This window comes from Myotis myotis, unplaced genomic scaffold (genome assembly GCF_014108235.1).
Source record: "Myotis myotis isolate mMyoMyo1 unplaced genomic scaffold, mMyoMyo1.p scaffold_m19_p_18, whole genome shotgun sequence".
In the NCBI taxonomy this organism is placed as follows: domain Eukaryota; kingdom Metazoa; phylum Chordata; class Mammalia; order Chiroptera; family Vespertilionidae; genus Myotis; species Myotis myotis.
Genome location: NW_023416322.1, coordinates 12759780 through 12873328, shown reverse-complemented (window position 1 = coordinate 12873328; position 113549 = coordinate 12759780). Strand labels below are relative to the sequence as shown.

At 43.9% G+C, this 113549-nt stretch overlaps 1 protein-coding gene and 1 non-coding gene across 8 annotated transcripts; both read right to left on the bottom strand.

Moving 5' to 3' along the window:
• Positions 1–10266: 10266 nt before the first annotated feature.
• LOC118673818 lies at positions 10267–10401 on the bottom strand. The gene has a single exon (XR_004973491.1). It is a non-coding gene; the product is annotated as a small nucleolar RNA SNORA20 (small nucleolar RNA).
• Positions 10402–28812: 18411 nt separating this feature from the next.
• UTP25 (UTP25 small subunit processor component) lies at positions 28813–107237 on the bottom strand. Of its 7 annotated transcripts, none has more exons than XM_036343300.1 (12): positions 107027–107237; positions 106200–106239; positions 105001–105268; positions 102711–102902; positions 101884–101972; positions 100848–101258; positions 98132–98351; positions 96309–96511; positions 94520–94702; positions 94274–94386; positions 93360–93605; positions 28813–28970 (listed from the first exon to the last, which is right to left on the bottom strand). In XM_036343300.1, exons 1-12 carry the CDS (start codon positions 107131–107133, stop codon positions 28943–28945), a joined length of 2100 nt encoding a protein of 699 aa, XP_036199193.1. In that variant the 5' UTR covers positions 107134–107237; the 3' UTR covers positions 28813–28942. The 7 variants fall into 7 exon arrangements, with proteins under 7 accessions (XP_036199193.1, XP_036199195.1, XP_036199191.1 ...); XM_036343302.1 differs by lacking the exon at positions 28813–28970 and adding an exon at positions 69838–69861; XM_036343298.1 differs by lacking the exon at positions 28813–28970 and adding an exon at positions 84114–84881 and having other exon boundaries at positions 107027–107236.
• Positions 107238–113549: the final 6312 nt, after the last annotated feature.

Below are 113549 nucleotides of genomic sequence, written 5' to 3'. Positions count from 1 at the left end.
AAAATAAATTCAATAAATTATATGCTGAGAAAAAAAAGCACATTATATATAACTAGAGGCCCGGTGCACAGATTCATGTACGGGTGGGGTTCCGGGGGAGGGGGGCGGGACATGATCAGCCCTCTGGGCAGGCGGTGGGACACCCTTGCTGCACAGGTTGTTGGGAACCACCTGGCGGCCGCTTTTATATCCTTCCTTGTGGAGCGTCTAGGCAGCCGTGGGCAAACTACGGCCTGTGGGCCGGATCCGGCCCGTTTGAAATGAATAAAACTAAAAAAAGAAAAAAGACCGTACCCTTTTATGTAATGATGTTTACTTTGAATTTATATTAGTTCACACAAACACTCCATCCATGCTTTTGTTCCGGCCCTCCGGTCCAGTTTAAGAACCCATTGTGGCCCTCGAGTCAAAGAGTTTGCCCACCCCTGGTCTAGGGAGAAGTGGCCGAGGTGCCTGAGGCTGACTTCCAGGAGGCCTGTGGCACTGTCAGGATCGTGCCAGCGGCGAAGGTCCGTTGGTGCCTGGCCCATTCTCTGGAGATTGGACCTGCAGGACTACTGAGGAAGTGAGTGGCTGCCACTGGGCTGGTGGGCCACCAGGACGGGTTGGTCAGCTGAGCAGCACTCCTGCTGTGGGAGCGCACTGACCACCAGGGGCAGCTCCTGCATTGAGCTGTGTGTGTGTCAAAGCAACTGGTCAACCGGTCGTCCAGTCATAACAGTTGCTTAGGCTTTTATATATATATATATATATATATATATATATATATATATATACATACATACATACACACACACACACACACTATTTAGTCAGAATAAAGAAATAAAGCAGAGGAATAGGACAGAATTACAAATTTTACATAATTTTTAGAATTTCACATTTGAGTGCTCTCCGAACTATAGAAGAATGATTTTATTGGATTTGCACAGAAATTGAACATGAAGGTCTGCTTATATGCCAAGATCCAGAAGAAGTATTTGTCCTTCAAAATCATACCATGCATACATTTGTATGCTCTATAAACAGAAGTTAATGAGACAGTCAACCTTACTTATAAGAGAAATGAAAATCTGAATCATGCTGAACTACATTTTTTTAATTTACCAGATTAACAACAACAATAAGCCCTAGATGGTTTGGCTCAGTGGATAGAGCATCGGCCTGCAGACTGAAGGGTCCTGGGTTCGATTCCCATTGAGGGTACATGCCTGGGTTGCAGGCTCAATCCCTAGTAGGGGGTGTGCAGGAGGCAGCCAATCAATGATTCTCTCTCATCACTGATGCTTCTATCTCTCTCTCCATTCCTCTCTGAAATAAATAAAAATATATTTAAAACAAACAACAACAAAAAAACAATTAAAAATCCAAAAGCTTCCCTACCCAGTTTGTCTCAGTGAATACAGCGTTGGCCTGTGGACTAAAGGGTCCCGGGTTCGATTCTGATCAAGGGCATGTACCTTGGTTGCAGGCTCCTCCCTGGCCTGGGCCCTGGTTCAGGCTCATGCAGGAAGCAACCAATTGATGTATTTCTCTCACATCGATGTTTCTCTGTCTTTCCCTCTCTCTCTTCCACTCTCCCTAAAAATCAATGGAAAAATATCCTTGGGGGAGGATAAAAAAGAGTTTATGACACATTCTGCAGGCAAATTTGGGAATGCAAAATGGTACAATGCGTAAGAACAAGAATTTTGCCATTTCTAATATAATGTATTATTCTTTAACTCAGCAACCCCTTTCAGCATCTACCTAAATAACCACAAGAACACGTGCACAAAGGTCTTCATTATGGCATTATTTTAGCAGCAAAACTTTTAAAACAGCCCTGACCGGTTTGGCTCAGTGGATAGAGCATTGGCCTGCGGACTGAAGGGTACCAGGTTCGATTCCGGTCAAGGGCATGTACCTTGGCTGCGGGCACATCCCCAGTACGAGGTGTGCAGGAGGCAGCTGATCGATGTTTCTCTCTCATCGATGTTTCTGACTCTCTATCCCTCTCCCTTCCTCTCTGTAAAAAATCAGTAAAATATATTTTTTAAAAACTTTTAAAACAAAGCAATTTCCATTGGTAAGAAATTGGCTGAATAGCAGAAGCGAGATGACAAAGAGAACATCCTCATTGGAAAGTGTCGCAATTAAGATGCGCGCGTTGAGCCGCGGTTGTGGCTCTAAGGCCCACCACCTTCAGAAGTCTACCTGGGCCAATGGGGCTTCCCGGCCAGTGGAGGAAAAGTTTAACTGAAGTGCCAAGGCTAAAGGACGAAATGCCACTGGGACTGATGGAATGAGGCACTTGGAATGGGGTCCAAGAAGGAGAACACCTGAACCCCAGAGGACAGCTGTGACAGCACCCAGTTCATCTGAAGGATTTCAATGACCAGGCATGCAACAAATGCTCTGGTTTTAAAACACAAAAAAGAGAAAGAAAGTAGTTGAATAAATTATGGTGTGTATTTTCACATCATGGAGTGAAAATACATACCATAATTTTCTGTCACACAATGCAGCCAGGAAAAAAGACAGAGAGAGATCTGTATCTACTGATTTGAATGTAACTCTATGGTTAGGTGTTGTTTTAAATAAAAAGCAAAATACAAAGTAATATACATAGTAGCTCATCTTTTGTAGAAAGGAGGAGAAATAATAATATATATCATTCGTATTCATATATATCATATATATTTCTTCTTTATATTTTTTCTATAAACAAATATATTATGTATAAACAAAATCCAGAACATGGGGCATTCTACACTCTGCTAAGTTGGTGGCTAGACAACCTTTTCCAAGTGCCTCAAAATGAACAAAAGGTCACACTATCCAGTGACATAGAGGGCTCTCAGAAGAGATAAGTGACTCATGGATTCCCCTCAGCCATCTGAGGAGAAGCCAAAAGCAGAGATGGACTTATTCAGGAGAGCCCTGTGAAGGAACATCTTGTCTAACGGACTGAATCGCCGGGACTTACTGAGAAGACTCACCAGACTCTTTTTTGAGAATATTATACCAGCAGAAACACCACCAGCTTAAACTGAAGAGGGAGAGAAGACAAGATGAAAGAAGACCGACAGGCTACCAAACTTTTACAGGCAGGAAACAGGCTGGAAAACTACTCAGTGCAAACATACACTCCCTTTTGGGGAAAAGGAAGGATGATTCCTTAAGCCCAGAGAGTAGGGCCTCAGACCTCAGGAATAAGCACCAGGAAGTACCAGTTTTCAGGCCTTGAAACCTAAAAGGTTCTTCCCAGTTAATTTCAAAATTGCTTGGTACCAGTGACTGACCCTCCTTCCTTCCTTCCTTCCTTCCTTCCTTCCTTCCTTCCTTCCTTCCTTCCTTCCCTCCTCCTTCCTCCCTCCTCCCTCCCTCCTTCCTTCCCTCCTTCCCTTCTTCCCTCCTTCCCTCCTTCCTTCCATTTTCTCACTTTGGGGATGGAAATGTCTATAACTATTAACCTACGCCTGTTCCATCATTGTATTTTGAGAACAGGTAACTTGTTTCCTAGTCTCACCAGTCTTCAGATGGAAATTTTTTGAACAAGGATGGCTTGTATGAGTTTCGCCCATACCTGATGGAAATGACTTAGATCAAGGGTCCTCAAACTTTGTAAACAGGGGGCCAGTTCACTGTCCCTCAGACCGTTGGAGGGCCGGACTATAGTTTAAAAAAAACTATGAACAAATTCCTATGCACACTGCACATATCTTATTTTGAAGTAAAAAAACAAAACGGGAACAAATACAATATTTGTATTTGCATGTGGCCCGCGGGCCGTAGTTTGAGGACCCCTGACTTAGATGATGAGACTTCTACATGATATGATAGTTAGATGACATTTTGGACTTTGAGTTGATGTTATAATGTAAGGCTTTGTAGCTCAGGGTAAGGCACTTTAATCTTATTTCGTGTATAGTGGGAATCCACAACACAATTCCAACTGGCAAAGTGACACCATCTAATTTACATTTAAAAAGATCTTTGGTTTGTAATGTAAGGAAGTAAGAAGCAGTGTAGGCTAGAGAGGATAAGGACCCAGCCTACAATGATAACAGCAGAATGGAAAAGAGGATAGATTAAAAGTATATTCTGAAGGTAGAACTGACAAAATTTGCCAATAAACTAAATGTGGAAGAGAATCAGAGAAATATAGAATAATTCTTAAGTCAGAACTTGAGGAACTGAGTAGACTGTTCTGTTTATTAGCTGAGATGGAGAAGACTGAGGAAGGGAGATGCTCATGTGAAGAAATCAAGACTTATATTTTAGACAGGTCAGGTTGTTCTTCTAACAGACATCCAGACAGTAATATTAAGTAAGTAGTCGAATTAAGAGCAGGGAGCTCAAGGACAGCTCAGAGCTGGATTTATAAACTTGTGTGGCATTTAAAACAGAACCAGATAAAATCAAACAAGAAAAAAAGATTAAAAAACGATGCAAATCTAGGACCAAACTCTGGTACATTCCAATATGTGGAGGTATGACAGAGAGAAGCCAGCAGAGAAGAGAAGGAAGGAACAGTCAGCCAGATAGAAAGAAACGGAATATCATGTCAGAGATGCCATTTTACCAGAATCACTGAGACCAACTACAATTATTCTATTTTATGTAACCTTCATATATCTACTCTATAAAAGCCCATCTTAAAATGCAACAGCTTTAGCATTAATTTTGAAAAGATTCAAATACTTACGCAATCTCCACTAGGATAGGACACTGTCCTGAATGCTGAAGGGATATCGAGCAGTTTAGACACTTTTCCATGACATGACTACAGTGGGATACATTTTTAAAAATTTTAATCAAAGACTTAACATTCTATAGAAAAATGGAAGAGAGGGAAATCGGGGCAAGGCATGGTCTGAGAACTACCTGGAGAGGAATGGAGACAGCAGTAAAGAACAGCAAGAGGAGCCATAATGAAAACATGTGCTCATCACCTAACCCTATCCAGGCTGTTTTGTCCTCTGTAGCCTTCTGTTCCCACTGTAGCTACAAAAGGCCTTCACACATTTCATTTTCCTCCCTCCTCGCTCTCTATTCTTGTCTTGATTCTCTCTTCACCTCACCACAGTTTTGATAGCTTTTGATTCCAAGTGATTTGTACAGTAAGTACCTTTTGCTGTCCAAATAAATTCTGTATTTTAGGAGTTTTAGTAAGACAGGTAATAACTATAAAATTATTTAACACATTTTTATTAATTCTTGATTAACATATTCTAAAAGACTAAAGATGTTTACGTGGAGGAAGAAAACAATGTATAAATTTGTCCCCTCTGTCCCCCATTTTAGAATAAGAAGCGCTATAACAGTGTGAAAATCATAATCCTAAATTTGACATTTCAGGGAACTGATTTCAATGTTCTCCTTTGTGGTAGCAGGGAAGTATATAGATAAACTACACTTTACTATACAGAAAAGAGGATGTTTCTAAATGAACAGCAATTGCAAGCAGGGACACATAGATAAACTAGTATGACCATGTCCAATTCACCTAGGAAGGATTTTTTCCCAACACTGAAGAAGCTGAGGCTTTTCAGACCTGTTGAAGACTTAATAAAAATATGCGGACATTTCCCTGACATGCCAACCATACTCATGTATCATATGTACTGCCACCGCCACAAACCTTCTCAGGGGGAAATGGTAGGGAGGGGAGTGCAGCTAGCTGGCCAGACTCAGGTGGGCCAACTCAGTGTTCAAGAAAGATGCAAGATACACAGACTGAAATAAAGAATATTATACAAAGTTCCAACAGCAGACTAGAGGATCGCAAGAATCAAGTCAAAGATTTGAAATACGAAGAAGCAAAAATCAACCAATCGGAAAAACAAAAAGAAAAAAGAATCCAAAAATATGAAGATAGTGTAAGGAGCCTCTGGGACAACTTCAAGCGTACCAACATTCGAATTATAGGGGTGCCAGAAGAAGAGAGAGAGCAAGATATTGAAAACCTATTTGAAGAAATAATAACAGAAAACTTCCCCTACCTGGTGAAAGAAATAGACTTACAAGTCCAGGAAGCGCAGAGAACCCCAAACAAAAGGAATCCAAAGAGGACCACACCAAGACACATCATAATTAAAATGCCAAGAGCCCAAGAGCAAAAGACAAAGAGAGAATCTTAAAAGCAGCAAGAGGAAAAAAGTCAGTTACCTACAAGGGAGTACCCATACGACTGTCAGCTGATTTCTCAACAGAAACTATGCAGGCCTGGGGCCACCTTGCTGAACCACCCAGTTGCCAGTTGGCTGCTTCTAAGGAAGCACAGACAGATGTTGGTGTCAAAAGATGTTGTGGTCTTTGGACATGTTCCCGATTTGAATCTCAACACCTCCTCACACCTCCCTGCTGGGTACAGTAACAGAACAGAAGTCAACGGGAGATCAGCCTGCACTCAGATTCCAGACTCTGAAAGGGAACAAAACTCACACCCTCCATTCTTTGCCTCTTCACCATGTCCAACAACTAACATGCTAGAAACCAGGCTTTCACAGCCCCTCAAAACTAAATGAATAAAGCAACAACTCTCAATATCCACATAATAAGCAATTGCACTTTATGGGTCTGCAATACAAGTAACAAACATTAATATTTATTAAATTTTATAATGGGTAAGTCTAGATTATCCGCCCTACGTCATACACTGTAAAATGTTCATTTTGTATTTAAATATGCATGCAGAGCATCACTTACCTTTCCTAATACAGATAAGTTCATGTACTCCACAGGTTCTTTCTCCACCTTAAAAAAAAAAATTGTTAGGAGTTAAAAACAGAAAATAGCCTGAGTTTGACTATCACAAAGAACCGTTTTTAAATTAGCTTAGACATTAACTCAGGAAAAGAGTTTGCTAATTCTTCTCTTTAAACTTCGCTATGCGAATATGATAACCTAATACCGAGAATTTTCCTGAAGCCATAAATTAAGATTTTATAAAGTCTTAGAATTGATGGGGAAAATAAGACATTTGGGGGGGGTGGGGGGTGGAGATTAGCAATCTGAATCTGTGCCAGTAACCTGCCTTCTAACTGCACATTCTTGCTTGCAGATAATTAACTCCATTTGTGAAAGAATGTAGGAGGCTAGCAGCCTGACTCTGTACCTAGTTCATGAGTATCCCTAATGCACATTCTTGTTAGCCTATAATCCAGTCACTGCCCCTTCCTTAATTATCTGGTCTTGCAAGACCTATTTACCTAAATACTCCCATTTTACAGAGGCCATAAACCATGAACCATACACAACCCCTGGAGGGGGTTTATCAGCGCTGGCGCCAGGCCAGGCCTTAGGTGAGGTCTCACAGCCCCCATCCCAACACACGGGGCTTTCTGCAGAGCCCACGAAAGGTCCAGAAGTCTGGTCCATATATGGGGGACAAAGAAACCAAAGGGTATAAAGGGAAAGCTTCCTCCATATTGTGGGACTCAGGATTTGGAGAACTAACCCCCTAAGTCACTGTACTAGTACATGTGAAACATCTGAAAAGAAATGGGTTTATCCTGAATCTGAGTACTCCTGTGTATTTTTCGGTCGCCTGGTAAATTCTGTAATCCAATGAAGAGTTTCATTGAAATATTGATATTAAATGGCAACCTTCCCAAGAGCAGAAACATATCACCATTTCCCCAGCACCTCTCCAAGTCATCTAGAAGGAAGCACTTCCAGGCAAGACCCACTTTTGTGTCTGAGCCTTGATATATACAGGTAAGCTATTATGGAAGGATCAGCCCTGTAAAACACTGTTTATACTTTATCACATACACTCATTGTAAAATGAAATGTGATCCTTTCCCCATTCTCCAGCTACCCACTCTTATAAATCTATAATAAGACAGAATTTATAAAGAAATAGTATGATGATCAAAACTAACAAATTTAACCCAAAACTTATTTTATCATAAATATTATCTAAAATTACTTTATCGTAAGAGTAATATTATTAGTTACTATAGAAATAGTATTTACTTCACTCTGAAACATAGTGCCACTACTTTATTTGTTAAATATATCTTTACTGATTTCAGAGAGAAAATGAAAGAGAGAAACATCAGTGATGAGAGAGAATAATCGATCGACTGACTACTTCCTGCATGTCCCCTACTAGGGATCAAGCCTGAAACCCAAGCAGGTGCCCTGACCAGGAATCAAACCATAATCTCCTGGTTCATGAAATGACGCTTAACCACTGAGCCATACTGGCCAGGCTAGTGCCACTACTTTAACTGAATGTAAGCTAGCCCTAGCTGGTTTGGCTCAGTGAATAGAGCGTCAGCCTGCAGACTGAAGGGTCCCCAAGTTCGATTCCGGTCAAGGGCACTCAATCCCCAGTACAGGGCGCGCAGGAGGCAGCCAATCCATTCATCACTAATGTTTCTCTCTCTCTCTCTCTCTCTCTCTCTCTCTCTCTCTCTCTCTCTCTCTCTCCCCCCCCCCTTCCCTTCCTCTCTGAAATCAATAAAAATATATAAAAATAAATAAATAAATGTAAGCTGAACAAAATTTTGTAGTGTCCTATAAGTATATTTGTGACCTTATAATTATGCTGTAAATTGTTTAAACTTTGCATAGTATAATTTAATCATCTTAGTTCATTATCAAGCTCATTATGAACAGTTAAGTCATAAGAAGAAGAAATCTCTTACAGCAATAAGATGGGAAATAAAAACCATAATTGTCCACTGAAAAAAAAAGTAGGTCATCCAGAAACCAAGCTAAAAAACTAGAAAACAGTATTTCTATCACCAAAGTAGGTTAGATCGACATTCTAACTTGGTTGTAACAATGCCATTGCTTCTTTATGATCAACACCACAGACTCATCACTGGTGATCAGGAATATACACTCAGCAAGAAAAAGCACCTCACGTAGCTATGGTTATAAAAGAATTACTGGTCAGCAAACCTCAGTGTAAAGTACAGTGAGACCTTATTAACTGATTATTACCACTGAACAACCAATGATCACTTGCTGAAGGGCTTCCGTGACTATACTTACACAGCCCATATCTTTAAAATGGAGAAGACACTAGTCAAATTACTGGAAGAAGAATATTTACCAAATTATAAGAAACAAGCCTCAAGAAATTTAGAAGAATCATGTAACAACAACATAACTAAAATGTACACTGACGCCATCACTAACGTTTGCGTGGGTTCAGAAATGTTTCTTATGTAATCGTTCAGGCCTGTTCTCTAGAAGGTAACACTTAAGCTTAGTTTGAATTAGGTACTTAATTCATGTAACACGGCTACACCTTTTAAAACTTGTAATTACAACTAGACTTTCCCCAATATTTAATATAAATTGGTTAGGTTTTACTATACACATCTAATCTTAAATGTAACTACACAGGTTTTTTTAAGGTTTAGCATTAACAGTAACAATACAAACTATTATATTCTACGACTTTTCTCCATACTGCGGAATGACAATAAAAACTAACTCACACTTTTAAAAGTATTCCATTTACCTACACATGAAAGAATTGCATAAATAAAAAGCTAAGGCAATAACTAGTATATTTTAAATTTAGAATCAATAATTGTCAAATCTGCCAATGTATGCACAAAAATCACATAACTAGAGAAAGAAAAAGTGTGCTCTACTCCTCTTGCTATTTGTTCTGAAAATTTTAACCAAGTGAGAATTCACTGATGTACACATGAGACTCAAGAGCAATCACTGTTTTACTGAAATGGAAAGGAATATTAACAATAACCAAATGCCAAACAATAAAAGTAAAATTTGGGGGAAAACTTACTTTTAAAAGTACAAAAAAAAAAAACCTCAAAAAGTTAAATAAACTTCATTATAGTATCAGACACTTAAGTCAACAGTCCTTTTTTCCTCAATCCTTCCTAAGACCAGGAAGACTGTAAGGAAAAAAATATGCATTCTATATGTTAAATGCATGTTTTAATGTATACACATTTGGAAGTGAAAAGGCTACAAATTTTATGCCTTTTTAAAAATCTCTAAAAGTAGATCTGAAAAATGACCCATTTGTAGGAAAAAGGCAAGTCATACCTCAACTTAGATATGATGGTAATCCAAAAAGGAGTTCTCTGATTTTAAGAATATAATTCATAACAGGAATGATTATTTTTTTAATTTCAGCTTTATTGAGGCATAATCACCATATAATATTGTACACTGTGATTTGATACACTTATAATCAAATATGTATATATATGTGTGTGTGTATATATATATATATATATATATATATATCTCCAATACATAGGGGAATGATTATTTTTTTTTTACATTTGTCTAGACCATGCATGCAGAAGAGATGAAATGGTTACTCCATCTCAATTGACAATGGTCTAATGTTATTTTATCCCATGCGTATAACTGCTCATAGCACTGAAAAGACTATAGCAGCAAATAAATGGGAAAGATATGATTATTTTTATTGAAATATATTTGACATATAACATTGTGTAAGTCTAAGATGCACAGCCTGTTGATTTATACATTAATAAATGCACTGTGATTACCACATTAGCATTAGATAATGCCTCTCTCATGTCATATAATTACCTTTTTGTATGTGGCAGAAACAACTGAGATCTAGTCCCTTAGCATCTCTGAAGTTTCAATACAATCTTATCTTACTGTCTATAACAGCCGTGGGCAAACTATGACCCACGGGCCGGATCCGGCCAGTTTGAAAGGAATAAAACTAAAAAAAAAAGACCATACCCTTTTATGTAATGATGTTTACTTTGAATTTATGTTAGTTCACATAAACACTCCATCCATGCTTTTGTTCTGGCCCTCCGGTCCAGTTTAAGAACCCATTGTGGCCCTCAAGTCAAAAAGTTTGCCCACCCCTGGTCTATAATCATTATACTGTGCATTAATCTCCAGGACTTATTTGTCTATTGGTTGCAAGTTTATATCCTTAAAAAACAGCTCCTCAATTCCTGCACCCTTGAGCCCGTAGTAACCACAATTCTACTGTTTTTATGAGTTAGGCTTTTTTAGATTTCACATATAAGTGATATCGTACAGTGTTTGTCTTTCTCTGTCCGACTTATCTCACTTACCATAATGCCCTCAAGGTCAATTCATGTTATTGCAAATGGTAGAATTTCCTTCTTTCCCATGCCTGAATAACATTCCATTGTACACATATACATACCACATCTTTATCGACTGCCAGACACTTAGGTTGTTTCCATATCTTGGCTACCCTATCTAATAATAGATAAACATGGTAATTGACCGTACCTTCGCTACGCTTTCCATTGGCTAATCAGGGCGATATGCAAATTAACTGCCAACAAAGACGGCGGTTAATTTGCATACGTAGGCGCAATGCTGGGAGGCGAAAGGGGAAGGATGGAAGAAGCCGCCTGCCGCTGACGGAGATCGGAAACCCAGGCGGGAGGCAAGAGCCAGGTGGCCTGTGATTGGAGAACCAGGGCCGCCTTTGCCCACCCCCTAGCCGGTGATCAGAGAAGCCAGGCGGGGCAGGGAGCGGCCGCCAGCAGCCGCCTCTTCCCTGCCCCGCCCAGCCGGTGATCGGTGACCAGAGAAGCCGGGCGGGACAGGGAAGAGGCAGCCCTGGCCACTACGTAGATCACGAGCACCTTTCAAACTGCGCAGGTAAAACCTGTGAGACCGGGTCCTGGCCGCTACGTGCCGCCACATAGATAGCCAGCACCGTTCAAACTGCGCAGGTAAAACCCCATGAGACCGGGTCCTGACCGCTACATGCTACCACATAGATCGCGGGCCGCCAGCAGCTGCCTCTTCCCTGCCCCCCACCCCCACCCCGGCCGGTGATCAGAGAAGTACCTGTATTTTTTTTTCAAAGTACCTGTATTTTTAATAATTTCTTGACATGGTAAAAGAATTTTACATTACGATCCAAAGGTGGTGGGGTGAGGAGGAGCAGCAGAACAATCCAACAAACAAAAAGGGAAACAGAAATGCATGGTGGAAGGGATTTGAAGGGTGGGTAGGGGCACTGCCCAACTAAAATGCAATTGGTTTGTTACTGAGTAGTATTCATGGGAAGACAGCATCCTGACTCCTTCTCTATACAGCATATTGGGAGTAAAAATGATGCATCCAGGTGGAAATATGATTAGGGATTGGAAGACAGACAGGGAAAGAAGAAGTCAGAAATAGACACTGAGAGAGTCACTGGCTGGCTGGCTGCAAATACTGACTCTTCAGTAGTGATAGAATAAAAAAGTGGGGGATATCTCTGGAAGATTCAAGAGATAGGGGGCAACTCTTCTATGGTTTTGACTTGCCCAGCAGATTTCCACATACACACGTGTACATGCCTATGTTTGCATGCACACACATATACACATAACTGACTGCCCTCCCTGAAAGCACAGAAGAAGAAGAAGCCACCAGAAGAAGCAGCCGCCCACCTTTGGTCCAGGCACCAGCGCCTACGGCTGGCTGCAGCCCAGGAGACGGACAAGCCACCCGCCCGAGGTCCCAGGCTGCAGCCACCCGGAGAAGTTGACAGTCCTGTGGTCCAGGGCGCCAGCGCCTGTGGCCAGGGAAATAGGTTCCCTCTCCTCCTACTGCAGTCATTACTTCAATATTCCCCTTCTGAATTTCTCTCCTGTGCTGCAACCCAACTCCACTTTTCATCGGAAGGATACGGAACAGAGAGAGCAGTGTTAAAAGCTTACATTTTTAAGCCAGTAAGGTTGGTACTTAAACATATACGAGTGTCCCGACTAACGAGTTTTTCAAGATACGAGCTATCTCTCAGCGGATTTTTTGCTTTGAGTTGCGAGCTAAAATTTGGGTTACGAGCAAGCTTCAGATACCCCATCACTAGTTGGCTCAGCGAACGTCACAGTGAATGCCACAACATCAGCCCAGCATCACGTGTCTCACTCGTTCACTTTTTGATTTGACATACGAGTAATTTGAGTTACGAGCTCCATCACGGAACGAATTAAACTCGTAAGTCAAGGCCCCACTGTAAGTGGAAAACTAGAGTCCTTAAGGTAACAAGGGCTACAAAGGACAGGGACAGCACATGACCTATTATATCCAGCAATCCATATGGGGACTGAAAACTTTGCAATGATGACAATTAGTAAGATATGAATCAACTAAAATAGTTGACAGGGACAATTCTTCCATCTTTGAAATTATCTACATCAAATCTGTTTAAATAGATTTTCATCTGCATAACATAACACATTCTGACAAGACCACCACCACCACCAATGTGGTCAGTGTTGTGCTGATAAATGTTTACTAACTGAGGGACAACCCCCCCTCCCCGCCCAGTGCACAAATTTTTGTGCACCGGGCTACTAGTTATGAATAAGATTGCAATAAACGTAAGTGCATATATCTCTTCAATGTATTTTCATTACCTTTGGATACATTATACCAAGGAGTGAGATTGCTATGTCATATGGCAGTTCCTTTAATTTTTTGAGGAGCCTCCAAAATTCAAGAAGTGGCTAAAACACTTTGAGAGAATGATTAAAGTAATCAATCACTTTAGAAAGAGATGAATCTTCCGCTAAAATAATAATCATCCCCCAAATGAATTCATATAATTTTTCACACCTCAAATTTACTTCAAAGAAATAACAATAATGAAGAACTGGAGACCATAACAGAATGACAGAATATAAGACTCTTGAAATCAGAAAAAAAGCTGTCCAGCTCATTATAGATAAACAAACCAAGGCACTAAAAGTTAAGTAAAGTTGCCCAGGGTCACTAGTTAATTGTCAGAAAAAATAATTACAATACTGGGTTTAACAGAGTGAGAAAATAAAAATCGATTTTTCTTCATTTTTATAAAAAGCAAAAATTATGCAATTGTTTTCTAACCCTTTAAGGTAATTTAAATAAAAGTAAATTTCTCAAAACTATTCTTGGAGATAATAGTTTTATCTCCAATTATTTCAAGTAGCAATGTTCTTGAAATAATCATCTCAGCAACATGGAAATGAGAAAAAGGCAGAAAAATGACAAGTTTAGTCACAGTTACCATCTTTTTCCCTCAGGCAAACCCATGTAGGACTCTAATGTAAACCGGCATAATCCTCTACAATTGGCATAAGTAATAGGTGTAAGAGGAAATAGATGTGTGTGGATGCACACATGTGTGCTGTGAATGTGTGCATGTGTGTGTTTGTGTCTGGACATGTACATACTTGAGGCTGTGCCTGGGAACTGGGGATTTTTAAAGGGTGTGGGGACTTATAAAGTATGTGCTTTCCACATGTCTACACAAAGAAAATAGATGGTGATGTTGGATTCCTATCAAAATACACCTAGAGATACAAAAATGGAATTAAACCCAAAGACTGAGTTCCTTCAAACTGGATCTAGGAGTCCTTTTTAAAACTGACTTTATTTTTTTCTACCATGTTTATTTTGACCATTAGCCTAAATCACTACAATTTACAGATTTTATTAATTTCTTCTCAAACACTGCAAGGCTACTTTACAAATATTTTAAATTCCATCTCATCTAAAGACTTATCTCCAAAACACATGCATTAATGTAGTCACAGCCTTTAAATTAATGTCTAGGGGGAGCAGGCCTAAGCTGGCAGTAGGACATCCTTAGCCCAGCGGTGATGGCAGGAGAGGCTCCTGCCACCACCGCTGCCCTCACCAGCTGTCAGCCCAGCTTCTAGCTGAGTGGCACTCCCGCTGAGGGAGCGCACTGACCACCAGGGGGCAGCTCCTGCGTTGAGCACCTGCCCCCCTGGTGGTCAGTGCATGTCATAGCGACCAGCTGTTCTCCCATTCAGTCGATTTGCATATTACCCTTGTATTATATAGGAGGATTCTTAAGCAGAATTACCGTACATTAGAAGTATGAAACTTTAAATATGTCCTATTAATACTGCCAAGTCCCCTAACCAACTTAACCCATTTAGTCCAGATAATAATCACTAGACGCTTTTTAGTTTTGTCCCTAATTAAGTCCTTCAAAGAATAACACCAATTTTAGTCCCTAACTGAAAACATAGTGTTTGATTTTAAAGTCAGCATCACCTAGCATTATATACTAGTATGTCTTTGTAAGCCTCATGCTTGCTACTTCATCTTGGGAGTAAGAAAAGAGTAAAAATAACTCAAGTCATCTGTAAAGTAGTAATAATAACCACCCCAGGAAAGAAAATAGTTTTTATCTTATATACCAATTCTATAAAAGTCGCTGCTAGAGTGGGGATAGAGGGCGATGTTGAGAATGATTCTGAAGCCAAGTACACAACTGGTGGGGGCAGGGAGGGGGCAGGAGGAAACGCTTTAACAAAACAGATGTCTGCTCGTCAAGAGAGGGAGAAGTAGTGCCATGCATCCATCCTCAACTGAGATGCTGGATGGATGGATGGATGGATGGATGGATGATGCCTGGCCCATGGTGAGCACCAAAATATGTCACTTCCCTTGGCACACCTCACAGATAGGATACAAAATTCAGAGAAAACTTATATTTACCCTGGAAACAGGGGAGACTACGTTTTCTTCTTTCCACAGTATCAATTATTTCATTTCTAACAACCACCTGTGTAAATATTCCAAAATAAATGCTACTCTTCTCATACTTCTTAACTTGTCTTTTTAGAGTTTTTTTCTTAAAAAAAAAAACAACAAAAAAAAACAACTTTCGGGTTTCCAACTCTCTGAGAATTATCCTCCCAAATTGCAATTTCTTTACTTTTTTGTTATTACTAAGCAATTATTGTAGAGTTAAAACAATTTGAATTAGTCTTTGCTATATTTACTTTTACAAACTCCTTTAATCTATATTCCTATCCAATAACAGTCTAAATTTTGAGACATATACTCACCACCAAGTCAGTATAACATAGAATAACCAACTATCTCTTTTCAAAACAATATCTTAGAGCACTTTATGATTTGCAAAGCATACTAAATATTTTGATCCATTAGTACCTCTTTTAATTCATATGTGCTCCTATGAATTTATTTGATCATTCTTTCTAAGAGGTATAAATTTTATCGTATATAAATTTACTGTTCACAAATGTAATCAACCTTTCCCACTTTTGATCACTTTTTAATTCAGTATTTTAATTATGTTTGTGAGTGTCAGAAGCTCATTAAGATACCATAAAGCCCTGAATAACATAGGCTCACCAAAAGGCATTCTACTTAATCTTCTCGTTCACTGAGAACACCTTTTGGTTTTGACTACTGCACCAGATCATTTTGTAAAGCTACTAGTGTGCATTTTGCATAGTAAGTTCAGAATCCGGAAGATAATTTAATATTTCATTAAAATCCTCTACCTCTGATGACTCACATTACTGTAAATGAGAATTCTAATACAGCCCTCAAAGTGTGAAAATAAGAAACTCTTTTGAATATACATATAGATCCTAGAAGTTTATTTTTAAATAAATTCCATATAACAGCTTTCTGTGCTGTCACTATGTTCTCTTAAAAAAAAAATGGTAAATCAATGGTTCCAATGTGTTAGGTTTCAATTAAGATTTAACTGCATATACAAAATACGCATATCAAGATTTTACTGCATATGTGACATATGCATGTAATCATTTTACTCAAAAACTTGCAGTGTTTTATTTATAGTAGTCTGTCCAATCCTATATAGGCATTTTCATGTTAGGTAGTAACTGGCAAGGATTTGTGGCAGAAAGAATAAAGTCAGCAAAATGGAAATCAAATCCATGAAGACAATCTACTCCACTACTAACATATGCTATGTGCAAACACTGTATGTATTCGATTTAAAGAAAGCAATAATGCAGATAATATTACTCAACAGATTACATAAGTCAATCTCTCTGCTTTCCACACTGGCATACGCTGTTGCATTCTAATACCACCTAAAACAACAAAAAATGAAATACTACTGTTTCTCTAGTGTTCCCTATTTTTGTCTAATTTTGTTTAGTGAATCAGAAAAGAAATCTTAAATTGTCAATTACTAAAAAGTACCTGCAGAGGTCTCTGAATAAATCTACCTAATATCCAACATGTCTTGAATCTCTGCGGAACATCAGAAATTTTATTGCTGCCTAAAGTCAAAGTACCTGTTGTAGGAACATCACTGATTAAACGGAACTGTAAATCCCCCAAAAATAAACTGTTCAAAAAATTGCCTCACTCTGTCAGTCTGTGGATAGGTGTTGAACTAGAATTATACTGTACCCTGTTACACTGTAATGACATTTCTCTGATAATAACATGGAAAGCAAAAAAGAAGTGTGATATTTTCTCTCAAGACTAGTTTGCATTTTTTTTTTAATTCAGTATTTTAAACGGCTCTTGGAAGTCCAAATTCTTCCTTGGAAATTAACTTGGGAGTCACAACAAATCTTGAAGAGCATTTCAGAACTGTACTGATGATTTTTAAAATACGTGTCAAAGTGTGTGGTTAACTGCAAGGTGCATTACGAATAAAAATATATACATACATACACACACATTCCCTCTAATTTATCTTTCTTTTACAATTTAAAAGAATGCTACCCAGAAAGGTTAAGTAGTCAAGGTTAAAATATAGCAAGTTAACAATAAAAATTATTATTTTTACTTCACCAAAACATTTTCACGAGGAGTCTTCTGATTTTCTTATGGAAGAGACAAAAGAATGTGGGCTGGATGAAAAAAGGGCATAGGCCAGATCATGAAAGACCAGCTCTCTCCTGAGGTTTTAAATAATGTGGATTTGCATTTTATAAAGATAACTAGCAATAGTTTAGAAAATGGATTGGAAGGAACTTTAAGACTGGCGTTAAGAAGACAAGTTAGTAAACCAATACAAGTCTCTTAATGAGAGAAAGGAAATAAATGGAAGAATAAGTCATAAATTAATTTGAGATGTAGAATTGGTATAACTTAGTGATTAACGAGTGGGGGGGGTGAATTATATCATAATTATAATCAATCTGGATTGATTTCCAGAGGTGCAACTCGAATGTCTGGTTATTTAAAATGCCACTCAGATGGTAAATTTGCATGGAGTAGGGAGTATGGAGGCTGGATTTGGTGGCTGGGATGACAACTTTAGTTCAGGACATTCTGAATGTCCCAAGCTAAACATTGTGGACTGCTATAGGACATCCAAAATATATAACTACTATCTGGAAATATAAACTAGAAAATTTCTGTGTATTTTTAATTAATTAATTATGAACTTTTACTTTATTGCCTCAGAAAGCATAGTAGGATGAGTAGATAGAAGTTACTGAATAGCAGATTTTTAGTCAAATATCTTGGCAATGGATGCAATCAATGTAAATCCTATACAATAAAAGGGTAATGTGCAAATTGACCCTAATGGTGGAATGACCAACACGACCGCTCTACCAGTCACTATGAGGCATACTGACCACCTCTCAGTCCCTTTCCCTGGCCAGCAGGCTCTGATAGCCCGATGGTGAATGGGGACCTGGGGTGGGTGGCGGTGGGGGGCAGGGCCAGCTTGGGAAGCTGGGAAAGATGGCCCTAATCAGGCCAGGCCTAGGGACCGTACCCACGCACAAATTTCATGCACTGGGCCTCTAGTAATGTAAAAAATTCCATCACAGCAATTCAAAAACCATATGTTGAGTACACACTATATTCAGATACAGTGAAAAATCTAAGGAGTATAAAAACAAATAGTTATCTTCTAGAAATCTACAATCAGACTAAGGATACAAATTTATTAAGTGTTTACAAAATTATTCAGTGTGTGCAATCCTAGCAGTGTGTATATAATACAAAGAACATTAGATAGAGTGAGAAGTAACTAATCAAGAGAGGAAGGGAGACTTCAAAAAACAGAAGATAGTCAACAAAGTCAGATTGACAGAAGCCAACTCTAGAAGATTTAAAACACTGGATAACAATTACAGGTCTTGATAGGCTAGGCCAGCAATTTTCAACTGGTGTGCCTTGAGAATTTTTTAAAAATGCAACACCTGACTATTTAATCAGGGGCACTGACCTCTTTTCCCTTAGATTGTAAAAAACAAACAAAAAACAACAAAAACGCCCAATAGCCAACACAACAATAGCCGTCTGGTGTAAATGCCCTGTCTTGAACCATAAGCATATAGATCATATAACAGAATTGCATCTTACTGATCACATCACATAGGTTGCATCAGATTGGTTAATTCTTGGTACCAGAAATCTTTATATACAAGTAAAGGCACCTGATTTTCTAAAAAGTCACTTTGGAGCAAAAAGGGCAGGTAAGTAGTAATAGTAGTAGTAGACCAGTCAAAATTATAACTATTTTTTGTCAGATTGGCAAAAAAAAATATTTTTAGCGTACCACAGAATTTTAGTAATTAGTTTATGTGTACCATGCAATGAGAAAGGTTGAAAATCACTGGGCAAGACTAAACCAGTGATTCACAACCTGGTATCATCAGACCTTTAGGATAACAATAAGGATCTGTAAACTACTCTTAATATTCCAAATACCTTTTAAAACTTGTATCTTTGCCGAAACCGGTTTGGCTCAGTGGATAGAGCGTCAGCCTGTGGACTGAAAGGTCCCAGGTTCGATTCCGGTCAAGGGCATGTACCTGGGCTGCGGGCACATCCCCAGTGGGAGATGTGCAGGAGGCAGCTGATCGATGTTTCTCTCTCATTGATGTTTCTAACTCTCTATCTCTCTCCCTTCCTCTCTGTAAAAAATCAATAAAATATATTTACAAAAAAAAAAAAAAAAACTTGTATCTTTACCTAGGATAGGACTAAATTCTTCACCTTTGACTGAAATTATGTTTGCTCAGTGTGGTAACACCATCATCACCTTATATTTGTCTGAATACTGATGAGCAGTTACCTGTCTGATTGCTAAACGAAAATGAATGACTACTTGGTATTATACAATGAGAATTTTACATAGATGAGGAAATAAAAGTGACCCTTAATACTTCAAAGTCTAAACCCATGACTAAAATGTTAGGCCAGAGTTAATTAAGAGTATGCTTAACAGATATAAATGATGTTTTTCAATTAAAAACACTGGTCAGCTAGGCAAGGAATTGAAGACACATGACTTGAAAGTAGTCCAGGTAAAAGAGATTCTTTCTGGGGTTTTGGTTGATTGCTACTTCATCCTAAGCCAGCGGTTCTCAACCTGTGGGTCACAACCCCTTCGGCGGTCGAATGACCCTTTCACAGGGTCGCCTAAGACCATCCTGCATATCAGATATTTACATTACGATTCATAACAGTAGCAAAATCACAGTTATGAAGTAGCAACGAAAATAATTTTATGGTTGGGTCACAACATGAGGAACTGTATCTAAAGGGCCAGAAGGTTGAGAACCACTGCAACCTAAGCCAACATGAAGTTTCAAAAAGGCTATTCTAATATTAAGCTACATTAATAATATTAGCCACAAGTCAGGGAGTGGTATAAGTTCTAACATACGCTATTCAACAGTGCATCTGGAATAGAATATCATATTTCAAACTTTAAAACATACAACTATAGACCATCCAGAGGAAGACTTAGATCTTTTGTCTAGAAAAGAAAATGCTTAAGAGATGTCTTCAAATGAGAGAAGGGATGTTATACACATGAGAACGGTGGACTTGTAATTTATTCTTCAGACAGCAGAACTAGAAACACTACATAGGTAAACATTACTGAATGGCATATTTTTGGTCAAATGCAAAGGCTTTATGAACTATAAGAATTATAGTTCCACACTGACATAGAATGTTCAATAATGGTCATCAGCATATGAATTCAATGAACTCAACATCACTGCATGTTTTTACACGAAAGGAGAATGATCCATCTCTTGGTGCTCATGCTATACTGTAATTGCATGGTTACGATTAGCTGTCTCCTTCATTAGAATACGTGCTCCTGGAGGGCAGGAATGTGTCTTATTCACCTTTATAGTCCCAGTGTCTAGCACAGAACATCGAGTACAACTAGTGCTCAAGAAGTCTACTGACTTAAATGAAAGAAGTAACTGGATGTTTTAAGAACCATTTCATTGGGAAGAATGTAGGATGAGACGCCCTCTTGGGACGCTAAAATTCTAAGATGCCGCCAATACAAAGTCCTCATCAGAGCTCATTTTACTCTGTAACACAGCATTAAAAATCTCCTTTAGGCCCTGGCCGGTGTGCTAAGTGGTTAGAGCATTGGCCTATGCTCGGAGGGTCTCAGGTTCCATCCCCGGTCAAGGGACGTGCCTGGGTTGCGGGTTCGATCCCCCGTCTGGTTGGGGTGTATTCAGGAGGCAACCAATCTGATATGTCTCTCATATCCATGTTTCTTTCTTTCTCCCTCTCTCTCACTCTCTCTCTCTCCCCCCCCTTCCCTCCCTTCTACTCTATAAATCAATGGGAAAAATACCTTAGTTGTAGATTAACAAAACAACAAAATCTGCTTTAGTATGTGAAAATTAGCACTTAAACTAAACTAACCTGACATCTTCATTTGAAATGTTAATATCAACTATAGTTTCTTCACCAAACTGGAAAAGACATAATTCCTGATCTTTATATAATGAAACCTCACACAAATGCTTAAGTATAAAATCATTTACAAGAGAATCTCACACACAGAAGAATCTCTAGAATATGAGACTTTTAACAATCTTGTTCTTTAAACATACAAGCACTAGTGGGCAGAGCAAAATGCCAACATCTTGATATGAAAAAAGAATCAATTATAATTAACCACGGTAGAGGGTGGGGAGAGAAGGGAAGTACTGGGAAAAACTGCAAAATATTTAAGAAATTACAAATTATAGTCCGACTGGTGTGGCCCAGTGGTTGAGCATCGACCTATGAACCAGGAGGTCATGGTTCAATTACCAGTCAGGGCACATGCCCAGGTTGCAGGCTCATGGCACATCCTAGAGGCAGCCAATCAATGAGTCTCTCTCATCATTGATGCTTCTATCTTCCTCTCCCTCTCTATCTCTTCTTCTCTGTAATCAATAAAAAATATATTTTAAAAAAGAAATTACAAGTTATAGAATCAAATCTGGATACTATTTGGCTAATTCGTCCTCACCTTCGGCAGAGTCCTTTTTACCTTTATCACCTGGGAAGAAATCCTACCACAAACTGGTTGGGGAAACAAAGTACAAAACGTCAATCAGTGGATCTGGCTTCCTGATTTTTAACTCTGGTAAAAAGTACAGCGAGGGGAAAAGATTGAAATTACTGACCTGGATTACAAGAATATCAAGGATTACAGGTAAATCTTATACCCGGTGCTCTCCATCATTTTAGCTAAAGTAGATACTTAAAACTGTCTGAATGACCAATCTCTTCCCTAAATAAGATAAATGTAAACACACAGCTAAAGCAAATTTGGAATCCACAGGCTCTGACAAAAAAAAAAAAAAAAAGCCCCCAACACGTGTACTACTAGCGATTAGTCACCTAGAGAGAAAGTGCTTTGGAAAGTTTCACTTAAAGGATCACCTAAAATTTAGGCTAACAACGATACAGCCATCGGCACATCCGTGCAGATGAACACACGCGGGGAAATTTCACCAACTGCTTTCCTTGTTTGAGTTCATCTAAGACAGAGGAGCTGGAAGATGCTACAGTCTTTCACCAAGTATCCTAGGCATGTGACAGTCATTTTCACAATATCCTCCTTAAACACAAAGCAAAAGGTAGGCACTTCATTCCAGTTACATGTTTTGGAAACAAGAGAAAAATACCCTTTGATGTCAACTACCTCACCCAGGAAATTAATTCAGCTCCTTTTCGAAAACAGGAGAAGTGTAACACTTACAGGACTGAAATATACACAGGCTTCTCAGAGTGTGTACTTGTTGTAAAGATGGATTTACCTCTCGTTGTCGTAAAGAAAAAAAGCAGCAGTTCGAGTGTTAAGAAAAAACCACTTGAGGAGGAAATTAACCTCCCTGCGAATTTCCTGGTCCCTCCAACAGCAAGCAGAAGGGGAATGGACGAGGAGTGCGTGCAGCCCAGCACCAGCTCAGGGCAAGGACCGAGGGGGGCCGGGGCTGGGACCGCCAAACGGGACTCCCAGTTTGGTAGGAAGGCGGGTGTTGCGGGAGGATGGTTTGCGGGAGCGAGGTCAACGGAAAGGGGTACACCCCGCGGCCCGAGCTCCCCAGCCCGTCCCGCGGGGTCTGCAACACCGCACGGGAGCCCCGTTAGGCGCCGCCAGGAGGAAGCGGCGGCCCGCACCGGACCTGCCAGCCCGACCCGCTCGGGGCCACGGGCCGAGGCCGCCGGATCTGCGAGGGCCGAGCGCGAGTCCAGCACCCACGGCGCCGCTCCGCCCACTCGCCTCCCGGGACGCGGTCGGGACCCCGGCGCCTCCTCTGCCCGCTCCCCGCACTTCGGAGACGGCCCCACCCGCGCCGCGGCCCCCGGGGCGCCCCGAGCCCCCGCTCCCGGAGCGTCCCCCTCCTCCCACCCGCCGCCGGCCTCCACTTACCTTCAATCGCCATGATGTGCTCGCCATGGACCGCACCAACTGGATGGCGGGGACGCGGGCGGGCGTGAGCGCGGAGGACGCGCCGAGGCCGCCAGCGGGAGGGGCGGGCCCGGCCCCGCGATCCGCGGGCTGCGCGGCCGGGAGGGGAGCTGCGGGCGGGGCGGGGCGCGGGGTGGGAGCCCCGAGACACGCGAGCGCTGGCCGGGCTGCGGAGGAAATGGAACCTTCCCGGGCCGCCGCTGGCACGTGATGCTGCCCCGCCCCCGCCCCGCCGCCCCCGCAGCGCCTCGCGCCGGGATTCAAAACAGGTGCCCAGTCCTGGGAGCCCGAGCATCCGCACCTGGGACCGGCCGAGCCGCACTGAGCGTGTGCAGGAGGCGCGACCCGTTAGGTCCCGGGCTTCCCAGGGCCTGGACCACCGCGGAGGGGCTGGCTCCTCCGGTGCGTGCAGCCTCCGAAGCCAGGAGCGAGTGGGAAGGATGCGGTCAGCACCATGGACAGCTCTCCCTGGCTGAAGACGAGGCTCAAGGATGCCCACCCAGGGACGCGCCGAGATTCTGTAATCTGAAGGTCTGTTTTGTTGTTTGATTTGCTGGAATCGGCCAGATTCTCGTCTCAGATCTCTGCTGTGGGGTGGAGAGACAGCATGTAGGCAAACAGCAAACGGGAGAGAGGGATCCTGAGGACAGCAGCTTCTCTCTCCCTCTCGCTCTGCCTTCCTCTCCTCTCTCTCCTCTGTCTCACACACACAGGCGTCCGCACACTTCACCCCTCAGCCTCGCTCCTGATAAACCTTGACACTACCCTGGGCTTGGTTTTCCCCTTGGAAATAGGAGTTGGCATTTGTCTGCACATTATAAACACGCATTTAAGGCCATACAAAAGTAGGGGTCAGACCACCGTTTTGGCAAAGGGCCTGAAAAGCATGCCACACGCCGGTTTGTAAACTTCACAAACCTGTGAGCATTATGAACAATCACAGGCCAGGGCTGAGCACAGCAACAATTGGCCCCTTGATTTTACCTGAGGCGCTTGAACCACAGCCAGGTGACCCGCCCTCAACTTCATTTGATACTCTGATGACGTACACAATCAACAGCATAAGCAACATCGAGGAGTAGGGAGTTAGTGATTGTTCCTTGTGAAGAAAATGCGAACTCCCAGTACAAAACTGCTATATTGGGGAGCAACACCAAGAAGAAAATATTTTGAATATTTTGCGCTTATGTAAGTGAGGTTGGACTGTAAATCTAGAGCAGAAACTTTCTTGCCTTTATATAATCTCTCCCTTTGTCAGTTTGTGTTCAATTGAAATTCATTCTTTACCATTTTCACTAGTTCAGTGAATATTTATTGAATCAGGCACTGTGCGAAAAGCTGGCTGTAAGCAAGAATAAAATGAAATGCCTCTCAGAAAATATTAAAATACCTATGTTTTAGGAAAGCTCTGTGTATGTGTTTACCATTGGTATCTGTGAGATTCAAGAAAAATATGTATAGAGCCAAAGATGTTTTCTCCAGGCAACCTCCCTTAAAATAATCTTGAGCCTTAGCCAGCGTTGCTCAGTTGGTTGGGCCTGGTCTATTGGATTCCTGGTCAGGGCATATGTCTGGATTACAGGTTCAGGCTCCGTCCCCAGTAGGGGGCATGCAGGAGGCAGCCCATCAATGTTTCTCTCCCTCTCCCTTCCTCGCTCTCTAAAAAAAAATCAATTAAAAAATGTTTAATTAGCCCTGGCCAGTGTTTCTCAATGGGTTGGGTGTCATCCTGTGTTCCAAAAGGTCATTAGTTTGATTTCCTGTCAGGACACATGCCTGGTTTGGGTTTTGATCCCTAACTGGGGTGCATATGTGACGCAACCAACCAGTGTGAAAGACTCTCTCTCTCTTCTTTTATCTCCAAAATCAATAAAAACATATTTTTTAAATTTATATTAATAAACAGTCTTGAACTCCAAGGCATTGGTTTCTACTTGAAACCACAGTTCTGGTTTGTGGTTTCTGGCTGGCTCTGAGTAATCCGATTGTTCAACCTTTTAAAATTTTTCATATTGAAAGCCAGAAAAACTCAATGATCATTTCATCACCAACTACATAAGTTACTATATATATATGTGTGTATATATATATATATATATATATATATATATATATCCAAGTTATATAAGCATCCATAATCCAGGTTCATATCAAGATAGTGTGCTCAGAAAATTAGTGTATGTGTGTTTTATGAACTTGAGTTTCAAACTTGTCAAATCTGGGAATTTAGGCCAAGGCTATTTAATATTGATGGTGTTCCCCCCCACACACATACACTCACACAGATTATAATGCAGGCTTCTTCCTGCTAACATTGCCTTTTAAAAAACACAAAACTGCGCTGTCCAAATACTATTTGGAAATTTTCTATGAGACTAGTGTTGGACAATATCATATGGCTTGCCTTAACTTTCCAATGTCTCATATAGCTTCTGAGTTTGCTTAGCAGCCACTTGGAAGTAAGATTTAGCTTCTTACACATTCCTATTTCTAAAGTATGTTATTGGTTTGATACTTTTAATTTGGGGGAATATCAATTATTTATAATTTAAATGTTTTATATCTTATTAACTATGTACATCCTATGTAATGACACAATTATTTTCTAATTTTGACCTTGTACCTCTAAACTATCTTTGGTCTACAGTCCCATGGTCGGCAAACTGCGGTTCACGAGCCACATGTGGCTCTTTGGCCCCTTGAGTGTGGCTCTTCCTACCCTAATTAAGTTAATAACAAGGTACCTACCTATATAGTTTAAGTTTAAAAAATGTGGCTCTCAAAAGAAATTTCAATCGTTGTACTGTTGATATTTGGCTCTGTTGACTAATGAGTTTGCCGACCACTGCCCTAGGGGATGTTCAAGAACTGCTTCATTTTTAGTTCTCTATTAGTTAATTATTTTTCAAAACAGCTTTCATGCATACAGCTCAAGCAATTACCTAATTTTCCCATCATGTGTTGTGGAAGTAGTTAGGGGTTGAAATGGGGGAAGAAGCCCTAACCGGTTTGGCTCAGTGGATAGAGCGTCAGCCTGCGGACTCAAGGGTCCCAGGTTCGATTCCGATCAAGGGCATGTACCTTGGTTTCGGGCATATCCCCAGTAGGGAGTGTGCAGGAGGCAGCTGATCGATGTTTCTAGTTCTCTATCCCTCTCCCTTCCTCTCTGTAAAAAGTCAATAAAATATTAAAAAAAGAAAAAGAAATGGGGGAAGAAAATATTTTAAAAGTCAAATTAATTCCCTTCCCTGAGACTAGGAAACAGAAATGTGTTTTTGGTATATCAAGTTTCAACTCAACATTTCATAGAAATATTATTTAAAATGATAGTTTGACTTCCAGGAGAGCCACAAAACTTAATTTATTAAGTGGTATGGCTAAAATATCAATGGAAAAGGGAAAAGCTGAGGGTGAATGATGTGGTTTGGTAATTTCACCTACATTAGTTAAGTAGTTTTCATGTGCCAACTAAAATAACCCAGCACTATTAATAGCAACACTATATTGATGGAAAAATATGTTCCAAATTACAAAAGTTCCCAATGTACTTTCTTTTTTTTTTTTTTTATTAAATCTTTATTGTTCAGATTATTACATTTGTTCCTCTTTTTTCCCCCCCCATAACTCCCCTCCTCCCAGTTCCCGCCCCACCCTCCGCCCTCACTCCCCACCCACTGTCCTCATCCATAGGTGCACGATTTTTGTCCAGTCTCTTTCCACATCTCCCACACCCCTTTCCCCCCAGGAATAGTCAGTCCATTCCCTTTCTATGTCCCTGATTCTATTATAATCAACAGTTCATTCTGTTCATCAGATTATTTATTCACTTGATTCTTAGATTCACTTGTTGATAGATGCATATTTGTTGTTCATAATTTGTATCTTTACCTTTTTCTTCCTCTTCCTCTTCTTAAAGGATACCTTTCAGCATTTCATATAATCCTGGTTTGGTGGTGATGAACTCCTTTAGCTTTTCCTTATCTGTGAAGCTCTTTATCTGACCTTCAATTCTGAATGATAGCTTTGCTGGATAAAGTAATCTTGGTTGTAGGTTCTTGGTATTCATCACTTTGAATATTTCTTGCCACTCCCTTCTGGCCTGCAAAGTTTCTGTTGAGAAATCAGCTGACAGTCGTATGGGTATTCCCTTGTAGGTAACTGAGTTTCTTTCTCTTGCTGTTTTTAAGATTCTCTCTTTATCGTTTGCTCTTGGCATTTTAATGATGATGTGTCTTGGTGTGGTCCTCTTTGGATTCCTTTTGTTTGGGGTTCTCCGCGCTTCTTGGACCTGTAAGTCCATTTCTTTCACCAGGTGGGGGAAGTTTTCTGTCATTATTTCTTCAAATAGGTTTTCAATATCTTGTTCTCTCTCATCTTCTGGCAACCCTATAATTCTGATGTTGGTACGCTTGAAGCTGTCCCAGAGGCTCCTTACACTATCCTCGCATTTTTGGATTCTTTTTTCATTTTGCTTTTCCGGTTGGGTGTTTTTTGCTTCCTCGCATTTCAAATCATTGACTTGATTCTTGCGCTCCTCTGGTCTGCTGTCGGGAGTCTGTATAATATTCGTTATTTCAGTCCGTGTATGCTTAATTTCTAGTTGGTTCCCCAATATAAGATCGAGGGTCTAATTAGTTTTCTTGTAGATCTCATTAAGTTTATCGGCGGCTTCTAAACAGTTCTTGAGAGACCTTAAAAGTGTGGTTCTGAACTCTATATCTTCCATTGACAATTTTGTCCTGTTTGTTTGTCTCCGCATTTTGTTATGCTTCCTTGGTGCACCCCCTAGTGGTCTTTGTTCGCAGTCTTATAGTTAAATCTTGATTGTTGTAGCTAATTCCAGGGAGGGTTTGACCTCCAGGCCAAGTGGCTATGAGAATCAGCTGTGTCAGCAGTGAGAGAACTTCTGTCCTCTAGGAAGGTGCTAATCTGGCGTTTGCCTGAGGCTATCCGGCAAATGCCTCTGTGCAGGGCTTGGGCTGGGCGGGTCGAACAGGATCAACAGGGTGGGCCGGAGAGAGCAGTTATGGCGGCTCTCAGTCCTGTCCCCAGGGGCTCTGCCTCTCTGAGTCCCAGCACCCGCTGCAAAGCTCAGAGAGAAAGCTGCACTCGCTCTGACCAAAGCCAGACAGTCCCGCTTCTCCCGTTTGAGTCTGGGTCCCTAAAGACTCGCCCGGATCTGGAGCTCAGAGTCTGCGACTCCCTCCCGATTGAAAACGCCAACCGCGCCCTCCGCCTCCAGCCCGCTCTGTGCACTCCGCACCTCAGAATTTGACTTCAGCACTGCGCCTCCTCTGAGTGTCCGTATGCGTTTCTCTTTCCTCCTAGTTGTAGGACTTCCACTCAGCCAGCGTTCCTGTGGTTCTGGGTGATGTCCCTTCCGTTTTTTGGTTTCACTTTTGAAGTAGTTGTTCAAAGCAGCAAACTCCGGCGTTAACCTATGCCGCCATCTTGGTTCTCCCCAATGTACTTTCAAGAAACAGGTGATATTTAAAGTTGGAATCTTCCTTTATTTAAGCTATTCAATTGAAAAAAAGACCAGAATCACTAAAAGGATGAAGAAAACAATAGCTAGCAATATATAGTTGCACACATGAAAATGAAGATTTAACAAGTACCCATACCAAAAAACTACATTTTGAAAAATTTAGTAGATGTTAAATTATATTATTCAAGGATTTTGAGCTTTTTTAGTAAGGGAGACAATTTAAACTGTAAGATTTATTAGCAATTGCAATTATCTGAGAAGATGTAGCTGGATATACAGATCTAATGAAAAATCTAGTAAAAACTATTAATATTGAATCTCTTTCATGAATCATGTCATAGAAATGGTTATAATATTAGTTATTTATTCTGGTAACATTGCCAATGAGAGTAACTCAACTTGAAGTAGCTTCAGAAAAAAACTACACACGGAGCATACTAGAATCGTTTTTACTCACTGAAATCAAATGAGTTTTCCTTCTTGCCCCCTAAAGCTTGAGAGATAGAACAAGTTCTAAGAAAAGAAAAAAAGAGAGCAAATAGCACCGTCACTGATTTACTACCCTACACTCACTTTCCATTATATTTCCTGAGTCTTCTATGCAGACCGAAGGGCCACCTACACTTCTCCTTTCCTCTCTACATATGATGTGTTCCTGTATAATCTGTTATAACTTCTTATTGACCAATAAAGTTATTTCTATTGGCTAAACGCACAGAGGAGGACACTGTGGTTTGTTGACACAATTACAACACAGCATGATACTGGCCTGTCAGCATGGAGGAGTGAACAGAACTTCCAAACCTATAGACCAATTTAGCACAAAGTATTCAACAAGTATATGCTTAGTAGGATACAACTAGAGTAACTAGCCTACTTATTCACAACAAAGAAGTACATAATTTTGTTTGACATGGGAGTGCTTGATTATATTTAAAACCCTTTGTCACAGCTGGATGGTCCCATGATAATGACAAGTGTCAGTTACATAACAATTTTCATTCAAAGGTCAAAAAATATGCCACATACCTTTTAAATGATGTAAGTATGTCACACACCAGTAAATGCAGCCACCTATCCTGTACAAAGCAGAGGCAACCTGTAAAAGGCCTCAAGAATGTACATACACAGGAAGGAAATGGAATTCTACATTTAAGAAAATAAACTGATAATCTGAGGTCAATGAGAAAATCATCTGATGCAAAAAGCCATTCAAATCTCCTTGGTTTATAGAACTGCTTATAATAATCAAAATAAGATTGTCAAACATAATTCTTTATATCAAAGTAGATACTCAAATTTTAATAAATAAATAAATCATAATAGGCTTACTTTCATGGATCCTTTATGTTAGTAGTTCTTAAACTTTAATATGTTCAACTATACAACAATCAGGTCAAATAACCATTGATGTTTGTGATAAAGAGAAACTTAAAAGAACTCTACCTAGAATCATATATTTCATCATCTTTCCAATGATTTCTTCCCAATATGGAATTTCTTTTTGCTCAACTACATACTGTTATGAATTAAGGGGAAAATTTTCATGGAGTTTAATATGATATGACATGACATTCTCTGACATTTAAAAAGCTTATTTGTGCTTTCACTTTAAAATGAAGCAATATATTAAAGAAACTGTGGAACATCTGTTGAGGATTCAGAAAGATGGGCCCCAAAAATCAATTATAGGAAAATGATTTGTAAAAGTACAATTTCTTAGTTTTACATGATATGTTAAGGTTTGAAAGGAAAGATTCTAAGCATATGTTTCTATCGCTATGATGTTTTCATTTCATAAGATGCTCACTGAATTTCAAAAGCTCTACAAAATTTGACTTAAATATACATGTTATTAAATTCCTAAGCAATCTAATTTCTCTCCTATAACAATATGCACAAATATTTTGTTTAACTTTCAATAGAAAACATGACATAAAAATAATACATGTGCTATTTATTAGGGCACCTGCTAATTCTACCACTTTCTGTCCACTGCATCTTATTGTTATCAATTTACATGGGAGGAGTATACTTTTTCACATTCTAAGCCCTGCCTTTCTCCTTCTCCACTCAGACTCCTCCCCCAACCCAAATATACTTTGTTGAAATTATTCCTATATTGCTAAATATTCGTCCAACTTCACCTCAGAGGTGGAATTTGTACCTGGGATGAAATCATAGGACTCTAAAGTGCCTCCAAGAGCTAAGTAAGAAGAATGAACTGAAAAACCACATCTAGACTCATCCCATCAAATTTCAGAATATCAAGGATAATGAAGATTCTGAAAAATTCCAGAGACAGAAAAAAGTAAAGTCAAAACAAAAAAAGTCAACTCTCCCTCAAAAATGAGATTCATCTTGGCATCAGCAACCTCAACAACAAAGTGGATGTTAGAAAAGAATGGAGCAATGTCTATGTACTACTGAGGAAAAAATGATTATCAGACTACAACTCCCTGTCCAATAAAACTCAGTCAAGAATGACAAAATTAAATTATTTAAGAAATGCATTAATGCCCCAAATCAACTTTCATGCACATTTAACTTTTTTAAACTTTAACTTGATGATATAGCCCAATAAAATGAGAATAGAATTCAAGGAAGAGGAAGCTATGGATCCAAGAAGCAGAGAAACTAAACTACCAGTATGAGTACAATGAAAAGAAATCATAGATGACAGTTGGGCTGCAGGCCTAGAAGGTGACAAATTCAAATTAGAACAGAAAGTCTGAAGGACACGTTTGGGAAGAAAATCCTTTCCATTTAACAGCTAATCTACTAAAAAGCTAGAAGATCTTATTATCATAAAAAGGCATATATTTCTTCTCTCAACAGAAAAAAAGGAAATTACATACTGTAAAGGGAGAAAGTAATTTAGTCCACATATGAAGCAAATTAAAGTTGGCATGATTTTGAGTAGTTGTCAGAGTTTAAGACAAGGAAATCCATTCGGCCTCGAGAGTTGGAATATTCTCTTTGGCAGCACTGATTTTGCAATATAGTGTTACCTTTTCCAATTTAGGATGCTACACTACAACTTGGGTCATAATAAATAATTTTTATTTAGTCATAGTATTATAAATACTATCTATTTGTTCTAAGGTGTTTGAAAAAGTATGAAATATTTACTGTACAAAACAAAATGTAGATGTTAGCAATCCCGACAATGTCAAGTAAGGATAGAGGCTAAGAAATGAAGCAGAGTTGATGAGAAATGAAGAATAGTTTATGGATGGTAACTTCTCTCATTTTACATAATGGAGAATTAGAATTCACTTTTAAAAATTCATGGAAAATAAGTAGAAGTTGTATATATTTTTGTTGATATAAATGAGTAATAGAAGTATATATATATATTATTCTATTAATAGAGGACCAAGGAAGAAGAGGTAGGAAATAATATATATGAGCCAAATTTCTGCAGCAAAAGAAACCATCATCAAAACAACAAGAAAGCCCACTGCATGGGAGAACATATTTGCCAATGATATTTCCAATAAGGGTTTAATCTCCAAAATTTACAGAGAACTCATACAGCTTAATAAAAGGAAGATAAATGATCCAATCAAAAAATGGGCAAAGGACCTAAATAGACACTTTTCAAAAGAAGGCCCAGAGACATATGAAAACATGCTCAAAGTCACTAATCATCCGAGAGATGCAAATCAAAACAACAATGAGATACCACCTCACACCTGTCAGAAGGGCTATCATCAACAAATCAACAACAACAAGTGCTGGGGAGGATGTGGAGAAAAAGGAACCCTTGTGCACTGCTGGTGGGAATGCAGACTGGTGCAGCCACTGTGGAAGACAGTATGGAGTTTCCTTAAAAAGTTAAAAATGGAACTCCCATTTGACCCAGTGATCCCACTTCTAGGAATATATCCCAAGAAACCAGAAACACCAATCAGTAAGGATATATGCACCCCTATGTTCATAGCAGCACAATTTACCATAGCTAAGATTTGGAAACAGCCTAAGTGCCCATTAGCAGATGAGTAGACTAAAAAACTGTGGTACATCTACACAATGGAATACTATGCCACTATAAAAAAGAAGGAACTTTAACCATTTGCAACAGAATGGATGGAATTGGAGAGCATTATGCTGAGTGAAATAAGCCAGTCAGAGAAAGATGAATATCACATGATCTCACTCATATGTGGGACATAATGATCAACATAATTTGATGAACAAGAATAGATCCAGAGACAACTGGTAGGGGGCGGAGGGTTAGAGAGCAACCAAAGGACTTTTATGCATGCATATTAGCATAATCAATGGGCACAGACACTGTGGCTGTGGGGGCTTGCCCGGAGTGGGAATGGCTGGGGGGGGGGGGGGGTTAGGGGGGTGTCAATTGGGGAAAAAGGAGACATATGTAAAACTTTAGACAATTTTAAAAAATTATTTTTAAGTAATTTCCTACTGATAGGCATGTACATTTTCCCAAAATCTTTGCAATTATAAGCAATTTTGCAATGTATCTATCTACTTTGCCTAATACAGTTTTATAGTGTAAAAAAAATCAATAGAAATATAGCCTTGGGTTAGGATTTAAAACAAAAAAAACAACAACACATAAGTTAAGTGGCTCCCACTTCCACTGCCCTCAGGATAAAAATCCATACATACAAGATTCTTGAGAATCTAGTTCCAAATGACCTTTTCAAGCTTGTCTTCCAGAATTCCTCCATCTGATCATCTCACTTATTCCTGAATAAGTGTTCTGCTTTTCACTCCTTCTAGATGTCTTTTGCCCACGATCATTGTCCTATCTTAAGATGGAAGATAGGGATCTTCTTTGCTGGGGAAATTTCTATTCTTCATTTAAGAATAAGATCAGCAAGAAATCATTTAGAAAGGATAGTTGTGAGCCTGGATGGTTTTGCTTAGTGGATAGAGCGTTGGCCTGCAGACTAAAGGGTCCCAGGTTCGATTCCAGTCGAGGGCAAGTGCCTGAGTTGTGTACTCAGTCCCCACTGTGGGGCATGCAGGAGGAAGCTAATCAATGATCCTCTCTCATCATTAATGTTTCTATCTCTCTCTCTCCCTCTCCCTTTCTCTCTGAAATCAATAAAAGTCTACTTTAAATATACTATATATGTACATATATTTTTTATCATTCTGTGATCTTTGAATTTTTCACAACTAGCAAGCATAGCATTTAAAGTTAAAAGCATATAGCTATATTCTGAAAATAAAGTTTCAAATGGTTCCTCCCCTCTCTCTAATGCCTCCTAACCGTCTCCCCCTCCCACCCCTGCCAATCAGAGGTAAGAACTCTGCTGACATTTTGCATTTACATATATTATAAAATTTAGAGACTCTCTTCATAATTGAAAGGGCCCTGGACTACGTCCTAAATGAGTAACCCCATCTCCTTTGTCTTCCTGCTCCCCTTTCACGAAGGAGGCTAAACTGGGGGAGTTCCTCACATCGGTTTGATTTGAGCTACACAAGGCAACCTGACCTGAGGGAGGAGGCAGGTATTCAATCCACCTCTGCCTGTTCTCTCCTTCTCCTGGTCTCCCCAGGAAGGGTTTCACTGCTCTGTCAGGGAACATTTTCTTTTGGTGCAGCCTCCTTTCATGTCTGGGCCTGAGTTATATAACCACTGCCAGGCTCTTTCTTTTCCCACACTTCCCGGGCAGGCCTTTTCTGTCTGCGCTGGTCACAGGAAGTCGTTTCATGTTCTCAGCTATCTCTCTGCAGAATGGGAGAGCCTGGATCCAGGGGATAATTTGAAAGAAAAATGTGGACAATAACATCAAAGATCCACAGCCCTAAGATAACGCCTGAGTATAAACGCCTCCAAACTGGGGACAAAAGGTAGACTGGTGGGGTTCTTCTCTCTCCCCTTACTGCATGGGAAGATCTAGGAAAAACCCAGTCTTGTATTCTGAACCCCCTCACTCTGACAGATACCAAATAATGGCTAACATTTCACCAGTCTATATTAAATGCGAGTTTAGGCTTCGGTGGTTGTTTGCGTGGACTATAAAAGTGCTACCTCTAAAACTTTGCTTGAGAGTTCAAATGGCCAATACCTATATTAATCTACATTCTCAGGTTATCAAAGCAATAAGCTGGAGAGGAGACTGGATAAGAACTCTGTCCAGAATACGTTTGCACAAACCTGGGAGGGAGCTTCTGTAAGCTTTGCACCTTAGGGCCTAGACATCTTGCTTAGCTCACCCTTAGTCTGGATCCTGCCACCTCTAGCTTCCCTGGGTTACAGCAATGGAGGGGGTCCCAGTGGTGATAAATCTTTCCCACTCCCGGGGGCCAACCCACAGTAGTTCCTCCTTAGTCACAATGTATTTAACGAATGAGAAGTCTCCAGGAAATGAGTGAAGACACAGTAGAGAAGACCGAGGCCAGAAGCAGCACCTGGAGTGTTCATGGAGAGTGAGTTTAATTTTCATATAGAGGGACTTACTAAAATTAGTACAGTGATTTTTAGGCTGAAATTTAGATGCTTATGACCTATCATAAAGGAATCAGTAATCCCACTTTTCTCTGCCCTGGTAAGAAAATACCTGGAGGCCCAGGCGACACGGCTCAGTGGCTGAGTGTTGACCTATGAAACGGGAGGTCACAGTTCAATTCCCGGTTGGGGCACATGCCTGGGTTGTGGGCTCGATTCCCAGTGTGGGGCGTGCAGGAGGCAGCTGATCAATGATTCTCTCTCATCACTGATTTTTCTATCTCTCTCTCCCTCTCCCTCTCCCTTCCTCTCTGAAATCAATAAAAAAATATTTAAAGAAAGAAAATAGCCAGGCCAGTGTGGCTCATTGGTTGAGCGTTGACCTATGAACCAAGAGGTCACAGTTTGATTCCCAGTCGGGGCACATGCCCAGGTTGCAGGCTCGATCCCCAGTGTGGAGTGAGCAAGAGACAACCGATCAATGATTCTCATCATTGATGTTTCTATCTCTCTCCCTCTCCCTTCCTCTCTGAAATCAATAAAAAAAAAAAATTTTTTTTAATAAAGAAAGAAAATACCTGGAGTGAATTCAGCAACAAGATGTTTTTAATTGCGTTCTATGGGAAAAGGTTAAAAAGCTGATAATGTTTTGTCTGAAAAAGAAATGACTCAGGAACTCCATGATAAATGTTTTCAAATATATGAATGGTTGCCAGATGAGAAGGAATCGGGCTTATTCTGTGTAGTCACAAGGGTTAGAGCCGAGGCCAGTGGGCGGCAGCTGCACAGAAACGGATCTGGGCTTGTTATAAGCCCTGGAGCGCCGATCATTATCATCACGGATAATCCCTCTTGGCTTAGTGTGTAAAATAATTGGATTTTCGAACCACTGTAAGCCAGACTGTAATCATACCCCACATGGAAGCTCTATTGGAGCAGAACTAGGCCAACAGGCCTAGTCAACAAACACACTTAGATGTATGGCAGATTTGGGAAACGGCCTTCCCTCCTTCCTTCCCTTTCCCCGCTTACTCACTTGCCTCCTTTTTTTGCCTCTTTTTTACTCTGTATTGGTGGAGGCATTTTGGATCATGGAAGATGATGTTTTCCCAGGTGGGCTGTCTTCTTACTATAAGACTCTCCTGAAACCCATCCCATACTTTCTCCATCCCTCCGTCTCCCACAGTCCGGGTCTCCAGTAGCTTCATTCTATCCTAGCCACCTGCTCTCTACATCCTAAGGGCCTCATGCTGGTTTTGTCTCCTAGACCAGACCTCAGATTTTGTACCCTTTCCCTCAGCTATTTCTATCTCTCTTTCTTTCTCTCATCTCCCTCCTCTCTGTCTATGCTTTTGCTGTAAACTGCAGAGATTCGCCTCTAACCTCCCTAAGGTCAAGAAGTTAAAGTGGAGAGCAAATGATGTTCATATAGGGACTTTCCACCACTGAGATCCTATTATTCTAAAACAAGTTGGGGATGGAAATAATCACAGGGTTCCTGAAGGACAGTGATAGTTTCAAGATACAAACATTGCATTAGGGAAGAGTAAGAGTCATATTAGAGGTTCTGAATGCCATACTGAGAATTTGAGACTCCCCCAAAATTTTGTAGGGCTTTTAGTAAGAAAGCGATACATTGCCCCGGTGGACCGGCTCAGTGCTTAAGCATCAACCTATGAACCAGGAGGTCATGGCTCGATTCCCTGAGGGGTCACATGCCCCGGTTGCAGGCTCGATCCCCAGTGGGGGCCTGCAGGAGGCAGCCGATCAGTGATTCTCTCTCATCATTGATGTTTCTATTTCTCTCTCCCTCTCCCTTCCTCTCTGAAATCAATAAAAATATATATATTTAAAAAAACGAAAGTGATACATTCATAGTGATGTTCTGATCAGAAAATTATACGACAGAATAGGATTGGTTGAAGAAGGTTGAGAATAAAGGCAGAAACTAATTAGAAGATACTCTGGTAGTCCAAGAATAAAACAATGGAAGGCTATGGGAGCAGCTGTGGGAATGAAAGGAAAGAGTTGGACTGAAGAGCATGTTAGAAGAATTTTGACAATACTTCATGTGCTAGAGATTATTGTTTTATCTGTCTGGAAAAAAATATCCCTTCTTTGTGAGGGGCTGCCCACTCCAGCCGCATGATTCTGGAGAGCACTGAGGTGCAGCCATGACAAGGCGGACTGGCTCAGGGCCCCAGTGGCTGCACTGTGAAATCCATTTCCACGTGTGCACCGAGGCCATGGCTCCCACAGGCTGCTCCTGCTGATGATTATGACAGGAATACCAAGGCAGGCCAGTTTCTGGGAGACAAGAGACTCCTGTATTCAGCAACTTTGGCTCAAGAACTACCTGATAGCCCGGCCAGCATGGCTCAGTGTTTGAGCATCCTACCTATGAAGTAGGAGGTCATGGGTTTGATTCCCTGTCAGTGTGTATTCTGGGTGGCAGTCTCAATCCCCGGTAGGGGGCGTGTAGGAGGCAGCTGATCAATGATTCTCTCTCTCTCCCTCTCCCTTCCTCTCTGAAATCAATAAAAAAAAAAATTTTTTTTTTAAAAAAGAACTACTTGTTAGCCTTCCTGAACTTTCCACAGACTCCACAGTAATCAAGATCCAACCCAATCTCTCTCCTTCCCTCAGGGTCAGACTGCATCCGATGGCTTCCCAGCCATTTCCAGCTCTCTCCCTTTCACATAAGCATTTCCCCAAATAAAATCCTTATACATTTCATCCTGCTTTGGCAACTGCTTCTCAGAGGACAGGATTAGCACAACTGCCAATCACAAACCTAGTTCAACATCTCACTAGCCACAGTGATTCGTGCCAGGAATAGGCACATGGCCCAAGCTGGACCAAAAAGAATACCTCCCTGAACTGGCTGAATTTAAACTGGAGGCCATGTCAGTTTTCCTTTATACACATTGAGCTGTATACACATGATATCAAGTCTTCTACTGGCATCCACAGCTTGTGGGAAATACCAGAAAGTCTGTCATCCAGACAGAGCACATTCCAGTGGCCCAGTTTGCTGGTTCCAGTTCCGGAGGTTTTTAGACCTGTTCTACTTCCTGCAGCTCTTTCTTTGATTCTGTGAACGACCCCTGGAGGCTTCCAGCAAATTCCCCCTTTTCCTTAAGTTAAATGGAGTTTCAAACTTCATTGCTTGCAACCTAAAGAGTCCTAAACTAATACGTATAGTGACAAAACAGATATAGGATTAAGTACAGGAAAAAAACAAGACTAATGCCAATGTTATCAATGTGAGAAACCAAAATACGGTGCTATTCACAGGAATATGGGGATTAGAACCATTTTATAGAAGATGATTGGGTCTCAATAGGAAACCCAAATTAGAATGCGCTGTAGCTTGTTGAGGTAAATAAAAGATAGAAGCCTAGTGAGAGATCTCAGGAATAAGATACAGATATAGCATGACTTACTACTTGAAACTAGAATGTGGAATTAATTTACCAAGGTAGTCCATTGGGCGTGTACAGTGTAATGAGATGATTATTTCCTCTATCTTCATTTTATTTTATTTTTTTTTAATTAAATCTTTATTGTTCAGATCATTACATTTGTTCCTCTTTTTTTCCCCCCCATAACTCCCCTCCTCCCAGCTCCTGCCCCACCCTCCGCCCTCACTCCCCACCCACTGTCCTCTTCCATAGGTGCACGATTTTTGTCCAGTCTCTTCCCGCATCTCCCATACCCCTTTCCCCCCCAAGAATAGTCAGTCCATTCCCTTTCCATGTCCCTGATTCTATTATGATCACCAGATTATTTATTCACTTGATTCTTAGATTCACTTGTTGATAGATGCATATTTGTTGTTCATAATTTGTATCTTTACCTTTTTTTTTTCTTCTTCCTCTTCTCAAAGGATACCTTTCAGCATTTCATACAATACTGGTTTGGTGGTGATGAACTCCTTCAGCTTTTCCTTATCTGTGAAGCTCTTTATCTGACCTTCCGTTCTGAATGATAGCTTTGCTGGATAAAGTAATCTTGGTTGTAGGTTCTTGGTATTCATCACTTTGAATATTTCTTGCCATTCCCTTCTGGCCTGCAAAGTTTCTGTTGAGAAATCAGCTGACAGTCGTATGGGTATTCCCTTGTAGGTAACTGGGTTTCTTTCTCTTGCTGCTTTTAAGATTCTCTCTTTGTCTTTTGCTCTTGGCATTTTAATTATGATGTGTCTTGGTGTGGTCCTCTTTGGATTCCTTTTGTTTGGGGTTCTCTGCGCTTCCTGGACCTGTAGGTCCATTTCTTTCACCAGGTGGGGGAAGTTTTCTGTCATTATTTCTCTAAATAGGTTTTCAATATCTTGCTCTCTCTCATCCTCTGGCACCCCTATAATTCTGATGTTGGTGCGCTTGAAGCTGTCCCAGAGGCTCCTTACACTATCTTCATATTTTCGGATTCTTTTTTCATTTTGCTTTTCCAGTTGGGTGTTTTTTGCTTCTTCGCATTTCGAATCTTTGACTTGATTCTTGCGCTCCTCTGGTCTGCTGTTGGGTGTCTGTATAATATTGTTTATTTCAGTCAGTGTATGCTTAATTTCTAGTTGGTTCTTTATCACAACATCGAGGGTCTCATTAGATTTCTTGAGGATCTCACTACATTTATCGGCGGTCTCACCAGTCTTTTCGAGGGCCTTACTAAGTTTATCGGCAGCTTCTAGACAGTTCTTAAGAGACCTTAAAAGTGTGGTTCTGAACTCAATATCCTCCATTGACAGTTTTGTCCTGTTTCTTTGTCTCCGCATTTTTTATGCTTTCCTGGTGCACCCCCTAGTGGTCTTTGTCCGCAGTCTTGTTGCCTTTAAGCCCTGATTGATGTCGGCAATACCGGGGTGATTTGACCTCCAGGCTAACTGGCTATGAGAGTCTGCTGTGTCTGCAGTGGGAGGGCTTCTGTGCTGGATCTCTAGGGCGGTGCTAATCTAGCGTTTGCCTGAGGCTATCCGGCAAATGGCGCTGCGCAGGGCTTGGGCGGGGCGGGTCCCCGGGGATCTACAGGGCGGGCGGAACAAGCAGTTATGGCGACTCTCAGTTCCTTCCCCAGGGGCTCTGCCTCTCAGAGCCCCAGCAATGGCTGCAAACCTCGGAGAGAAAGCTGCCTTCGAGCTCCGACCGAAGCCAGACAGTCCCGTTTCTCCCGTTTGAGTCTCGGTCCCCAAAGACTCGCCCGGATCTGGAGCTCAGAGTCTGAAACTCCCTCCTGATTGAAAACAACAACCGCGCCCTCCGCCGCCAGCCCGCTCTGCGCGCACACTCCGCACCTGAGTATTTCACTTCAGCACTGCGCCTCCTCTGAGTCTGGGTATGATATTCTCTGTCCTCCTAGTTGTAGAATTTCCACTCAGCCAGCCTTCCCGTGGTTCTGGGTGATGTCCGTTCTGTCCTTTAGTTATATCTCTGAAGTGGTTGTTTGAGGCAGCGATCTCCAGCGTTAACCTATGCCGCCATCTTGGTTTCTCTGTATCTTCATTTTATATCCTTGTACATAACGTCTATGAAATTGTTACTGACATGCATATCCTTCATTAATGTAATTTGGTAATTAGTTCAAATTAACTATATTTTTATTTGTCAAAGGTTTAAAAGGTCAAAGCCAAAATAATGGTTGAACAACACAAACAACACTATGCACTATAAATGTTTTCGGGGGGGTGTGGAGGCAAAGCAAAGTTATAATTACTTTAATAATCTCATATATCTAAAAGCATGTGAGTGAAGAGTGAAAAGAAAATATTCTACTGACGTGTCATTCTATACGTTTGTTTGTTTAAAAAACTAAGGAAAGGGGGAAATTAAATGCTAACTCATCATAAAGCTAAATCAACAATGGATTAAGTTTTTTAAATTTACCTCAGTGAATCCCAGTTTTGAATTATATAATAGCAGAGTTTGCACTTGCCTTAAAAAACGTAAGTCCAGCCCAGCTGGCGTGGCTCAGAGGTTGAGCATCGACATATGAACCAGGAGGCCATGGCTTGATTCCCGGTCAAAGCACATGCCCAGGTTGCAGGCTTGATCCCCAGTGTGGGGCGTGCAGGAGGCAACTGATCAATGATCCTTCCTCTCTGAAATCAACAAAAATATATTTTAATATTTACATTTAGGGACACAGAATTAAAAATATATATGACTTCTAATAAGAGATAAGAAACTTCTTTCTCATCAAATTAATTAAGTGATGAGGTGGCTGTGCTAATTACGATAATGTGCCATGCCCTCATTGATCTGAATTTTTCACTAAGATCTTTTGGCAGAAACCTCAAAACTCTTGCCAAGAAGAGTTTACCCTGGTGGCCATCCAAACTAGTTAAGCAAAATGTCCCCCAAAAGGTTTCAAATAACTGTCTTTTTTTAAAATACCTGTAATAAAATCATATTTTAAAAAATATATATTTTTATTGATTTCAGAGAGGAAGGGAGAAGGAGAGAGAAATAGAAACATCAATGATGAGAGAGAAACATTGATTGGCTGCCTCCTGCATGCCCCACACTAGGATCAAGCCCACAACCAGGCATGTGCCCTGACCAGGAATTAAACTGTGACCTCCTGGTTCATAGGTCGATGCTCAACCACTGAGCCATGCCAGCTGGGCAATATAATCAGATTTTTATTTGCAGCACAGGGCAAAAAGACCTCTACGGGTGTTTCTCAAAGTGTGACCCTTAATTCTGCATCAGTACAATCTGGGATTTGATAAAAACACAAATTCCCATACTCCATTTCCCATCAAATGAATCAGAACTTTTGGAGGTAGGGCCTGAGGATCCACATTTTAAAATGCACCCCCTCCAAGTGATTTTCATGCATGCAAAGCGTTACTCTATAAAGACTGATTTTAAATGCAGAATATTTCCTCCTCCATAGAAGATTTTAAGTTAAGAAATCTAACACACAATGACATTTTTCAAGTATTAAAAAATACTGAAGCCCAGCTGATCAGGACACATGTGGACACATATCCAGTAGGGGGTGTGCAGGAGGCAACTGATCAATGATTCTCTCTCATCTTTGATGTTTCTATTCCTCTCTGAAAATCAACAAAAATGAATTTTTTAAAATATTAGAAAAATATTGAAGAAGCGTTTCTCTGTATCTTCCTATTCCAAGACACATCTCGCTGTCTCTGAGAACAGTTCTGCCAGCTATCAATGGTGAGACCCTGGGCGTCATGCTTGCGTAGTCTTTGGATTATCAACAAACTTGAGACTCAGGTTTTAAAACTGCCTATATCTATACCCTTGAATAGGAGAATACTATTCATTGTTCCAGGAGCGATGACATAGCCCAGAAACTAATGAATCTGGACCTGTAGCGGGTTCAGTTTTCACACAGTCGCATGAGGGAGTGGTGTACAACCAAACAAAAAGACGGTCATGGTAGGAGGAGGGAAATGGGCACCAGCTGCTATGTAGCCAGCACACACCTACACAAGACAATTTTCCTATTTTCTTTTATATATGATTCCGGAAAGTCTCCTCCAATCCACTTTAGACTGAGGAGCAGTATAATAAATACCCACCTACACAAATACACACACACATAAATGTTATCAGAGGGCGTTAAGCACCGCTCAGGGAACCAACACAGTTCAAACAAGTTACTTACATGTTCTACTTTAGCCGCTAGGCCTAGTCACTATGCAGCATATTAACAACAGTCATATTAATTCAACAAATCATATTAATTTAGTTAAGTTAATATGGAGCCTATTAACAAGTAATCATCTTAATCCTGTGTTTTGTATATAAATTTAGTTTTCAGTTGGCTAAACTAATTGAACTATCCTAACAGGTGCTTAGCCTTTTCAGGTTGTGACTCATGCAGAATAGCTAGCTGCCTTCCGACACCTTTCTCAGCGCTAGAAAAGACGCCAGCGGACAAGAATACTCCACTGCCCACGGAGCCTCTGCCTGGGCCCCTCACATCCCTTCCTCCCCAGCCCTGGTCAGCGTGTCTTTCCTGTGCTGTCCATGAAGGAAAAAAAAGGCGGGGGGGGGGGGGGGGCGTTATTGTGAAGAGAAAATGTGGAGGAATAGAGAAGAGAAAAACCCAGAAACTATTACTTGGAGGATATTTATAATCAAATTTGAACTGGAAACCTGCAGGGTGTATAACCCATTGTAAATTTGCTTATGTACAATATTGCCTTAAAAAATTCAGACTATATTAAAAATACAGACTAGACTGTTTCATCGCACTATTTCAAGGCCTTAAGAATGACTCAAGTGGGGGGAGGGAAGGGGGATATATGTAATACTTTCAACAATAAAGATTTTTTAAAAAAAAGAACGACTCAAGTAATATACCAGGTTAAAGCATGAGAATTTATCATTATAGCTAGGATTTAATTGAGACTTCTTCACATGAAGTTATTCATTTTAAGTGACATATTAAATACCATTTTAATAGCCAAATATTTAGTTGCTATAAACTTTTATCTCCCTGAAACTAAATGTAGTTATAATTTAAAATGACATTGAAAATAAACCAAAAATAGTAAATTATCTTGGATTTTAAAAAATGTCTCAAGGACATTTATTATACCTCCTTGCTGGAAGTATAAGCTATGCTATTAATTGAAGACTATTTTATCCTGTGTATAAATTCCCTTTCATTAAAAAACTAATTAAATATTGTTTCAAAACTGCAGGATATAATTTTAATGGCATTTCTAAACACGGTTATTTGCAGACTAAGAAAATTAGTTCATGAGTAAGCCTGTGAAAGACTCAAGTAGCAACTTTTTAGAATACATAATGTTATGGGAGCTATTTTATTCATTAGCATTTTTAGGGTTTTAATAGTTTGAAATGATTCCTTCTCACCCAAAGTTAATGGTTTTCTACATAATGTGAGTTGAAGATAAATAGCCATTTCATCCATTGTTTTCCCTTCTGTTTATGGAATTATTGGCCGTGGAAAAGAGGGAATAAGATGCGCTGTTCTGCAGGGCCCACTTGGCCTAGGCATTCTGCACGGTCCCTAGGGAGCAAGGCAATTTGACTTGTTAGAGCTAAAAAGTAAGTGAAAACAGAACAACAGAAATATCCTGAGTGTCACTGGAGTGCAACCACCCACACCTTCTCGGCATTAAACTATTTTTTAGGAATTATAATCCTGTCCTGTTTATATTTTGTTTGGGGTTTATGGCACTGCAGTTACAAAATGTCCCTGTAGCTATGGTTTTTTTCTCATTACATGCCCTCACCACTCCAAGCTCCATCGTGGTGCCCACCTGAATCTCTGCAGACCCTGGAGCCAGGCCTCATTAGTTGAGGTAGGCATGCTAGTTGAGCATCGACCTATGAACCAGGAGGTCATGGGGGGAAAAAAACAACCTGGACAGTTGCCTCCAGAAGGTTTACGGGGAGTCGTGTAGAGGGACAATCTAGGGCAGCGGTTCTCAACCTGTGGGTCGTGACCCCTTTGGGGGTCGCACGACCCTTTCACAGGGGTCGCCTAAGACCATCGGAAAACACATATATAATTACATATTGTTTTTGTGATTAATCACTACGCTTTAATTATGTTCCATTTGTAACAATGAAATTGGGGGTCACCACAACATGAGGAACTGTATTAAAGGGTCGCGGCATGAGGAAGGTTGAGAACCACTGATCTAGGGGAAACTGAGGAAAGCAGGGCTGGGCAGAGGGAGAAAATGACCCACAACGAGGAGCCTGAGGCCTCAGTTGATCCTGCAGGGAACCTGGAGCCCAGTTAAGTCATTGGCCACCAGCCACCTCTGGCCAGGGATGGAGCCTTGGGTGAGGGAGTCCCCTGCAGCTGAGAGTACTTTGGGGGGGCGGGGTGAGGGGGGCACGGCACAGCTCTGAGGCATCGAGCTGATATCCCCAGCAGCTGGAAGGGGGCTGCTTTGACCCTGAAGAGGGTACCTGGGTGGAGTGACATAGCATCCAAGACGTTTCACTCCTTGCTTCCCTCGGGTTCACCTGTTTCCTAGACAACGTTGTCCCTGACAACAGCTTCTCCAGAAAGAACGAGTATAGGGTTGCTCACTAGGTGCCTGAAAGGGTGGAAGAGAACTGCAAGCTATTAGGAAGTGAGCGGTTGCAGGAAGCACTACCACCCCCAGGGCCTAGGGAACAAATGGAAGAGGCCGAATTGTCAATTCTTAGAAACTAGAGGAGCAGCTCGGAGGAGCAAGAAACTCAGACCTTGGGGAGGAGACCCTGCTTGGCCAGTGTGGGAGGGGTGGGTGGGGGATGGGGCAGAGGGGAGTCTCTGAGTCAGGAGGAGAGGCTCTGAGGGGCTGGGACACAAACCTCAGAAAAGGCGCACTTGCTGGCCGATGCTGGAGTCTGAGGCGGAGGTGATGAAACAGAGTCTGCAATCGTTGGGAAACCGCAGAGCCAATGTAACTGCTGTCACGGGGAGGACCTGCTGGTGCCAGGGCAAAGCTCACAGGGCTGAAGTTTGAAAGATCTGAACTATACTGGTCGTGGGAATAAAAATAATGGGCAGATAGCTGTCAGATTCCTTTGAAAGAAAGAAGAAGAACTCCATGACTGAATGTGTTGATTTCAAAGGAAGGTAAACAAAGGAAAGGGAGAAATGATCAAACAGGGGACCTGTTGAAAGGCACCCGATTCGAATGGAAATGCCCGTTCTCCTCGCCCTCACAGGAGCCTGTTAGTGACCTTGTGCCAGTTTAAAGCGATCACTCCGGTGACCAGAGAAATGCACGTTGAAGCAAGGCCGAGGCACTGTGTTCCGTGTGCTGAACCACGATTATGCACTCACAGCTTTCGCTAATGCAGCCGAGGCTGTGGTGAGCCTGGTGTGCGTGCGCACTGCCGGTGGCTGGTCAGAGATGACAGCCCTTGGAAAAGCAATATGGGATCCTTGTCAAAAATGATTTAAATGCTCATTTTTTAATAAGTAACTTAAACATTGAAATGCATAGAAAGGTGCTAGAAAGGTACAGGGCGCCTCAAGGACCTTAGATAATCATTTTAGGGGCAACTACCACTGATGCAAGGTGTCCTTTGGCAACAAAATTGGTTTGACCCAGAAAGCCGTACTCTTGTTCTTAATTTTCACCCCGAGTTCCGCAAATGAACCAATGGGCGTTGTGTTAAACAGGGTTACACAGCCAACCTCTAAGAGCAGGCACCTTCCTTCCTCCTTGTCTGTGTGGTTAATAATGTACAAGTACATGGATGGGTTCTCTCACTTAAATTAGACGCTCTTTCAGAAACAGCATGATGCATTGGCTTTTTAAAAAACACACACACACAATGACTCAGGCTCCAGCCCCAAACCTCTGCAGCATTCGGGCAGCTCTGGGCTCCTTCCTCCTATTGTCCCCCTGCCCCCCTTCAGAATTCCATCCTGAGATAGATTGTCACCATTCCTGTAGCTGCTGCTTGCAAACCTCTGTTTCTTGTTGGTGGGAATCATGTTCTTTCACGGGCTAGCAAGGCAAGCATTTCAGGAGGCCCACGTATGGGAGGCTGGGGTGTGGTAAGGTTTATTTGGGTGCAACTAGAAGGCTGTCCCCAGGTTCCCAATGTCTCCATCTATCCCGCTGTGGAAAAAGTCCAGCCTTGTCTTTATCAAGCCCAGAACAAAGACCAGGGTCCAGAGGGTCTGTGCCAAATTAACACTTAATCCTTTCGGAGCCTGTTCAGTCTCCCCAGGCCCCAGGCAGCTGCTCGACCAGCCTGGCTGCTACAAAATTCACAAGGGCATGGGAGAGCATGTGTTACTGAGTGAAAGTGAGAGGGGGGGAAGGAGAGGGGAGGGGAGGGGAGGGGAGGGGAGGGGAGGGGAGGGGAGGGGAGGGGAGGGGAGGAGAGAGGAGAGGAGAGAGGAGAGGAGAGGAGGGGAGAGGAGGGGAGAGGAGAGGGGAGGAGAGGAGAGGGCTTTGCTCAGCTTGGGTTGAGCTGGGGAAGGATCAGGTACCTTTCAAACTAACCAATCAACTTCCAAGCTTTCCTAGCTGGTGCTGGATTCTCCCCCTAACCAATCCATTTCCTAGATCTTCCCAGGTTCTGTGTCCCTTATCCAATCAGATCCTTTTCCCAGGCTACACCCCCCACCCCCTTGGTCCTCATCTTGGCTCCCACTGCCCATGCCTCAATGTGGAAGCACACACCCCCCTCCGCCCCCCACCCCCACCCGCCCCCCTCTGCACCATGTTGGCCTCTATTGGGCATGCACCCAGCAGAGGAATCCCTTCTGCTGTTTTTATTTCTCCTTCTTGGCTGGTTAATGATCTTCCTGCCTGTGCTTCAGGGACTTGGAGATCCCCTGGGGAGTGTGTGAGGCTGTAGCTTCCTGGTGAAGAAGTAGCCTCGGTTTCCCATTCATCTCCCAAGCCCGTTAGGCTCAACAATGTCCCAATCCCCTGGCTCCCTCCCTTAATTAATATTTAGCTACCTACCCCCACATGTTGACACTTTGATCAAAGGAGTAGAAAGGCATCATCATTCATTATGACCAAAGTAATGCACTAAAATGTTTGTTCTGTCATGAAGTTTGAAAATATTACTCAAATTATATTACTAAGATGGTTGAAATCTAGAAAATCCATTTCCCTCTCTAGCCTTGCCTCAAAGTCACACCTCCTCCATGAAGCCCTCCTTGTCCTCTTCAGCATATGAGAGACACTGTCTGTTTCCTCAGTGTGCATAATATTGCACAGACCTTTATTACAGAGGTTCTTCTTTGGAAGCAATGACATTTACATGCTTTTATTCCCCTCTATACCATGAGCTTCTCAAACTGGTTTAGGAGAGGCAACACGTTACCTGTACCCTCTTAGGGCAACGGGGCCTAGGAATTAAGTTGATATAAAACAGATTAAGAGGAGAAAAGCATAAAAATTGTATTTAATATTTGCATTTAATATTTTTATATGAACATGGGAGCCTTCACAGGAAAATGATGACCCACAGAGAATTTAGGCCTGGGTGTTTATACACTAGGTCAGTGATGGCGAACCTATGACACGCATGTCAGAGGTGACACGCAAACTCATTTTTTTGGTTGCTTTTCTTTGTTAAATGGCATTTAAATATATAAAATAAATATCAAAAATATAAATCTTTGTTTTACTATGGTTGCAAATATCAAAAAGTTTCTCTATGTGACACGGCACCAGAGTTAAGTTAGGGTTTTTCAAAATGCTGACACGCCGAGCTCAAAAGGTTCAGCATCACTGCACTAGGTTGAACAAAGAGTAGTAATTGTGGGAAAGTAACTAAAATATAGGGGGAGGCTAGAGGAAGTTGCGGGTTATTCAGACAAGGTCTGTTTGTACAGATTTCTTGTGGCCTCAATTCCCCATCTCTGGTGATGAAAATGTTCTTTTCCTCCTGGCATAGGGACAGCATCTTTCCCATGGAAGTCTCATCTCTTGCTTTTAGAAAGAAAAGGGAAGGTCAGAGCCCTTCTTGCATCTGCTGTTTTTTTAAGTGCCTTTAGCTCAAGATAATCAGTATAGCAAAGTGGCATATTTGGGGTGGCTTATTCAGTAGCATATAGTAGGTACTTAGCAAGTGTTTGCTGAACATCAGTTGAAATAATTTAGCTCCTGTGCAACTCGAACACTCAATCAGCTTCCAGTTATCCATGCTAATGAAGGGGAGGGGAGACTGAGGCTGGTGTCAAATGATTGACAATTCTGAAACCCCAAATCCTCGATTGGAAAGGCTTCGTAAACTCAGTAATGCAGTCACACACCCACACACGAACAGCTAGACCACTAGGAAGGGTTTAGAGCAGTGGTTCTCAACCTTCTGGCCCTTGAAATACAGTTCCTCATGTTGTGACCCAACCATAAAATTATTTTTGTGGCTACTTCATAACTGTCATGTTGCTACTGTTATGAATCGTAATGTAAATATCTGATATGCAGGATGGTCTTAGGCAACCCCTGTGAAAGGGTCGTTCGACTGCCAAAGGGGTCGCGACCCACAAGTTGAGAACCCCTGGTTTAGAGGAAGAAGTCAACTGATTCAGACTCTCTGCAGGGTGGCGTAGCTAGTCGTGGAAAACAGTAAAACGGATGTGGTGGAATTTGCTCTGCCAGACGCCTTTGCACCAGATTCCTGCCATCAGAGGTTTTTACTGTCACTGCTGCAGGCCAAACGCTCCACTCCACTAAAATCGCAGGTGATTAGTAATATCCTACACGGCCAGACACCAGCGTAAGCCTCGGAGGCAGAAGAAATGCGGTTGAAGAGGTAAGCTGGCCTGGCCCACTAGGAGGGCCTTGCCTGCCGCACTCAGAAATTTGAGTTTGAGGGGATGGTGAGGTATCAGAGCGAGAGAGTACGTGGGGAGCTGTGCCTTAATGAGCATCCGTGGACAGCGGCGTGAAGGGGGAGAGGGAGGGGCAAGGTCACCTTGGAAGGGCGAAGAGAACAAGTACAGAGGAAAACCTCTGAGTGGAAGAGGGGCACACACCTTTAAGGCAGGAAGAGAACAGGCAGAGAAACCCGAAGAAAATGAAGAGCTGGTGATAAAGGCCGCAAAAATCCCCTCAAATTGGACTCCTCAGTTTATTAATCTTCAGAGCTTTGCATCCTTTTTCTGTAAAGGGCCAGCTAGTGAATACTTTGGGCTTTGTAGGTCATACGAGTATGTGTCACAGCTACTCACATCTGCTACTGCCGTGTGAAAGCAGCATGATCAGGTGTCCTTAATGACCATAGCTGTGTTCCAATAAAACAAGAGCCCGTGAAGGAGACGGAAAACCGAAGTGAGGCCGGGGAAGCCGAGAGAGTTCATTTTAGCTGGTCTTCAACTTCTCAGGAAAGAGGGAGCCAGGAGGGGAGCATCAGGTTTCATCTCTGGGAGGACAGTTTGGTGAGAAACTAGCATCCTGGGGAATTGGAGGAATCAGCTGAAGTCAGTGTGAATAGGGCTTTTCACCCAATAAGAACTGTCACCCCTGCAGTGCAACCCAGAGGCCTCTGGTTTGAAGAAAAGGGCAAAGAGCACGTCTCTGAGACCAGATGTGATGGCTGGGGCCACCTCTGGCATACATACCCGAAGAGCACGTCTCTTTGTTTCTCTCCATCTCTTTTCCCCTTTCAATCACTGGCAAGGGCGTACTGAAATCTCTACTCAACATTCATTCATTCCGTCCGTACTTACAGGGTGCCTGATATGCACGACTGTTCAAGGTGCTGGAGTTCAAGTGAATAAATCACATGAGTTCACAAATCCTGCTCTCATGGGACTTGCATTCTAGTTGGGGAAACAAACAACTGGTAAGTAGAAAATTAGTAATGACCCTCCATATTGATAAATGCTGTAAAGAAATTAAATCAGGGTAATAGGACTGGTTTGGAGGAGGCATCATTTGGAGCTGGTGGTCAGGGAAGACCACAGGTGAGCTGAGATCTGAGACAAGAAGCTCCAGCATGTGAACACCGGAGGCGAGACCCTTCTGGGCAGAGGGGACAAGGGCAATGGCTCTGAGGTAGGATTGGACTTGGCGTGTCTGAAGAACAGCAGGAGAGCCAGTGTGGTTGGGATGCAGTCAGCTTCGGGGAGAGGGTAGGAGATGAGAGTGGAGAACGAGGAAGCAGGAAGATGTAGCCAGGGCACGGGCTGGGGCGCTGGGAGACTGCATTCTCCTCCAGGCTTTGCCACCGATGTCCTGTGTGACCTGAGGACAGTCACCCTGGATCTCAGTTTCCTTGTTGCTGAAAGGACAGAGCAGGACTGATGGCTGTGTCCTTAACCCCTCTTCCAAGAAAAAGCCGCAGGGTGTATCAGTTACTCAGCCTGCCCTTATCTCGGCCAATGGGAAAGCGGGGGGGGGGGGGGGGAACTAGCCCAAGGCCAAAAGTATGCTGGCCACCCCCCCCTGTCTTTGTGTAACCAGACCCTAGCTGCACCCTGCCCCCGACCCCAAGCCCTATAAATTCTTTGTTCTCTTGGGATTCGGGGCTCTCTCTTGCACCCAGTAATGGAGGCAAGGGGGGGACCAAGCGAGCTTGTATAAGAGACCCTCTGCTTTTGCATCGGACTGGCTCCCTGGCGTGGTTTTTTGGGGATCTTGAAATCTGGGCATAACATTGCAAGAACAAGATGACGTGCCGTCTAGCCTGCCACTTAATGATGTGTGTTTAAAGGGAGAATCTTTAAGGTTCTTTGCAGCCTATGTTCTATGCCCAGGGCTGCTCAGTGCCTATCAGAGCTCGCTGCTCCTTATCTAATGGCATTTCCCCTACCTTTTAGGACTCTTTAGCGGGGTTGTTCTCCCTGTAGCCAGAACAGAACACTCTCTGCCTGCCTCCCCAGGTCTGTGCGTGTGCAACACTCGCCTTTCTTTGTGCTGTCTGTTCATCTCTCATCTGTTCTTTAAGCTCCAGATTAAATCCCACTTAGCTCATAAAGCCTTCCTTGACCACTTATCCTCCTAACTCCAAGACAGTTTATTCCTACCCATTTATTCAATCTGCCCAATGCCATTCTAACCTTTACAAAGTGCTGTATTAGTTCAGCGTTCTCCAGAGAAACAGAATCAATAGGATGTTTATACATGTGTATACACGTAGGGAAAGAGATAGATTTTAAGTGCTTGGTCCACTCAATTTTGGGGGCTGGCAAGTCTGAAATCTGCAGAGGAGGCTGGCAGGCTAGAGACCTAGGGAAGAATGGATGTTGCAGTCTTGAGCCTGAAGGCCTGGAAATGGGATTCTCTCTTCCTTGGGGACCTCAGTCTTTTAAGGACTTCAACTGATTGGATGAGGTCCACCCACATTCTGGAGGGCAATCTGCTTTACTCAATGTCTATTGGCTTATTTATTTATTCATTTTTCCAGCTTTGTTGAGATATCGTTGACATATAATGTTATGGAAATTTAAGGTGTTCGACATGTTGATTTGATACACTTATATGTTGCAAAATGATTACCACCAAAGCTGTTAGCTAACATCTGCATCATGTCACATAATTAATTACCATTTCTTTTTTGTGGTGAGAGCATTTCAGATTGAGTCTTCCAGCAACTTTAAAGTATATAATACTGTATTATTAACTGTAATCACTATGCTGTACATTAAATCCCTAGAACTTATTCATTTTATCTTTGGAAGTTTATACTCTTTGACCGACATCAACCCTTTGCTCTAATCCTCAGCCCCTGGTAAATACCATTTTGGTCTCTTGACATTTTTTAATGTCTGCTGATTTAAAATGTTAATCACATCTAAAAAAAATACCTTCGCATCAACATTTAGTCTAGTGTTTGACCAAACCACTAGACACCACAGCCTAGTCCAATTGACACATACAATTAACTATCACAAATGAGGATGGAGCCTTATAAATATTCATATTCTTCGCTGAACTCAGCACAAATGCATTTTGTGCAGTACGCACTTGATAAAGAGTTAACTAAAAGACTCTAATTAGGGCTATATATTCCTTCATTCAGGTACTGTCATAAGGGCTAGGCAAACAGCCATGAGTAAAACTGATAATAATTAAATCTGACTCCTTTTCATTCATGTTTTGACATCTTGTAGACCCAGTCGGAGAGGTTACTGTTTGCTTTTAGTTTTAATTTTGTTTTATTTTTAATTAGCTGGTGCTGTAAGATTATAATAAGTGTGTAAACCCTTTGAAGATGTAGTCATCAAAGATATCTAAACCACCCGAGGCTTGCAGAGGTCAGATCATTTGCTTAATTGTGTTAGAGTAAGTGGTAGACAGAATTCTAAATATGGTCGCTCAAGATTCTTGTCCCCTGGTTATTCAGTCAAACACTCACGTAGGTGATGCTGAGAAGGGATTTTGCAGATATAATTAAAGTCCTAAGTAGGTTGATCTTGAGAGAGAGAGAGAGAGACTGTCCAGGCAGTAGATTGTCAGGTAATCCAGAGACTGCCTGACCTAATAGATAAGCCCTTTAAAAGCAAAGAGTTCTCTCCAGCTAACAGAGCTTCAAAGCATGAAGGGGACGTGACTCACACTTGGCTATGTTCTATGCCCAGGGCTGCGCAGGGCCTATCAGGGCTCCCTGCTCCTTGAAGAAGGAAGGGGTCATGAACCAAGGAGGTGACCAATCTTAGGAACTAAGAGTTGCTTCCCATCCATACCCAGCAAGGAAATGCGACCTCTGTCCTACTTTCTGCCAGCCAGTGAAATGAACTTAGGAGCAGATTCTTCCCCACATCCTCCAGGCAAGAGCCAGATGGCCAACACCTGGATTTTGGCCTTGTCAGACTCTATGCAGAAAACCCTGTAATGCTCACACAGACTTCCGACCTATGACATATGAGCTAATCGAAAGTTGTTGCTTTAAGCATCAAAAGTTTGCGGTAATATGCAGCAAAAGAAAACTAATGGAGAATATACAGCTAAATAGTGATATGACTTGTTTTAAAATCTTATTCTTTAAAGTGGCTTAGAAAATAAAATACTTTCTCATATGAATAATCTTTAACAAACATTTGCATCAAAGAAGAATGTTTTTTTTGTTTTGTGGCCAGTGGTATTTATCTATAAAAATACTGCAAATCTGAGACATGTCAGTTATGCTTTGGGTTGGGGAAAAAAACAAGTCTACAGTTTATGGTAAAGTAGCAAGCTATTATGCTAAAAGCAAAATAAATTAATGAAGATCCATAAGCCATAGCCACTGTCATTTGTGTAAAATATTTAGTATCATCTTTATCACATGTTATGAGAATAACTAATAATATGGTCGAACTCCTGGTGTTCAGTACCCCAAGGACTACAGAACTTATGAAGGAAATGAATAATTTGTTACTGCTTTGGAAATGAAGGCTTTAGGCAAGCAGAGCTGAGCTTCCTGTTCTTAATAAATGTAGATAGATGTGTTTCGTGATAATTTAATATGCCGGGAATTAACTCCCACTTTGCATCTGGCAAGTTTCTCCCTTTATATTTATTAGATTTTTCCTCTAGACTCACTCATCGCCAAAAACCTCTAAGAACCACCAACACACCCTGAAGGAATCTGGCCCAAATACTAACTTCTGCATATAAACAGAATATGAGAGAAGGACAAAGGTCATTGAATCAAACACCCATTGTTCATATGAGAAAAGTGAGGCCCAGAAAAAGGCCTTGTGAAAGTCACAAGAATTTGGTGGTGAGGTTAGAACAAAAACTTTTTTAAAAATTATAGATAGATAGATAGATAGGTAGATAGATAGATAGATAGATAGATAGATAGATAGATAGATAGATATAGATATTACAGAGAGGAGAAGGGAGAGAGAGAGAGAAACATCAATGATGAGAGAGAATCATCCGTTGGCTGCCTCCTGCACCACACCCCTCACTGGGGACCAAGCCCACAACCTGGGCATGTGCCCTGATGAGGAATCAAACCATGACCTCCTGGTTCACAGCTCAACACTCAACCACTGAGCCACACTGGCCGGACAAAACTTTATTTTTAATGTGCTAAGTAGAAATATAAGTGAAGCTGCCTACTAGACTGATTGTCAGATTTAATTTGGTTAACGTGTATGAGTTATTTCTGACAAAATTAGAATAGGCAGTTTTGAGTTTTGAGGTCTGGGCCCCTAAACGAGAATTACTAAAGGAAAGTCCATCCTCCCACGCTTTGTCAACTGTGAAAGAAATAGATTTGCAGTGGTGGGCCATCTGTGAGGGTTGCCAGATAGTTTTTACGTGCATAGCTTAAAGTCACTAAAGAGTCCTGCAGGTGAGCTGATCTATGGAAATAAAGTTGGCTCTGCTGTAGAACAAAGCAGCATAGAGCTGTGCACAGAGCCGGGCAGAAAGACTCTGACCCAGTAATGGAGCCAGGAGTCCTGGCCCTACAATGACCCTCTTTCTCCCTCTACATTCTAACTGATAGATAATAGATATAAGACCCCATTGGCCAAAAAAGGACAAAAATATCAGGTTTATCAATGGCTTGGCAAGTGCCCTATGATCTCCACAGGGTGGGGATCCATGGTACAGCGTGGAATGGAGAAAGCTGCTGAGAACTGGAGCACAGGGGTGGACTTTCAACTCCACACTCTATTCTGGGCTTTGGATCAGCCCGAGGATCTGGGAGGCGGGGGATACCTGGTGAAAGCTTGGCTCTGTGCCAGCTCACAACAACCCTATGAGGCCCACTGTGTTATCCCCCCCTTACAAGCCAGGAAACGGGACTCACAGTAGTAATCTCCCCAAGGTCACACCCTAGACCTCTGGGGGATCGGTTTCCTCATCTATGAAATGGGAGCGACGGACTAGGCCTGAAGTCCCCCTTGGCACTCACATCAGGTGTGACTCTGAGGGAGGTAACAGAGGTAGCATCCCCCAACCTAATAACTAAGCCAGGGGTGGGCAAACTTTTTGACTCGAGGGCCACAATGGGTTCTTAAACTGGACCGGAGGGCCGGAACAAAAGCATGGATGGAGTATTTGTGTGAACTAATATAAATTCCAAGTGAACATCATTACATAAAGGGGTACGGTCTTTTTTTTCAATAGTTTTATTCATTTCGAACGGGCCAGATCCGGCCCACGGGCCGTAGTTTGCCCACGGCTGATAAGCCCTGGAGGGCTGGTTGGAGGTATCCTTCGAAGAGGACACACATTTCCAGACCCAGGTGGTTGCGTGGATGGTGAGGTCAGTAACAGAAACCAACACGACAAAGAAGGAGCATGTTTAGGGGGAACCCTGCTGAGTTCCGACCTGAACACTTGGACTCTGAAGTGCTGGCAGGATATGCAGATGCAGGTGCACTCGTGGGAGATGACAGTGACACACCTGCTCAGTCATCCCTTCCTTTCTTCATCTCTGGGTACACTTTGCACCCTCTCCCTCCCTCCCTCTCTCCCTCCTTCCTGCCCTCTTACTTTTCTCCTTTTAATCTTTTTCATCCTTTCGTTCTTTTTTTTTTTTTTTTTTTTTTTTTTTTTTTTTTTTTTTTTTTTTTTTTTTTTTTTTTCATCCTTTCGTTCTTTTTCTTTTTCCCAACTGAGTGCAGAAGACTTTTTGAACTGAAAAGCTATAAAAATATGAGACTATTATTAATATTCTTTTTTCTCTGTAACATTTGCCAACGGCTGAAGACTTTTTTTTTTTTTTTGGTTGCCACACCAGAAGGGATGATACTGGCATCTCGTAAGCAGAAGCCAAGAATGCTGCTATCCTACAATGCACACAACACCCTCTCTTTGCAAAGTTAGTTGAGTGCTAAAGGATCTAATTTGGCCTCATTAGCAAAATAACTGCATGTGTCTCCGTTTTCTCATCCAGAAAGAAGAAGAAGAAGGAGAAGTCAGTAGTGCCACAGTTGAGAAACCCACTCGGTTCCTTAGGTCCGAGCAGCATTGCTGAGTTCTGCCAGTGGCTCTAGCTCAAGGCAGGGAGGATTGGATTTAGTCAGAAGTCAGGCCAGTGTAGATGGAGCTTTTAGGAAATCTGAAATTTGGCAGTGGATGGCTTTTCAAATGCAAAAATAATAATTAACATTTACTAAGCATTTTCTATGTGCTGGGCATTTTTCTAAGTACTTTACACATATTAACATGGTTATTCATCCCCCAAACCACCCTTTGAAGTAGGAACTAACAAGTTCATGCAGCAGTAGGTGGTCAAGCCAGGAAACAAACCCAGGCTGCCTGGCTCCGAAGCCACACTCTTAAACACGTCACCGGATCGCTCAGTAGAGTAACGATGAAACTCCTAAAATGTTTGGTCTCTTTCTTTAACCGTTTTCCTAACAGAGGCCTAGATTATAAATCCCCATTCATACCTTGCCCATCAAGGCTTGCTTTCTTTTTTTTTTTGCTTTTTTAAAAATATATTTTATTAATGTTTTTACAGAGGAAGGGAGAGGGATAGAGAGTTAGAAACATCGATGAGAGAGAAACATCGATCAGCTGCCCCCGCACACTCCCCACTGGGGATGTGCCTGCAACCAAGGTACACGCCCTTGACTGGAATCGAACCTGGGACCCTTGAGTCTGCAGGCCGATGCTCTATCCACTGAGCCAAACCGGTTAGGGCAAGGCTTGCTTTTCTTAAGCTCCTCTTCATTTTACAATGACTACATGGGCTACACTTTTATGGTCATAAAACAGAGACTTCTCTCTTTGCCAAGTCAGGTGAGTGCTCAAGGATGTAATTTGTCCTCATTAGCAAAATAACTACATTGTGACTCGGTTTTCTCATCTGTGGAATGGAGACATTAACCACATCGTGGGATTTTTTATGAGGGCTCTTCAACACATGTGCTCATGTGAAGGTTGGTTACTGGTCCTTGTGGAGATAAGTACAGCAATGAAGAATAGGCTTTTAGAAACTTCTACAGCAACTTGCCAGAGAAATTTTATGTCAGTTAAATCTTATAGTGAAAATCCTATCTAATAAAGAGGGAATATGCTAATTGACCCTCACACTGTTGCAAAGATGGCAGCGCCCACAGACAATAAGGAGGGAATATGCTAATTGACTGTCCCGCCTTCAAAGATGGTGGTGCCTGCAGCCACAAGATGGCAGCACCCAGTCCCCTCAGCCCAACCTTGCCACGCCTGCCTCCGGAGTCCCCCAGTCCCCTCAGCCCCCTAGCCGCCCAGGGCCAGCCCAAGGTGCAGGCAAGCCTCAGATGGCGGCTGCCCAGCTGCCCAGGGCCGCCCGAGGCTCAGGTAACCAGGGCCGGCCGAGGCTTGCGCTGCCGGAAGTGACAGCAGCAGAGGTGTGACGGGGCATCGCCTTCTCCTGATCGCCGGGTCGCCTCCCGCCCCTGAGGGCTCCCAGACTCTGAGTGGGGGCAGGCCAGGCTGAGGGACCCCCGCTCCAGTGCATGAATTTTCATGCACCGGGCCTCTAGTAATAATAATAATAATTAAGCTTAACTTTTGCATTTTTAAAAAAATTCATTGTGTAGTAATTAATTTTTATTGAGTTCTATGGAAGTATTTGTCCATGGCAGATAGGAAATTTAAAAAACAACATCTCAGATAGTATGAGAAGCATGGATTTAATGTGCAAATACTTAAAACAGCACCGGGCACCAAGTAAGTACTTGGTAAATGTTAGTTAATAGTAATAAAAGCACGATACTCTAACCAAATGAGCTATCTTTCCCCAATATACATGTCCCTGAGATTTGTCTTCCATGTCATTTACAATTCATCCTCAATTCTGTTAAATCATTTTCCTACAGTTTGAGCCATTAGGGAAGTGCTACTATACTCCTGACTCATTTATCATATATTATCAGACACTAAATATTTTAACAGCCAGTGTCTGCCACTGGTCCCCAGGGGAGTATAACCAGCAGAGTACAAAGCTATTCTGGCTGTTATGCTACCACAAAAGGTGGCATAGTCTTACCCTGAGCCCAGCTGCCAAGGGATCAGTCCCCCTAACTCATCACCAGGGAGGTGTCAGAGAAAACCAGACTCAGACAGTGAAATGGCCCAAACAGATCTTATTCAGGACTATTGCAATGGGGGGAAAGAGACCTCAGTATAGAGCCAGGCTTCGTTCTAAGTACAGAGCAGGCAAGTGGGAATTTATAGAAGCAGGGTATGGGTCGGTGGATGAAAAAATACTAACAGGCCCTGCCAGCATGGCTCAGTGGTTGAGGCAGCCAATCAATGATTCTCTCTCTCTCATCATTGATGTTTCTACCTCCCTCTCCCTCTCCCTTCCTCTCTGAAATCAATAAAAATATATATATATTTTAAAATTACTAAGAGGAATAATCAGGGGTGAGGGGAGAACTGACCTAACAAGATTCCTGCTGACAACAGGTCAGGGTAATCAGACATCACTTGGGGGGATGGAGGGAGATGAGGAACCCGATCAGATTTCAAGGGTCAGGGGTTCTGGCTAAACTGACTTTGCAGGGTTCTTGCTAAAACTGGACTTTACAAGGCTAGAGCACAGATGGGCTGAGGGAGAAAGTCTGGCAGCCTGACTAAAGTTTGGTCAAGCAAAGAATCCTTGTCGGAGGGAGACCACTTGCTCACCCTCCACCCTTCTGCAGTCCAGCGGCCCTTCCTCGGGAAACATGCTATTTCATAGTCCAGGCTTCATGAGATCATCCCAGCTCGTCCTCGGTTCCCTTCACTGAGGCACCAGAGGCACATGTTTCAAACAAAACAAATTCCTGGGGAGCAGGAATATTAGCACTGAAATGGTTATACAAATCCCTGGGATTATGGACTACTTCTAAGTTTCACTTAGTGGATAAACGAAAGGGGTGGGAGACGTAGAAGAAAGAAATCCATCGCATGCAGCAGTTCAGCGCATCTGACTCCCTGGACCACACTTCTCCTCCCTCGCTCTGACCTACTCTGTGCAGCCCGTTTTCTCTTTCCTCTCTCGAACCATGAGACTCATATCACCTTCTCTTCTGACACCCAGGGGTTTTACAAAGTCATGGGCAGGCAGGTCCTGACTCCAGCCAGCATCATTGTTCCTCCAACGTAAGGCTGTCACTATACCCTCTCAGTTAGGAATCTCTTGAGAATTTCTTGATGCCCTTTAAGACGGCCAGAAGCACCATGAACTATTGGAATCACAACACGAAGCTCTAGAACGATTTTCCTCAAGACTCGCTTTGGCTCGATATTATTGTTATTCGAGGGAATCTCTGGGTTTAGGCTGAGAGAGGGGAGGAGGATGCAGCAGAAGATGAAGGATTTAACCACTCCCGCCGTCACTCAGGGAGCCGAAACGTAGCTCATCAGTAGGCCAGGTCCCGAACTGAACCTCCTTGTGGAACAGTGTTCCGTGTGTCCAGTCCTCCAAGAGCCCTTCCCGGTGAACGGGAGAGCCGGGCACCGGCTCACACATTTCCTCTTTATTGGAGCTCCGAGGGCGGGCCCCTTGCCTGCTTCATCATTCACATCATAATGAAATCTCTTTGCCCCAGAGGAACGCGACTAGGTTTCTTTTGTTAAAATCTCATTAAAGCCTGCCTCGGCCTGTAATAATTTGTTAATGGATGGCAGTGTTATTTGGCTGCTATTGGGCTTTCTTCCATTCCTTCTCAGGTCTCATAACGGTTGGCGTGTCTCCAAGGCATTTGGGTGCCAGTGGAGTGTAGAAGCGGCTCTGGCCACTGCAGACCACGCTGCGAGCAGCCCCAGTACCTGTGAGGAAAGACATGTCTCACTCGTTTCCTTCCTTCCTCCCTCTATTCCCTGTTCAGGTTCTTCCTATTCAGCTGAAAAATATGGCTCTTCGTACAAAGCCGAGCCAAATTCCTGGGTAGTGTCCCTGCCTGGTGGTTTGAGTGAAGCCTATTGGCCAAGGGCCCCTTTCCGTTGTGTCTCCACAAACCCACCAAAGCAAATATTTAGGTGTTTTCTGGATGACCATGCAAACAGCCACAACTAAAGCATGTGACACAGTCTGTCTGTGGGTGGAGAGGGCACTCAGAATCACGGGAGATCATGGAGGTAGAAGCGACTTATAAATTGCAGCCTGCAGAGGTGCAGACCATGAAGCGATTGGAAGGACCCTGGGTTCGGGCTGAATTGCAAAAGACTCTGATGGCCGTAAGCCTAAACAGGCAGAAAGTGCTTGTACCCAACACCGTGTCTACCAGGCCATGAATTCCCTTTATGAAATATAAAGCAGGATGAGGTGGGGTGGGGAGGAATGGGTTGTGTGTTTTCATTTGCATCGCTGTACCTGTCAATCAGTTTCTGCAAACAGGACAGCAGACTCACCTAGTCATCCCATAATCTCTACGATCGTTATGGGGTAAATTCCTTCTGATGATTTGATAGGTAAAATGGAGTTCTAGCAATATTACTGCCACTACTACTGACAACATCAATAGCTAACATTTATTTACCAAGCACTTACTCTCTACTAGGCACTGGTCTAAAATTCGGGATCTTTACTTGCATAATTCCTTTACTTTCACAACACCATAGGAAATCGATATTATTGTTATTCCCATTTTAAAGGTGAGGAAACTAAGGGTTGAGCTTCAGAACCCAAGCATTCTGACTCCAGAGATGGCTTCCTTAGCTATTTAAGCTCTTTACATTCGCTAAGCTAAAGTGTGCTTCTAGTTATACTAGAAATAAAGGGTCAGCCCAACCTCATTATCCCAAACTACCATAACGGACCTTAGAATGGGCACGTAGTTGAATTTTCCTGAGCTACTGGCCAGCTGCATCAGTTATTGTTCTACCCTAAATCTAACGTCAGATCTACCTGCTGGAGAAGGAGGTTCTTTGGGGGAAAGTGACTTAGCTAGGTACACTGGGACCAGTGAGTAGCAGAAGACACAATAAATAAGGCATGGAGGTATAAAGAAGGGTGGGTGACCAGGCAAGTGCGATGAGGGAGGGGGGTTATTCACCAGAGATAAAGTTGGAGAGACAGCAGAGACACTTACAGGCTACCTCAAACACCATCCCAAGAAGCTCGGACTATATGCTGAGGGTTCTATTCAGGAGGATAACATCAGCACATCTGCCTCGTGGAAACTGTTCTACAGGAGCATCGAAAAAGATGGAGCAGGGACAGCTTTCCCGTTGCAGTGAAAGGGAGAGACAGTGAGAGCCTGGGGTTGGAGAAAGCGGTAGAGAAGGGAGCGGTCAGAAAGAGAGGTGGTGAGAAGGGGAAAGATTATGTAGGCAGATAAGGGGGTATAGGGGATGAGAGAAGTTCGCTGGGAAGGTTCCCAGGTCTGGGGCTTAAGTGATCGGGTGGATGCTGAAGCCAATAAAAAGAATCAGCTGGGCCCAGCCACACTGGGCTGAGCATCGACCTATGAACCAAGTTGTCATTTTATTTTATTTTTTAAAATATATTTTATTGATTTTTTACAGAGAGGAAGGGAGAGGGATAGAGAGTTAGAAACATCGATGAGAGAGAAACATCGACCAGCTGCCTCCTGCACACCTCCTACTGGGGATGTGCCCGCAACCAAGGTACATGCCCTTGACCGGAATCGAACCTGGGACTTTCAGTCCGCAGGCCAACGATCTATCCACTGAGCCAAACCGGTTAGGGCCCCAAGTTGCCATTTTAACAAGCCAAGTGACACAATGTTGAGAGATGGCCTGTGTCCGCCATTGCCTGGGTGGTCCTCTTTGCAGTCCTACAGCCCTTCCCCTCCACGGAGGTGAACTTTCCTACAGAGTCTATATATAAGGCAGAGTCATCTGTGTTCACTGAGCCTGTGGGAGTCTTCTCCTTAGGAGTTACTACTTTTGGTGAAATAAATCCAGCTCTTTGGAATACAAATCCTTAGCTCGAGGCTGCTTGAGTGGAAATTTTTAATGAGCAGTTCCCTCAGCTACAGAGTCGGGCAAAATGTGATTCTCTTAATGTGTGTGTTCCCACAGAAGCTAATAAATGGGCATTACTCCGGTATGGACACATCCTATTACTCAGCGTGATCCTAGTAGCGCTGGCAAAAAAAAATCATTAGCTGCACTGGCAAACAGAGGAATTCATTATGTCCGGCTACATGAATAATCCCCAGACGGACTCCTGTTGACACAGAGAGAACACCAGTCGCCAGTCTGGGTCGGGCGGGGGGGAAGAGGGGGGAGAAGACGGGTGATGACAGGGCTGCCAGTAGAGCAGCCAGTTTTGCCACGGCCCCTTCCGAGGCCCCTGTGCTGTCCCACTAATCAGAAGTCACCACTACTGCTGAGAGGATGATGAATAGCCGATGCATGACACTTCGTTATATTTGAGACAGAAAAAGACACCAGGAAGGAGGGAATCTCTGGGTTTAGGCTGAGAGAGGGGAGGATGATGCAGCAGAAGATGAAGGATTGAACCACTCCCGCCATCACTCAGGGAGCTGAAAAGTAGGTCATCAGTATGCAGCCAGTTGCACATGTAATGCTGGCATCTCGGCTGAATGGGCTCACCGACAGACACTCCCTGCCTGGAGGCTGAATCATCCCCACACCCATGCCAGCCTGGGCCGGGGAGACTTCTCTGAAAGGAGACAGCCTAGTCACCTCGTCCCTCATTCTGGGCAGGCACAACCCCATAGAACAAATTTGGGAAGGGTTCCTGAATTCAAGGAGTGACAATCCTTGAGAAAGACAGCACCTGTCATCCTCTGTGAGAATTCCAGCGTTCCATGGAGCCCTCGGTGAGCGGCCTTGCCCCGGGGAGCATGAAGTGACCCTACAGGCCACCAGGCAGTCCTCTTGGCAATCCTTTCTTGGCCTGAAGCTACTTTCATTTTCCTGATAATTCTCAGACTGCTCCATTGTATTCAAAAGAGTTAATTGCTAGAGTGCTCATGCTTTCAAACCCATTGTTTCAACGGGCTCTGTTCCCCTATTGGTTCTCGGCAAAGTTATTTTCTTCCTCAACTGTCCCTGGCTCCAGGCAAACAGGCTGCTAACTCTTTATCAGAAACCGCCTCCATGCAGCTTTTTCTAAACCAAACCCTGCTACCTCATGTCATTTCCTCCTCTATCAATGTGTATCCTACTGTCACTTCATTCATTCATCGGAAAAGCATCTACTGAGCACCTACAGTCTGTAGACCAGGCACTGTTCTAGGCAGTGAGGACCAAGTCATGAACAGGACAGGTAATGTCCTGATCTCTTTAAGCTTTCAGTCTAGTGAGGGAAGATTTTCAGTAAACAAGTTCTACCTATTGATGCTGAGAATAGAGTCACAGTTTTGCAGCTGAAGAAAGAAAAATTATAAGCTCTTCAAATTCTCTGACTCAGGCTTGGTTCAAATTATAACCATAGGTCACAGAGGTGTTTGACAAGCCCTAGGTGGATAGAATCGCTACCCCACTGAACAGCGCCCTTTTGCTGTTCAAAGTGTTTTCCTGAGGCTGCCAACCTCCAAAATTGTTTTATGATACCATTTTCTCCCCTCCTCCTCCTCCTCCCAGAATCTTTATTCTTACAGGGCAGCTGCTTAACTAGGTATGAGAGAGAAAGCAATCTTATGGAATTAATTCATACTGATGTGTGAGTGAATGACTGATTCACACATAATCCTCAAAGAGTTTTCGTTTTTGTAAGAAAATTTTTACTAACCCTAAATGATATCCAGACTTTTCAGTCCTCAATATAAATTGGAAAAAAGACGGTATTATAGGGAAAGTTTCCATTAGGTTGTAAGCTGTGGGTTCCTTGAGGGCAGATACTATATCATTTTGGGTACTCAGTTATCTCGCCCAATTAGTTGGGTACCTAATCAACATGTATGAATTGAGAGGAACAGAAAGAGGGACTAGGAGAAGGGAGCGAGAGGAAAGGAGAACAAGGAGAATGAAGGGAGAGAAAAGATAAGAGGGAGGAAGGGAAGGAGGAGTAAAGGAGAGGAAACAAGGAAATCAGAAGAGAGAGAACTAAACACACTTCAAATGATGGCATAGCTTCTATTTTCCTTTCCACTACAGTGAGGAGGGACATATTCCAATAGAAATGGTGGGAAATGCTGCCCTTTAAAGTGCCAACAAGAGAATGGAGCCAGAAGATGGCTGAGCCCTAAGGAAAGATACTGATCAGAGCCATGCATTTCTATTCGCCAGCACAGTAGATATGACTCAAGACAGATGACTGGCCACTGTCAAGTAGCCTCCCAAGGGACCCCTGTAGCCGGAAGAATGGGTCCAAGATATCTAATGATCACAGGAACTCGAGCGCTAAGCCTGTTAGGGTTATAAAAATTGATGTCTGTAGATTCAATGTAATTAGAGAGACTGCATTCACCTGTAGAAGGCCGCAGTGGGATTTTCCACTCAAACCAAATGCAAATGGAAACTGGAGAGAGAAGTGGAGGTCAGAGGTGGGGAGCCAGGACCGCCAATTTTCTTTTGGGTCTCAGGGCGGAAGAGAAGACATCTTTGTTAGATGCTAAAGAAGAAACGTGAAGCAGCAGATCCTGGCTACAGGGAACCAGCGACCAGATGTCCCGGAATTCAGAGAGAAATGGGCCCAGGTGCTCGGAACAATGGAATCCTTGAGCGAGGTCGGCCCAAGAACCAAAGAGAACTGGTATTCGTTCCTGCCAAGATATACCCGAGAGAGCGCACTCTTTATCCTCTGGGCTTAGCCTGCTTTAGATAAGTCTATCAGAAAGCGCTCTGCTCAGCTCACAGCCAGTGAGACTATGTGTTTCAATGCTTGCTTCCATCTGTACCAGCAGGGAAACCACGGTGCCTGGATTCAGTTTCAAACAGAATCTTGACCCTACCACGCACTGGTTTTTATGACCTTGGTCAAGCCCCTTCATCTCTCTAATCCTTCATTTCCTCGTCTGTAAAGTGGAAAAGACTTCCCCTTTCTCTGTACCATTTAATAAGTGCTTTTCTATCGCTGGACACTCCGCACTCACGAATGCAATCTTCTTCGCTCTTTACCACCACCCGACCGGGCAGCATCGTCTTTTGGCAGATGGGGAACACGGGCTCGGGGAGATGGCCACCGTCTGTCCAAGGTCACACAGCTGGGAGGTGCTGGGCTGGAGCTAACACTTGGTCTAACTTCAGAGTCCACAGCCTCAAACTGGGTGGCCTGCCCCCCCGCGACCCCCCTTCCCCAGATGTCCTAAAACCACACTGCTGAACAAAGATGGAGGCTTTCCATGCTTCTGTTCAAACACCGCTGAGGGAACATGCTCCTTCTCCCATCCTGATGGGGTTGTGATTAACCCAGTGATTAATAACAGGAAAGGAGCAAAGGGAGAAGACAACGTGAGAGGGATGCCATTTGGACAGCTTCCCCCGGAAGCTACAACTTGACACCCCCAGGGACCCAACAAAGGGGAGACAGACACGCCCAGTAACGCTGGGATGACTAGGGAAGATGCTTGCCCTCAGCCACACCTGAGAACAAAGGTCATTGGCCAGAATGGGCGTGGCCACTGCAAAGGCAGAAAATTGGGGATATTTAATCCCCTGAACACAGGGGTTTGCTCTCTTGTGCTCTTGGGACTCATTTTTTATTGATTTCAAAGAGAGGAAGGGAGAGGGAGAGAGAGAGAGAAACATCAATGATGAAAGAGAATCATTGATTGGCTACCTCCTGCACACCTCCTACTGGGGATCAAGGCCGAAACTTGGGCATGTACCCTGACTGGGAATTGAACCGTGACCTCCAGGGTCAATGGGTTGACACTCAGCCACTGAGCCATCCTGGCCAGACTCTTGGGACTCTTGAGACTTGTGTGGCTGGGTTTGTGGGGCTCTTGTGCATTCGCCCACGTGGCCCACGGCCATGCGAACCCCACACACAATGGACTAATGGACTATAACTAGTCTGATGCTGTATTGGACCCGATTCCCACCTGGAAAGGGAACTGTGGACACTGGCGTTGCTTCTAGCTTCACTGAAACCCCAGCTACACTCCTATGACTGGACAAAGGGATATGGGACGTTGGAAACTCAGGAATGTAATTCCACAAAAATACTAGTAAAGCTTTCTACTGTATCGCATCCTCCTGTGTGGGCCTCTGGAAATGCTTATTCCAGTGGTCCCCCAAAACCCCCCTTCCACCGATAACAATCCAGCAAGATCTTCAAAAGGGAAGCCCTGCCCAGCCGGTGTGGCTCAGTGGTTGAGCATCAACCTGTGAACCAGGAGGTCACGGGTTTGATCCCCAGTAGGGGGTGTTCAGGAGGCAGCCGATCCATGATTCTCTCTCACCATTAATGTTTCTCTCTCTCTCTCTCCTTCTCACTTCCTCTCTGAAATCAATACAAATATTTTTTTTAAAAAAAGGAAGCCCTCCCCAGTTTATCTTTCAGTTAACAAAAGGCACAGGGGCTTTTCTGGCTTTTCTTTTATCTCAGTGGCACAGAAATATCCTACACCTTCAGACCGGGAGGCACAGAGCTCAGCCCCAGGTCTCCCGTGAGCAGCATTACTGTAAGGAACTGCTGTTGTCAGCTTTCCTCGGTCCCCTCAGTAGGGCAAGGGCATTGCCAAACATGGTCCCCGCCTCTGTACACCCTCGGTGGCTGCAGCCTTGGCATGTGACCACTCCAGCTGATTAGAGCAACAGATTATCAACAGGAGAACCGCGGGGGCATTCAGATAGAAAACCGTCTCTTTTTTACGAAGTGACTTAATTGGGAACCATTTTCCCATCAGCTCAGGGGTCAGAGCTTAGCTGGGGCAGCCGCTGAGGAGAGCATTTGGCCTCTGCCTGCCTGGCTCCTTTTTTCTGTTGCCGCCTCTTGAAGGAGGAGGAGCTCGAAGCCACTTTAGGAAAGACCTTTTCAGGCCCGAGGGTCCGTTTGCAAGGTCTGCGGAGAGTCCGCCGTCTGTCATTCTCCGAGTTGTAGCCCCATTCTCCTGTGCAAGGCTTTTTAAACCCTTTGCACTTCCCCCTTCTGCTCCTCGCCCCTCACCAAGACCTCCTGCAGCCCTGGTGTCTGAGAAAACACAATGAATTTCAAAGGGATCCTTGCTGGACATATCTCTGCAGGATTCTTGGGGGGGAGGATTAGAGAGGGGATTGAAACTAGTTAGGTTTCTGTTATTCAGGTCCTGAAGTTTCCAAAATTGCATTGGAAATCTGCTTATCTTTTAAAAAGCCTGTGCTTCATTCTGGACCAGCTGGATTTTGACATTTTCGTGGCATTCCCGTCACGTTTCCAGCACTCGAATACACAGAACTCTGATCGGTAGAGCTGACACGTGATCCTCCATCATACAGAAAAGCCTCCATTCCCCACGAATCCGGAATAAGCAGGGCGAGCCTCCTAGACATCAATGGGACATTTCTCTCTCTCTCATCTCTCTCTCATTCATTTATTCTCTCTCTCTCTCTCTCTCTCTCTCTCTCTCTCTCTCTCTCTCTTTCTCTCTCTCTCTTTTCCCAGAAGGAATGTGATAAGGGTGAAGTTCAGGATTAGTGGTTGAATGTACTGCAAAAAACCTGCCCATCAGCGCTGAAAGAGTCAATGCTCCATACGTTCAGTCTGGAAAGAATTCATGGAGAAAGTGAGTTTGGAACATGCTTTGAAAATACTTGACAGATTTGTGGCTCCTTTTATGTACATTTAAGCTTTTTTTGTCCAAGGAAACCAAATAACCACACAGTCTTTCTTCTCGCCTATGAAAATGGCACAGAAATGCGATCTTTCGGAGGAAACCCTGTTCACGCTGTCGTGAGAAAGCGTACAGTCTTGACGGCAGGTGAGTGAGTCTGTCATCTAGAGTTTCTAAAAAGCTGAGCCGAGCTGGGACCTCTCAGTGGGCTGTGAAGTCAGTTGAGTGGATCCGGACCAGCCCTTTTAAAAGGAAATAATCGAATAGGAAAGAACAGAAACCACAAGCGTAGGAGTGCAGGCGTGCTCTTACACGCACACAGGGTCACAGGGTCAAACAAACGTGTCAAACTCGAAGGCTAACACGGGCCAAATAAACGAGGCATGCGGCCCGTGGGCTGCGAGTTTGACATGCTCGATGTAAAATATAGCTCTTACTGCGGCTCAGAGAGCTCTAAATTTGGCTTCGGGAGACCAAGGTTCTAAATTTGGTTCTTCTATTAAACTGTTACCTTAAGTAGATGCCCCTTCTCTAAGCTTTCCTTTCTTTCAGCACATGTACAGGGAAAGGCTCTGGTGAAACAGGAAAAAATTTGCCCTGGCCAGTGTGGCTCAGCTGGTTGAGCATCATCCTGTGCACCACAAGGTCGCCGGTTTGATTCATGGTCAGGGCTCATACCCAGGTTGTAGGTTTGATCCCTGGTGGGGCCACGTGAGAGGCAACCCAACATCAATGTTTCTCTCACATTGATGTTTCTCTTTCTCTCTCTCTCCCTTCCTATCTCTCTAAAATCAATCAAAACATATTTTAAACATTGGAAAAATGTAAATTTATTTCTGCCAAAGTATACTATATCCCAAAGTCAGCTGGAAATGGATTGAGGGTTTTCTGAAGTGACTGCGTAACTGCTCCTCTGGTGACATCTATGTGGCTACCCAAGACTTGACTGAGGTAAGCCTTTGGAGCCATCTAGCCTCACTGTCAAAGGAACTTAAAGTTTATTGCCGGTTTTAGGGAAGGGATATATTGAGTCATGATGGCATTTTAGAAATGAAAGCACACTAACTCGCTTGTGGTCTAAGCATCTTCTCGACCGACACTTCATCTCCCTTTAAAAAAAGGAAATATCACAAGAAATACAAAGCTGTGCAGAGCTGGGGATCCTGCCTTGTGAATGTTAAAGCGCAGCTCTGCCCGCTGTTTCCCATCCACATGGAATGCCAGGTGCCACATTGCAGAACGCGAGGTTCTCTTCATACGCATGTTTTGCTCTATAAGCTACTCCCTTCTCTGCAGCTGAACAAAGGACTAACTTTTACTGCATCTGAAGGACAGTCTATCCCGGCATTGCTCTGCGGACCAGTCTGTCTGCATCAGGACTTCTCAGAGAAGGCACGACCATCCAGTCTCACAGGAATGCACTGCAGATAACCCGCCGATGTTCAGTAGATCCTACACATGTTACACTGCAATGTCCTTGAACCTGGTCCCTGCTAGCATCTGAAATTGGGATGTAATGGAACTTGATTTAAGTTTTGATAATGGATTACAGTACAATCATAGCAATAATTGCAATGTTTTGTAGTTATTACTTGTATGTCTTTTTATTACCTTGTGAATAATTTGATGTGTGTGATTTAATCATGGGTATTGTTAGACTCCCCTATAGCAAGACCATCAGCTGGCACATTCAGGCTCATGATAAATGATGCTGAGATTCAATTTATTACTGGAGAAAAGGAAAGGTGTTATCTAAAAAAGAACACAAGTAAACTGTTGGTGTTATTATATTGGGGATCTTACACTTAAATGTGTTACATGTGTGGGATCAAAGTAATTCACTTCTAACCTAAAGGAACCGTTGAAACTTCAAGGGACTTTGGAGACCACCGAGACCTGGGCTGGCAAACTATGGCCTAGGGGTCGAGTCCCGTCTACCGCCTGTGCCTGTTGGGCAGGTTTTATTGGAACACGGGCACGTTTTTCTAAGGGTACTTTCATGTCACAACTGCAGAGTTAAGTAGTTGTGGCAGAGACCGTATAACCCACAAAACCTCAAATATTTACTATCTAGCCCTTTACACAAAACGTCTGATGAGCCCGGATCTAGACAGAAGACTCTAGTTTTATATGTAAGGAAAGTGAGGCCAGGGAGAAGTGACTTGTCCAGACTCATTAATAGCACAGCTGAGATGATCCTGGAGGCCTCACTGTGCTGTTTCTCTGCTTGAATACCCCACTCTGTCTTCACCCGTCTGAGGATCTGATGCAGAACAGCCACAAAGCTGCCCCTGCGTCCCTCTGCTTCTCCAAGGCAGTATCTGTGAGCCTCTCAGAGCTGATGGGTGAGGGCCTGCTTTCCCACGCACATCCATTTGCAGGTGGAGTGGCAGGGTCTCAACCGGAACCTAAACTTTGTTCACCTTGGATCCAGACATCCTCAGGCATGTTTGGAGAATCATGGCCTGGGCCTCCCAGGAAAGAGCTCGTCCTAAGGAGCAAAGGGTAGAGTTGCACAAATCTGGGTCCAGGGGAGAGGAGCAGAAAAACTAGATGGCCCCCCCTCTCAGCACAAATGACACCTGCCTGAGCCCTCAGGAGAAAGGGATGCAATAAGGAAAGAATTCAGACTAAGTGAGTTGTTCCATGGAAGCTGGCAGGGGCGTGGAGGGCATTAGACAGTGCAGAGGATTGGTGGCTGTGGTGCCGGTGGCTGTGGCACAGGAGAGGTGGAGAGTGGTGGACTCCAGGTGGCTTCACTGGCATACGTGATCTGTAAACAGAACTCAGCACAGCAAGCCAAGGCACGAAGAAAATGATGGATGCTGGTCATAGCCCAGAGGACTATTTTATGGACACACTAGAGGCCCAGTGCATGAATTCGTGCGGGGGGCGGGGGGGGGGGTGTCTGGCCAGCCCGGCCCCAAAGGTTGGCTGGCCCACCCTGATCAGGCCTTGATCAGGTCTGGGCTGGCTGGGGGGAGGGGCCTTGGGCAATTGGCCGGCCAGCCCTGCCCCCTATCGGTCTGGGTTCGCTGGCAACAGTGGGCATCATAGCGACCAGTCATTCTGGTCGTTATGGCATTATGGTCGCCAGCTTTTTATATATATAGCTGTGACGTGCTCCTTGGGGTCCCCTAGAACCAGCAGGGAGAACTATGAGGAGGCTGGAGGGTTCATAGTAGCAAAGTGGACTGAACAAGAGAAATGCTATTTTTAAATCTCCAGCTGGTCCAGCAGGTAGCAATAACAGTTACAAGTGCCAATCAATCCTCTCACCTGCCTTTGCTAGTTTTAGAATGCCACTGAGGCGAGTTGGAGCTCTTCCCAAGCCATGTCCTCGGAGCTGGACAGTTTCGCCTCCAAAGCTCCATTGCTGAGTTCAGTAACCCTGGTTCAACAGGGCAGGGTTATCCTCCCAGCCATTGGACTAGTAATTCCCTCACCGTCAGATACCGCGTGCCTATAAAGGCTGTCGCTGGCCCTAACCGGTTTGGCTCAGTGGATAGAGTGTCAGTCTGTAGACTGAAGGGTCCCAGGTTCGATTCTGGTCAAGGGCATGTACCTTGGTTGCAGGCACATCCCCAGTTGGGGGTGTGCAGGAGGCAGCTGATCGATGTTTCTAACTCTCTATCCTTCTCCCTTCCTCTCTGTAAAAAAAAAAAAACACCAATAAAATATATTAAAAAAAAAAAAAAGACTGTCACTGTACTTGATGATATTGGCACAGCCAACCTACACTTGAGTGGGATCCAGAGAATGACTTTCAGTCTATCAGGGGAAAAGCAAAAGAGAACAAATACGCTTTTAACAACTACAATTCCCATTCATAACAGGAAATACTTGGCTTATAAACCTAGGGCTTAAAATAAGTCAGACAGAGAGAGATAAGTCTATTCATTCCACGTGGGTGGTTATTTCCAAGGAACATGGAGGAAGATGGGAAAATGGCTAAAGACGGGGGGAGGAATGTTGGCAGGGGCTGCAGTTTGGATCCCATACCTTCTGAACACCATTTTCTGGCCTTATGTGTGGTCATGTATGGTGACTTTATTAATAGGCAAATGGCCTGTGAATCTTATAAAGAGTGAAGTTGTGTGTTAAGAAAAATTATCCGAAATTTAACATGTACCAGTGTGTCATGCCGTTGCATCGTCTAACAAGCCCACCCAAGGATCATGTAATGCCCTAGGGAGGTGACTTAGTTAGACTTACTAACTACTAATAGTTAGGGCCAGACTCTATAAAGTTAGGTGTTAAGAAGATTGCTACGTTGCAAATGATCTTTATTCGGTAGAAATGCAAATGAATTCTATTAAATAGAAAACATAACTCTAAAGTCTGATCTTATCGCCATGTGGGATATTAACAACTTTTATGTAACTTTGCAAACCTACTTCCCACATCCTTTCTTTTAATGGTCATATAAAAGTCTCTTGTGTTTGCCTTTGATTTGGCTCTGTCGTCCTGCGGTTCCCTCCCTAATGAGGTAAATAAATCTTCGGCTATATGACTATATGAGCATCATGTTTTCAACATTTTATAGTCCCACTCTCCTTCAAATTTCACCGTGGGCTTCCCTGTTTATAATTATCCACCGTGTTCCGTACATCATAACGAGTTGGATTCATCTGGCTTCTATTTCTCAGCTGGCAGATTAGACAAAGTCTCTTTATTTTAAAAATAAAAGGAGAGCCAAAACCGGTTTGGCTCAGTGGATAGAGCATCGGCCTGTGGACTGAAGGGTCCCAGGTTCGATGCCGGTCAAAGGAATGTACCTGGGTTGTGGGCACATCCCCAGTGGGAGATGTGCAGGAGGCGGCTGATCGATGTTTCTCTCTCATCGATGTTTCTAACTCTCTATCTCTCTCCCTTCCTCTCTGTAAAAAAAAATCAATAAAAATATATTTAAAAAAATAAAATAAAATAAAATAAATAAATAAAAGGAGAGCCCGGCCGGCGTGGCTCAGGGGTTGAGCATTGCCTTATGAACCGGAAGGTCACAGTTCAATTCCCAGTGGTGCGGGCTGGATCCCCAGTGTAGGGTGTGTGGGAGGCAGCCAATCAATGATTCTCTCTCATCACTGATGTTTCTATCTCTCTCTCCCTCTCCCTTCCTCTCTAAAAATCAATAAAAATATATTTCTTTAAATGAAAGTTCAGAAAAAAATAAAATAAAAATAAGGAAAATTAAAAAATGAAAGTTCATTTCTACTTTGAAGCCAATTCACTTTGGCAAGTTGCTCTGACCTTTTGGGCCCAGTGTTATACTGGTTACTCCAGGAATTACAGAAAAAAGGTCACAGTTCTGTCCTTATGTGTCTTACAGACCAAATGGGGAGATGAATCATATGCATTTGTTAGTAACCGTCATCTGCCTTGAGACACTGCTGTGGTAGGCTCAGACCAGTTAGCCACCTTGAGCTCTGAGGCTAATCTCATTTTATCCTGGGATCCGGGGCGGGGGGGGGGGGGGGGGGGGGACGGGACGTAGCAAGAAAGATGAGTGGAGCTGTAATAAGTTTCTGCCTCTCTTGGCTCCCACCCAAACTAATCGGCCTGGGAGACAGGTTTCCCCTCCAGCCAGCATCTTGTTCAGCATTTCTGCTCATCACGCTTCTGGCACTGCTTCCTCAGAGGACCGTCCATCATTCCTAAACCATCACCCGTCTTCTTCATAAATCAGCAGGCAGATGCCGGGGATGCAGGATGGAGATATAGAAATTACACCTGATTCAGACTCATTCCTTCCTCCTTCTTGTTACCTTAGCTTCTCGTATCAGAGAGAATCATCGGGCTGTCTGGTGATGAACCAGGAGGAGGGTGTGTGTGTGTGTGTGTGTGTGTGTGTGTGTGTGTGTGTGTGCGTGTGTTTGTAGGGCTGGGGTGGGAGCTGTTGGAGCAAAAAGATTCCTGGGTCCAGCCAGCGTGGCTCAGAGGTTGAGTGTCGACCTATGAACCAGGAGGTCACAGTTCCATTCCCTGGTCAGGGTGCATGCCCAGGTTGCAGGCTTGATCCCCAGTGTGGGGTGTGCAGGAGGAGAGCCGATGAATGATTCTTTCTCATCACTGATGTTTCTATCTCTCACTCCCTCTCCCTTGCTCTCTGAAATCAATAAAAAAATATATTTAAAAAAACAAAAGATTCCTGGGGTGAGTTTGAGGGAAGAAAGCTTCTATCTGGGGTGTCCTCTGACCCCTCTGAATGCTTACAGGCCCATCTTTGAGAAAGATTTTGGAGACTGATGCTGACTTTACAGTCTCTTCAAGGTCGGAAGCAAAGGCCCGTGTGTTCAGTGTTGGCACGAAGGAGAGGAGGAAAGAGCGGCTTTGCCACCACATGTTCGTTTGGATAGGAGGCCAGGAATTGGCTGGGGGTGGAGTGGGGAGGAGTAGAGACAAATCTGTCCATACTTCTGTTACACGATTCCATAAATGAACCCAGCTGGGGTCTCCCGCTCCCTTCAGATCCAGATAAGGTTTGTTTGAAGTGTCTGGATTATTCAAAAGCTAGAGCCCTCTTGCAAATTTCTGTGAATTATTAAGGGAGCCATGACGGGCTTCAGCGCTGGCTCCAACTTTCTGCCCCTGCTGAGTTCTTGTTCTCTGCCCTACATCTTGTGGCTGTTCCTTTATTTTCACCCTGGTTTTAACTCAAAGATGAAAGAACTGGGCTCCCTTTCCGCAAACTAACCATTCACACATGGAGATGAAGGAACTGTATATGCAGCAACCTAAACTATTTAAAATCGAGTAGTAGATGTTCCTCTCCTGAAAAGTCCTTTGGCCACTCTGCCTGTTGCCCCCAATCCTCTTGCGCTTTATGCAAAGGCAACATGGTGGACTATTTAGGGGCATGAAAGCTGACTGATAGAGTTCATGTCCTAGTCTAACCCTCACTCGCTGTGCACCTTAGGTAAGTCACTTCACCTCTCTGTGCCTCATTCTTCCCATCTGTAAAATGGAGGTAATAATCCACCTACCTCATAAAGTAGTTGTGAGCATAAAACAAGATATATGTACCAATAAAAAACATTGAAATTCAAATCAAAACCACTAATGACATATCACTTCACATCCACTAGGATGGCTAGAATAAACAATTCTGATAACAACAAGAGTTGGTGAGGATGTAGAGAAATCAGAACCCTCAGATGATATCAGAAATGTGAAAATAAGCAGAGTTACCACAACTCTGCAATTCCATTCCTAGGTATATGCCCCAGAGAAGTAAAATCATACATATGTTCACACATAAGCTTGCACCTGAATGTTTATAGCAGCACTATTCATAATAGCCAAAAAGTAAAAACAATTCAAATTTCTATCAACTGATGAATAGATATTCGGCCACAAAAGGAATGAAGTACTGACAAGTTATAACATAGAAGCATCTTGAAAACAGTACGTTACGTGAAAGAAGCAAGTCAGAAAAGACCACATACTATATGATTTTTTTTTCCATTTCATATGAAACATCCAGAACAAGGAAATCTACAGAAAGTAGATTAGTGATTGCTTAAAGCTAATGGTTGGGGTGTGGTATTAAAGGCATTAATAGCTAAAGGAGATGAGGTTTCTTTTTTTTCTTTTTAAATTGATTTCAGAGAGGAAGGAAGAGGGAGAGAGACATAGAAACATCAATGATGAGAGAGAATCATTGATTGGCTGCCTCCTGCACGCCCCTCATTGGGGATATAGCCCACAACCTGGGCATGTGCCCTAATCGGGAATTGAACCATGACCTTCCGGTTTATAGGTCAACGCTTAACCACTAAGCTGGCTGGGCTGGGGTTTCTTTTTGAAATGATAAAAATGTTCTAAAATTGGCATGGCTCAGGAGGCCTTGGGCTTTTTAGAAAAGAGAACCACTATTCCGCCTGCTAGAAAACAGGTTTTTCCCTTCTGTCAGCCTTCATCCCTGCCTGTAATGCACACTCACACACAGTGTGATGTTTCATTTGGTCATTTGTTTGAAAGCTTGTTCCTTTGGCTCCTGTAGAGGTTTCAGGATACCTTTCCCTTTCCCCACCCGCAGAATTTGCCTCTTGCGAACCAGTACATTGGGTCGTTGCTCAGGGTGATAGGATCAGCTCTTCTCTTTGGCTTATCCAAGGAGCGTTTCTTGCGGGTGGACAGTGGTTTGGAGAATGTAACAATGAATAAGATAGAGTGGGGGTCCTCAGCCTCACAGACAGGTGTAGACAACCAATGGGAAAGTCTGGAGGCAGGCATGATTACGTTTGATAATAAACTGATGATTCCACAGAGATGACCATTGGAAGGGGGCCTTGAAAGATGAGCGAGGGTTAACAGCTTGGACGTGGTGATGGGGCATTCCATGCGAAGGAAGCAGGATGGCCAAAGACCTCCATCCTCTGACCCCGCTTCATTTTTCTCCATGATTTAGCTCCATCTGAGATTATGTTACTGTCTAGCTTCTGTTTATTTTCTGTCTCCCCGTTCCAGCGACACCATCCTCTCTGAGTGCAGAAGCATGTCTGCCTCACCCACTGCTGGATCCTGAGTGCTCAGCACATACTTGTACAATGAACAAATCCATGGGTGAGCATGGGAAACGGAGGGAATTCCTATGATCCCTACCAGATGCATGTCATTTCATTTTATTCTTAGCAATACCACTCCCCAAGACATCATTATCTCTACCTTGCAAATAAGCAAACTGAGGTAAGACTGAGATCAGCAACTTGCCCACGGTCACATGCTCAGGAAAAGGTAAAGCTGGGATCAAAGCCTAGGCCACCAGGTCCCAAAGTGAGGACTATACCAAGAAGAGCCTCATCAAGGCCTGAGCGCTGACCAAACTGACCAGACAAGGGAGAAACCCCCTCAAAGATTCATCTCCATCCAAGCCACCGGTCCTGACACATGGCCTTGGCCACTAGCTGTTTAACTTTGGGAGAATTACCGAATTTCTCTGAGCACCTGTTTCTCCTGCAAAATAATGATGGATGCTACGTTTAAGGTTGTTGTGAGATGATGTAGGTAAAGCACTCAGGATGGTTCCAAGCCCATAGTAGGTGCTCAATAAATCTTTCCCCACAGCCCCCTGCTGTCTTGCGGCCAGGCAAATGCTGTTCTCCAGAGGAAGACCAGAGGCAGGAGGTGTGAGGACATCTGGCCCCAGCATAGGTGAAGGAGTGGACCGTCTCACAAAGGAAATGAATAACAAGCTAGGCCTGGGAGGGTGGATGGCTGAGAAGCTAGGAAAGTACCCAGCAGAGAAAACTTCCGTCTCTGCGAGATAATCTCTGACTCCTCCAGAAGGAAGGTTCAGGCGGCAACCAGAATTCTAAGTCACTGTGGCCAATCTCTTCTCTGCAGAAAAGGTGTCGCCACAGCGTGGTGACGGGGACCAGGGGACCATGTGGCTTGGGCCTCATCTATACAGATTTGGCGGTATCTCCAAAGGAAGTTATTCAAGGTTATGATTTTGGGTGTGTATTAGAGATGTCTATTTGAGAAGGGATTTGTGAGTTTAATTATACACTGCACCTGCTTGAGGCTTTCTATTTCTTCAAACATAGCGCTCACTGCTCTACAGAAATTGTTTCCTGAAATAAACGCACCATCTGTGGAATCATTTTTATAAGGTATTAACTTATAAATGTAAACATTGAATTATACCGCAAGTTTTTGTGCCTGTTTTTGAATTTCTGCATTTGCTGTGTGTTGGTTATGGATCTCTGCAGCCCGGAGCCCAGGACAGCAGCAGTGGGGAGGTGAAGTGCCGGCTACTGTTCCATCTTGTTCACAGCGCCACCTGGTGTTTGCAATTCATAAAATATCAAACTTCCTCATCCTTAAGAACTGGAATTTGCTGAATAAAATCCCCACAGCTACTTTCTGAAACTTTCTCTCTCCAAAATCTCGTTTTTATTCACTTGAAAAGAATGTGGCTTATAAGCAAGAAAAATCCAAAATAACAGTTGACGTGCCAGGACTTTCTGATGGATGGAAGTCTCACAAAGTCTCGAACGATCAGAGCTGATGAAAAGAGCGCCAGTGAGTACCTCATCCGTGAAAGCACTCAGGCAGAGGCCGGAGACACGGGTCACGTGGCAGACTGGATCCCAAGACCTTTCCTAATTTTGCTGTGAAATACACCTGGAGAGATGAAACACAGGTGGCCACTGGCTTTCAGGGTCGAAGTCTGTTTTCTTGCCACTTTTTTTTCTGCTCCTATGTTTCCATAAATCCTAAGAGAGGACACTGCCCTCCCAATTGTCATGCCTCCAGTATGGACTGGAGATGACAGAGGTGAGAGTGCAAAGTCACAGAGGCCTCAGCACTCCCTCCCCACCGTCCCCAAGTGGCCAGGCATTTACCCTCAAGTCCAGTCCTTCTGTTGGTTTCTGCAGAGGACAGAAGAAAGGACAGGCAGTCGTTGGACTTCAGGACTCTGTGATTCCACGTCTGTCGTCTGTATCGGTGAGGGACTGCTAACAGTAGAGGCCTGGCCTCCGTGGCTTCAACAGATTAGGGGTTTAGATTTCACATAAGAGGGCAAAGGGAGGCCGGTAGGACCAGCGTGGCCACTCCAGAATGTGATCAGAGAGCAGGCTCCTGACTTTCTGCTCCACAACTTCTATGCACAGAGCTTCCGACCTCAGGAGCCTTGGCGGCCAAAGGGAAGAAGGAATCGGGTGCTCCTCTCAGCTGAAAAGCTGCCCTGAAGGTCTTCCCAATGGTTAGTGTGCACTTCCCTGACCACACCTTATTGCAAGGGGGACTGGGAAATGCGTTAGCTGCATATTGTGCCACCCCAATAAAATCCAGGGTTCCGTGAGAGGGGAGGAGGAGGTGAACACAGGCAAACTACAGCGCTCTCTCTCTCTCTCTCTCTCTCTCTCTCTCTCTCTCTCTCTCATCCATCAGCAGAATGGGGATTACTGCCTACTTGATAAAGATGAGGAAGCTGAGAAGTAGCGAGGAGCTCTTGCAGTAGGTTGGTGGTGAGGTGGGTCTATGCATTTCCACTACATTCCTCTTCCTGAAGCTCAGTGCCAGCTTTGAGAGATAATGAGCACAAAGTAGAAACCAATGACCATCTGGACAAACACCAGCTGTGAGCCCAGGGCCATTCCTCCAGGGGGGAGTCAAACTGACAGATGAAGGGGCTGCAGAGGGCAGTGAGGACAAGGGCTGCAGGACACTGGGCTCTGTATCACTCCCTGGGTTGGCAAGAGGCAGCCAGCTGTGGCCGTGGCTCCGCTGGGAGGACAGATTGGCAGGAAATCAGTGCAGCTTCCAAGCCAGCCAAGCGGCGGGCCAGCGAGGCTCCAGTTCCCACCGGTCACAGCCAGCTGCAGAGGCCCAAGACTGAAGAACGTGACAGCTGGGCCAGGCGCAGCCCAGGAATGTGTCATCCCTCCCATTGAGGGGGGCCATCAGGAAGATGAGCGAGCGCAGATGTTTCTCCAGCAGAGGGTGGCACCGGGGTGGAGCTCCCCCCCAGGGGCAGGCTCAGATGTCCCTGTGCAGGGCTACGAGCCATGTGGCAAGCAGATCAGTCCGGACCCCTCTGGAGACAGAGGAGCTGTGGACACAGCCAGCATTGTTATGAGCACAGCCTGGAGCTGATCTTTCTCATGCCTTCACCTCCCACAGGAGGAAGGACATGTGGCCAGAGGTTAAGGGGAACCCTGGAATTACATGGGAACACACGCAATGGGAACAGAGGCCACGCCTTCCCACGGCGAAGAAAGGAAAGTCCTCGTAGACGGGAAGCACACGCAAAGCAAACTTGGGAGCGGGAATAGGAACGCGTTCAGCTCCAGGAACAGGACAACTTCCGTTAGAGCACGTGATGTAGGAAGAAGAAATCGTGTTTAGAAAGAAACACACTTTTTCCTGTCAGCTGAACATGCTGAGGGGGGTGCGGGGCGGTTCCCTGGGGAGGAATGTCTAGGCCCAGAACAAAGAGTGAGCTCTCCTCTCTCTCATCTCCTGAAAACGACACCCATTATGGTTATCTGTGTGGCCACTCCCGAGTCCCTGGCTCTGTAATTAACAGCTGACTGGTGTTTACTTGGCACTCTATGTAGCTAGGCTTCCAGAAAAGCTTTGTCAATGAGAAGTCAAGGGGTAGACGTGGTGATGAAGATCACTCCTCAGAGAGAAACTGGGAGAGACTGGGAGAAGATGGGTGGAGGGGAGGGTGGGCTGGCTGTGAAGGCCCGTCCTCCTTGGAGGATGCTTCCTGTCAGGCGAGGTCTATGTATTGCCACTACTTACCTCTTCCCGAAGCTCCTGGCACCTCGCGGCCACCTGCAGGCTGCCCAGTGAGGCTCTGCAGACGGTTATAAACAACTTGCAACTCGCTCCCTCACCCCAGACCTGCTGCAATCGCGAGACCCTAGACTCATCCCATCTAAACTCTGCTGCTTGAAGACCTGCTCCTGTGGCCTTGGAGAGGCTAGGCAGAAGGCAGCCAGCAGGCTCTCACACCTCCTGCCTCCCCAGACCCCCTTGGCAGCCTGGCTCCTTGCCCCCACAAGGGCACAATGGGCGCTGAGCCTTCCCGAGCCTGCCTTGGCCCTCTGGGGTGCGAGAAGTCAGCAGGGACACACTCCCCATCCCACCGGGGCCATCTGCACTCCATTACAAGCCTTTGGAAGCCAGCAGAGGGCTGTTTAGCTGCTGCTGGTTCTCTATGATTAGCTAGCTCTTGCTTTTTGAATACTGCACATGATGCAGCCAGCTGTAGGAAGCATTCATGACTCAAAGCTTTTTCCCCGCAAAAAGAAAAGTGCTAAGCTAGTTATTACTAGGGGGAAGAAAAAAGTTTAAAAGTCTTACTTTCTGGGTAAGGTCCTCTGTCTTATAATTCCTCGTCCTCCTGGGATTGGGACTGTTCCTTTGTCTATTTTCTATAGGCACCATCTAGCCACTTGCTGTAAAGAAGCTTGCTAAGAAATATCAACAGAGCGTGTGCCCTACCTGGTTTGGCTCAGTGGATAGAGCATTGGTCTGCGGACTGAAGAGTCCCAGATTCAATTCCAGTCAAGGGCATGTGCCTTGGTTGTGGGCTCGATCCCCGGTAGGGGGTGTGCAGGAGGCAGCCAATCAATGATTCTCATCATTGATGTTTCTATCTCTATCTCCCTGTTCCTTCCTCTCTGAAAGCAATAAAAAAATATTTTTAAAAGAAACATAAAATGAAAGAGACATGTAATTCCAGCTCAGGCATTATTACCCATGGTCCAGGAGACTCTCCCTTACTCTGTGTGTGCAAGAGACCTGATGCTAAGGCATCCTTTTAATGCAACGGTGTGGAGCCAGGACCAACTGCTGAGCTTACCTTCTTTCCCAGGTGCTGAGCCAGGAACAAAACCCAATACTTTGTTCACACTTGAAATCTTCAGTGTTCTCTGCAGAAAAGAAGCAGTTGCCTGGCTACAAGCTGGCACCAAAATCACCATGGATGCTTACTAAAACACGTATCCCCCAGGCTACACCGTAGACTTGAAATCGGGGCTCACAGGTGAGCGGAGGAGTGGAGGAGCTGGAGATTTGGGAGTCTTGTGAATGCTGATAATGAAAGCCAGATTAGCTACAATCCACAGGGAAAAGAAAACGGAATAGAAGATGCAGGTGATCAGCATTCCTTCTTCCTCTTATCTCTGAACTAGACAAATAAACTCATTTCTTTTCTCACAATATAAAAGCTCGATGGTAAACAACAGTACCAATATGCCAATAAGCACAGGGCACTCTATGGATATAAAAGTTCTTTGTTGCGTAGGTTCGGTAAGCTTAAGATTGTCACCTAAATTTTCACAACTTTGGGAACCCATCTACATATGGAATAAATAGTACTATTTTCCATGTTAGGAAGAGAGAAATAGCCAGCCGGCACGGCTCAGTGGTTGAGTGCCGACCTATGAACCAAGAAGTCACGGTTCGATTCCTGGTCAGGGCACATACCTGGATTGCAGGCTCAATCCTCAGTCGGGGGTGTGTAGGAGGCAGCCGATCAATGGTTTTCTCTCATCATAGATGTTTCTATCTTTCTCTCCTTCTCCTTTCCTCTCTGAAATCAATAAAAATATTTTTTTAAAAAAGAGAGAAATAAAAATGCCTATTGAAATAGCAGGAAGACCCTAAAGTGATTTCACTTTTTTAAAAATGTATTTTATTGATTTTTTACAGAGAGGAAGGGAGAGGGATAGAGAGTTAGAAACATCGATGAGAGAGAAACATCGATCAGCTGCCTCCTGCACACTCCCTACTGGGGATGTGCCTGCAACCAAGGTACATGCCCTCAACCGGAATCGAATCTGGGACCCTTGAGTCCGCAGGCCGACGCTCTTATCCACTGAGCCAAATGGTTAGGGCTCACTTTTTCTTAATAAGCAATTTTAAGTGCATCCAAGTAGAAGAAAACTTGTACCAATTAAGGGTTGTTCCACTGAGGAAAATGGGAGCCACATATATCACTGTGGAGGGAGTTACAGCTATGAAAAGGGAGAAAACTAAGAGGAACCCTGTGGTGTCAGACTGGAATCAGAGGATGATATGAATTCGTGATTTTCAATATATAGAAAGATAAATAAATGATGCCATATGCATGTGTGTATACATGTAAACACATGTAAATATTCCCAAGCTCTGACCACTGAGATGGCCTGGGACCAGTGGCTCCACAATAGTGTTGAGCACAGCTAGCACTCAAATCCTAGTTTGAAAATAATTTTCTATTGTAGGAAAAATACAAGATGAGAGTGGACTGTCTTACTGTTCCAGAAAGTAAAGAAATGTCCAAGTATACGGGGAGCAAGTCAAAAAGTCACAAGAGTTGGCTTGAGGAGACACTGAAACATCTAAAGAAATAAGGATAGTAACGGATCACAACCCAGTGAATGACAGATGAAACTACAAGTCTGTACGCATACAGGTTAATAAGTAAAGGGGGAAGTGATTCTACAGTGGAAAACCTGCAAACGCCACCGGAAACAAGCGGTCAGGCAGCCCTCAGGGATGGGACTGCCCCAGCTCTGCCCGACGATCCCGAGATCGTGCCCCACCTCTGAGAGCAGTGGGCACACAGCATTGCTCCTGAGCTGTTCCTGCCAAAGATGCGTAAGTTAAACCCAATCACAAGGAAACACTCCAAATAACTGGCCTGTGATCTTCAAAAGGGTCACGGTAAAAAAAAAGGGTCAAGGTAAGAAAGCCATTGAGGAGCTGAGGTACTATTCCAGAATGAAGGACATACAGAGACAGGATAAGTAAAAGCAGCATGTAATTCTGACCACACCCTACCCCTATGAAGGTCGTTATTGGGACATTTGGTAAAACCTGAATGGATCCAAGGATTAGATGACAAAATATTAACGGCAATTTCCTGATTTGATAGTTTTGTGGTTCCACAGAAAAATGTCCTTTGGTGGTTTTTAAGGAGTGAGAGGCCCATCAAGTCAGCAACTTACTTTCAAATGGTTCTGTACTTTTAATTTTTGTTTAAAAATATTTCAAAAAGTACCACTTCCTTTTTATCTGTTATACGACTTAAAGAATGACTACAATAACGATGAAGATGATGAGGTTGAAGATGGATATTTCAACATCAAAAGTTTCATAAAATTATTTCTTGAAACAGAATATAAGTTATTTTATATAACATTTTAACTAAATGTTATATTTGTATAAAATGTATATTTTAACTAAAATATTTACTATTGTGAATTTTAAAAAATCAGTGAATAAATGCACTCTTCTTGGTTGAGTTAAAATCAAGTATTTGTAGTTTTTAAAGTTTGGTTGGGGAAAAATAACAGTTCTACAAAAGCTGTGCAATCCAAAATTCACAGGATATTCAGCAGCGAGAAGTCTTCCAGTTTCTCATCACCAGTTCTCACAAGCAATGACACATATGCCTTCCTTACTTTAAGAAAATATCAAACAGAAATAGGCAAACTGAACAAATTTACGAAGTGTAATAAATTAGAGGTAAAAATCACAATAAAAGAATTTATGGCTTAAAAAAAATATTCACAAGTAGAAGTTTGCTTTATCAACTTCTAAGATTCCCTCCCCTTAGCTTCCCCCTTGAAGATGGGAGTTACCAACATTTGGTTTACGCTGAAGTTTTCAGGGACACGAAACCTGAAAAGAAGTGTCAGACACGATGCTGCTGGTGCTCCTTCCTTATGGCAGTCCTTGTCCTGTAGAAGCGATCAGAATCCAGTCCACGTGGCACAGAACCAAGCCCAGGTATCATGCCAACGACCATTTCCTGCCCACCAAATCCTCATCTCTCTCCAGTAATGAAGAGGTGGACGTTCTTTTTGGACTGCAGCATCTGCGCGGCCCGCTCCACGCCGACCACCGCAGCCAGCCTCTGGGCATCGTACTTGGAGTAGAGGACAGTGCAGGTCCAGGCGGCTTCCTCTCCTCTGGTGGCGGCTCTCAGCATGTTGCAGACTTCGCTGTAGAAGTGGGGATATGTTGGCAGCTCATAGAAAATCAGGTTCCTGATGCCTTTTATAGTGTACCTGTCAGAAGGGAAAGAGAGGCCAGGTCTACTTGAGAAACGTATGGGGAAGCTACCGAAGAATCTGCAGGGACGCAGTTCACTCTGCTGCTGTGTGCTCGAGCAGGAAGACAAGGGCACCAATAACAACAAAGGTTATGCTCACTAGAGCTTGAAGGGCTTATTTCTGTGACAATATATTTGAATTCCTAATATTTGGCTGAAGAGAATGAGAAAATAAATCACATTTCTGAGTCTGCTCTGGGTAGACTCGTGTATACTCTGAGGTAGGGTGGAGAAGATAGTAGATTTGGGATTAGCAGTCTGTCAGAGAAAGCTTAAAAGGCAGGCACTTACAATTTAACATTATCCTCATTATAATCAGGCAACACAGACTGTTCTGTAATGACGATGAGGTCAGAGCCAGCACGTAAGATAAACCACATAAACTGTAAATGCTTTCCCATTAGTCTTTTCTTGTCACTCTACAGACATGTTAACGCCACGGCAGATGTCCCAAGTTCATCCATTTACAAAATCCTGCCTGAGGACCCATTAGGCATTATGGGAAAGCAATTAGTTTAACAGCTCATGCAATTCTTTCCCTGCTGCACAGTGCTGCACAGTGGTGGTGGAAGGGAGGAGGGAGTGGTGGACCCTGGGGACTCACCATATGGTTAGGGTCGAGGTCAATCATTCCCTCTGGGGTACTATAAGGAAGATTTTGTATGTTGACAAGCTTCTGATTATTCCTGTTCGTCTGGCTCATACATTGCTGACGTTATAGACTCCCCTGGGAATTTTATTTTCTTCACAGAGAACAAGCTTTCATTGCCTTTTTATCCCAGGGCTCTTCCTGATCTCTCTGGAGACCCTCCTCTTTCAAACTGTAACTGCAACCCATTCCTTGGTTCACGTTGCAACATCACCTTCCATAAAGGAATTCTAACGGCTGATGAACTTGAGTAAGCTGTTCTACCTCGCTAGTTATTAGAACAAACAAAACAAACACTGAGCTCCACTTCAGCTAATATGTAGAAAACTCAAAAGAACATTGCTCCCATACTAACAAGAAAACTCCAGATCATATACGAAAGCGTTTCTTTTCTTGAGCCTTGACAGCTGATGTTACGAGGCAACCAGGTGAACTGATTGGATGGGGTGCTGGGAAGCGAGGGTAATGATTTGAAGCATTTGCCCATTTCTGCGGTGTAAATACTTCCCCCTGGCCTATTTCAAGCTACCAATGTCATGTTGCTGAACTTGGAGTTGGGAAGAGACATGTAATGAGATCTCAAGAGCCAGGATAGGCCAGCTTTAGGCCACTAATGACTATTCCAGAGTGACAAGCCCCTCTGAAAAGAGGACATGAGAACTATCTCCCCTTTGGCAGAGAACAAGAGGAAGAAGAAGCTGCCAAGGAAGTGGGTAGGAAGAAAACTGCTACACTTTCCACAAATTCTTAAAGGATAAGTGTGGGCTTGGTTGATAGCTTAGCTTCCCTGGGATTCCTAGACACTCCCTTAGTTCACATTCACTCATGAGCTATATATATATGTTGATTTCAGAAAGGAAGGGAAAGGTAGAGAGATAGGAACAACAATAATGAGAGAGAATCATTGATTGGCTGCCTCCTGCATGCCCCCTACTAGGGGATCGAGCCCACAACCCAGGCATGTGCCCTAACCAGGAATCGAACCATGACCTCCTGGTTCATAGGTACCAACCATGAGCCACACCAGCTGGGCACTCATGAGCTCTTTTCCACAGGCCTTCCCTGGAGGTACATACATGAACCCTTATACGAACTTTCCCGGACCCATATCGTACATGAAGCAAAAACCTGAAGCCAATGGGAGAGGGCAAAGGTCAATTGCTGGTGGGGGAGCGTAGGTGAAACAAAAGCCATCTGCCCTAAGAGAGGTGCAGTAACTATGCCCCAACTTCGTCCATCCCCACGACCTACACCAAGTAAAAAGCAACAGTGGCCTGTTCCTGGGGAAACAACATGAAACCCATTCGGCCCAAGATCCCACAGACGTGAGCAAAGGTCTGCCACCACAGGGGAGAAGCAGGACCTCTTTCCCACCAAGACCCCTCTACAGACACAATTCGGCTGCCATGAGGGTGTGCAAGAACCCAGAGAAAGTCCCACCTCCAAAACCCAGATTGAGCAAGGCCTGCCTAAAACCAAGCTGACAGAGAGCCCGCTCTCCTGCCTTAAGCCTTGCAGTGGGTAAGCAGGGGCAGCCTGCTGCTGGGGGAGGGGCAGGAGTGTGGAGACAGACTCTGACACTGGGTACCAGTCTTGGTGAAAGCTGAGTGAGCAGGACACTGAGGAAAGGCCCTGCATCACCCAGGCTCCGCACGAAGCCATCATCCGCTGGGGGAATAAATGTAAAGTCTGGGCTGTATCCTAGGTTTCTATAGTAACAACCAAAGCCTGACTAGATTCCCAACTCCCACACTAGTGGCCTCACACAAAGAGGTGTGACTGGACATAAAGTACTACTGGCCTCAGCCTCTACATTCAACTAACAATTACAAAAAAAAAAAAAAAAAAAAAAAAACCACACAAAAAAAGCAAGAAAAATACATCAGAACAATGAGGCTATCATTTTGACTACCAAGTCACTGGGAACAAGCAGGGTTTGCAGAAATGGGCCAGTGAAGAATAAATTCTTGTGTATTTTGGATAGCAGGGGTGGGGGGTAGGAGGGAAGATAAGGAGAACATGGGAGTGAGCCAATAAGCGGCAATGCAGAGCAAAGTTTTAATTGTGCGCAGCCTTTGAGGTACCAAGTTTTCCTTTTCAAATTTATCCTAAGGAATTAACTAGGCAACTATGTCACCAACTATGCATATGAAAATACCAACGGCACATTTCAAAGATCTAGAACAAACTCTCCAAAAATTCATCTGGAATAAAAAAAGACCACAAATAGCCACAGCAATCCTAAGAAAGAAGAAAAAAGTTGGAGGGATCACAATACCAGATATCAAGCTGTATTACCAAGCCACGGTTCTCAAAACTGCCTGGTACTGGCACAAGAACAGACATATAGACCAATGGAACAGAATAGAGAACCCAGAAATTGACCCAAGCCATTATGCTCAATTAATATTTGACAAAGGAGGCAAGAGCATGCAATGCAGTCCAGACAGTGTCTTCAATAAATGGTGCTGGGAAATTTGGTCAGATACATGCAAAAAAAAATCAAACTAAACCACCAACTTACACCATACACAAAAACAAACTCAAAATGGCTAACGGCCCTAGCCGGTTTGGCTCAGTGGATAGAGCGTCAGCCTGCAGACTCAAGGGTCCCAGGTTCGATTCCGGTCAAGGGCATGTACCTTGGTTGCGGGCACAACCCCAGTAGGGGGTGTGCAGGAGGCAGCTGATCAATGTTTCTCTCTCATTGATGTTTCTGACTCTCTATCCCTCTCCCTTCCTCTCTGTAAAAAATCAATAAAAAATATTTTTTAAAAAAAACAACAAAAAAACAAAATGGCTTAAGGACTTAAATGTAAGACGGGAAACCATAAAAATCCCAAAAGACTCCATAGGCAGCAAAATAGCAGACATATGTCGTAGCAATATCTTTACCAACACAACCCCTAGGGCAATGGAAACTAAGGAGAAAATAAGGAAATGGGACTACATCAAAATAAAAAGCTGCTGAACAGCAAAAGAAACCATCAACAAAACAACAAGAAAGCCCACTGAGTGGGAGAACATATTTACCAATGATATTTTAGATAAGGGTTTAATCTCCAAAATTTACAGAGAACTCATACAACTTCATAAAAGGAAGGTAAACAATCCAATCAAAAAATGGGCCAGGGACCTAAATAGACACTTTTCGAAAGAGGACATAGAGAAGGCCAAGAGACATATGAAAACACCCTCAAAGTCACTAATCATCCGAGAGATGTAAATCAAAACAACAATGACCATCTTACACCTGTCAGAATGGCTATCATCAACAAATCAATAAACAAGTGCTGGCAAGGATGTGGAAAAAAGGGAACCCTTGTGCACTGCTGGTGGGAATGCAGACTAGTGCAACCACTGTAGAAGACAGTATGGAGTTTCCTCAAAAAGTTAAAAATGGAACTCCCATTTGACCCAATAATCCCACTTCTAGGACTATGTCCCAAGAAACCAGAAAGGATATATGCACCTCTATGTTCATAGCAGCACAATTTACAATAACTAAGATTTGGAAACAACCGAAATGCCCATCAGCAGATGAGTGGATTAAAAAACTGTGGTACATCTACACAATGGAATACTACGCCGCTATAAAAAAGAAAAAAAAAGGAACTTTTACCATTTGCAACAGCATGGATGGAAATGGGGAGCATTATGCTAAGCAAAATAAGGCAGTCGGAGAAAGATAAATATCACATGATCTCACTTATATGTAGGATATAATGATCAACATAATTTGATGAACAAGAATAGAACCAGAGACAAATGGGGGGGGGGGGGCGGGGGAAGGGGGGTGGTGGTAGAGAGCAACCAAAGGTCTTGTATGCATGCATATTAGCATAACCAGTGGACACAGACACTGGGGTGGTAGGGGCTTGCCCAGGGTGGGAATGGCTTGGGGGGGGGGGGGATGTTAATCCGAAAAAAAGGAGACATATGTACAACTTCAGACAATAATAAAAAAAACCACACAACTATGCATATGGACGTTCTTGGCATTATAATAAAAGGCTAATATACAAATCAACCAAATGGCAGAATGACTGGTCACTATGAAGTGCACTGACCACCAGGAGGCAGATGCTCAATGTAGGAGCTTCCCCCTGGTGGTCAGTGTGCTCCCACAGGGGGAGCGCCACTCAGCCAGAAGCCGGACCCATGGCTGGCGAGCGCAGCGGTGGTGGTGGTGGTGGTGGTGGTGGTGGTGGGAGCCTCTCCCTCCTCCATGACAGTGCTAAGGATGTCCCCCGAAGGCTCCTGAACTGCGAGAGGGTGCAGGCAGGGATGAGGGACACCCCTCCCTCCACCCCCCCACACACACCTCCAGTGCACAAATTTCATGCACCAGGCCTCTAGTTGTATATAATAGCATAAAAGAGGGGGAAACCTATACTCTTATTAAAAGAAAACTGGGTTAATTACATATCCATGCAATACAATACTATGCAGCCATTAAAATAAGCAATACACACCCCATATATAACATTAATTACATAGGAAAGGTATTTTTACAATGGAGAGGTGGATGAAGAACAGATCTTCTTGGACCAAGTGATTACACTTAGCATCACAAAGAATGGGATGAATAAGATGCAGTGGGAAGTAGACAATATCCTCTAGGTAGCATTCTTACCAAAAAATGTTTCACTTAAATCAGTAGTCCCCAAACTTGGCTGGATGTTGAATCACCTGTTTGCTTTTTAAAATATCTATGCTTGGGCTCAGCCCCAGGCACTGCGATTTAACTGGCATTGAGGTACGACCTGGCAAGGGAATTCTAATGTACAGCAAAGTTTGAGAACCACTGGTTTAAATAAGAAAACAATTAGACAAATTGAGACTGTGGGATTTTCTACAGGAACCTGGATTGGACTCTTCAAAAAATGTCAATGTCGCCCTGGCCGGTTTGGCTCAGTGGATAGAGCGTCGGCCTGCGGACTCAAGGGTCCCGGGTTCGGTTCCGGTCAGGGGCATGTGCCTTGGTTGCGGGCGCATACTCAGTGGGGAGTATGCAGGAGGCAGCTGATCGATGTTTCTCTCTCAGTGATCTTTCTGGCTTTCTGTCCCTCTCCCTTCCTCTCTGTAAAAAATCAATAAAATATATTTTTAAAAAAATGTCAATGTCATAAAAAAAAAAAGAGAGAATTATTTTAGGTCACAGTTTCTTAACCTCGGGGCTACTGACATTTTGAGCCAGATAATTCACTGTCCTGTGCACTTAGAACATTTAGCAGCATCCAGACCTCCACCCACTAGAACCATGAGGCCATCAGAATAACCCTTCAGTTGTGACAACCAAAAATGTCTCCAGATATTGCCAAATGTCTTCTGGGAAGCAAAACTGTCCCTGCTTGTTAACTAAGACACATAAAAGAAAGATGTTAACCAAATGCAATGTCTGAGGCTTAACTGAATCTGGGCTAAGGGGGAAACAGCCGCACTGGTCATTTTGGGGACAACCAGCAACATCTGAATAGACACTACATATTAAATGATATTACTGTAGTAATGCCAACTGGTATGATAATGGTGTTGAGGTTAGATGAAAGAATGTTGTTTTAGAAGCTACATGCTTGCTGGGGGAGGTCATCAAAAAGACTTGACCACCGATCAGGCCATCGGCTGGCTCCTCTGTATGTTCTATAGAGAACAGACCTACCACTTCTAGAACTGGGATTCTCCTGTAGGAGCAGGGGGTACTCAGAAATACCCCAGAAGCCCTTCCCAACTCCAGGAATCCCACCTCCAGAGTTTCTGACTAGTCCCCGGCTGGCAATCCTCCCTGTTGTGGAACCCACAGGTACAGTTCAGAAAAGAGCTTGGAACCTCCCTCTCCCTGGAGGGCCATCCTGACCAAGTGCCCATCCAATTCTAAGATTCTACTGCTTTCATCTCCCCCAAAGAAAATACACCTTCAGACTGAAATTTTTTACTGGCTCACAAATAAACTGTAATATTTCTAACACTGCCTACTTTCACAGAGAACATAAATACAGAATTCCAGAGTTGGATAGTACAGTTCAAAACACATGTACTTTTCCCAAGGTCAAATAAAAAATCAAATCACAAAGGAATTGCTGATCAAAACACCCATCATCACCTTGGTGATCTCTCAAGCAAAAAATTCTCTAGTTGGGAACCCTGAGATAATTAGCAGCTACAGAACTCTGAAGCACATTTTTTCATGCACCTTCAATACAGGTACACCTATTAACCTTCCAGGGTATAAAGCAAATGGCACATGCTAGGTCACGCTAGGTTTGTCTTCATAATGAGTTTGCAGGCAAACACGGTTTGTTTGGTAAATAAATGAACAGGCGGCTGTCTTGTCTACTTAGGGGGAAGAGCTCCTTTCTCTTAAGTAGGACGCCATGCCCTCTCCCTGAATAGCTGCTTTATGAGGGCAGACTTCATCCAGCTTAATTCACACTTGCTAAGACACTCACACTGGGAAGCTTTCCAGCCTGCCACTGCACCGCAAGGGCTGGCTTTCATCTGTCAAGCTAATAGAAAACTAAGGGCTCTTAAGACCTGCTGAGTACAAGCTCCCCCCAAATATCACTCTCCAACATGAATGAAAAGAACCTGCTGGAACAAAGCAAATGTCAACAAGAGGCATTCATCAACACTCTTTGGCCAATAGCCTTGCCTGTTGGATGAAGCCCACAAAACACAAATGTAGCCATTTCTCCACTCTCCACTCAGATCACCTTGTCAGCAGACTACCCAAAGAGGTCACGTCAGGGCAGCCTGCTCTGCCGGAGAGCTGTGGGGCTCCTCCCTCCCATCTTGGTAACAAGAGCGTGTCTGGGGAGCACCATCCTAGTATCAGCATATAGGCGATGCAATGCCAAGATACATCATCCGATATGCTTCAAAGCCTGGGAGATTTCTCTGAGAAAACATGCCCCTTGTTGGTATATATGACTGCAAGTTAATAAAACAGTACAGACAGCACCTAAATTCATTGGACATTATTGTGAATCACGAAGGAAAAGGTATCAGGACGCAATTTCCTTCTCTTTTAGGTGAGGGTTCAAATAGGGCTTTTTCATTGGCAGCAGAGAGAATTAGCAAAACAACTGAGAGAACAAAGGGCTGCAACTGTCCCAAATGGTAACAGAAGGCTCAAATCACCGACTCTCAACACAAATAGAATTGTTTTTAAAAAGGCCAATCTGGCTTATTTTATCAAAGTCGCACGGTGGGGAAGCTAAACAGAGGCTGAAACCCTTAAATAATCAACTCTAAGCCCCTCACCTTTTGCCTCTGCAAAACCAAGGGGCCCCTGACCCTGGTTCTCCTTGGTAAGGAAATAAGTGCATGCCTACCTCCTCAGGACACAAACCTTTCTGAACATCGACACTGTGCTCAGCCTCTATCTCAACACACAACACAGCTTCTCTGACAGCCCCACCCCTTCCTGTATTCACTGTGTTGTCCCAGTAAGAGGTGTTCAACTCTGTCTTTCTAAGGTGTACAGGCACAGCTAAGAAAGTACCCTGAGTATGGACCACTCCAGATCTATACACAGTTATGTTGCTGTCACTCATTTATCTCCTTTTTCAACAATGCCCATTTTGGGAGGAAACCAAGCAACCAAAAAGAGTCTGTCCAGCCCCCAAACTCTAGCTTCCCTGCAGGAGGCAGACTGAGGGCGGGTCTGTAACGCCAAAAAGCCCGGCGTGTGTCGCCATGCTGTGTGCTCACAGCAGGCCATGATTTGCTCTGCATTCCCCCCACACACCCCGAAACAACACCTGGAGCCTCGCACGGCTGTACCTTTTGTAGAAGTGGAAGCGCTCTGTGAGGAGCAGAAACTGCTTCTCCCCGTGAAGGAAGAAGTGTCTGGCCCTGGAGATAGCGGACTTCTGGGTGTACTCGCAGATATGCGTGAAGTTCAGGTCCTCCTTCTTGAAGTAATTTCGGAGACGCACAAAGTCAAAGTAGGAGGGGACATAGATGAGCGTGTGAGACATGACTGCATCACGATACTGAGGCAAAATCTTGTTCACGAAAAAGTTAAACCTGATTGGGAAAGGCAAAGGGCAAAGTCAGTGGCCTAGAGGTGAGCCCGCAGCATCACTACGGAGTGACCTGGGCAAGGCACAACCTCTCTCTGCCTCCCCCAAGAGGCCAATATGGCTCACCTCATCGCAAAGCGATTGCCCTAATACTATTTATCATATAATGCAGTGCTGGTTATCCCAGAAAATTATTCTAGGAGTATCCAACCATATCACATATTCATGCATTCACTCATTCATTCTGTCATCAGTCAGTCAGTCAACAAATACTTGCTGAACACCTCCCACATGCTAAACACCATTCTGCTTACCATGGTGCCCCTGACTAAACACAATGAGGAGAAGGGACAATACAGAGAGAATCAGAAAAATAGTTCTTGCCCTGAAGGGCTCACAGTTAAGTTGTTGACTTGGGATACTTTGCAGCACCAAGCAGTGTAATATAACTTAAAAATGCCAGTCTAGGGGGAAGGACCCTGCTTTACCTTATTAACCCTCCACTATCTATGGGAACTAGGTCAAGGCACCATTTCTCTTTGGGCTTCAGTTTCTTGCTCTGACAATGGCATGGCTGGGTTCGATTCTCTCCTCTCATTTGGTAAATGGTAATCTATAAAACCAGCATGGAACCCAGTTGTAAATTGGCATGCCACTGGGAGGGACCGGTACCTGGCGTCAATCACTGAAGCTAGGTTTTCAGCTTCCATCCTCTGGAAGACGTGGGGGAGCTGCACCAGCACATGACTGATGGAGCCTGTCAGCGGGACGTTCCTCACGGCCACCTGCCAGGAGTCAATGAGAGCATTAGGCGGCGAGCTGTCCCCATCGTCTCCTCTCTCCTCTCCTTCCTCCTCAGGACCCAAATGACCCAAATAACACACAATGCTTCAGGAGACCCAGAGGGGGAGAACGCACCTGGCCTTGCACATTGACGCAGTACTTGTTGAACACAGAGTTGATCTGGGCATCCTGCAGGGCCCCGAACAGCAGTGTCTGGCGGTAGTACTTGGACCAATTATTGAGGCTCCACATCCGCACTCGAGAGAAGTCCACCCCATGTGAGTCCAAGGGCAGCAGGTTCATGTGGTTCATCAAATGCTTTCAACAGAATTAACACTACCCTTAATATTTACTGAGCATTACCAACTGGGCACTGCTATGCATTTTACAAGTCTGTCATCTTATTTAACTCCATGGATAAAGTACGTACTATCATCTCCCAAATTACAAGAAAACTGAGGCTCAGAGGAGTGAGTGACTTGCCCACAGTGAAGTGAACAACCCCAACAAGAAGCTGAAACTGGCCACCTCGTGGACCTTTTGAAGAGGATCAAATGGTACCTACAGAACATTCCTTTAAAAGGAAATGCCCCCTGGTTACTCTATGGATTCCTCAGTCCCACACTTGGACAAGAAGGAAAATGACATGGAAAACAGAGCCGCTGTTCTTCAATGACATGTTCTCTAAACATTACATTCCCAGAGCCACCACACATGCCTCTTCCTCAAATTAAAGACAATGAACCATTAACATGTCTTTTGTATTTAAATTTTTACCTTGTAACATTGTTGAAGGGTAATGAGTACTGTAAGTTATGCTCTCCTTTATAAATAAGTACTCCCTTTTATTTGTCCCAAACTACTTACAAGCCATGGGCTTGTGGGAAAGGTAAGTTCTCATATGCCTTAAAAAAAAACAACTAAAGCCAGAACCGGTTTGGCTCAGTGGATAGAGCGTTGACCTGCGGACTCAAGGGTCCCGGGTTCGATTCCGGTCAAGGGCATGTACCTTGGTTGCGGGTATATCCCCAGTGGGGGGGCGTGCAGAAGGCAGCTGATCAATGTTTCTCTCTCATTGATGTTTCTTTCTATCCCTCTCCCTTCCTCTCTGTAAAAAATCAATAAAATATATTTAAAAAAAAAAAAAAAACTAAAAAAAACACACCAAAATACCTATAGCTCCGTGATAAGGATTGTTCCAAAGCATAGGTTTTTAATCCTAAAACTGACAACACTGCAGAATATGTAGAGAGGGAGAAATAAAAATTACAGCACAAATTACAGCAGAGGGATAAAGACATCCACATTTATCTGCAAAACAAGATCTCACATTAAGAAATTGTGAACAGCCCTAGCTGGTTTGGCTCAGTGGATAGAGCCTGTGGACTGAAGGGTCCCAGGCTCGATTCCAGTCAAGGCCACATGCTCGGGTTGTGGCTTCGATCCCCAGTGTGGGATGTGCAGGAGGCAGCCAATCAATGATTCTCTCTCATCATTGATATTTCTAACTCTCTCCCCCTCTCCCTTCCTCTCTGAAATCAATAAAAATATATATTTGAAAAGAAAAAGAAAAAGAAATCGTGAACAATGCTCTCCCATCTCCACTGAAGACCAAACCAAAAGAAAGCATAAACCGTGAGAGGCATTATGTCAAATGAAGACATTTCTAGTGGGGATGAATAGGCCACACTACAGGTCTGTTAGCAGAAATGACCTTTCAGGGGAAATCTTTTCTGGAGATTTGAAAGTATTGACAAGAATTTCTGTCTCTTTGGACAGTTTATTGACCACTCTGTGGGTAATTAGAAAATGTGGACTATGTCCCTGCTTCCAAACTATCCCTGCGTTTAGATCTAGACAACAGAAATAACCCCATAGGACAAACCAGAGCTCCCTGCCCTCTAATGTGAATGACCAGCATTACCAGGACATGCTCCCAGTTCTGCATCAGGTAAATGTCAGCTTGATCAATGATGAGAAGCTCAATAGAAGACAAAAAGTCAAAATCCCTCTTCTTCTCCCCTTCTGCGCCAATGATGGTCCTCAAGCCCAGAGGGGAGGCAATGAGGATGTCCGAGGAGTAAAAGGGGGCATAGAGCCGGATGCTTCTCTGAAGTATTGCCACTCCTACACAAAACAGACAAGTACACATCAGTTCATTCATCACTACCCCGCCATTAGCTCCCACCCTCTCCAGGCACCCCAACCTTGTACCTTGCCAACCTTTCCCCTTAGCATAGAACCATGCTCGAACTGACTTACTAAAACCATCCTCCCTCCCTTGCACCTGTGGTCCCTTCTGGCTCCCACTCTCTTCCTTTCCTGTCAAACTGCTCCAGAAAACTGCCTCTACTTTGACATCTCAATGCACCGCAACCCGGCCTCTGATGCTCAGGAGTCACTGAAATGGCTCTTGCTAAGGTCGCAAATAGCGCTCACTCACAATTCAATGGCACTTCAGCCTTTCTTGTCATGAGTGCATAAGCAGCACTTTGCACACACCCTCCTTGAAATGTCCTTTCCTAACTGGTGGTTTTGAATGCTGACTTCCATTTCTATCATTATCGATCTTTCCAGATCCAAAGAACTCTTCCACAAATCCCTGATTCACCCTCAGGTGCGACTTGCACTCTACATAGAGCTCTGGGTAAACTTATTCACTAACCAGGGTTTTAACATCACCTCTACACCACTTTATATTTCTAGCCCACGTCACTTTTCTGAGCTGCAAGCTCATCAGCTCTGTCAGCGCTGCTGGACACCTGCGCGGGTTTAAAACTGCACATCAGCTCTTGTCCCCTTGCACCTGGCACCCCAGCTGAAGCGTGGGTGCATTTTAGGTTGTGCCCGGCTTATTCCCCCTGAGGTCTCTGCACAGGCAGTTTCCTGTCCCAAATCTTTTCCTCCACTCTGACCATGCCCATTTGTAACTGGCTAAATCCCACTCAGGTTTCAGCTTAGTACAGATGGCACCTCCACCAGGAGGCCTTCCCTAACCACTCTGTGCCCACGCGGGTAAGGAGACTGTTTTAAATGCTCCCAGAACTCCCACTGTGAACTCGGATCATAACAGTTATCATTCTGTACTGCCTGTTCCCCCATGAGGCTGGACTTCCTTACCAGCAGGCATCATAACTTTTATTCCTATATCCCCAGCTTCTTATCAGTGCCTGGAGCACAGTAGATGCTTAATAAGTGTTTGATGAATGAGCATATTTGACTAATGAATATTTTCCAAGACCTCCTATCAAATATACAACCAACCAAGCACTTGGCAGCTCAATGAGAGACAAGAAAAAGTGTGAATGGTTGAGTGGGAGTCAGGAAGTCTTGTGTGGTGATAGTTGGGTGGGTGGGGGGGGGGCCCGGAGGGAGAGGGGGAGGCAGGAGGAAGGTCCACCACTGTGCAGATGCTGTTTATTCAGCCTCCCCAGACTGACCCCCTCAGCCCATCACCTCCAGCTCCCCAAGAACTCCTGCAGCAGCTATGCGTGTGCTGAGACATTTTATTATAATGTGCATGTGCTTTCAGAGAACTGCACCCCATCAGTCAAGTGTCTGTCTACCCATCAGCCTCAGCAAGTCTCTCTGCCCTGGCCAACAACACGTCTCTAATGCACTCTGGTTCCGTCAGGAGGCTGAGCCAGTGACCCCTGAAAGATGCCTAATTCCAGGCTTCAGCCTCCAGCTACGAGACCCCCGCACCTCAGGCCCCTCAGGGTCTCAGTTTTGACGAGGAGGAATTACCGATCCTGAAGTGGTCATCGATGTTGCCGACAAATACGGCTTCGTAATCCTCAGGCCTCTTCAGGTTGGGTGGTCTCTCCTCGGGATCCGAGCCATACTCTCCGTTAAACCTCTTCTTGTTGCTCACAATTATTTTCTTCTTGCTGTCGCCCTCCAGGAGGCTGATGAAGAGCTGGACCACCCGCAGAGCAGCTTCGCGGAACGGCACCACGATCAGCACCTGCGGAGGGACAATGGCAGCCATGGTGGGGAAGGGGAAGAAGGGCAGCTCACGGTGAGCTCACAGTGAGCCTGTGAGAACGTGCTGCTGTCACGCCCTCCGTACAGCAGGGGCCCAGCCCCTTTGCACAGAACCTGGCCCAGTACCAGAAGCTGAGCACCCTTCATACCCACAGCACCACGTCCTGTGGACTTTAATCTCATGGCTCCGTGGGAGGCAATTCTCAAGCAAACCTGGGAAATACCTTTTAGGTTAAAGCAGTGGTTCTCAACTTTCCTAATGCCGCGACCCTTTAATACAGTTCCTCATGTTGTGGTGACCCCCAACCATAAAATTACTTTCATTGCTACTTCATAACTGTAATTTTGCTACTGTTATGAATCGTAATGTAAATATCTGATATGCAGGATGTATTTTCATTGTTACAAATTGGACATAATTAAAGCATAGTGATTAATCACAAAAACAATATGTAATGATATATGTGTTTTCCAATGGTCTTAGGCGACCCCTGTGAAAGGGTCGTTCGACCCCCAAAGGGGTCGTGACCCACAGGTTGAGAACCGCTGGGCTAAGTCCATGCCTTTAACAGAGGAGGCCACTAGCAAAAACCCAAGGACATAAACACACAAGCTCTTTGAGGGCAAGGAATGTGACTCACTTCTGTCTCCCACGAAACTTAGTAAAAGTATTTTTACACATTAAGACCCAAGGAACAAATATATGCTGAATAAAAAAAGAATCAGATGCAGTAAGTGGAGAGCACATAAAGCTGGTAAGGAAAGGGACAAATGCATCACTACTTTTCTAGACGTTCTGTAGTACATTTTTCAGAAATTATGATAAAGCATTTGTGAAATAAGATCCTATTTTAATGGGAATATAGGCTTAGTTTTCCAAACATTTCCTAAACAGGTTAAAGGTACAACTATTGAGGGAAAAAACAAAAGATGCTTAAAAAGTAAATAATTTCTAACCACCCTTTTGTAAACAATCCAATCAGTGGAAATAACCCCAATTAGATCATGTAATTAACCATATGCTCAATGTGCTTCCTGGGTAATCTGTCTCTTATTCTTTTTTGCAATTCTAAATGGAAAGACATAATCTCATAACCCTGATGTTCAGGACCATGAGGTAGTTTCTCTGGAAGGCAACCATTATGGCCAGAGAGGGACACAGAGTCAATGCAGGGACAATGGATCGAGGGTGAAGAGGGGTGAGCATTGTCCCGGCTGAGACACTAAGTGTCTAGGCTTCGATTTCCCAGTGATCAAACAAGGAGGTTGGACTAAGAAACTCTAAGAGCCCTAGCTGGTTTGGCTTAGTGGACATAACGTCAGCCTGCAGACTGAAGGGTCCCGGGTTCCATTCCGGTCAAGGGCATATGCAGGGGTTGTGGGCTCGATCCCCAGTAGGGGGTGTGCATTGATGTTTCTAACTCTCTCTCCCTCTCCCTTCCTCTCTGAAATAAAAAAATAATTTTTTAAAAAAATATCCTTGGGTGAGGATTATAAAACATAATAATAAAATAAAAATATATTAAAAGAAAAAAGAGCCCTAACCGGTTTGGCTCCGTGGATAGAGCGTCGGCCTGCAGACTGAAGGGTCCCGGGTTCGATTCCGGTCAAGGGCATGTACCTTGGTTGCGGACACATCACCAGTAGGGGGTGTGCAGGAGGCAGCTAATCGATGTTTCTCTCTCATCAATGTTTCTACCTCCCTTCCTCTCTGTAAAAAAATCAGTAAAATATATTTTTTAAAAAAAGAAAGAAAAAAGAAACTCCATGAGCCACACCAGTGGCATTAAGCTCAATGGGAACAATCTAAAAAGATGAGGCTTTTTTAATAGGGAGCAGCATGGGCTAAGGGGAGGGAAGGCTGACACAAGATCTAGCTCCATAACAGCATGGACAGTTAACAGAATTAAAGGTGTTTTCTGTCACAGCCCTAAATCCACTGTAGCTTGGCTTTATGAGCCCAAATAAATGTAATCACTTTAAGCAGCAATAACTATACAATGGAAAATAGGGATTTTCCTTTTCCAAGGTTTCTGTATTTCTGTGGCTTAGTGAAGAGGATCTCTGGTTCTCGCCCCACCTCTGCTGCTCCCCTCCTGGCTCTTTAGCAAGGCCCCTACGAATCTGGTCTCAGTCCAGTGTCACACATGGGGATTAAATAAGAGGCTCAGTAAGGTCCCATCCAGCTCCACAACCACAAAGGAGAGGTGTATAACAGAGTTACTTACGGATGCTCAGGATTTACCTTAAAGGAGAATTATCATGGAGCGACCGCCTCCTCACAAGTTCCCAGTGAGAGCCAGTTAGAAGCAGTCCCAGAGCACTGCTCTGACACTACCTGGTCATCCGATGTGCTCCCTGCTGGCCTCATTCACTATTCTAGTCACTAAAATGCCTGAGTGCCTAGTAAGTGCCCCTCTATGGCAGTGCCCTGCAGCCTCCTTCTTGAGGGCAAGGCTCTCCTGCTGCCACTCACCTTGGGCCTTGTCAGCCCTTGGTCCCTGAAGTCGTCATCGTCGCCCACCCCAAGTTTCCGGCTCCGGCGCCTGCTGTTGTTGCCAAGCACCTGGGCGTTGGCTTTGAGGACATGGTTTACGGCGTGCAGGCAGTACACGTGGCGGATCTCCTCCCCGTTCTTCAGGGCGGTCCTTTCTGGGTAGAACAAGTCCTGGTAAGAATTCATAATCAAGAACAGCTCTTTCTGGAGCGGTGTGAAGGGGCTACTTGATTTCTGGGGACCGGAGAGAAACTGGCTGTTGGTCTTGGTCCAGGTGGATTCCAGAGGCTTCTGGAGATAAAGTGCCTTTAGGTCAAGGTCCTTTGGGGGTTTAAATGTTTCCAACTTCTGAAACTTGGATGAAAAGACAAGCTGACCCAGAGTGGGCCACTAGGAGAGAGACAGAGCAAGAGCTATGTTAGAAATGAATTATAATACCTCATATTCACATAGTACTTTATAATTTACCAAGATCTTTCATGATCTACAGTAATCTCATTCAATCCTCACCACAACCCTGAATGCTCTTCTTACAATGTAGGAAATGCTGAGGGTCAGAGAGGTTATATGATTCAGACAAATGTTTTCAAACAGTGTTACAGAAATTATAGCAATGGAGAAGATTAGTGGTCACCAAGGATTGGGAATGGGGTCAGGGGAAACAGGAGGGATCTGTATGGTGCTGGAAATGTGCTGCATCCTGACTGTGGTGGAGGGTAGGGGAACCGACTCATGCAACAGAACAGTACAGAACTAAACACACACACACACACAACTGAGCAGGAGTAAAACGGAGGACATGTGAGTAAGACAGGTAGACTGGCTCCCACACTCCAGCTTCTCAGTCCCTTTCTAGCTACACCTGTGCCCCGCGAGGCTCCTCCAGCCTCCCTGTGTCCTGCTCCCCATCAAGCCACCCACCACTGGTGTATGTCCCGTATTCAGGGAGACCGCTAACACCCAAGCCCACTGCTTTGCTTAGAGCTTCCCTCCCCCGTGACTGAGCAACACTTACTTTTAGCTCATGGGTAGTTTTGGGATTTGTGGCAATGGCCTGAATTTCTTTTTCTTTCAGTTCCTTGTTTACATGGTGCAGAAATGGATCTAATTGGGAAATACAGACTGTCAGACACTTGGAGGAAAGGGCAGGCCTGTTTGGGTCTTCCCCTGTGAATGACACGCTGCTCTTCATGGTAACCCCCTTTTCCCATCTACTTTCCCCAAACTCGCTCCCGGTCCAGAGCTTGAACGTTTCTGACAGCTTCATTTTCTAAAGCACTTTTCCAATCACACTGCTTCCCAGCTCAAAAACCTTCAAAAAAACTCCTCATTCTGAAATTTGGGGAATTACACGATGTACCTTCAATACCCCATGAATTACACAGCCCTCAAATTCTTCTGCCTCTGTTGCTTTCTTTCCATTTTATTTTTATTATTATTATTATTATTATTATTATTATTATTATTATTTTGTTGTTAATCTTCACCCAAAGATATTTTCCCATTGGTTTTTAGAGAGAGTGGAAGGGTACAGGAGAGAGAGAAGAGCAAGGGAAGGGTAGAGAGGAAAATGCACAGTACTTCTCTTTCTCTTCCTTCCCTACTTGGGAAGAAAGTCGACGTCTTCAATTATGAAAATGTGAGGCCTGGGAACTGGCCTCCCTGCCTACCAGTCTTACGCTGTCTGCTTTCCCCAGCAGCTCCCCCACCACACTCCCGACTCCCAGGGCTGCCTAACCACTGAAAAGCACAATCTGGCTGCTAAAGTATCTGTTTTTATTGCTACTCATTCCAGCAACAAGAGATCAGTGTGTGTGAACCCACAACCTCTGTACTAAGCACCTGATGAATTCTGATCTTGTGATCCTTTCAGAGAACAGTTGCCTCCACTTTCCTCTTCGAGAAAATTGGTTTCCAGGCTGAAAAGTGACTCGTGTTTTGTATCTGTAAACTCCTCCGGGGATTCTTGTTGTGATGTGCCAGGTGGCTCGTCCCCATCTTTTTCCTTGGGGTCAGCAGGTAAGACGTTACCTCCAATTTTGAGAAACATTTTGTAAATACAATTATACATCTGTTGACAAATAAAATCTAATTCCTTAGCTTTTTTCAACACTGATGTTCATTGCCATCATTTACTTTTAAGCAAATTCAGGCGGAAAACAAATTTCAAGATTAAGCTCGATTGTTGGCCCAGTTCCACTTCTAGGAACTTATTCCAAGATGGTAACTAGACAAAGTACACTAAACTCTACATGTAAGACAGTCAACGCAGCACTGGGTTTTACAAGAAATTACTGGGAAAAATGATTCCATCATTGTCTATCAATGGGGTAATTAAGTTACCACATATCATTACAATGGAATACTATCCAGTTAAGAAGCTAATTTTGAGTCCAGTTACACACATGGAAAAAAGTCCATGTGATATTACTAAAGAAAAAGTTAGATAACAGAAATGTATGAGATCATTTACACATACACACAGATACATGTACATACTCGTCCTTCTATGCATATCTATAAAAAGTAGCCTGGCAAATTTTATAATGCTAAACATGTTTATCTCTAGGTGGTGGGATATAGGTTAACTCTACTACATTCTTGGATTTTTACAGTAACTATATATGCTACTATGTTCTTGGATTTTTACAGTAAATATATGTTACTTTTATAATTGAAAAAAAAAACACAAAAAAAACTTGATTTTGAAAAATCCAAAACGGGAAAGAAAAATGGAAAATCAAAAACAAACAAAAAACAAACACCTCTAAATCTGAGACAATAAATTTTTATCCTATTAAAACTAATGAATTAAAATACTATGGATGAATCCCAAAAGGAGGAGCTAAAGGAGCCAGACACAAAAGGCTACATGCTTCCACTTACATAAACTTCTAGAACCGGCAAAACTAATCTCCAGTGAAAGAAAGCAGGTCAGTGGTTGCCTGATGCCTGGGGTGGGAAACTGACTGTAAAAGGACGAGACAGAACTTTTTGGAGCTATTGGAAATGTTCCTAGCTTCATTGTGATGATAATAACACAGGTGTATACATTTGTCAAAATCCATTGAACTATATACTTAAAATGGGTCCACTTTATAGCATGTAAATCAGACCTCAATAGCCAAAACCGGTTTGGCTCAGTGGATAGAGCGTCGGCCTGCGGACTGAAGGGTCCCAGGTTCGATTCCAGTCAAGGGCATGTACCTGGGTTGCGGGCATATCCCCAGTAGGAGATGTGCAGGAGGCAGCTGATCGATGTTTCTCTCTCATCGATGTTTCTAACTCTCTATCTCTCTCCCTTCCTCTCTGTAAAAAATCAATAAAATATATTTAAAAAAAAAAAAAATCAGACCTCAATAAAGTTGATTTTAAAGTTAAAGAAGAAAGAAACCCAGGACTCTTAGTGAGAAAGGGTTCCTTTAAGCGTGCAATCCCAGCCCTCCTCCGAAGCTTTCCCTTGTTAATTACCCTGGCTCAGCAGCTCTTCACCACCTTATATCCAGCTGGTCCATGAAAACCTGCTTCTTGAAAAATTTTGTATATTTGTGTCTCTTTTCCATTAACCTAGGTTTTCTGAGGAACGGAAATCTCTTTAATAAATTGAGACAATCGCAAAAGCAAAATTATGTTCTCTTTCCTCTATTAAGGGAAACTTTGGTGAAGCCCTGGAAATCCTTAGCAAAAATGCTAACTCTGCATGTTTCTCGCAAGAAGGTCCTATGTTGCCCTGACCGGTTTGGCTCAGTGGATAGAGCGTCGGCCTGCGGACTGAAGGGTCCCAGGTTCGATTCCGGTCAAGGGCATGTACCTTGGTTGTGGGCACATCCCCAGTGGGGGGTGTGCAGGAGGCAGCTGATCGATGTTTCTCTCTCATCGATGTTTCTAACTCTCTATCCCTCTCCCCTCCTCTCTGTAAAAAATCAGTAAAATGTATATTAAAAAAGAAGAAGAAGAAGGTCCTATGTTTTCATCAGACTCTCAAAGTTATTACTAAGGCCAACAAGTTTAGGAATCTCTGCTTTGGATCCACATGCTTTCACCAAACTCACACAGTACTTGGCACTGTGCCCAGGGGACAACTTGTCTATGGTCCTGGCACAGAGGATGAACCCACACGGTACACACTTACTCTCCCGCATCCCAGCAGGTGCTGCCGCTGTCTCCTCCTCCACACTGACATCGCTGTCACCATCTTCACTGTTCATTTCTGCCTCAACTAGAGCTGCTTCTTCTTCTTCTTCTTCTTCTTCTTCTTCTTCTTCTTCTTCTTCTTCCTCTTCCTCTTCCTCTTCCTCAGAAACATTCTTTAATGTGGCGAGCAGTTTGTGGTACCCAGAAACTTGTTCTGGTTCACTCTCTGCTTCACTTTCAGAGTTTGAAGAATCTGAGCTCTCTGACTAAAAAGGAAATGGGAGTTTTAAAAACAAAATTATATTGTTCTTGTTGCTACCTTATGGCTATCATCAGGTCAACAGCATAACAGGCTCAGACTTTCCTAAATGAAAATGAGCTTTTCTGCAAATACGCAATCCTGTCGATTCAAGCAAGCCCAGCACCACATGTACTTAAATAGTTAATCTAGCTAAGACCCTAACAAGCATGTCAAACTCTCAGCCACACGCCTCATTTAAATAAAGGCACCACACCTAAATAAAAGAGGCCTGCGAGTTTGACATGCTTGCCAGCTCTTAATCTTCTTTGAACTGCTAATGTTCCACACGGGAAGAAAGCTAACATAAAGCTATAGGTTATGGAGATCTAACTTATTTAAAGGAGCAACAGGAAAATTACAATACAAAAAAAGAATGCAGGCTGGTAAGCATCCCTAGCAGGTTCTAATAGATTGATCCAACTCTGGTTGCTGTTGAAGTTATCACAGTGGCATTTTAATGACACCTGCATTCAAAATGAAGCAATATCACTAAAATAACAGCTTACATCTAGAATCGAAAAGAATGGAAATGTAGCCAAACTTTATTACTATGTACTAGAGGCCCAGTGCATGACATACGTGCACGGGGGGGGGGAATGGATCCCCTCAGCCCAGCCTGCGCCCTCTTGCAGTCCGCGACCCCCTCGGGGACACCACCATAGCTTCGCTCACCAGCCCCAGCCGGCTTCTCTGGCTGAGTGGCGCTCCCCCTGTGGGAGCTCACTGACCACCAGGAAGCAGCTCCTGCATTAAGCATCTGCCCCCTGGTGGTCAGTGCGCATCATAGCGACCAGTCAATTTGCATATTAGCCTTTTATTATACAGGAGGAAGGATAGGATAATTTTAAAAGTAACAACCCAGAACCAACTATCATAAAGAAGGCAGAAAGCATTACCAGTTGACAAATCTGCGGTTTTGCTTCCTTGCTGGAAACCCTGAGAAGAAACAGGTAACGGTTAACTGTAAGTATGTTGCAATTAGGAAAACGTCTGATGACACAATTATCAATGACAAGGGCAGAACACACCATCATAAACACAGTATAACTATAGAGTCGTGTAAAAACAACACGTGCACTGGGACTGCGACGGTAAGAAGACAGCAAACAGGTAACAACTGACCAATCAAGAATCTCCCGAGGTCACGTGGCAAACACTAGCGTCGCACAACTACGGGCTCTGCTCCCCAAGAGGCTCAAGGTGGCAAACAGGGGGCCTCGGGCTCACCGCGTCTGGCCCCTGCCTTCACCAGAGCATCCCTCTAGGCCCCGGACCACGCGGCCCGGCGGTGGGAGCAGCCTGGCACGCAGAGGAGCCCACGACCACCCACACTTCAGTCCGAAGGTCCCAAGCCATTGTTTAAAGAAACGAAAAAGAAATCAATGCAGGAAATCTCCCTCCATACAAAAGCCGCCGCCGCCGCGGGAGTGCGGTCCGGCATGGAGTTACGGGCTCAACAGAGGAGGGAGACCCGTCTCCGGGGGGAGGCCGCCAGCATCCGCCCAGCGCAGGCCCCGCGGGGCGCACCCGAGTACCCCTATAGTGGGGCGCGCCCCGAGTACCTCTATAGTGGGGCGCACTCCGAGCACCCGGGCGCCGGGGAGGCGTGGGGCGAGGCGGGAGCTGCTCCTCGCCATCCCCGGGAGGCCGGCGGCCCAGCCCGGGGAGCGGCTCCCCCCGACCCCCGCCTCCCGCCCCGAGAAAGACGCTGGCCCCTCCGTACCTGTCATAGAAGGGATGCTCCTCGCCGAAATCCCGAAGGTGCTTCTTCTGCTTCTTGGTCAGGGTGCTGAGCAGCTGGCTCTGGCTGCGGCTGCTGCGTTTACCCATCGCGAGAAAGCCAGTTCGTCCGCCTTCCAGAGCCGCGCCAGCCACCGCCAAACTGTTCCTTCTGCTCACCAGCGTGGGCTCGCCCGCGGCGCTTTACGGCGGAGGCAAGCTGCCATAAAGCAGACCCGCTTTACGGCGCGCTTTTACGACCGGCGTTAGAAATTCCTAGTCCCGACTCTGCCCCCTAGCGAGGGGCGCTGGAAGCACAGGCACGCGTGCCCTTGTGTTCTAGTCCTAGAAAGTGGGCTGGTAGGCTTGGGGCTGCCAGGGCTGAATACATGGGGGGCCTGCTCAGTGCTTCTGTTTGTTTGGGTTGTGGGAGTCAGCCTGCATGAACATGTTGTAGCGGAGATGATTATATTATACCATGATGAAAATACCAACCTAGCCCTGGCCGGTTTGGCCCATTGGATAGAGCAGGGCGGACCGAAGGGTCCCGGGTTCCATTCCCGTACAGGGCACATGTCTGGGTCGCAGGCTGATCCCCACTAGGGGGCGCGTGCAGGAGGCGACCGATCCATGATTCTCTCTCATTGATGATGTTTCTATCTCCCTCCCTCCCTCTCCCTTCCTCTCTGAAATAAATAAAAATATATTTTAAAAAATTCCAACCAATATGTAAGGGTGCCCACACATCTCACTTCATCTTCACAACACGGTAGAACTAAATTGCCTGTCTCAAAAATCAACTCTTGGCAAAGGGGGATGGACAACATTTTAAGGTGGAGTAATCTATAACAATAAAAGTATAATATGCTAATTAGACCGGACAGCCGAACGGCCTTCCAGATGAAGCTGGGGCTGTGAGGGCTTAGGCAAGCCACCACGGCTGCAAGGGCTGAGCCCCTTGTACAAATTTCGTGCATCGGGCTATATATATATATATATATATATATATATATATATATATATAATAATTAATACATATTATAATCTATATATATATAAAATAATTAATTTCAGAGAGAGGACAAGGGGATAGAAACATCAATGATGAGAGAGAATCATTGAATGGCTGCGTCCTGCTCACCCCTACCGGGGATCGAGCCTGCAACCCAGGTACATGCCCTGACCAGGAATCGAACCTGTGATCTCCTGGTTCATGAGTTGACGCTCTACCACTGACCTACAACGGCTGGGCTATTTTATATCTTGATCGTGGCGGTAGTTAACTTTGACTACAATTACTCGGAGTAATCACACTGTACTTTTAAAATTGCTGAATTTTGATGTATGTAAATAATAACCTCCATAGACAAAGAGGAAAGAGCCTAAAACAAAACAGGGCTAGTACTCCAGGGACATGCCACACGATGAACACAATGACACTTTCCTCCTCATGATCCCTATATAAGATCACGTCCTATAAAAACAAAGTGGTAATTCATACACCACAAAATTCCCCTGAATTTTTAAGGTGAAACAGGAGCCTGTTCACTTGGCTCTGCTATGGGAGCCGGGAAGGGGGTGCTTCTGTGGGAAAATGTGAGCTTTGCCCAGTACCATGTCACACCTGCAGAAGTGGTACTGGCACTATGAGGATCACAGTCACGTCCTCCTAATTGTTTCTGGGAGGCTGGGGTGGGGTAGGGAGGGCAGGTAAGGGAGTACCAAGGAAATATGCAAACCGAGGGTGGTGCCAACAGCTGGCCCAGCTAAGGAAACCATAAACAAACAGACATCTGTCTTCTGTCTAATGTCAAGATAAAAGGCACAGTCACTTATGCTAACAAGAGGCTGTGTGCAGAATGTCATCATATATTTTAAGGCACCGGCCACAGCCTAACCTGGCTGAAACAATAAAGACTCAGTCTGTTTTGTCTTCCGCCCACCCTATGCCCAGTGCCCCAGCTTCCCCCCCCCAGAGGCAACCAGTGTCTTGGTGTTCTTCCAGAAATCGTCTATAAAAAGCCATGCTCTTGAGCAATTGAGGTGACTCCTTACCCTCCTGGTTTCCACATCCTTGTGGTCCTGTGGACAGGTCTAGACTGTTCCCAGGTTTAGGCAAAAATGTGCCCAGCTCCACCCAGCGGGCCTCCTCATTGGTTCACTGAGCAATGGAAAAGGGGCCCCTCGTCTCCTGAAAATACCTACATTAGCCTCTGACAACGTAAAAGGAGACCCTTTGTGACATTTTAACCTGAGACTCCAGAATTTGAACATTTTTTTTTTCACATCTGAAGTCAAAGTCCTCTTAGTAAAAGCCACACAAAGAAGATGTATGTGCCAACTAGTGAAGGCCCTGGGGAGAGCGCAATGAAGGCAACATTTGTTCCTCAATTTCTGCTTCCCACAGGTGGCCTTTCTTTTCCTTCCTCTAAGGGTTTTCTTTCACCTTTACCCTCAGACACACAGTATTTTCAGGGCTAAAGGCCGTCCAGGAAATAATCTTTGATGCTAGTTCACAAAGAGAGGTTCCTGAATTAATGTTACTTCTCCCAGGGTATTTGCAATTCCCCGGACACTTCCCAGGATAATGCCTAGGCATCTCTTAGGACAAGAATTTCAGAATGTTCAGAAAAGTGTTAATACATTTTTTAAATTAAAAACCTTTTTTGTGGAAAATTTCAGGTATACTCGTATACAAAAGTAGACAAAATGGTATAAAGCCCTCCCGGGTACCCATTGCTCAGCTTTACCAATGATCGACACACGGCTATCTTGTTTCATATACTAGTCTATGCCCACCACTGCCCCTGACACTCCTCTTCCTTATTTTTTAAGTAAATCCCAGGCATCAGATTATTTCATCAGTAAATAGATCACCCTGCGTTTCTAAAGACACAGGTTATTTTTTAATATAGCCACATCAGCGTTATTTTACCTAAAAAAGTTATAATTATTTAATATTGTCATATATCAGGTCAGTGTTCAGATTCTGATCGTCTCATAAACATTTTTTTTAACACTTTGCTGGTTTTTCGTGTTCTAGAGCTCTCTATATTTCTCGTGAATAGGTTGTTGGACCTAGGACTTTTTTTTTCTCCCCAGAAACTGAGTTTTTCTTTTTCTTTCATTTTTTCATTGTTTTAAGAGAGAGAGAGAAAGAAACGTCGATTTGTTGTTCACTTATTTAGGCATTCCTTGGTTGGTTCTTGTAACGTGCCCTGACCAGGAAGGGAACCAGCAACGTTGGTGTATCAGGACGACGCTCTAACTATCTGAGCTGCCTGGCCAGGGCAGACCTAGAACTTGGATCAGACTTCACTGTAGTTGGCATTTTACGTTTCCATCAGGAGGCATATAACGTCTGGTTGCCTTTCACTTTGTGATGTTAGCAGTCACTGGTGCTTAATGTCTAAATTTGTTCATTCATTTGAGATTGCATTCTACTTCTATCTTAAGGGGAGATATTCTAATTCTTTCTTTTTTTTTTCTTCACTAACTTGCTGGACTCCTTCCATAGTGACAGACTTCTTCCTTAGATACATTTTGGTCACCCAATGATACCGTTTACATAGGGAAGGCAGAAGGAGTGCTTGATTCTCTCCCTTCACTGACTAATTCTCAACACCAGGAGTCAATTCACTCGATCTTCTAAGGGTGATTCATCCAGTTTTCGTTTTTATTTTTAGTGTCATTATTAATTCACGGAGTCATGCAAATTGATGCGGTTTAATTCCTTGCAAACATGACAGTGTATGTGGTTTAAGAGAGCTTATTTGATATTCAGCTCTGTATTCCAAAAGACATAAGCAAGCCTTTCTAATGCAAATTACAGAAAGTAAGCTGAGATTCTCAAGGGGCAGGGTGGGGAGGTCAAAGCTTGAGGATAGGAATCAAGATACCGGGGGATGTTTGCATTTTGAAATGTATGTAATAACAGGGCACACAGATTCAAGGCATGTTGACAGGGAACCATATATAAGCCAAAGGTATGACTCTCTAATGATGTAAATTCAGACATCTCAGCCACTGATTTGGGAAGATTCTAGGGAAGGGCTCTGTGTGTGTGTGTGTGTGTGTGTGTGTGTGTGTGTCCAGGCATCTGAGTTTACTATGTACTGGTACATGCATGTGTCTGTATACACCCCAGAGCAGTCTAGCCTGTCCCTGGGTGTGCTGGCAGAAACCAGTCTTTGCGTGCCCTTATAGTGAAATGAGCTTATTTATTTATTCAAAAAATAGTTAGTAAACACTGTGTGCCAGTGCTACGCCAGCAGCCAAGGTGAGGAGAAAGAGTAAGATCCATGCCGGCCTCCTCAAGGAGTTCACAGTCTTGTCCAGATGTGAGTAAGCACACAGATTATCACAGTACGCTGGGATACATGTTGAACCAATACACTCTGGATACCAAGGACGCAGGGAGGACAGTGTGTGGGATGGGGGCCCGGAGGGGCGTGGGGGAATCTGCTGCCATTGGACATTTGTCAACCAGCCACATTTGTTGAACATTAGTACTGAACTCGAAGTTGCTCTGGATTCTATATCTCAGGCTGTATCTCAGCTGACTTTATAAACACCGTGTGTGTGTTCAAGACAGGATATGAGGGATACAGAACAGGAAATTAGAAAGCTGTGTAATCATCGGGTTCCACAGCGTGGACAGAGCAATAAGCTTTCTAGGTGGAGACTATTTTAGAAAACGAGATTGTGTCTGAAAAAAGGAAAGCTTTGTAATGCATTGAAACGCACTCCGCAGACAGAAATGCAAAATGTCATGTACGCCTCCTACCCTTTCTGTTCATCTGCGCCCGTAAGAAGTTACCCATTGTCAAGCCTGGTGTATGGTGACCTTTAATACATATGTTTCCTCAGGTCTACCAGATGCTGATTTACATTAGGTCTAGCCTAAAACTGAAATGTTTCATCAGATTATATTAATCTAAGAACGAGCGTAAAATTGTGCTAGAGGGGAAAGGTGTATATTCCTCCCTCTAGTGGAGTACTGGTGTAACTACACTCTATATTTTATATTTTCTGGCAAAGGCACAGCATGCATATGTTCATTCATTTATCAAACATTTATTAAACAGCCCTGACCGGTTTGGCTCAGTGGATAGAGCGTCGGCCTGGGGACTGAAGAATCCCAGGTTCAATTCCGGTCAAGGGCATGTACCTTGGTTGCGGGCACATTCCCAGTGGGGGTTGTACAGGAGGCAGCTGATCGATGTTTCTCTCTCATCTGATGTTTCCAACTACCTACCCCTCTACCTTCCTCTCTGTAAAAAATCAATAAAATATATATAAAAAAATAAAAAACATTTATTAAACAGACACCGTATTCCAGGCCTGAGGCATCCGGGATTTAAAAAGCTCAGACCTGCCCTAGCTCTCATCAGCCTGCTGACTGAAGGGTCTTGGGTTCGATTCCAGTCAAGGGCAGGTACCTGTACCTTGGTTGCAGTCTCCATGCCCCTGGCCAGGGCGGTGTGGGAGGCAACCAATCAATGTTTCTCTCTCTCTCTCAGTCTCTCCCCCTCCCTTCCACTCTCTCTGAAAATCAATGGAAAAAGTCCTCAGGTGAGGATTAACAGCAAATAAAAAATAAAATCAATTAAATAAAAAGCTCAGACCTCAGATCTTCAGAGCTTGAAGATCTCATAATCTAGGTAAGGAAACAATGCAATTAACATCATTACGTTGTCATAGGCTAAGTGCTGTATTACAAGGAGGTACAATGGCTTATGGGAACCCGGAGGATAAAGAAACACTCTGGCCCAACGGGTGTGGCTCAGTGGTTGAGCGTTGACCTATGAACTAGGAGGTCACGGTTCAATTCCCAGCCAGGGCACATGCCTGGCTTGTGGGCTCGATCCCCACTGGGGGATGTGCAAGAGACAGCCAATCAATAATTACTCCTCATCATTGATGTTTCTATCTCTCTCTCCCTCTCCCTTTCTCTCTGAAATCAATAAAAATGTATTTTTTAAAAAAAATGCTCTGCTGGAGGGCAGAGGGAGGGTTGGGGCTAGGTTATGCGGAAGTATACAGCGGGTGTGCCCAGTCAGGGTTTCCTGGGTAAACATGCAAAGGAAGGAATGTTCCTGAGAGAGGGAATAGCATGAGCAAAGGTGTCAGGATGTGTTTGGAGACCTGCACGTGGTCTGTGTTGGATGGATGAGAGGGAGAGGTCGCAGGGGCAGGCAGGTGAGGATCAGTCCAGTAAAGGCCTTTCACGCCTCGCTGGGGAGTTCGGCCCAATCCCATATAAGGTGAGGGGCCATTAAAGGATTTCAAGCAAGGGGGTCATGTGATCAGATTTGGACCTTAGAGAAATAACAGTGCTGTCTGGTGCGGGTGACAAGGCTGTTCAATCTTCCTTGCCAGTGGCCCCCCCTGGGCAGCAAGTTTGTTATTGATGCTGCCCACCAGCACTTAGGAGACTTTTTCATCTTCTTACCAAATGCTTCCTCCCACTTCTCAACAGCTCTTGACATTGGTATCTCAAGTTTCTCCTGCTGCAATCACCCTCA

Coding starts and splice junctions, on each gene's coding strand:
- UTP25 (XM_036343298.1), bottom strand. CDS start 107,133: ATGGGTAAACGCAGCAGCCGCAGCCAGAGCCAGCTGCTCAGCACCCTG. Junction 98,352..100,847: donor AAGGGCTGACAAGGCCCAAG/GTGAGTGGCAGC, acceptor GTCCCTCCGCAG/GTGCTGATCGTGGTGCCGTT. Junction 93,606..94,273: donor GCTTCAGTGATTGACGCCAG/GTACCGGTCCCT, acceptor TTTCCCAATCAG/GTTTAACTTTTTCGTGAACA.